A 114,652-nucleotide genomic window follows, 5' to 3' on the forward strand; every position below is an offset into this window, starting at 1 on the left:
CGTTGCCCAGAAAGAAGGCGTCGCCCAAGTAAAAGCATGCATCGTTGGCAGAACAAGACGAAAGGAAGTCGCGCGGTATATGAGGCATATGAAAAGTAAAGTGGCGTTGTAAAGAATTATGATATTGGAAAATTGTTGTTACAAGCAATGTTCAGTACAAAATGCAAAAACACAAGCAGGCCGCTTCTCAGCGTTCATCAGAGTCATCACTGGAGGAAGGCGAAGCCCCTTTCCCAGCCCGCAGCGCTCGAGTAAGTCGTGTCCTCTTTTCTTGGCTTATTTTCGAACCTGCACAAGGGGAAAAGATGTGTTAGAGACACCATGAAGAAAGACAGGCACAGTTAGAAAGTAACGAAGGTCGAAGTTGCTCAAGGCAGTGATCCTTACTTATGTACTTCTCAAGAGTCCTAGCGTTGAACTCCAAGCTGATCACCGTAGCGGAGTCAAAACCTCCCACCTTAGCAAGAATCCGGCAAGCTATTTGATCACCTCGAGGGGTTTGGCTTTGAGGGCCTTTTCCTCTCTCACCCAGTGCAGCGGAAACCCATCGAGGGCGTCGGGAACAAGATCAGTACAGCAGATCTTGAAGAATCGGCCTTTCCACCCCGTGAACGAGCTTTGGAAGGGTGTGAAGAGAACTCTTCCGAGAACATTGCTGAGAGTTACCCAGAGGTTGTGTCTCTGTCTCTTCACCTCAAAAAAGTGAAGAAAGAGGTCAACCGAGGGTGCACAACCCAGAAACCCAAAGAGGATATCGAAGGCTTTGACAAAGGCCCAGCTGTTGGGATATAACTGGGCTGGAGCCACGTTGATCTCCGTCAGCAGTTCCTTCTCGAACCGGGAGAAGGGTAAGCGCACCCCGATGGTCTTGAACACCACCTGGTAAAAGTAAAAGAAAGGGACCCCGTCGTTCGCTCGTCCGTCTCCACACACTGGCTCCCCTAGAGTGCAAGGGAGCACAGCGATGTCGTCATCGTGCCTCCTCGCGAATGCCCGATGGTCGTAAGAACACAACTCCCCTTTGTGTTCCCGTACGGCCCTAGTGGAGAGCAAACATGAACACTCATCAAGAAGTTCACTCGAGGCCCAAGGGTACAAGTCTTTGGGACGGACCCTAGAGGAAGCATCGTGAGAAGACATTCTTTAACAAGATCAAGATGGTTGGAAATGCAAGAGTTGAGCGAGGGGAGCAGTTAGAACAGCCCTTCGACAGAGAAGAAAGGGTGCAATAAGAAAGGGTACAAGAAGAAAGAACGCAAGTAGGTTATGAAGAGTGAGAAAATGGTGAAGATAGTTCCAGAGTTTGAAGAGTTAAATAAAGCGCCTAGAGCGCCAAACGACACGAACGGAGGCACCGTGCGATTGATACACGTGGCAGAGGGTGAAAGGATGACGCTGGCACCACTGGTTTAAATCAGAAAACGTCGTATCAGCAGAATATCCAGTGGTACGATGCGCCGTCGAAAATGGGTCAGGGGTACAGCAGGAGTCAGAAAATGAAATGACTAGATACCCCACCGACCATTTAAGCAGCGCCACGTGGATCAAGTCGAATGACAGAAGGTCCCATCAGCTGTACAAGAAGCGCCACGTGGATGGCACAGGCAAAGCCTTGGGCTCTTCGTTGTTATCAGGCGTTGACCAAGGCAAGAATTAAAGTCAATGTCGAAGTAAAGGTAACGCCCGAGGCGTTGCCAGGAAAGACGTAAAGGGCGACGACAGACGAGAAGTCGCGGGCGTCGCCAACCCAAATACCGACTGGCGTTACCTCCCCGATACCCACAGGTAGGAAAGACTGAGGAGGGAGAAGAAATCAGAGAAAGGCAAAGTTAGTTGCAGGCGTCGCCTCCCCGATACCCACAGGTAGGAAAGACTGTGGAGGGAGACGAGACCGTCAAATGCCAGTGAGTCACTGGCAGGGTGTTCCCCGATACCTATGGGCAGGAAAGACCATGGAGGGAACAAAGACCCCACAGCACTCAGCGTTTTAGACACCCGGGGACGATACGGTGCTGCTTTGGCAGGCCTCTCCTTAGGCGTGGGCGCCGAGTGCTAAAAGATCAAAGAAAGAGCCTTTCGGTATCAGAGTCGTCCCGTGGACGATACGGCGCCACTTAGTGGGCCTCTCCATGGGCGTAAGGGTTGGCGAGCGACCTTACCCCATCCTACCAAATCGCCCAACGAAGTGTGAGAAACGGGCAGGATACAGATAGAATAAGTAAAGCGTATGAAGGGAAAAGATGAGAACGAGATCGCATAGGCAGAGTCGTATATGAAAAAGAAATAAGGACAACCATGCGAGTGTCCCGAATCAGTAACAAGAGTGTGGATAGTTCAAAGAATTACAAGTTTTTGGCAGATGAAATTAAAAAGCGAAAGTAAAGAATGAAGAGTTAAGCTTGAAGAGGAAGGTGGTGGATGAGGGGCAGCAGTTCAGTCGTTCAAATCCATGGGCACGACCTTCCCGTCGACTACGTGGTGTGTGGGGTCGTAGTTTGAAAGGTTGACGCCGGGATTCTCGCAGGACGCCTGGGACAGGGCTTCTTGGAACCCCTCCTCGAAGGTGCCCGCCATCTCCTGGATAAGGGACTTTTTCTCCTTCTCCAGCTCCTCAATGGCGGCGTCTCCGGAGGCCACCTGTTTCTCCAGAGCCTCTTTCTCCACACGAAGCCGGCTAACCTCGACCTGCAGATCGTCGTAGTCAACTCGGAGAAGGTCCATAGCTTTGGTCTGCGTGGCCATTTCCTCCTCTATCCGTTCCACCTTGGCAGTTTGTTCACAGCAGCGGTCCTTCAGGTCCTTTTGGGTTTCCGCGTCTGCTTTGACCAATTCCTGAAGACCCGCTACCTGTACTTGGAGAGCAACTTCACGAGCGTAGAAGTCAGCCTGGAGCTCCAAGGCCTCTGCCAATTTCCTCTCAGCTTCTGCCCTGGACTCTTGTGCTTGTTTCAGAGAGGAACAATAAGCCTCGTTCTGGCGTCCCAGGGCCTTCATCTCCTCCTCCAGGATGGTTGCTTTCGTTTCCAAGGCCTGGAGGGTTTGGGTTTGCAAGACAGCGTTTCTGGCCTGGGAGCGCCATTCAAGAGCCACCGCCAAGAAGGCCCCCAAATAGAAAGGCATACCTTCCCTCCTGTCGGTACCTTCCGGCATAGTCCCGCCACTGAAACCCCTCATCAGATGCATGATTGGAGGGGGGATGGCAATGAAGTCGGGGGCGGCAGCATCGGGAGCCGGGGAAGCAGTGGTTTCTGGCGGCGGCAGAGGCGGCGCAGATTCAGCACCTTCGCCCCTTTCCTCTTGGAGAATCATAGGAGGGAGTGAGGTTGCGCTTGGAGGGTTGTCCATAAAGGGGTTCCCTCCCTGCGGCGACGTCTCTACCAAAAGAGGAACCCGCGCGGATTTTCTCCTCTTGAAGGGTGCCACGCCTTCTGATTCCTCATCATCTGACAGAATCTCCAAAACCCTTTTTCCTTTGTCAAGGGGGGTTGGAGCCGGTGACGAGGCCGCAGCTAGGGGCACAGCGACGATAGGCGAAGGAGAGTTGGGAGTTGGAAGCACGTCAGAGCCAGGTGGAGACGTCGGAGATGGGCTAGAAGCACCTTCAGCAGTGACTGGAGGCGGCGGTGTCGGAGCCGGCGGGAGAATCGGATTGGCAGCAGGGCTGGAGGAGGCGCCTGCCTTGGCGGCACGAGCCTCCTTCAGTGCTTTCGCCAACATTATTCTTTTGGAAGTACCCATCACCGATCCTACATCAAGACAGGCCAAACAACAAGGATTAGCACTGGAGCGGTTATGTGGATTCACAATACAGGAAGAGATGCGAAATGCAAGTAACATTGTGCAGTGAAAAACGGTAATGCAGATAACTATAGCAACTAATGCATCATAAATCGCTAAGAACAGATACCGAAGTATGTAGAAAGCCCATGGGCATTGAATTCGTTAGCGATGAGCTTGGCGGTATCAAAGATTATTCCCAATCCCGCCAAGGCTTTGCATATATCCCGGTCAGGCGGGGCAAGTTCGTCCAGAGCCAAGGGCTTCATAGTTATGGGCTTGTCTGTCCAGTACAGGGGAAAGCCCTCTAGAATAGTAGGATCGCGCTTGGTCGCGCGTACCTTGAAAAATTTCCCCTTCCAGCCTTTGAACGAATTCTGGAAGAGCGTCAGGATGATGCCCCGGCGATGCCAGAAAAGCTCATCCAGAGACTTTTCCCTTGTTTCTTTACCTCGAAGAAGTGAAGAAAAACGTCCACAGAGGAGGGAACTCCTAAGTAGCCGCAGAGAATTTGGAACCCCCTCACGAAAGCCCAACTGTTGGGATGGAGTTGGGCGGGAGCAGTGTTTATCTCTGTCAATAGCTCTTTTTCGAAGGGAGTTAGGGGCAGACGCAGGCCCACCCTTTTCAACACCATCTGGTAGAGGAAGAAGAAAGCGCATCCCCCAGTATCCCGTGAGTCCGCGCAAACGGGTATCCCAGGTCGCACTCGGCTTACCAGGACTTGGGAGTCATGACTCTTGTGGAACGCATTGAAATTATAGAGGGCAGGGTCCCCCCTGTGGGCCTCCACGTCCTCAACGGAGTTCAGGAGAGAACATTCGTCCAGAAGTTCGTCGGGGGCCCAGTCATATTCGTCCTTATAATGAGACTTGGGGAGCGGGGGAGGCGCGGTGGTCTTGGTTTTTGCCATCAACACCAATGCTGAAGATCAAAAGAGAAAGAAAGGGTTCAGAGAAAAGGGGTTTGGAGAGAAGAAAAGGGGAAAATGGAAGAACCCTAGGAGCGCCCTACCCGCAAAAGAACGAAGGGAAAAAAGAGGAATAACGAAGCATACAAGCAACATCCAGAGGAATGCGGTAATATGGACAGTCCCAGGCAGTTCATACAGTAAAGAGAATCATCAAGGAGGGAAAAACCGTACCTTTGGAGGCAGTAGGAGAGCGCAGGAAGGAGAAAATCGCGATTGCAAAGAAAGGAGTTTTGAAGGCGATGAACAGTGCGGAATTGCAGAGTGAATGAATGTAACAGTAGAGTGAGCGCGGGGTTTGGGGTAACTTAAACGTTACATTTCGTAACCCAAGAGGCGCAAATTGAGGGCCGCAGGATCGAGCCACGCGTCAGAGGGTCGATTGCCCAGGGGAAGCGCAAAGGTCTCTAAAGGGGGGCCACGCGATGGGCCACGTGGCGCGCGATAAAGGGTAGCCCAAAAGGTGTAATCATCCCCATTGCAGGGAATATCCAATCGGTCATTAAGAATACCCCTGTGGTTCAGATAATGTCGCGTCAGTAATTCGAAAATTTGCTGAGTCAGCAGAGAATGACACGTCATCAAGAAAGCACGTGGATGGCGGGGGCAAGGCTTTAGTCTTTGCGCTAAAGACAAGTCTTCGGCTTAAGACTGGGGGGCTTGTGTACCGTCCCGTATCAGAGCGTTGACTAAGTCAAGGTCAAAGTCAACAACAGGAAAGTCAAAGTCAACTCGAGGTGTCACCCAGATGTAGAGACGCCAAGAGAAAGCGTCGCCAAGGCAGGACAAGACGTCGCCAAAGGCAAGGCGTCGCCTAGGTGAAGGCGTCGCCCTGGTGAAGGCGTCGCCCTGGTGAGGGCGTCGCCAGATTAAACAGTGTAAAAGCAAGGCCATCACGGTGTGGTTCCCCGATACCCATGGGTAGGAAAGACCATGGAGGGAGCAACGTCGTGGGAAAGCCTCAGGTCCCGATATCTCGGGAAAGTGATAAAGAGAAGGGAAAGGTGGCTCCAAGGCCATAGTAATAATACCAGTGAAGGGCAGCCTGACTCGCGAAGTACCCCTGCCGCCCCAGAGACGCCTTCGGGACAGATACGACCCAAGAGGAAGGTCACGCCCAGGATAACCGGGTGCAGGGTGTGAGAGGAAGGCAGATACGCTCTCAGAGTAAGTGGCTAGATACTTGGGGGCATGAGTTGGCACCCAAAAAGTCACCCCTAGCGCAGTAGCACTCCCAAGCAGGAGGACCCACACGTAGAAACGTCCCCAGATGGGCAGAAACGCCCCCAGATGGGGTCATGGCGTCGTGAGGCCCTCCACGTGTATGACAGCAATGCCGGAATAGAAACACCCTCTAGTCAGGTGCCAGGTAATTAAAGATATTCAATATAGTTTCCCTTTTCAGCATTCAGGTACTATTATGGCACCCAAGCGTTTCAACGTCTTAAATGCGCTACGTTTCGTAATTAAGCGCTTTAATGAGTGCGTTACGTTCGAGTTTAAAAGCGCTTTAAGGCGCTTTAAATGCTGGGGCAGTTTAAATAGCGCTGAGAATGTCGGAAAAAGGGTTGGAACCTTTGGCAAATTTACGAGAAACTCTCTGGTTGCTTGCCCGTGCTTGAGGATTACGTACAAGTGACTGGAGAATATTTTTGCCTGAAGGAGACAACACACACACATATACACAGTTCTTTTACCACCCTTCAGAGTGCCACACGCGGTGCTCAGATACGTGGGTGGACAGTTTTTGGTGTTTCTTGCTGGCTGACTTGTGCGTCGGAGTGCAAACGGCCGCTAGGGCGCCTCTTTGTCCTCTTTTTTGCAGGAATTTGCAGGCAATCAGCGGGAGGGAGATCTTAGCTGACGATTGAGGCCACGCACGAAGACGTCCCGGTCAACCGGACGGAACAATATGTTTGAAGGTGTCATAACCTAATGTAATTTTTAGAGTAAGATTTAAATTTTTTGCTTAAAAGTATAAAATGATTTTGGCTTGTATTTTGGCATTGAGTAGATTAGGGTTAGGGTTGAGTTCCTAAAACCTGCATAGGGTATAATTGAGCTTAATTACAGTCCACATTAAATTTTAGGCCGATCTCCTAAACCTAACTAGTCACACAGAACACATCTTGTCACACTTGCCATGTGATTAGCTTTAGGCGCCAACTCTGAATGGTTTGTATTTGATTTTTTCCACCACATTTTTGGTAACCTTTGGCTGACCTCCTTACCTATAAAAGGAGATGCTCGACTCATGAATTTAAAGATCAAATATTTAAGTGTTATACTGATGAATTCGCAAGCCTTAGCTCCCTCTTGTCTAACCTATCTAAGATAGACACCTTTCGAACTTTTCTCACTTTTTTCAAGTGATTTGGCCTCACCAATTACTTTCCCTACACCTAATGCCACTTCAACAAATTAATAGTTTCCTAGCACACACCATGACATTGTTATTTAACACATTTTTAATAAAAATAATTTATTGTTTTATATTAAACATAATATTGTTTTCTGTTAACAATAAGTAAGATAACAGTAGGTTATCTCTTAACGAAAAAATTAAACAAGAATAATTTAATTAAAATATATATAATTAAAATTTTCAAAAGAGTTGAAATTTAACTACGGCCGTCGAAAAAAGATACTAGGGAAAAAATGATCATCATTGTATTACAATGTATTGTATACAACCCCAATAATAGAGGAATGGAGGAAAACGGCATATGTTCGTAAAATACAAGTGATTTCCAACGAACCGCCAGAGCAATAATGCGTGGGTCGTTGGTTTCACGTGCTATGCTATTCTCTCTGACGTGGTCACATAGTTGAATATAATTTAATAATATAAAGAATTTTGTAAGCATAATTTAATAAACATGGAACTTTGTTGGATGATCTTTGAATAATGGTTGCTCAAAGAGTGGAACAGTAACTTAACGAGTACGACTCAACCGCTAAATTCAAGGCTCAAGGTGAGAAAGTGAGAAATTCTAATACTCCTCTTTTTGCCTTTTCTCCCCTGATAATATTCGCCTAACCCCTTTTTCAATTTTTTAACCCGTTTTGAATACTGGTCGTTTAATTTATTATTTATTCAATAATGGGTGATGAAAAGGTTTTGTTTTGCTTCTAGATCACGCTTGGTGCAGTTGGGAGTGTATGTGGTGGGTGGGTGTGCATCATCACCCACCGTCACGCGAATAATCACTTTAGTGCTTCCAGAATTTGAAGAGACTCGAAATGGCGGAGGTCAGAGGGAGGGACACGTGGACGGAGGAGCTCGCCAGTCTCATAGAGGATTCCGGCGTCCGCTACGGCGGAGATCCGAACGCCTCCTCCGCCGCCTCGTTTGAGGTGAGGAGGTCCGTGTACGCGCCTCAGAGCGAGTCTGTGGAGTCCGGGGAGAGCTTGAAGGAGCAGGCCTTGGGGTTCGTGATGGCGTGGTGCGAGATACTCTTGGAGCTCGGGCGAGGGTTTAGGGACATTCTGCGGCAGAATTTGATGAACGAGGATTCCTATGTCGTGAGGAAGTTCGGTGGCCCTTGTTCCAAGGTTTCGAAACGGTTGAGGTTTCTCAACGACTTTCTCCCCGAGGATCGCGATCCCGTTCACGCTTGGTCCGTTGTGCTCTTCGTTTTCATTCTCGCGCTCGCGGGTACGCTACCCCTCCTCTCCTCTCTCGCACAATCTATTTTACTTCTCTTTTGCCCAATCATGGTGTGTGCTACTCAGGACTCTGTTAGATTAAGGTCACAAATAGAAAAACAGAATAAACTCAATTTTTCATAAATTATAATTAACTTACGTGGATATTTTCTCTAAAAAAATTATATTTTAACTTGTCTATAAGTTTATCTTAGTTTATAGAGAATGTATTTTCTTTTTAGGTAATTTTTTTTTCATTAGTTAAAATCATTTTATATACACAATATCTCAACCTTCAAACAAGGTCAAATGAGAGAGCTTCCACATAAGTTAAGTGTTCATATAGGAGAAGGAAATTTAAAAAGAAGTGAAATAATTAATTTTCTTTAGTTATAGTGTTAATAGAAAACTTTATGGGTCTTACTTTATCTTTTTATTTTCTTTTCTATAACTAAAGTTTATCCAACCAAAATTTCAATGTATTCGTTATTGTTACCATATGTTTCTTTGTGATGCATTGATTTTTTTGTTTACTTTCTTAATCTTCATTCCATACCTGTTGATTGAGGTTAGTCAGGTATGTCTGAGATTTCGGAGCAAATTTCTCTATTACTTACAAATGAGTTTTTTCCGGTTGTTAGTAGCTTGTACAAGATTTACTGAATTTTTTTAGTTTTGCAGCTATAAGTGTAGATCCTAGTCGCGAAGCAGGAGCTCCTGTGATGAAGGTGCGCAAACATCCTCCTAGTGCTAGTCGTGTGCAACTTCCTGATGGTAGATTTATGGCTTATCATGAGCAAGGTGTTTCGTCTGAAACAGCTAGATTTTCACTTGTTGCTCCTCATTCTTTTCTTTCGTCCAGACTAGCAGGTAAAATGAGTTTAAATTTTAGCTATTGGAAAAGCTTGTTGGGTGCAATCTTTATGTGGAGCAACTAATCTTGTTCTACTTTTTTGCAATGGAAGGTTTACCTGGAGTCAAAACATCGTTGCTTGAAGAGTATGGCATTCGCTTGATCACATATGATCTTCCTGGTTTTGGCGAGAGTGATCCTCATCCCAACAGAAATCTCAACTCATCAGCTATGGATGTTCTGCATCTAGTCAATGCTGTCAATGTTACTGATAAGTTCTGGTTAATGTGCCACTCCAGTGGATGCATTCATGCTTGGGCTTTCCTCAGATATATTCCTGAGAGAATTGCAGGTTGTACATCTTTTCGTAAAAAATTCTTCTTGGACCTCATTCTGACACATTGGTGATAGTAATTGTTTATTGGGTGTATCTTGATGTAGAATCCAATGTCCGATTATATTGCCAGTTGGGCACGGATGTCAATTATTAGTGTAGCACAGAAACATCAATTCAATTCGTATGGTGTTGTCAAACAAAGGGCCTCAACTGATTTTGAGGATGTGACAGGAAATAAGGGAAACGAATGGGCATGTCTGGATTGGTTCACAGTCTAGTTATCTTGCTTTCTTTCCATTATTTACCTTTCAAATCCTTCACATTAAGCATTGTGAAAGACCTCTAGAGATTCAGAGTCCTTAGTTCTTACTGAATGTACTAAATAACAAATAGTTCGACCTTTGAGTTAAGAACAACTCAAAGCTTAGGCATAGTGATGCTATCAAGTTTTTGCATTTAAAAAAATTGTATATCACCTGCTTTAAAACACAATGACTGACTTGTTTGAATGTCTATAGAGAATACAGAGTATATTGTTTTTCCCAATGAAAAATGTGAGGTATTTCAGGGAGAATAAATAGAGCAAATAGAGCACATAGTATATAGCACCAATATCTTGCGAGTTGCAATTTATTTTAGAATGTGCCTATAGAAAATATCATCTATTGATGCAAGCAGATGCTTGGAATTCATCCAGACGAATGTGGTTTAATGCTCTAACCTTCCATGCAGCTTGTAGACTGAGAGAGGCTTATAATAGACCAATATTAAAATTTAGGGTTGCGTGCATATTAAATGGCCATGAAATTATTAATGTAACTCAATCATATTCTTACAAGTTAAATTAAAAAGAAAAAAGATGAATTGAGATCTCACTAATAATAAAAGCAATTTGCTGTTTGGTTCCCTACCTTTTTGGAAATGTTTGCTCTATTTCTCGTATATCTATCCTCCAACCCCAAACAATGAAAAGAGGCTTGTTGCAGAACCTGATCTAACTAGTGATACTGTCCGAATTGCAGGTGCAGCAATGTTGGCTCCTATGGTTAATCCATATGACCCACACATGACTAAGGAGGAGACAAAAAGAACTTGGGAGAAGTGGCTGCCAAGGAGGAAGATGATGTATTCCTTGGCTCGTAGATTTCCAAAACTTCTCACTTTTTTCTATAGAAAAAGCTTCTTGCCTGAACAGCATGACGAGATTGATAAGTTGCTATCTTTCTCAACAGGAAAGAAGGTGAGTGCGTCAGAAGTCATCATAACTTTAACTATGTGACAAGCAAGTATAATTACTCTCAAATGTTTCCTTGTTCGTCAATATGAACTGGCTTTCTATAATAGTCTGCTTGAAACAAGTAGAGTTAATTGTTCAACAACCAATAAATTGATTTACGTAATATATTGAAGCTATCAATATGTTATTTTGTCTTAGAATCTCCACTTCTGTTGGGTATGACGTAGTGTGTGTTGGTTGGGAACTGCATCTTACGACAATGGCAAAGAGAAACCATATGAAACTAAAAGAAAAAAGAGGGTAAACAGAAAACAGAGAGGATAAAGGAAGAGAACAATAAAGCATGAAAAAGATAAAAGAAAGAAACTTTTCTTATTGAACTAGAGAAAAGAATCCAATTGGTATAAATACCCACAAAACAGAAACAGAAAAACTGAAAAACATGCTTAAAATCGCTGAGCAAGTTGAGAAAATCTGCAGATCTGAATTTCCATAATTCTGAGATTTTGAAAGAGAACGTGTAATTTTGCTCTTCTAATTCGGCCACATCTGACATTATTTTTTACTGTTATGATTAACATTCTATTCTGTGGGAAAGGAATTTTCTTCTCTCCTTCCCTTGCTTGGTGAATTGACATAAATTCATTTCATTAGCAGCTTCCAAAAATCTCTGCGTGTGAAGGACATTTAGGCTCTGCATTGATTCTGAATATAATCGATTTCACATGTGCAGGACAAACTTGTGATTGAAGAACCAGAATTTGAGGAATTTTGGCAAAGAGATGTGGAGGAGTCGGTTCGTCAGGGAAACATACGCCCATTCATAGAAGAAGTTGTTCTGCAGGTATCAAATTGGGGTTTTGACCTTAAAGAACTTCATGTGCAAAAGAAGTGCCAAGCAAGAGGCATACTTCTTTGGTTGAAATCCATGTACAGTCAGGCTGACTGTGAATTAGCAGGATTTCTTGGCCTTACACACATATGGCAGGTTTGAACTTCTAACGCATTGTTCTTTGGATACTACAATTTTTGTATCAATATTTTATATATTGTCATTCATGTGCAACTGACATTCTGCATGCTAAGTTGTAGCAATGTATAGAGATATGGCCGATGTTTTTAATAAAAGAAAATTGGTAATAAAACACCCTCTTCCCCAAAGTAGGACAACTAAAATCAGGAGACTCAACCTTCATATCAGAAAAGTGGTAGCTAAGATTATTGCATTAACAACTGCTAAAAAAGTTCAGTCTTAACCTTCAACGACCATGCTAAAATGATGATGATCTATTTAGGAGGGGGAAAAAAGATGCTGATCTTCGTGCTCAAATATATCTCATAGGGTATCAATTACATTTTAGAAATTAATTTATGCACAATCAAGATTTTAGTTCTTAAAGAAGTTAATTTTACTTATTGTATTTATCAGTATTAGTGCAGTGATCTTTGATGTTCTAATGAAATTTGTTTCCCTTTTGAATACTCAACAGGGACTGGATGATAGGGTGGTCCCACCATCAATGATGGAATACATAGAACGGGTTTTGCCAGAAGCTGTTATCCATAAGCTTCCAAACGAAGCCCACTTCTCCTATTTCTATTTCTGTGATCAGTGCCACAGGCAGATTTTCTCCACTCTCTTTGGAACTCCTCAAGGTCCAGTTGAACGACAAGAGGAAACTGCATTCGAGGAAGCTAAGGAAGTAGAGGTTTTACAAATACCTTCTTAACTGCTTCTAGTGTTACACGTAACTGCTGATATGCACGTCTTAGGTTGGATGTAAATACCACAGGCAGCTCCACTTCTATATGGAGCTTGAAAGAAGAGAATGTTCGCTATAAATGCTCTGAATTTTGAACCATGAGAGCTTTTGGAGATATATAGGTACAACATGAATGCCACACCATGTTTCTCCTTCCTTCCTTCCTCCAAGCAAATTGAATCTTAAAATTTGTATAATTGGTTATGGACACTCATTTTTGAAAAACTTCCATAATTATTCTAAGTTTTTATTCATATTTTCAAAGAGGCTAGAGCCACTAAATTAGTAAATCATCTTCATCTATTTCTTGATTCCTTTTAGCTGGCTAAGCAATAGGAGGGCTTCAATCAGGACTTGGGTCATGAACTATTATTGTGTATGCAGAACTTATTAAGTTAAACAAATCGTTATCCACTAATTCTATGTGGGTAGCTAGCATGCATTGTGAACTCATTATTAATGACAAAATTTAAATGTAACTTCTTTTAGATTTTTCGTTATATTCTTTAATTAAAATTTGAGTATAGTTTCAAACTTAAGCAATTGACATTTGTTTTTAGGATCAACTTTTACTGAGATAAAATTATTCGAAGTTTCCCATACAATGACAATATAAAAAAAGGATAATTATAATGTGGGTATCTCTTACGTATGATAGGTTTCCCATTGCCTGTGAATGTTGAATAAAAGTTGTTATTATGGAAAAAAGGACAATAAATACAAATTAAAATGATAAAAATTGTTAGGAATAATGTTTTAAGTAGTATTTAACCATTAACTTTTAATCTTAATAATGTTTTAGTTTTAGTTTTTCGATGATATGCCTTGCAAACACGAATCCACGCGTTATCTAAAATTTATATTTAGACTTTATCACAATTTTAATTGTAATTCAAATATCTTTCACTTTGGTCCAAACTTAGATTTTCAATGTGACCAAAATGTATTAGGAAGGTCGAAGAACTAATAAACTAAAAAAAATTGTTCTCTGAATACAATATTCATTTACTTTGAAAAATCTGAAAAAATCAAACATAAGTCTGAAACATCTGATTTGAAGGTTCTTTGAGAATAATTTTATAGCAAGACGCCCTCAAACATTCTGTGATTATCAGAACCGATTATATTGTGCCAAACATCACGATGAAGTGGTATGAACTCAAATATAAAGTAAGATAACTGGAAGTATGAGCAAGTAAAAATCACTTTTATTAACAGCAATCTTCACTTCAATAGCACAAGCCATGTTAGATTGGAGCTATATCATCCAGATATACGAGTAACCATGTTCAGTTTTCACACTATAGAATTGGTAATACAATAAATAATTGGACAATGGCCAAAAAACTTGTAATTAAAATCTAGTGAGAGTGGCGTTAAGTGTCAAAAATAATGGAAAGAAAGGCTTATATAGGGGCTTCAAAATGCTGAGCCACCACCCTTGGTTTTTCCAATTAACATATCTTTTGCTTCATTAATTTTGGATGCAAGATAATGGCTGCCACCTGCATCTGGATGGTTTGCAACCATCACCCTCCTATGTGCTTCTTTAATCTTATCTGTTGGAGTGCGCTCTCTGAAACATAAATGATGATTGAAAATCAGCATGAGAACAACTATGTCTGCTAAAAAAGTTGTCAAGACTAGGAACAAATATTCAATATCAAATCAACTATTGAAATTCTATTACATACACAAAAATAACCAAAGCCAGACAATTCATACAGTCTACACAAATTTAACCTCAGGGCAAAGTGGAAAACAAAAGGAAGCCAACTCTGAGCTTTCAATTAGAGAACTAAATTCGCTTTTCTTTCTTTTCAATTGGATACAAAACTTGATATGCTTTGTTCACAAGCTGCAATTTGCAAATGCAAAATTCAACCACAACATTCACATCCAAGCAAACTAAAGAGCAAGAAATAGCAAAATCAATTGAACAAGAATTGATTGTATGTTTTGATTCCCTTTCTTGATTTACATGCAACCTGAATAGATTCAAAAGTAAAGCAAATGGGCAACGAAGAATTCCATTGTAATTAATCATGGATCACGGAGCCAAGTAGCTGACCCTCTGGAATGCTATAGCAAGATAGTGCACAAAAATAATAGTTAGACACAAAATCAATAATTTATATTATACATGTAATTGCAGAAAAATAAGAAGATATATTCAAAATTAACAAAATCTAAACACAATTATTGTCAATCTAAGACTAAATTAACAAGTCAATAATAACAGTAGCAATACTGCTCTAATTACGATAGATGATACCATGGCTCTGAAGGGTAATGGGAACACAGGAATGATGTAAAGAGAAAAATAGTGGAATTAATAGAAAATTAAAAAACCGAACATATCAGATACAAGAACAGAGGCAAATTAAAGGAATATGGAAGAAGAGGTTTGAAGGAGGAACACAATTTAGATTTCAAAACGGAACAGAGAAGTGCAAACATGAACACACAATATGATGAAAGGGAAAAACTGAGTCACAGCCTTGCAGGAAAGCAGTGGTTATATAAAAAAAATATGGCGGCTGAGCACTAACAATAATACCATTAAGCAGTGGGGTCAGTGGCTGGAAAGAAAATAAAGGCCACAATTCATGTTTTACTATATAAACAGAGGTAACACTGGTATTGTATTGAAGATCAAAGCCCCCTAAATATTTCAAATGTGAAAAGTGGCAAAAATCACTAAGATTTCTAAATTAATGGTTTCAATAACTTCATATAAGGACAACAACCAGAATGGTTGTATTTTACTTCAATAGGTTGTGCAGAAAAGCACTCCGTGGTGGATGTGAACGTGATTACAATGACACAAAACTGCACTACTGACTACCTTCAAGTCAGACAATGGACATGCAGTTTTGAATTTCTTTTTAACCCAAATAGCTGCACTTACAAAGCACTATATCTACACAATACTGTGCCATATCTCTCAGCCATCTACGATATCCAAGTTGCACATAAGAAAAAGAAGAAGGTTCATGCCATCTTGTGTCCATAGTGAACAGTAATACAGCCTGAATACAAGACTATATATATTTCTAATATTCTAACTAATCACATCATAAGTTATATGCATTGCCTAGAGTCCATAACACATTAATCAAAACTACACTCTGCACATGTTTCGAAGACACAAGCACGGCCAGTATTTGATATAATAAGATGGTGGCAACTGTTGTCAGGATCTTCTATACATTTTTATCTCATACTATGAGACATCATCCAAAACTCGAGCACTGATTAGGACAGGACCTTTCTCATATGATTTTACTATGAAGAGAGTTAACCTTTATTACATGTTGGGTATACATATGTGAAGGATTCTAAGGACATCACAAGAAATATCACTATCTCAAGTAAAGTAATATAATAAACAGTTTCAACCAATCAAACAAGCCCCAAAAGGAAAAGGTCATGACAAACACCGTTAAAACCATTGTCACAAACAAAATGTTTACATTTTAGTACGCCACTTTCTCCATTTGCAACGTCTTCACAAAGCCAATCAACACATTAGAATCTTCAAACAGAAATGGAAGTTACCTAACACCCAGTATAAGAGCTGCTTCCCTCCTAGTCATGGTAGCCAGAAAACCACCTTCATAAAATCTACGCATGCTAGGCGGTCTAGCCTTGAATGCCTGCCAAGCCTGGATACCATATCTTCCAGCATAAGCCGCAGCTGCCACTGCAATCCCAGCCATCAATGGTGTAGTCTGTTCAAAATTTCAGTTTCAGTTCCACAACCCAAAGACGAAATAAAAATCAACAAAATTTAAAAACAAATCCCCTTTATATCCCAACCTCTGCTGATCACAGTATAGCAAGAAAACAAAACTCCAAATTATGCTAGTCTACACAACAAGGATACTAATCCAGGTTCTGTTTTCAATAAACATAAATTTGAAGACTAAAACAAATTCAATACAATAAACAACTTATCAACGTTGTGTAAAAAAATTGGGCAAAAAGATTGTGAAAATATACAAAGGTGGGCAAAGAGATAAAGGGGCAAGAGGGGCTTCAAATCAAGTAACAAGGGGAAAATAAAAGAAAGAAAAAGCAAGATAAAATTTCTATAGAAAAATCAGTTCTTTTGAAACAAAAATTGAAGGGGCTAGATAGTTGAGAGGTTAGAGGCTGAGGATGGTTCCCAGTTGGAAATCGAAACAAAAAGAATGAAAATTTGAAGAAAAACGACGAAGAACTTACCATTATGCTAAAATCTTGAAGAAATGAATGCAGAATTGGAATAGGGTTTTGCTTTGCCGGCAAAAGAACGGAAAGAGGGTTGAGTTGAGGAACAGTATTAAAACTTGGCTTCTCATTTTTATAATTATATTTTGTTTTTTCTTTAATTTAATTACTTGCATCGCACGTTGGATTTCTCTAGTAATTTCTAGTCCATCCTATTTACAAGGCATGTTCCGTGTTTTTGGTTTCTTTTTCCAAAATTATTTTAATAATAATCTATAACATTATTTTTTAAAAACTTGTAATTATTTTTACTTAAAATAATTTTTTTATTTAATGTAAATAATATTTTTTTAACCAAAAAATTAGATATAGGTTATTAATGTGTTGAACCATCATGGACCGCTTCAGATTATGTCTGATTTCATTTTTGGTGAAAATAATATCTGATTAGATTTTGTTCACTCTTACATCCAATCACATTAATCTAAGACAAAACATTGGGATATAATAGTTCATGTCCGTGAGTTTTTTTGTTTAAGAATAAATTTCTAACTTTTTTAGATTTTTTTTAATTCCTTATTTGCCATTGTTGTTTTCAAATTTTGAAAAATTGTAATTTTGATATAACTTTTAATTTTGTGTTTTTTTTAATAAATTTAATTATATTGAAGACATTAAGGTCTTAAATGAATATGTAAAATTAAAAGTTAATTGAATAATATATATATACAAAATTAAATATTTAATAAAATTTATAGATTTAGTTTTGATATAATGACAATTTTTTATAACATAAAATAATGAAAAAATATCTTAATATGATTTTAAAAATAGATAATGTAAAAATAATGATTCTATCTATAAATCGATTACGATAATAGAAAAATACTATATTAGGGCATTTTAATTGAATTTATATTTGTTTATCAGCCAACTTAATTAAGTTTATTGGTGAAAAAAAAGGTATTTGACTTTATGCATGCCAATTCAATATGAGTTACAAACTTTAACCGTCCATATTATAAAAAAAAAAAATATTTAGAGTTTTAGAACCAGACTTATGTTATGCTCAATACTTCCATAGTTTAGTTCATTGCAAGTTAATTAAGTTCAAATTAAATAAATTCCAGATTTTACAGTAAAAGTTTAATTTCAATTCAAAATTTGCATTTTATTTATGAGTTCTTACACTCAGAAAACTTGACCTAAACTATCCATGAAGAACAGTAGTTAGTTGAAGAGAGGGAACACTCTAAACTAGTAAGGACTAACTAACACCATAATTAGGTAGGTAATGAACTACCTTATTAGTATAAAACTAATAATTGAAACTTTAATGACAAACTAAACCGATCCTATGAGTTGGCACGGTTAGATAAATAGATTATATTAGACTTCATCAAGAAAAAGAATGAAATAAAAAATGTTGGAGATTTCACATCGATTAAAGATTATGATATTTTATAATATATAAATGGTACAAAACTCATCTTATAAGTAAGTTGAGTTAGGTCTAAATCCTAAATCTTAAACCCTAATTCTTAAACCTTAGACCCTAACGAAAGTTTGTTGCCTTATCAAGCCACCTACTATCAGACCACTCATAATATATAATCTCACGAGTTGGCAGCCTCAGTATGAGGATGTATGTTGAAGATTTCACATCAACTAGAGATTAAGACATTTCATAATATAGAAATGATACAAATTTTACCTCATAAGTCAATTTTACAAGGTTCAGTTAAATTTTAAAGTTATTTTTAATAGAAAAAGAAAAATAAGTGTTTTATTTTCATTTGATATAAACCAAAAAGAGAAAATATTAGAAATGTATTTCCATCACTTATCTTCTCAAATATTAGCATACCAATCACCGGGATGAGAACTGTTTACAAAACATTTATTCTTGGGGTGTACTGATACTGAGCACAGGTTACAGAACATACTAACATTTAACAGTACTGATAAATGACTCAAATGATGGGACAATGAAATTAAATATACATTTTATATCACAAATAAGAATCAATAGTAACAGAAGATACTGGGGAGGCTCTGAAAGTCATTCTGACAGCTGAATGTTGTTTTGTCCATAGTACTTTCATGAACCACCTATCATCTCCTCAGCACAAATTGTGAGTACATACATGAATGGAATACAAATACACAAATGTAGTAGGCAAAACAGTTTTCACCCCCAAATCAATAGCCTCCAATAAAAATGATAAGATGAAGATACACATGATAAATAAATAAATAAAGGGACAATTCAAATGAACTTTTGTCTTTATTCTTGCCAAGATATTTCAACTGCTTGGTTTTGCATCCTTTTCCTGTGGCTATGTAATCAACCAACCACACCATTTCCCACAGTGATTTCAGCATTGAAGCTGCTTTCTACCTTTGGTGGACCTGAATGCCTTCTTGGTCTAGCAGGTGAAGCAGGGAAACTAAGACGTTTCTTTGCAGTCCCAGCAGAGGACCCTTTATCTGGGGTCACATTTTCTGCAGCTAGTGGACTTTGCATTCTGGACTTAGCTTTGGCAGATTTAGTAGGCACCATGTAACTTGGAATAGCTGGGGAGCTTGCAAGGCTTTCATTATCTTCCACTGTTGATCCAGCAATGGAGTGCCTCCTTGGCCTCTCTGACTGCACACTCACCAGACTTTTGGTGTCATCATCTATAGCCAACATGTCCTTTGGACTCACTTTCTTCAGCTTCTTGGCAACTGCTGGAGAAGCTGACTTGGGAGGATTTGAATGGGACTGCTGGGAATGTGACTCAAAGTTAGGTGAGCCTGGATTTTGGCTGGCTGTTGGAGAATGTTTCTCAGAATTTAGCTGAAATTTAGCAAATGATTTGCTGATTTCAGCACTGGTAATGCCACGGCCAGAACTTCTAATAGATTTATTGTCATTCTTCTCTTTCTCCATCAGATTATGGCTCTCCCAGGGCCGGGCTGCCGTCCATCGTTCCAACCAACTCCAACCCCAGGTCGGATTGGTTGGATCCATGAACATAGGGTTTATGGATCTTGATGAATTCTTCCAGTTTTGCTGTAAAGAATAAAGTAGCATTTGTTTATTTAAGGTCAAACACTGGAGTTAAATTTATTCAAAACCTCAAGGAATTCACACTAGTAGCCATATGCTTATTTTACTTCTTTATATCATGTATTATATTGTGATATAACAAAATAGTTTGCATAAATTTCTCGATATGCATAAGCTGATTTTTGAATTTAGGGAAAAATTTAATTCATTTTACCTTATTTTCTTCTCTTATGAGCTTAATTGAAAAATTTATCCAAACAAGAGTAAAGTCAATTGTTTTCTGATCTTCCAATTCACCAAAAAATTTGCTTCATAAATCCTTTTCTTATTTCTGTTTCACTATCCTACCAAATGTAAATTCACAAGAGAAACAGAAAACCTGATGAGAGAATGAATAAGCCATTGCTCTTTCTCTTCTCATAGAAGCTTCATACTTGCCGAGTAGCTTGGCTTCAACCTGTTCTTTTGATTGTACGCTGTCATCCCAATCCTCCCCAAGCTATTATAGGAATTTGAAATAAGTTAAAAGCATTCAAAATCCATCTAAAAGTCAAGTAAATATTATGTTCATGTCAATAGGATCAAAAACAGAAAATAAGTGAAGGGAAATGAAACACAGACCCTGGTGCTCTCTAGCTCTTTTGCATGTTTCTGTAAGAGCTGTTTCTGTAGAGCTTGATTTTCCTCTAACATCCTGAGCCTCCTAGAACGAATCTGAGTTTGCAAATGTGCAAAAGTCTGCATAGAACGGAGGGTACTAATGGCTTGACGTTTCACCACTGGCCCTTCCATCAGGGATCTCAACCTCACCAGTCCCCTTAAAGCACGCAATGCCCTTCTTGCCTAAATGATTTTAGAAAAAAAAAATCTCAGCTTGCAGGTAGATTATCATGAATCAAGAAGCTTTCTTTTGCAGCAATTATTGATTACTTCACATATATGGCCTCTTAAGAAAGTGTTATATCATTATTGTAACTGAGGGTTTTTCACTAGTAGTTGCAGAGAAAAAGTAAAAACATGTTCAACAGATAATGGAAAGAGAGAAGCTGAATGGAATAAGTTACATTGGTTTAAATGAAAAATTGCAAAATATACCAAGTATCCCCGAAAAGCTTTCTGAATCCTTATTGCTGCCACTTCTTCTGTTGGTTTACTGTGTAACTGAACAATTGTAGTGGCTTGAACCTCCGCAGGTGCTGTCTGAACAGCAGGAACTGGTTCCTCAGCAACCACTGCAGTTTCAACTCTGATGCGATCATGACTGGTTTCAATCTCAGCCTGAGGTAAAATAACCTCAGGTGGAGGAAGAGGAGGTGCTTTATCAGTTTCGGATTGTGATGCTGAATGCAATTTTTGCTTTCCAAACCATTTCTTCTTTGATCGATTTGTTTTCTGCAAAAGCAGTTGCTAACACTATAAGGAACATGCTGAATACCTGAGAAATGTTAACTATAAATTTCATCTGAACCTGATCGTTCCTCTCCTTTGATTCAGGGCTTAGAGCTTTCTTCACAGTAGAAAACCAACTTCCCTTCCTCCCCATTTTCTTTGCATTCCTCGCTTAGACCCTTAACAGAAGAAATATGTAAATTTCATGAATAATTCAAGGATTCAGCTTGCTTTGAATAGGAAATCCAATAGCACCAACCTATATCATTAAATGTTACTAGAGCTATGAAATTTGATGCTGAAAAAATGAACTATGAAAGCCTTTTAGCTCTTGAAAACAAGAAAAAAAATCATGAAACGGAAACCAGGAACCAGCTTCTGGCTTCTGGCTTCTGGTAGAGAAATTTATCATCAAGGGATGGGAAAAGTTAACTGAACTGAACTAATGAGCAATTCAAAATCCTAATCCCTAAAGGAAATCAAATAGCATATGAAAATACAAAGAAAAATTTGAAATCCTCATTCGCCGAATCATATTGAATCCAGCAGTATGAAGAACTGAACTATCTTCCTTTTTGCATTTAAACTGCAAAAAACAAATTTTGACACATAAAATGCAGATTTATCTAATCAAATCAGCATTTCCAGTCAAATTCTGCAGCACCCTTGTGCTGCAACTACCGGAATTTTCACCAAACCAAAACAAGGAAAGAAATTGAAGAACTTTAAACATTAAACCGCTCCAACAACATCTACAGGAAATGGGAAAGGGCAAAAATAGCAATTTCAAAAATAAATGAAAAAAGGGGGTCCAAATTTAGATGGAAAATGATGGTACCTGGAGTGAAAGCAAAGAGACAGATCTGAATGAAATAGCTTGCAAGTTCTTCTGGGCCTATGTGTCTCTGAACAAAAAGGAACAAAAAGATGAAAGAACTTGGAGATTACGCTTCCACTACCTCCCCTGTAAAGCAGTGAAATACAATCAGATCTTGGGAAGGGACAAAGGGTCTCAATGATAAGAGAACATGAGAGAGAGAAAGAGAGAGAGAGAACAGCTGGTTCAGCAAATACTGTGACCCCACTACTTGTGTTAGGGAGAGTGGGACCCACTCAGTTATCATGGTTGAGGAAGAACCTTGTGTGTCCAAGGTGGTTGTTTTTGTTGGTTTTAGTTACCTTCTTAACCGTGTGTCCCATGATGAATGATGACCCTTTCCATGGATGTTGATATTGGTCCCCCTTATGGCAGTGGTTGCCTATTACCACTGGCACTGCCATTCATGTTTTAGATTTTCATCTCTCTCTCTCTCCTTGCTGTTTTTTTGTCTTCAACACCTTCTTCAATAAATTATCCTTTAACTGCTTCTCTTAACTGTTGCATTGCATGCATACATTTTTCATTAGCTCACACTGTGTAACTTATTCATACAATAATGAACAATTAATATACCAACAAATCCTCAATTGGGATCACTTTATTCTTATACAATTAATACTTCCATTGTATTCATATTTGGTTTCATAAGAATTTATAGGCTTAGATAAATTAATATGAAAAGTTACTTTTATTTATTTATTTTGTGTCTAACAAATTTTATCTTTTTTAAGTGTTGATGAGAAATCTTCTCCTGATTTGACTTTAAATGTTTATGGAAAAAGTATCACTGCAACAAGTAATTTCCCCTCCTGAAACAAAATTGTTGTGTGAAAAATACATGTGATTTATACATAAGAAAGAAATTAATTTCTGTATATTAATACATAATAATCAACCAATAAATAAAATGCATAGTAAATATTCTTTCGAACATAATTTTTGAAAAGATCAATAATCTTATTATGACTTTTAAAATGATTTTTAATGGAATAATAATGTAAACAGTTACATTATTGAAAATTATGTATTATTTTTGTTGTTAATTAGACATCAATTTAGAAACCATTTAACAATAATAGAAACCAAATTTTTTTTAGTCTCTAATTTAGTCACTATAGTAACTAATATTTTTTTTCTCTAAAAATTAGTTTTTATTTTATAATTTCTTATAGTGGATGTGATAAAAAGGTAAATTTAAAGAAATTAGTTTTCATTATTTTTTTTAAAGACTAATGGTAGAAGACAAAGATAAGATTTTGTGAATAACAAATATCGTCATATGCCACTCTTGAGTGTGATGTAGCTAGTTAGAACTTTACCTTGATATTTATTTTTTGTTTTTTGGGAAATGATATCTTATGTACTAATAAAAGCTAGATTCTTTTCTTCCTTTCTTTCTTTCCTTTTTTATGCTTTAAAAATCATTTCATACAAAGAAGTATACTTTTTCTCTTGCTCACGTAACAAATTATTTTTGAGGAACTTTGATTTTGCTTATAAGCAATGTCAATATATAAAAAGTTCCCATTAATGGTAATTAAGTTACAAAACACACCATTATGAAAACGTGTAACTCATAAACCAGTTGTTAAGATTATATGACCAACGATTAGTTAAGCACGTCCTTGTCACACATTTTGAAATCCAATAATTACACCTTTCACACGTTAACACTTTAATATATCACAAACAAATTAAATAATGAATTAGTATAATGGTATTCATGTATCGTTTTCTTGTTTGGAAGAAAATAATTTAGGTGATGTTCAACTTGTTAGACAAAAATTACTCAACAATTTTGTCAGTGATCATAATATTATATTCTCCTATTGTTTATTTTTTGGGTGATGTTAGCACAATGAAGCCAAATTACCAAATTCTATGTAAAAGTAGAAAAAAATATCTTATGATTAATTATGAAAATCTTCGGAGTATTTTTAAAGCATTATCAATCCAACATTATTCTCATCATACTTGTCATAAGATTTAATAATATGTTCTTTTTCCACTCTAGTTTCACAAATGTGTCATTTTAGTTATTATAGAATTAATCTTTTAATTTTATAAAATAAATTTGTTCCACCAATAATATGTGATCTAATTGTTTGCATGAATTTGTTAGTGATAATAATATTCACTCCCATTTATATTAGATTCTTATTCGATATATTTAAAATATAAATAAAATATATTCTAAATTTTCTTAATTTTTTTTAATAAAATCCTTTTAAATTTAAAGTTATACATATAATTTTCCATTAATAAAATATATGGGTATTGCATTAATATTTATTTTAAAAATCAAGCAAGTTCTATGAAGTATTCATGAAAATATTTTTATCAAAGTTTAATTATATTATAAATTTGGTTTTTAATATTTAAATTGCTTTAATACATTTAAATTGAACTTGTACATATTTTTTGTATAAATAAAAAATAACTCCATAAAAATTTATTTATTTATAGTTGAAATTTGAAATGACCTTTTTTTACTATCAAAATTTAATAAAAAAAGATATTATTTTATTGAAAACATTTTATTATGATAACTACTGTTGATTTTTTATAATTAAAATTAGCAATAATTATTAATACGAAATGTAAATTTTAATTAGAGAATAACTACAATAGCATATATGAATTATGTGAAAAGAAAGAGGAATAATTATATGACAATTTAAATAATAGAAAGACAAGTCATATAGCATGAAGAGGTGTTGGAAAGAGGAAAAAAACAAATTCAAAGATAGGGAAATATGGTTTCATACTTTATTTGTTGGCTTTACTTAGGACAATTCTTGGCTCTTAGCAAGCCAACAAAAACCTAAGTTTTTGATAAATGGGTGATAAAAAAAATTGTTTCTTTCTGTTTGGTCAACAATTGAAATTATGAAGTTTTCACAGATATGGAAAAGCCCATATATATCCATAACATTTAGAATTTTGTCCTTAATTAATAGGACTATTGCACCCATTATAATATTTAAACTACTCAAATAAAAACATAAATATGAGTAAGACCATATCTTAATCAAATCCAAAAATTTTCAACTGAGACCATAAGTATGAGTTCTTGTCTTAATTAAAGCAATATTACAAATTTAAATTAATTTTATATTTACAGAATAAATAATTTTTATTTTTTAATTTATGTCAAATGTGCATAGCACCATCTATTGAATCCACCATTTATGTGTTAGATAATACTAAGTATTTAAATGTGTAGAAAAATAATATTTGGCTGTAGTTCCCAAATAAGTATACAATGTGAAAAAATAAGTATATAAAATATGAGGTTGAAAGTGTAATTTAAATTTAATTCAATCCTATAAAATTGATTTATAAAATAAAGTTTGTATTTATTTATATATTATAAAATATTTTAATTTTTAGTCCATATAAGATTTTTAAAGATGTAGATAATATCAATATACTCATAATAATAGGTTACAAATAAAAATATGTGGATTGAATTGAACATTTAAATCAATTAGTTTTGACATGTTTAAAATGAAAATTAGTAATTATTTTATTGAAATTTTTCTTAAAGAAGTTTAAATGGTCTAAATCGCTGATCTTGTTTTCTATTTATATTGATATTCAAACTCACTTCCAATTTATAAAAAAAAAAAAACTAGAAGAAGCTTTCATTAAAAAATAGTCTTCCTCTTAATCAAGTTTTCTTTTTCATCTTCAAAACTCGAATACAAGACATTGTCTAATATACCACTTACACCAATAACTTATTATAAAAAATAATAGCACTAAAGTTAAGGGATTAAAATAAGCAATTTATTTGTTATTGCGCACAAATTAACACCCCTAAAATATTTGTTACAGCAGGAGTAAAAAAATGATACATAATAGCATATAGAAGCCATAAAAAGAGGCTAAACAGCAAGGAAGTATAACTAATTACAAACATACATGATAAATTTGTACAAGTAAAAGTGAAGTAACAAATAATGAATCAATGTTTCTTTTTTTTTTCTCTTTGGTATTTGTTATTTTCATTCTTTCCCATTTATTTTGGAAGTAGTAGTGAGAGATTTGTGATTTGAAGTGGTAAGAGCATGAAAATTGAAACGCCAAAGCAAGATTCTGGAGCAGTCCTCTGGGGGAATTCCCTTGAAGTTGGGTTCATCATCCTCTACAACAACTTGCTTCACGAATTTTATTGAATTCTAAGACAAGAATAATGAATGTTATGAACTTATGTTTGTGTCGGTGTAAACAATGAATCCCTACACGTGTGTGCAAGTAAGAGAAGCCGGCTATTAGAATCATTATAATTGTGATTAGTTGAAATGTTCAATCAAAATGTTATTATACTTCCTAATATGTTACTATTTTGTTTTCTCCACTTTTCATTCTACCTTTTAAAGTAGTTCTGGGTTGGCCAAATGTTAAGTAATGACTCAAGGTTTTAGGAAGTGGACCACCCAACATGTTTTGTATTATCCAAAATGAAAAGATATTTTTGACAATTTTTTTTAAGAAGTGGACTCAACCTCCTAATAATACAGTTGTTAACTTCTGTGAGACTACATAATGAGAAAAAGAAAAAAATTCTCCTAACACCTTCATACATTCTCACTCTAACTTTATATATATATATATATATATATATATATATATTATTTTTATTTTTTTTAATTTCAATCATAGCCTATTGAATATGATGGAGAGTGTGATGTTTTCTTTTTCAATTTTTCCAATGGTAATGGTGGTCGTTATTTGTGGTGACTAGTGGTGGACGTTGATGGTAAATGGAACTTTTTACAATTCGAAAGTCACAAAACCCAGAAAGAAAACAGCGAGGTGCAAAAATGGGGAATATCTAATACAATGTATATTTTCGTCAACCATCACACGCACTCAAATAATAGAAGTATTCTCTCAAACTTTGTGGTGTGGCTAGAGAATAATGGAAGTGTTGTGGCTAGAATGGATGTATACGGCTGGAAGGGAGGTATGCGACTGGAATGAAGAGATGGGGTGTGAGTGTGCAATTGAGATTATTTAAAAATGTGAGATTATGCTTCCTTTTGGATTATTTAAAAAGGTTAAAACCAACTTTTCACAATTAATATGAAGGTGCGAGAGGAAAGTATGGAGATGGAGGAAGAATTTATCTATAATGGATGATCCGATAACAAACTAATAATGTGTGACCTGATAAGCCCAACAAACTCTTGATATGATAAACTATAAATGACTATGTACCAAATCAAAATATGGAAACTTAACTAAATCTTATGAAATCATTTTATAAGATGATTTTTGCATCCACATATATATTATGAAATGTATTTATTTTTAGACATGATGTGATCTCCTACATTTTTATTAGTTATATAATCATTTCACAACTTTTATAATAATAATATAGTAATATAAATATCTAAGTTAACAAAAATAAATAAATAAAAATAGTAATATAGGATGAGCTTTAAAAATTGCGACACCAAAAAACGTATTACCTGAGAGGTGTCTTGAAGAGAGGAAGTGCGACCCCATCTTTCAGGGTCCCAAAGGATGGAACTATTGAATGCAAAACTTGAAATATGAATTGGAGGAGTAATTGTGTCTGATTCATTGTTCATATTCCTTAAATGCCACCCTATGACTTGTGAAGAATCACACACTGCTCCTTCTATTATCACTTTGTTTCTGTTTGCTGCTAACAATGCCGTTGCCCATGTTCCAAATACCCTGCTCAGTTGCCAAATCAGTAAGGGCCATGTTTCTCATGTTAGTTCTCACTATTAAATCACATTGCAATACTGAAATACACTGCATGTTTGTTAGGACACCTATCATTTCTCACTGCCTTTTTTAAGCTTCCCCATTTCACCCATTACATTACCAATATTTTTCCCTTTACTTAAAATGCTTCTTAGAATATCCCAATTAATCAATGTTTGTAATAATCATGATCTTCATCACTATAATGATAGTTAAAGAGAACTAGAACTTGTGCATAATGTAGAAGGAAAAGAGTCATACTGAATATATCTTAGTTGTTGGAAAAATTCGAGATCATAAACGTTGGAAAGCTCAGCAAAGTGTACTATCCCACTTAGCCTGTGATGCACAATGTGCTTGAGTGCAAGATTTCTCTGGTGATTCAGCTCAGCTTCCAAGTCCGTGAAGTTTTCCTTGGAAACCAAATGCCTATACATGATTCCAGTGTTCCTAAGCGTCTTTGAAAGTTCTGAAGATTCTGTTTGGCCTTCCACAACAATCCACAGCAATGGTTGAGGAACCAGCTTTATAGTGTTTGCCAACCTTGTCAAAAAAATCACTGCTTGGATGGGAAGTTTAGTGCTTGTTGGAGTTACTATGATTATAAGTGTTCTAGGCTTCAACTGGGGCCATGGTTTTTCATGCTTGTGGACTACAGAACTTGGTGTCGGAGCTCTCCAACTTCTATTGAAATCTGTTGTCTTCTGTGACACTTCAATTGGTTGTGGTGCAAATTCTGACCTATTTGAAGAATCAACATGACTGTGAAATATAGACTTACCTGTAGGAGCAAAGCCTGTGAAGAACCCCATCACAAAACACAGAGAAAAATGCACCATGAATTTCTTTGGTAGCATAACTTTCTTTCTTGATCTTTCTAGTGATACCATCTTCTGCAAGCCTTCTAAAACTCACCAGTAGTACTTACCACCTGAAGCACATGGAATGAAATCATTAGCTGCCACAGAATTGGAGTATTTAATGTATAGAAGCAGGATATAAAATTGAAACTTTAAGGACTCCACACATTTGTTGTGTAAAACGTTTAAACTGTAAAAGGCTATGATTGGTACTGCCAAACTAAATCATCTGTGTAGATATTTCACTGGTAAGGTATTGCTTCACTTGCATGTCACTTCAAATATAAGGAAAAAAAGAAAAAGAAAAATAGCCTTGCAATGACTACTAGAGTTGCTATCTACACCAAATAGTAGTTAGCGTGGCACCCATCTATGTGTCAACAATATGCTCTTTGTCATTTAACTAATATCAGTGATTGTAGATAAGAGTCTAATTATTATTTGGGGTTGACCATTAGTCCACCTAGAGAATTGTTTAATATTTTTAAAAATACTTTAATAATGAACCTAGGAGGATCTTGCCAAGTAATTACGATTGTGCTGAAAAAGACATCAGATTATGATATGACAGTGGTTGGGTTTGGACCTTTTGGATAAATTAACAATAGCCCCCACATTAGGAGAGATTTGGACTCTCTCATGTGTTAAGTGAAAGTATGGGAATAAAGAGATTAACTTAAAAAAGCACTTTAATTCAGATTATGGATGGATTTACACGCACTTTTCACTTAACACAGTTTTCACTAGTTATCAGGTAAACCAAGTAACATGTACATAAGCTCAATGTGAAAGCAACAGCATTGCAATGAAGCACGTAAGGAATTCCATTCCTGCAGCAGTTTCAGCATCCAGCTAGAAGAGAGAGGTGAGCCAATTTTGTGTCTTATGCCTGGTAAATCCATGCACGCCTTTGAAAATCCAACACTGTTAACTGGATATTCTTGATATAAGAATCCACAAAATTGTGAACTGAGACTTCAATGATCTTCGGAATGATGGCACCATCATGTACACAGAAATAATTTCCAGATCATAAAACATATTCTTAGGACCGAACATGAGATTTATGAGTTTGAGGGGGTAAAATGAAATAAGATCTCATTATATTTAAATGTGTTTTAAAATATAGATGTAATTTTATATGCTTTTAATAAAACGAATTGTATGCTTTCTTTTAATAAACGAATTGTATGCTTTTGCAAAATTTGTATTCAATTAGTCTGCACTGTGCAATTATTGTGCACGCTCAAATATATAGACTGCATTGTGCAGTCAAGTTTAATGCAAGAAAGGTTTAATTACACCATATAAAAATTCAGGAATCAAATTCTGGGAGTATACTGAACTTAGTGGTAACGGGTATCTTTTGCATATAGGTGCTAAATTCTAACGAAAGAGAACTGCAACAGAACTAAAAACAAAAAATTTACATTTCAGTCTATCTTGTATGTACTCTCATACAAGGGCCATCGAAAGTGTACAATCTCAAGCCCTGTATAATTTTATCAAACACAACAATACCAAAACAGATTCTATTGGCCTTCAGAATCGTTGACCAGCAATGACAGGGACTTTGTATTGTTCAATATTTGACATGCGGCAGAGGCAAGGCAAGCATTGTATGGGTAGAAATGACATTGAATCTAGCTAGTCTGATCCCTACTAGACATCAAGCCCGTAGTCTTCTCCAAAATATTTGTCAACTAGAGTATTTGCCATAGTTCTCAGATCTTCATTTTCATGAAACTGAAATCTTTCCATGGCTTCAATCCCATCTTCTTGTTCTACAAGCTTTGGGCCCTCGCCATTTGGCATCCCCCTCAGGACCTACCAACACAAGAGATCGTAATCAACAAGGGGTTTAAATCTCAGAACTTGGTACGCTCTTGGTTGTGAGGTGTAATTTTGTCAAGATTACACAAACTAATAGGACTGATTTACTGATCAAACCATGTGAATAGACACGTTCTAGTCAAAATATATAGAAAGTAATCATTTAGACAATCATTAAAATCTCTTACCAGCTCTGTGAACTGAAGTCCTAGCCTTGCAGCTTCAGTATCAGCAGATCTAATCAAATCAATAAAACCTGGCAAGCATCCTTTTTCAACCAGTGAAACCATGTGCTCCACGATCAAACTTGGATTGCCGTCACCTTTAGTTGGGGCAACACAAAGGTTGCCTAATACATAAGCCACTTCCTTTCTTATATCAAATGGAGCGGCAGAAAGAAGTTGTAATAGCAAAGGCACTGTTTCACTAGAATATATCAACTGTTTGTGCTCAACAGAACCAGCAGCTATATTAGACAGCACCCAGGCTGCTTCCTGCACATATTACAAAGCCTGTCATAATTGATCCAAAGATAGAGTCATAAAACAAAAATTAAATTTTATACCTTCTTTAAGACCCTGTTTTGACAATTCAGACATTTTACAAGAACATCTATGGCATTACCTGAAAATTCCATTAAAATACAGATATAAGAATTTGATCCATACTATTTGATCAAAATGAATAAGTTCATCTTAGCCAAAAAAGGAAAATTTTACTAGCCTGCAATTTCACGTCCAGGAATGAGAACTGCGTTAATTGCACGGGAATCGCCAGCAATGAGATTACCTAAACTGCGCAAAATCTAGAGGGATTTCCCTTTATTATTAGAAACAACAGATCAATTAGAATAACATAAGCATTGTGATTTGTGTGTATTGATGTATGCTAATCACAAGAAAAAGTTATAGATGTCAAGAGACACTTTTGCAACAACTGAACCAAAAAACATAATACGGTAGAGATCATTACCGGAATCATTAATTGCAAACTGTTTGATGTTGATAATTTATTTACAAGTAATTCAAGTACATCACTCTTCACCAGCATGCTGGTAGCTATATTTGAAAGGGCGGACAGATACACAACCACCCATGCTACTTCAGTTGCTAATTCATCGTCCCTGAGGTGAAAAAACTATTAATAAGACAATAATCAGGACAGCCTTTCAGGGGTATAATTCAATGAGTAGAAGAACTTGTTATTCTGCAACACTTAAGGAAATAAGTTTTCCACAAAGTCATAATACTAAAAGGAGGATTTCAACTATCATCACTTCTGTTTTTAAGCTCATAATGAACCTATAGGAAAGTGAACTTTATGCGCATACAAGTTATAGGCATACAATTTTCAGTTTCAAGGACTTCATCCAAACAAGACTGAAAATTATAGAGATAATTTTGCTAACATCAATAAGAAATAGTTTAATGGGGAAAGAAATGGCATAATATTTGGGAAGGTTTTTACTGATATTGATTCAATTCATATTGCTGCCGGAAATCAGGCCAAATTTAGCACTTGTACAGGCTAAGAAATGACCAAGATAACACAACAAGTAGTCCCAGAGTAGTACTCACGCTTTCCTCAAGTGTCGAATGATTGCCTCCAATACTCCATCAACATGAACGAGTTCTGTAGCAGCTTTAGGATCTGGACCCTACATGCACACACACTAAAGTCATGTTAAGTTTCCAGAAAGGAAATCATGTCATGGCAAACATGTTCACAGATAAAAAATGCATATGGAATGTTTCATCTTACACAAATCATAATGCAAAAGCAAACAGAAATTTAATCACAACATAACACATCTCAGAAAAAATGACCCCATACAAGCAAATGGACCATGAATAAGGTTAGACAGATGTACAGCAAGTGTTAAACAGTAACAAAAAGGCCAATCACTGAAACAAACAATATGCGATAAGCAACTTATTCAATTGATGTATCTGAAACCTTTATTAGGTTAGACAAAGCCCATGCAGCTGTTCTAACAGTTGAACCTCTATCTGGTAGCATCATTCTTGCAAGAGGTAGTAAAGCCCCTTGAACTAGCAGAACATTCCTCAACTCTTCACCTTCACCAGCCACATTTCCTAGAGCCCAAGCACACTGTTCAGCAACAGGTGGGTAACTCTTTTCTGCAGAGCAAGATCATTCGTGAATTTAAAAGGTAACTGTAAATACTAAAACTATTAAAACAGTCTCAACCTTCAGGAAAAACTTTGTTATAATAATACTGAATAGATTAGAAAACCGGACATTTATGAAAAATAATTATGTCTCCATCCCATTTCTTCTTTTATATAAAAAAAATATCTTACAATTCTTTGAGAATTCAAGCTATAAGAATTCCTATTAATCTTTATCAAATACAAATATAAATAAAAATAAATTCATTTCTTAATATGCAAAAGGAATCTCAAAGTGATCACTCACCCCCAAGATGAGCAATAAGTAAGGGCAATGCAGGCAACAATGCTTTTGTTTCTTCTGGATTCCCTGCAGCAATATTTGTGAGACACCAAGCTGCCTCAAGCAACTGCAGAAGGCATTAACCCCAAAATTTAAGCTCTAAGAAAAATTCTTCCCGCTACTGATCCCATACAATATGCATAGCATTCATATGTAAGCCTTTTGTGAGTACAAATATTCATACAAGTCATTGAACACGATTTAAAGGAAGACGAAACTACAGACCTGTTCATCTGGAGAACCAAAACAAAGACACTGTACAAGCATTGGTACAGCTCCAGCTTTAAGAGCAGACTCAACAGGAGGAAATTCAGATCTCGACAGCAAACGCCTTAATTCTTGAAGGGCCCCAACTCTTTTCTTCACCGCACCCTTTCCCCTGTCGATTGAACAAGTATAGGGCAATGCTTAAGCCAAAGTTAATGAATATAAGAACTAAATTGACACAGTTGAAGCCTTTCTCAGTTTATTTTAAAATAGAGCCAAGACGATACCAAAGATTTAATAAAAGACCAATATAGGACTAAAATGATGAAGAAATAAAACAACAAAACACCAATCTTGTGGTGTATAAGCTTTCTTCATTCGAAGATCCTCCCACCTCAATCAGAAGACTAGTAACATTTGGTGGGTTTTACATCCTCAGACCAACAAAACTATTGGCTAATTATGTGTTTCAACAACATAATTTCAATTAAAACAATTTTCACAAAATTGCAAGTACTTTGCCCTCATTTTCTCACAATAGTCCTCTGAGTTCATCATAAACTACAAATAATCTACTAAACCTATTTCATGGTCTTCCTACAACCACCTATTCTATATCTACCTAACTTTACTCTGTTTGGATTAACTTCACACAAACTGTAAAAGAAGAAAATAAGAAGAAAAAAAAATGAAATAAAGTTGAACCACAAGCTATTATGCATAAGCTAAGCTAAAAACAACTTCCGCAGAAATTGCTCATACATAAGCTAAACATAATTAGCTTACAAGAGAAATTTATTTCATCTTTTCTTCTCTAAAAGCTCATGGAGAAGTTTTCTCCAAAGTCCAAACAAAGCCGAATTTCAAAACAACCAACACTACCAGCAAGACAAACATTGAAGGCCCAACAAGTTCGGAAGAGCTTACTGAGAAGCAAGAGCAGATTTCAAATTTTCCACGGCCACAGAAGTCTGAGACTCCAAAAGAGATTGCTCTTCATCAATTAACATGTCGCTGTCAATGGAAACTTCGTCATCGCCACCACCAATGCCCACCCTGCAGAGTCTTTTCGCTCGCATCAGCGATTCCCTTCTTTCTTTTCCAACTGCAACTGCATGCTGTCGTCTCCTACTAGCCGCGGCATTCCCAACTGAAACAAACAAACACACGATTGAATCCCCTTTCTGTCAGAATTAAAAAAAAATGGAGATTTACAAACCTTAGAATTTGTCCCTGATTTTTTTTTTCAATTTTGAATTGGTGAGAAATGAAAACCTAGGGATGAATAGAAACGCACCTGAGGACTTAATAGGATCCCTCCTGTTAGAAGTGACGCCTGAATCGGCCATTGCAGAGAAGCTTAGCCAGTATGCTTGGTGCGTTTTGTGAGTGAAGGGTTTTTGCAAACTCACTAGTGACAAAGTAAAAGGTTTAGATCTATAGAAGGTTTTAAAATAAACTTCTAGTATAGTAGTGTGGCACGGAGTTCTTAAAATAACCAACAAAATATTACAAATTTTTCATTACAAATTACAAAATATTTATGGAGAATTTCTTTGATGATATAATATTTATATCTATTGGGATTTTTTATTATAATCGTTTTTTTTTTACATAAATTTATTTTCTTTCTATTTTATTTAATTATCTTATTTTATTAGTACAATGAAGTATTTTTGGTATTTTATGTAAATTACTTAAAAAATAAAATTATTTTTTAATTTAATATTAATGTATAGTTTTTATATGCAAACTAATTTTCTCACTATTTCCTTAATTCCTTAGTTTAAGACAACAACAGGAAGAAAGAGGGAGCATACTCTCACACATTTCTACATCAAATCTCACATATCAAATAAAATAACTTTCATTTACAATCACTCTCTTCACTCCATTTCAAGCAATTATATTCGTTGGTAAAACTATTATTCTTTTGTATCTATCATCAAGTCAATCCTAACTTTAACGTGAACATCATCACACTCTCGGATCCCAAAACTACCAATGGAAGAAGAGAAAAAAATTGAAGAAAAAGAGAGACTCAAACCGGAGAAGAAGAAAAAAGAGGTTATTTAATCAATTCATCATTTTATTTTAAATGTTATTTTTTGTTTTTCATTTTCGACTCATCCAAAATTATTTTTGTACGTATGTTAAATTTCTATCATCGTGAAAATTGTGTAAAAGAGGAAAATGCGGATACACAAGCGTTTCTTTACATGGGGTTATTGACTATCATGGGGTTATTTTTTTTGCTTTTTACCAAAATGGGGTTCGTTTAAAAAAAATTACAAATTTAGGCAAGTCGTGTCAATTCGACACGACTTCATATGCACAAATCGTCCCAATTAGACACGACTCTACCATGTCATACTGAAGTCGTGCCAACTTGGCACGACTTCTGCCACGTCATAATTTTTTTTTTAATTTTATTGTTTATATATTGGGTAGTAAGTTATGTAGTGTTAAAAATTAATTTGATACATAATATTTTAAGAGTGTTAGTTTTAAGGAACAAAAAATTGGATAATCGTGTATGGATCATGTTTGACGGTAATGTAATACAATAACTTGATTATTTGATTAATTAAAAAATGAAGAAAATTGTTATTGAATTTGGAAATAAATAAATAAATGAAAATTTATTGTATTTGGAAAATAAATAGAGAATTATTGTTGTGAATTTGCAAAATAAATAGCTTGAGAAGTAATTTCAAGCTTTACATCTGTCTTATTCACATGTAATTGTTGTTTGCTCATTTTGTCATTTACAGGTAACGACATTTGTGGCCCCAGTATACAGTCTGCACAATATTTTAAAAGCTTATGAGGTCCAATTTAATCCAGTTCGAAATCAGGATTATTGGTCTTCTTACACGGGACCAAATTTCTTACCTGACCCCATCATGCGCCGACATCAATCAGGAAGACCTAACACTCAACGCATTCGTAACGATATGGATGATTCAATTCCAAATAAGCCAAAAAAATGTTCATATTGTAGAACATAAGGTCACAATAAAAGCAATTATCCGCACAGACAAGCTTAATAATAAAAGCCAATTCAAATTTGATTATTAATTTCCTCATTTTCTTTATTTATGTATTTATTTATTCATAACACTCTTAGAACATTCATTTTCTTTATCTATGTATTTATTCATTCAATTGAAACATAATCCATACACGATTATCCAATTTTTTGTTCCTTAAAACTAACACTCTTAGAAAATTATGTGTCAAATTAATTTTTAACATTACATAACTTACTATCCAATATATAAACAATAAATTTTTTAAAAAAAATATGACGTGGCAGAAGTCGTGCCAAGTTGGCACAACTTCAGTATGACATGGCAGAGTCGTGTCTAATTAGGACAATTTGTGCATATACAGTCGTGCCTTGCCTAAATTTGTAATTTTCTTTAAACAGACCCCATTTTGGTAAAAAACAAAAAAAATAACCCTATCATGGTCAAAAACCCGTCATATTGCTATGCCTAACAATAGGAATGACAATGCGGACGAGTCTCGTTAATAAAAAAATAAAGTGGAATGTCTAATTTAATTTGCTGACCCACTTAGACTTGTTCTGCATAATCCAAATTCTATGCGTGTCAAGTCTGGGATGAGGTGGACTGACCCGCATAGTCCTCATATCTTATAAATTTAGAATTTTTTTTCTGTATCTCCATAATTTTTTCATGTAGCCTCATATTTTCAAAAACTTTAAAATTATTCATTCTAAATTCTACAATCTGAAATATAAATTTGTATTTTTGATTGTGCAAAATAGAATATTGTACCATCCAAAACACAAATCTTAACTTTCAGATTCTATAACCCGGGAAGTTTATGAATTTCACATGTCACAGGATAATTTGAATATTTTTTGAAGTATGGGGTGTAAGAAAAAAGACATGAAGGTGCAGGAAGAAACTCCCCTCAATCTCTAATTCATAGCATGTTCACGGAATTTGATAATATTATAATAATTTTTTTATTTCATATCTTATTACGCATGTGTCGTAAAAATAATACTACAAGACCATTTATCCAATTAGTCTAAATAAAAAAAATAATTTAATAAACTAAAATAAATTTATTCAAATATTATATTTAAAAAATTATTTTCATTAATTAAAAAAAATATATTTTTTATGTAGGCTAACCCATGAGTAAGCTCTTATACGAGGCAAACCAATAAAATTAACCTATATTTTTTATATGGGGTGGACCAATCCAACCCCTTATTTTACAGGCCAAATGCGGGACAAACAAGCCCACATTGACATCTTTACCTCCTAGCCAACCCCTCCAAACACAAAAAAGTTACTAAGGATGGTATATTTTAGGCAAATTCTCCCTTACCTCCATATATCCCTTGCATTTTCATATATTTTTTTAATTCCAACAATACCCTTCTAAGTATGGTGGAAAGTGTGGTGCATTTATCTTCATTTTCAAGTGGTGGTGGTTGCTTGTGGTGAGTGGTGGTTGGTGATGAACATTGATAGTTGAGATAAGTTTTGTGATATTTTTACTTGTGGTAGTTGTGTTTTAGTTCGCTTATTTATTTTTGTTTTTTTAGAAGTCACAAAACCCAGGAAAAAATCCAATGAGATGCAAAAATGAAATATAAAACTAAAAAAAATAAATCTTCCAAATGGAGAACGTTGAATACAACAAATATTTTCGTCATCCCTCTCACACACGTTCAAATAATAAAATTGCTCTATCAAGCGTTGTGAATGGAGAATAGTAGAAGTGTTGTGACTGAAAATGAGTTATGGGTGTAGAGGTGCAATTGATGTTATTTTAAAAGGTGAGTTATTTTAAAAAAATTAAAAGGCTAAGATCAATTTTTCATAATTACTATCAAAATGCAAAGGAATGTATGGAGGTGAAGGAAAAAATTGCCTACATTTTATCATTAATTTATTTCTTAAGCTATAATTATCTTATTTATAGAAGAATTAACTTATAATTTTTTTTTTAAAATGTTAATTTCTATAGATTATATTTTATTTAAATCGATAAAAATAATTTACATTCTACAATTCAACCATAAAAATTTATTTCATACTTACAAACTAAAAGCTACCATTAATAATTTAAAAGTATTCAATTAATAAAAACGTCATATTTAATAATAATTAAAATTATTTACTATGACACTGAAAACATTCCTAAATATGTATCAAATACTAAAAGGAAAAAAAATCTCCATTGATGGAAAACTTGTCTCCACGACCTCATTTTGGGGGAAAAATGGTCCCACTTAGAATGATAGTAGGTGCATAATTCATATTCATAGGCTTTTGTCCTACACCTTTCTAGGGATGTCAACAAAGTATCGGTATATACATATTTGTGGATAAAATTCAAAATAGATATAAAGTAAATACTTTTAACAAATATTTGTGAGTAATAAATCTAAATATTTAACTATTCGTTTATTAATAGAAAAAGTACATATATATATATATATTATGGTATCTAGACATGCTAATGTTTATTATTATTATTATTATTATATATGAAATAAAGTTTCTTTAAATAGAATTTAGAATATTTTATTCCAATTTTTCTTTAGAAAAAAAATCAATTCCAATTTTAACAATAATCTATTTTATGTCAATTTTTAATATTTTTATCTGGATACAGAAAAATGTCATCAATTAAATAACTGATTAGAGTTTGATTTTATAGATTTATAATTTTTATTTAGGTTTATGTAATTTTTTTTAAATATATAATTTTATTTAAATCTATACTAATGCAATTTATTTCAATTTACTTTCAAAAAGATTAATTGTAATTGAATAAATAATTACAAATACATGAGGATCATCATATTGTCAATATTAGACTAGAATCCTTCGTCCATCATGGTACTCCTAGACCTTTATTACAACTAATCTAAAAATTAAGGTATACTCATAATTTACATGTCATTTCATATATGAGTGAGTCCTTTTAAAAGGAGACCACGTGGGTCTAAATAGTACTTAATTTAAAAACAACTTAACCTATGAATTATTAAAATAACTCTAGATCTTCTCAACCTATTATGAAATCCTTCATCCACTTTGATTGTTTGGTGGCCCTTTCACGTGCATTGGGCTTTGTTGTAACACTACTTTCTATTGTTTGAGACACTTTGTCCCCAAAGTGTGCCTTTAATGGTGTTTGAATTGTTGGACACTCAATGGGCCTTAGTTGGGTGCGTTCAGTAGTGGTGTGGGTTGTATGGGTTGCAAGGGTGTGTTTCCATGTTTAGGAGGGTCGCTCACATTCATTGGACTCTCCACACTCCTTGAGCCCTTGATGAGGGTTTTGGGAATTAGGGTTAGATGTGTTACTAAGTGAAAGGTGTTGGAGGAGGGACGGTGGTGTGGGGCTTGAGATAATGTTATGAGGAAAAGTGGCATTAGGGTTACGTGGTGCCGCAATATAAGTTGCAGGTAGGTGTGGATTTTCGAGATGGGTTGTCGTAAGTGCATTGGGCCATTGTGTAGGGTTAGATGGGTTTGTACGTTAGGGGTTTTAGAGGGTCGTTGCTTGTGTGGCTCGAGGCTAGGTTTGCGGGAAAACGTTGAGTGAGGGTTACGTGGCTCGAGGCAAGGGTTATGGGAAAAAGTTGAGTGAGGGTTGCATGGCACCATGGCATTTATTGTGGCGTGCGGTGCTGTCAAGGGGGTAGGTGAAGAGTTTAATTGCGGATTTTGAATGTTAGAAGTTGTCTGATTTTCACCTTTAAAAACACTTTCTGAAATACTTCCTAGTCTCTTGAATGGACGAAGTAATGAAACATGAAAGACGGGATGGACACGCGATGAGGGTGTCAACTGGAGTTCGTATGCGACGGTGCCGAAGTGACGAGTTATCTTGTACGATTATGAGTAATGTGGTCCAAGCTTTTGACTAGCACGACACTCTAGTAAGTGTTGACGATAGGGTTGAATCTGTACCCATACCCTGTCGTTCGGAGCAAAGACTCGATCGAAGTGATGGTGGTTGGCTTGGTCGCACATTCTTTGATGCATGCGACGGAGGTTCTCCTTAAGCGCATGGATGACTAATGTGTTGTTGTAGGAATTTCGCGATGGTGGTGCCCGTGTGTGGTGTGTGTAACATGTCCAAGGTGGTGGGTGGTAGCCTGCCGTAGAGCGCGTGGAATGGTGATGTGCCTATCGGTAAGTAGTACGAGGTATTGTGCTACATTTATGCCAAGTGCAGATATTGGTACCACTTTTGAAGGTGATTTTCGGCGAAGCATCATAGGTAAGCCTCTAAGCCTCGATGGAGTACCTCTGTTTCTCCATTCTTTTATGGATGATAAGTTGAGCTTAATTTTAATGTGGTTACCTGTGCCTTGAACGGTTCTTTCCAGAAGGTGCTGACGAAGAGGGGGTCTCTATTTTGAAACTATTGTTTTGGAAGAACAATAGACCTTGGTGGGTGGAGAATAAGTTGGGTTGTTGCTAGTCATTAGTGCATGCACTTATCAATTGTTGTCCTTCATTTGAGATTTTTTTTTTTTTTTTTGCAATTCATGAAAAAGCAGAGGAATGGGTGAGGACACTGCCAACATGATGGGAGTCTCGATTGTCTCTTGGCGGGAGAGGGCGTCGACCACTAGATTTTGTTTTCCAGGTTTGTATATTATTTCCAAATCGTATCCCTGCAATTTTGTTGTTCTGGGTTTGGATAGTTTGGGATAGGAGGGAATTCAAACTCTTTTGACAAATTTGAAATGTTGGTCTATCAAGTATTGATGTCATTTCTTAATTGCTTTTTTTGATTGCATACATCTCACATATATACATTGATGATGCTTGAAGTCTTGAGCCCACCTTTTTGTTGAAGAATGATAGTGGGTGCCCTTCTAGGATGAGGATTGCTCCCATCGCGACTGTTGAGGCATTTGTTTCCACTACAAATGGTAAGGTGAAATTTGGAAGCTTTAGCATAAACACTCTTGCAATTTGTAATTTTAATTCCTCAAATGCCTTCAAGGCAGGCTCTGCCCATGTAAATGTTTTGTGTTGTAATAAATCGGTGAGAGGAGCGGCGAAAGTGGCGTAATGTTGAATGAATTTTCTGTAAAACCTGGTGAGGCTGAGGAACCCCCTTAAATTTGTGAGTGAACATGGTTGTGGCCAGTTTTGAATTGCACTAACTTTTTATGGGTTTGGGAATACCCCTTTTTCAGAAATTATATGGCCCAAGTAACTCACTTGATTTGTGGCAAAAATGCACTTAGTTAACTTAGTAAAAAAAAATTGTGTATTTAAAACTTGTAAGATGGTTTTTAAATAAAAAATTTGATCTTCTAAATTAAAACTTCACTTAGTTAACTTAACAAAAAAAATATGTGTTTGTAAAACTTGTAAGATGGTCTTTAAATAAATAATGTGATCTTCTAAATTAGAATTGTAAATGAGAATATCATAAAAAAAACTAGAACAAACTGGTATATATAATGTCTTGGAAGATCATTCATAGCTTCCTGGAAGGTTGATGGTGCATTAGTCAAGCCAAATGACATGACCAAAAATTCATAATGGTCATCCATAATGTGAAATGTTGTCTTTTGAGTGTCTTATAGAAGAAGTAGGATTTGGTGATATCTTGATTAGAGATCTATTTTAGAGAAAACTGTAGTTGAGACTAGTTCATCGAGCAATTCATCGATGGTAGGAATTGGGAAGCAATCACGAATTTCGGCTACGTTTAGAGCTCTATAATCAACATAGAAACACCAAAAGCCATATTTTTTTATGAGAAGAACTGATGAGGAGAATGGGCTGATGCTAGGATTAATAATGTCTTCTTAAAGCATATCAACTATGAATTGGGTGATAACTTCTTTGTGACGGTAAGGGTATCAATATGGTCTAACTTTGATTAGTTGGGTATTGAGGATAAGGGGAATATGGTGGTCATGTGGTCTATGTGGGGCGTAGATCGTGTGGTCTTTGGAATATGATTTGGTGATCTCTAAGAAGGGCTTGAATGGTAAGGGGAAGGGAGGATAGTTGGGATGATGGGTTTTCTATTTCATTTTCCACTAAATATGTGTGAATATGATGGTTTTCAATGGAAAGAAGGTGAAAGGAGGCAATGGAATTTGTAGAAAGATATTGACACAATTCATCATAAGTACCAGAGGGTGGTGTCAGGGTGGAGGTGGGTGTAAAATAATTTGTTGGTCTTGGTGAGTGAATCCAATACTTGGCACATAAAAATCAACCTTAATGGGTCCTAGTGTTTTGAGTCAGTCAATACCCAAAACCACATTAGCTCCTTCAATGGGCAAAAGATAGAATGGTATAGTGAAAGTAGAAGTTTGGAGGGAAATGTTAACTAGTGGGCAAATTCCCTAACATTGTATGAAAGCTCCATTTCCTACCATCATCGAAAAGGGTGGACTAGGTGTAATGGGGAGGTTTAGGTGGTGAGCAATGCGGGTTGGAGAATATTGTGATAGTTGTCTGAATCAATCAATATTGTGACTGGTAGGTTATGAATGACCCCTGTGAATTTGAGGGTTTTAGGAGAATTGTTCCTATTAGGCCTTGGGAAGACAAGTGAAAATGGATGGTGTTTGAGGCTTCTATTGTGGGAACCGTGTCTTCCCTTGGATCATCAAGTGGATCTAAATCATCTAGTAAGAGCGAAAAATGAGAGGTATTACATTTGTGGCCAGGAATGAATTTCTCATCACAATTGTAACATAGTCTTAGGGCATGTCGTTCCTGCATTTGAGTGGTTGTTAATCGTTTGATGGGCATGTTTGATCTTTGGTGAAGATGGGTAGTGGTTTTATGAGAGGTTGTTGGTATTGATATGTGGGGAGATTGGAAGGTGTACGGTGTTTGAAACTGTGTGGGTCTCTGCTTGGAATCCTTGATTTTGTCTTCAATGAGTTTTGATAGACCAATGACTTGGGATATGGAATAGGGGTTCAAAATGGCTAGGTCTTTGTGGATGTCTGGATGTAACCCTGAAATAAAACAATTAAGTATGTTATCTGGCGTGAGACCCACTACGCAATTGTATAGTTTTTTCAAATCGACCTTGATACTCAGTGACTATGGTGGTTTGCAGAAGTTTGAACAACTCTACTTGGTGGTTGGTGTATGTAGAAGGGCCAAAACGAATAGGGCCCGAGTGAGTGTGAACCAATATGAGATGAGGTTGTTGTTATGTAACCACTTGAATCAAGATAGGGCATCTTCTTGCATATGAAAAGAAACCATGGAAAGATGGTGTTTTTGGAGGTATTTGATAGAAGGAAAAGTATTGGTTAGCTTGAAAAAGCAATCTAAGGGTTCCTTTCCATAAAAGGAAGGTAAGGTCAGTTTGGGTGGTCTTAGTGTAGGTGTCAGCTGGTGTTAGTATTGAGATTGAGATTGTGCTATTTGGGGGCTGGCATGGTGGTTAGCACTATTTAGAGGTAAGAAAGATACATGTGGTGGTTGAAGAATGGTGTCTTCCACTGTGGATAGTTTGGGATCTAAGAACGGAATGGAAGATACCTGATTCATGAGAATGGTGAGGTTAGATTGAAGATTGTCATTGCACATCTCCAATGACGTTTGGCGGTTGAGGTTCTCCTCCATTTGGATTTGAATGGCCGTCAAGGGGTCTTAGATTGTGTTTAAGACTTCTTTCATGTCCTTGGTTTGAGGTTTGGGAGGCATGAGGAGGCCATGAAAGCACCAATTTGCTAGACCTTTGCTACAATTGCTCTAAAAATTACCGTATACTCAAAATTCACATGCCATTTCATATATGAGTGAGTCCTTTTAAAAGAAGATAAATGGGTCACATGGGCCTAAAGAGTACTTAATTTAAAAACAACTTAACCTATGAATTATTAAAATAACTCTAAATCTTTTCATCCTATTCTGAAATCCTTCATCTACTTGGATTGTTTGATGACCCTTTCATATGCATTGGACTTTGTTCTAACAAATACTCTTAAATTTGAACATCAATGTTAACAAAGATTCTGAGAGGAAATTTTGTTGAGAGAATATGTCTAACAAATGATGATATACAATGAATATTTGAAATATCACTTCAAGTATTCATCCCAATAAAAAAATCTCATGTTATTTTAGTTGTTTTTTCATTAATTTTTATTTCAAATATTTTAATTTAATTATGTTTTTTTTTTTATCTTATGTTATTGCATTCTATGTTTAATTTTAATCATGCAATCAAATGTGATTAAACTTAAGTATATTATTTGAAGTTTTACTTAATTTAAAATTATGTTTCAATATTTTACAATATCCTTTATTCAAATTTTATTTAATTTTCAATTTATTTTTTTGAAAATATATTTTCTATATTTTTACATATATTTGCGGTGTCAAATAATTTGCAATTATTTTTGAAGTGAGTTCTTGAAGGAAAATAATGTTCAAACAAAACGTGAGTAGTAGGTATAATACCACTTAAGATGAGGTGGAATAAGTTAAATACTTTATATATATATTAAATATCTATAAATTTATAGTGTAATATATTAGTATATTATTATGTTTATTGAAAGGAAATAATAACTATATGATTTATTTAGTTTATATTGTGCTCTTTAAGAAATTTAAACTTGCTATAGTTTTTGTTTTTGGGATTTTGATACTTAACATTGAAATTTAGGCTTCTTAGTTGTGTGGTTGAATTACTCTTTGATTTAATTTAGGCCACTCTACCAACAAGGAAATAAATTATAATTCAAAAGAGTTTTTGTCACTCTTCTCTTACATTTTTTAGTATATTAAAAACATTTTTTTTCAACCCCAAATCTCTAGGTCAAACAATTTTAGACAACTTTACTATTTTATTTTAAAAAATAATTTTAAAAATTAAAAATCGACTCAATTCATCATATAACACTATTTACATTTTTATTTCTCCATCTAGTATTCTTTTGTTTTCATTTCCTTATCTAGCATTCTTTTGTTTTTATTTTTCTATCTAACACAATTTCAAAAATTAAAAGAAATTAATAAATTAAAAAAATTGATAATTTTAATTTTGAATGCATTGAAATATTTTAATGTTTAAAATAATTATTAATGAATAAAGAAATAAGTTTTTACAAAATAAAAATAAAAAAGTAATAAATTAAAAATGTTTAGTTTAATTTTTTTTAAGAATAAAGAAAATAAAAAATTAAATCCTATAACCACATAAAAGTTAAATCTATAAACATAAATTATTATTTATTTTTATTATTATTGATGATGTAATCATGTTAATTTTAAGTAAAAAATACAATACATAATTATAAAATTTGAATCTATAAAATACAAGACATAATTATTTAGTATCCTCTTATATCTCTTATCTTTATCTTATTTTTACATCTTTTATCTTTATCTTATTTTGTTTTGCCTTTATTTTATATCTTTTATGTTTTTAGTTATTATTTTTTTTCTACCATTCTTTATTTATTTCTATTTTTTGTTTTTATTTTTATTGTTGTTCTTATATTTATTTATTTTTGTATTTTTCTTGTTATCAGTTTTAAGTGTAGCATTTACATTAGTTTTGTTTTAAGATTTTGCATTTAGGTAGACACTTCAATATTATTTGTATTCACTACTAAGTAATACTAATTGACTTTTTTTTTTTTTATAATTATGTCCTGTATTTTTTACTTGAAATTAACATGATTACATTATCAATATTAATAAAAATAAATACTATTTTTTGTTTATAAATTCAACTTTTATGTTAGTGTAAGGTTTAATTTTTTATTTTCTTCATTCTTAAAAGAAAAAATTTAAGCTAAACATTTTTAATTTATTACTTTTTTTTATTTTGTAAAAACTTATTTCTTTATTCATTAATTATATTTTTAACTATTTTAAACATTAAAAATATTTTTGTTAATACATTCAAAATTAAATTTATCAATTTTTTTAATTTAATAATTTATTTATTTATTTATTTTTAAAATGGTGTAAATAAAGAAATAAAAAAAAGGTATTAGATAGAAAAATAAAAAAAGTAATAGATGGAGAAATAAAAATTGTAAAAATTGAAAGTGATTATAATTTTAAAAAAAAGTAAATCTAAAAACATCTCTAACTAAACCTAAGCTTCTTTATGTTGTACATTGGTATTAAAAAGGAAACAAGATCCTACTGTTTATTTATTTATACTTGCTATTCTAAAGCAAAAAAAAGATCATTATAGTTTAAATATAATATTAATCTCTTAAATTTTTTCGTCTTAATTTACTTTTTGAAAATTAAAAATCACTTTAATAAATACATATTTTTATTAGGTCAAATTAACCATTTAATCGTATCGTCACACAATTTAATTAAATCAGCAATACTTAACTCACATCAAATTAACATTTACCATATTAATAAAATTAATATACAGCTATTCTAAAAGCTGATTGAATGATTATTTAAATCTAAACAGACACTTTTAACAGATTTATTTTCTTGAAATTAGAAGACCATACTAAAATTTTTTAAGGATATGAATCCAGATTATACTGTTTTTAAATTTATTATTATTATTATTAATAAAATGAAGACCGACGCGCGCGCACGCTCACACTACACGCGTGTAAAGTTGTTCCCGTTCACACATTCCACATGTAAAATTAATAGCTTTTCTCATTATTCACACCAAACTCAAACCCATAATAAACCCATCTCTCACTCTTCCGCTTCAGATCTACCATGACGCCGCCGCTGAAGGCCGTGACCCTGACGCACGTGCGCTATCAGAAGGGCGACCGCGTAGGGCACTTTCTGGCGTGGATTTCCCTCGTCCCCGTCTTCATCTCTCTCGGCGGCTTCGTCTCCCACTTCCTCTTCCGCCGCGAGCTCCAAGGCATGTTCTTCGCGCTCGGCCTCATCTTGTCGCAGTTCATCAACGAAGTCATCAAGACCTCCGTCCAGCAGGCCCGGCCCGCCACCTGCGCCCTCCTCGAGATGTGCGACTCCCACGGCTGGCCCTCCAGCCACTGCCAGTACATGTTCTTCTTCGCCACCTATCTCACCCTTCTCTCCCTCAAAGGTCTCACCTTCTGGCACGTGCGCGACAACCCTTTCCTCCACCTCCTCACGTGGTCCCTCGCGCTCCTCACTATGTACTCCCGTGTCTATCTCGGGTACCACACTGTTGCTCAGGTCCTCGCCGGAACCGCGCTTGGGGTTTTTCTTGGTGCGGTTTGGTTCAGGATTGTTAACTCCGTTTTGTACCCTTACTTTCCTCTTATTGAAGAGAGCGCTTTTGGGAGATTGCTCTATGTGAAGGACACTTCTCATATTAGTAATGTGTTGAAGTTTGAGTATGATATGGCCAGGGCTGAGAGACGGAACTTGTCGTCTAATTCGAAGGCGGATTGATTGGTATGTTGGAACCTTCGTAATTATCATATAGGTGTGCTATTTAATGTGATGCTAGTTCATAGGATTATTGTTGAGTGAGGCTTGGGAATTGTGAGAGATTTGAATTTGGTTTGGAATTGTTTACTGGGTGAAAGTTAGTTGTGGTTTTGCTCTTGAAGTTCTTAGTGGAGGCTTGGAAACTTTTGTTTCATTACATGATTTGATTCCTTCATAATTGTGCTGGCATACTGGAATCAAACTCATATGCCTTCTTTTGCAAGTCTCAAGTGGGTATTATTAGTGGTATTTTTACTGAAAGATGTAATTTTTTTAAAGGATGTTCTTGATCATCATTTTGCTTTTTTTGTGTTCACTGGTTGATTAATCTTGTGAACTGTGTAGTGTGTACCTTTTAGTTGGATACTTTTAGTTGTCTGGGGTGGTAGATGATGTGGTTGCTGGTATGCTTGCTTTGTTTTGTTTAGATGCTCGTTTTTGGTCTGAATTGTCATGCCTCTAGTTGGTTAAGTATAGGGCTTGTTTGCACAAACTTCTCCGTAAGGGTTTCTAGGAAAGAAAAAAATGAATTAAACTTTCTCCGGAACATAAAATTAGCTTATGCATAAGCTAATTTGTAAAAGCTCTCTTATATGATTTCTTTAAACTTTATATTTTAACTTGCATAAGCTGATTTTAACTCGTGGAGAAACTCATTTTATTTTATTTTTTTCTTCTAAAAGTCTTTATGGAGAAGTTTGTCCAATCAGGCTATAAGGTGACATGCAAAACAAAGTACGTCATAGACTAACATACCACAGAATGTGAACTGAAGCTCAAGGTTATTCGATATTTTGATTGAAGCCATTTTTCCTGCTTAGTATTATGACACCGAGACTCCCTTTGCTGCTTATTGTGATACTCCCTGAAACACACTCCACTGATGTTTGAGTATGTTTCTTGTGATATGAGATTTTTTAAATACTTGTGGCATTCTTAAGTAGGATGGATAAGTTTCATGGCTGGAGGATAGGAAATCTAAGTGGTGGCTCTCAATTATGTTTTGTTTGATACATACTCCAAGAATGAGCACCTAGTTAGAAACTTAGAGCAGACTTGATACCAGGTGACATGGATATGTTACCTAGTGGACATCGGGATACTACAAACTTTTAAAACTTTTAAGACACATGACTAAAATACATCATATACAAGTAACATGAAAAATAAATCTTAAAACGTGAGAGGGAATTTATTTGTTTTAAAATTGAAACAAGTAATTGTAGACGTGATAGAATGCTAAAAATGATTTAAGTGTTGTGATGTTCTCATTTGTGTTTGTATAAAAGTTTAAATTGAATTTAAAATAAATGTAAGATGCAGTTAGTAAGTAGTATTAAAATAATGCACTTTTAGTTCACAGGAGGAGACTGGGGGAATTATAATGCAAGGGACACCGTGTCTCGTTCACAAGGGAAAGGGCATTGAGAGGAGGGGAAATAAACGAATTTATTTACTACCATGTACTTGGAATAGTCAAATAATTAAGGGTAATTTATTCAATTAGTGTAATACTTTCCCTCCCCTAAAAAATAATCAAGGAGGGATTTTAACCCCATCCCCTCCATTTCCTTTCAACCAAACACTATGGAAACTTTAGTGAAGTACCCCATATGGGTATGAAAAATGGTAACTATTTTGAAGTGTTTGTGCTTACTTGAATCAGCTGTTACTTAGTTGGCTACAACTGTGGGCAGTGTATATAGAGAACTAGAGGCAAATGATAGAGAAGAGAAAGGACTCTCAAATTTCCTAGGACTGAGATATAAATTTTAATTTTTCTAATACGAGGACAATCCTCTAGATTCTAGAATCACATTTGATTCATATTCAGGAAGAAGAGTGACATCCAGTAAAGGTTTTCTTTTGCTATCTGTTTTTCTGCTTTTCCTGCCCCAGCTCTATAATCTATTCTGACAAGTCATGATCCATTTTTCTAATATTAGCATGAACTATTCTAAGTCAGCTGCAGGTCTTCTTAACTATGATAGGTTGCTGATCTAACTGAAGTGTGGGATAGAGGAGTTATACATCTTTCAGGGTTTAGAATCTTCTTGATGGCTTGTAATTGTTTCTTAGCTTAGGGTAGTGTTACATCTGGAGAAAAAAGGGGCCGAGGGGGGGACTGGGAAGATATATTTAGGTTGATTATAATAGTTCTTTATTCAATGTTGTTCATTCTGAACCATTTTCGTGGTATTCATGTTAAAACATGGTTAAGATATCACCCAGGCTTCTCTTAATATTCAATTAATTCGAAAATATGGAACTTGATCTCTGGTGTAATTGCCCTATGCTTATGAAATAGCCCAATTTTATTTTTTATTATAATATTTTGGGTTTTAAAGTCTATTTCCTTTCGGTTCTATTGTCATATGGATAATTAGAGGCTTCTTTTAATTTTAATTTTTTAAAACAATAAAAGATGGTTTGATTCGGGGCAATATGTATTTGTCCCCCCTACAAAAGAAAATGTTAATATACTTGCGAAATGTATATCTACATTCATTAATGCTTCCGTATCTCATCTTAATTAGGCTTTGACAAACTCTAGTTTTGTCATATAAATAGTTGCAGGGTAATGGACTATTTATGAGGTGTTTCATTTGTATGACTTTTTTTCCTTGACGTCGAGAATTATATGAATTTGGTTATAATGTCAGGAAACAAGCATTAAAAAACAACTATAAATTAGACATTTGAAGAGGCCTATATCTCTAAACTTTTCTTTTTAAATCTGGAATTATTAAATATATTATTTGTTGAACTGTGCTGTCTGCAATGACCATGTTTCATAAACTTGAAAGTAAAATCGGTAACATGCATTTGAGATTAGCTTTTAGGGTGCTGACTGGGTGGGGAGAAGGGACTACCATGATGTTTGTAATCAGGACGTGGTGAAGTATTTATTTGGGAGTTTGTTGATTATTTGGTTTGTGATGCAATGCCAAATGCTGACATGGGCGGTTCAGTTCGGTTGGGATGGTTGTGAAGGATGGCAAGCTGCTGGGTCCTGCTACTTTTGTGTAGTGATTATTCTTAGTTTAAAAGGGAGGAACATAATAGGTGAATTTTAAAGGGTGACTAATTCCATAGAAAGTAATTTTCAGGAAGAAACAACACCATTTATATTAACAAATTGTTTGGAACAACCTAAGAAATCCGTTAGTAAATACTTCATTGTTCCTTGGAGCCATCCACTATTATGTCAACTTTATATACATATATGCTATTACCTGCTGGTCTTTATATATCTGTTGTATAATCCATCCTGACAGCTGCAATAGTTATAAGATTACAAAACTGTATCTGTCTTTGAGTGTTAGCATAACTGGCCATTTTTCTTTGGGATTTGTTGTCTCCTCAACAATTATTGAAATTAATGCATTCATTTGAAGGCATTGTGATTGTCATGTCCATCGTGTCTTTTTAATTAAATATTCACCATATTGAGTTTTATAGTTTATGCAAATGGCGGAAATAGTGAAAATCATATCTATAAAGTCTCACATATGCTTTATGTATATTTTGTTCTAACTGACCTTGCACTTTTTCTGTTTTTCAGGCACATTGCTGCGAATTTTTCTTTTAGGATCTGTATTCACTGGTATTTATGGCATTATTATTATAGCTTTCTGCTCTGTTGCTTTCCACTATAGAAGCCAATTGGCTCAGTAACTAGAGAGCGGCAGAACACAATTACATGATACAATGATGCCTGTGAAATAGAACTCTGTAAACAATAGATGGTTACGTGATGTTATAGATACAGAAATGAATATTCTATCTTGTTTACTTACATGGTTTCAAAAAAAAATATATTGACACAAATACAAGTAATGGATTGTTCAGAATATTGATAAATTTGTAAACATTTTGTTTAGCCCCTGAAATATTGTGCAATCTCTATTGTTTTGGATGTTTTTTTTGGCTTAAAATTGGGTGTTGGATTCGATTTGCTTAGTTCAATTGTTTTGGATGTCATGATCTTTCCTTTGAATTTTGTATCAAGTAATACATATTTTGCAATCTTCAATGATTTTTAAAATAATATCTGTCACCACTATTTATATTCATGTTATGTTAGTCATCATTAACTCATAAGTAATTTTAAAAAAACATTTCAAAGTTCTTTAAAATTTTTACAAGACTTTAATCAGTAATCTGTATAATCTTTTCGGGAAACTAAAAAAAAATTAAGTTTTGTTATAATTATAAGGACTACAAAAATATATTTTCTTTTGTATTTAACATGCCCTTTAAGTATAAAAGTATTTTAGAATTAACTCAGTAGGATTTGGAAGGTTTGAGTAATATATGAGAGATTTAGATTCTAATATGAGTAACACTTCACTTTTAAAAAAGTCCTAATAAGTTCAACTTATACTAAAATTCAAGTTTCTCTTTTTGTTGAAAAGAATGGTGGTGATAATAATCCAATTCTAGACTACTTTGTTTTATAGGTTATGATATTGTGTTGTGAATTGGCTTAAAAATTTAAATTTTTCAAGTGAAAGCACATGAATGGTTTTATGTTTATTTAAATGTATCAAGTCTCTCTCACGAAATTAATTTTAAACTGTTAATTAAGATTATGATACTCCTAGTTTATTTTCTGATTATCACAAAACAACCCTATTTACAAAGTTTGTACTTGTTATTAGAAGATTTTCCCACAAAAGCATAGGATCTGTAACCATTCAAAAAGAAAGAAGAAGAAGAATTTATCTTGGTTATTAGCTACAATTAATATCTAAGTTTTATAAGATTTGTAACAACTATTTTCCCTTGTTTTTTCAGTGATCATCATCCTCTTGTTTGTGCGATGTTAAATACTATGAAGATTTATTCCTTTTTTTTTGTAAGGTTCCATTTTATGTTATGTAATTAATTTGTATTGATCAGCCACCAATTATGGATGTTGGAATCCTAATCAGTGCCGTCTATAAAGAAAAATTAGGGCCAAGGCAAACAAAAATTAGTTTTATTACAATATATAATTCATCAATTTTTATTTTTATTTCAAAATTTTAAACAGTGATTTTTTTTAACTAAGTTTTTTTTTTTTTTTTATAAAGTTTTCGCATCACTATGCAACTTGACATCTCAGCTAAGCTGACACCTCAAGTAACAACAATCATTTGCCATCACATGAAAAAAATATTATTAAAAAAAGAAAAAAGAAAGAAAATACAAAAATATGGGGGGACTAGACCAAAACCCATATGGATACATAGGTAGATTATACCTATTCATAAAGAATTCTAAGAACAGACTAGCTGGAAGTCTATTATACCAATGAAATGATTCTCTATGAATAAATCCTAAATTAGCCAACTTATCAGCACACGCATTGGATTTTTAACTAAGTTCATTAATCAACAATTTCATGGTTTTACTCATTAATAATTGTTCTCAAAATTCATTTTAATTTTTTTAATTAAAAATATTTTCATTTGACAATGATAATAATAATTGTAAAACATTATTAATGATATTCTATAGATATTACGGTTAAATAAATCATTTAATACTTTAATATAAACGTTAATTAGAAAATCTCTTTAATAAACTCCGAACAAACTTAAAGTTTAAGTCTATTTTGAACCATAATAGATAACATGTACATTTTAGGACACAAGCACCAATAAATAAAAAAGAGAGAACATATTTGGCAAAAATTAGTTAATATGCCTAAGTTTTGATGAAAATTTTCTACTTTTTTCTAAGATATTTATATAAGATTATTTTAATTTTTTTTTCAAACCTTTATTAGGTTTAAAACTTTCTCTCTTATTTGGAAGATATTTATATAAGATCATCTCAAAACTTCTTTCTAATAGATTGAAACATGTCCTACCAAATGTTATATACATATCTTAGTCGACTTTTAGGGTGAGTAGAAATATGTTAGATAATGCGATTGTAGTAAATGAAGTCATAGAGGATATAAAACATAAAGGAAAATGTGTCTTTTTATGAAGGTTAACTATGAGAAAGTATATGATGTCAACTAAGACTTCTTATGTTATAGAATAAAGAAGTTGTATTCGCATAAGGTGGATAACCTAGATAAAAGGGTATTTGGAATCAATGTTAAAATATTAATCATTGTTAATGAGAGTTCTACAAAGGAGTTCACACCTACAAAAGGGTTAAGACATGAGGCTCAATAACATCCTTTTTATTTTTAATTGTTGTAGAAGGATTAATAGGATTTGTTAGACAAGTAATGCAAAACAAACTTCTACAATAAGTGAAAGTAGAGAAGAACGAAGTTATGGTTAGCATGCTACAATTTGCAAATCATACTTTATTTTTTAGTGATGCAACCATGAAAAATATTATAGTCATAAAATGCATTTTGAGAATTTTTGAACTAACATCATCACCTAAAGTAAATTTTTCTAAAAGTAACTATGAAGGGTTGGAACAAATAGTCAACTATTGGATAAATGAGTCATCCCCTTGAACTGTAGGCGCATGATAATCTCATTTATTTACTTGGGAATCTTGGTTGGGGACAACCTTAGAAAATACTTGAGGTGGAAAATAGTTTTGGAGAAGGTATGAAAAATAGTCTAAGATGAGAAAGGAGTAAGCGCTTCTTTGTTGGTAGAGTATGTCTAATTAAACTTTGTCTCTCTTTTACCTATCTTTTTTAAGCTTCCTAATTGTGTGGAGAAGGAGATAATGAAAATCCAAAGAAAAGTCCTATGTGACGAAATAGTGAAGGGAGGAAGATTCCATGGATGAAATGAGATATATTAAGCAAGTCAAAAGAAGATGAAGGTGTAGGGGTTAAGGATATACAATTATTTAACAATGCCCTTTTGGTCAAATAGAAATGGAGACTAGCAAAAAAAAAAAAAACAATAATTGTGGAAGGAGGTTTTGGTTTGGCTCAGTTTAAGTTACAAAAGAGTATCTAAGTATGATTTTTGGTGGTGGAGGGATCTTAGAAAGGTGTGTAGAGCATACATGTAAAAGAAATGGTTTGATACAAATGTGAAATGAAAGGTTAGAAGAGACATCTATATTAAGTTTTGGGAAAAAAAAGTGAATTACATAAGTGAAATAGGAGACATTGAGCAAGTCAAAAGAAGAGGGAAATGTAGGAATTAAGGATATACAATTATTTAAAGATGTAATTTTGGTCAAATAGAAATGGAGACTAGGAAAAAAAAAATAAAGACGGCAGAAGGGGGTTTTGGAGGCTAAATACATATATTTGCTCCTTTTAAATGATAAAAAAATATTTAAGTATGATTATTAATAGTGGAGGGATCTTAGAAAGATGTGTAGGACAAACATGTAGAAGAAATTGTTTGATACAAACGTGGAATGGAAGGTTAGAAGAGACACTGATATTAAGTTTTAGGAGGATAAGTGGATTGAAGAGGAAATGTTCAAGAAAAAGGTTTCCCGAGATATGTGGTAATTTGTAATCAAAGAAGACAACAACTGAGGGGTTAGGTAAATGAAATATTGACTCTTGGAAATTGACGCTAAGGTGGAGAAAGGAATGATTTGATTGGAAACTGCCCAAATTAGTCTGCATGATGAATCAACTATAAATAAAATCTCTGAGACAAATAGGTGATGATATGTGAGTTTGGAAGGGAAATGATTTGAATAGGTATATCATAAAATGAACATATCTTATATTAAAAGATAGTATAAAGAGGAGGATTCAAATTTGTTCATCATGATTTGAAGGAAACACAATCAACATCTCACTTTGCATGGGAAGTACTACTAAACAAAGTAACAACAAAAGACAATTTAAATATGAGAGAGATTCAAATATCATGTTTGCTATGCGTCTTATGGGGAAGTTGAGGAATCATTGAGTCACTTATTGTTTACATGTAAGACATTTTATTAAGCTTGAAATCTTTGTCATAAATGAATGGATATAAATACTTTACTTATAATAAACCTAAGAAAAAAATTAATGCCAATTCTATGTATTCAAATTGAACTACAAATAAAACAAGTTTAGAGAAATAGATATTGATTATAGAAAACATATGAAACTAGAGAAATATAATTATTTTTTTCATAGAAAAGCTAATTTAACTCTTTGATCTCATTTAGAAAACTTGTAGAAAGAGATTGCATGTTTACATAAAATATGGAGTGATAAATGTTCATAAACATAAAAATTCATTATTTTTCAATCTCATGTAAAGTTTGTTTTCATTCATTTTGATATTTGGATAGAAAGAACTAGAAATTAGTTGATACTAGATAATTAACACAATTTGTATGGTTCTTAAATTCATTGTGAGTTATGTACTAATTAAAAAATTAATAATATTAACACATCACAAACATGAAAATTCATAATTTTTTTAAATGTTTTATTTATTATCATTCATTTTGATAGTCAGATAAAATGAACGAATAATTAATTAATACTAAATAATTAGCGTTTTTTATGTACGGACTTCTTACTTGATGATTATAAATTATGTGCTAATTAAGGAGTTACTAATATTAACCTATGTATTTGACTTTAAATATTTTGTTTCTTCATGATTTAAAATAGGAAAAATATCCTCAACATTTTTACTCTCGTTTCTTTCATTGACATGTTTTTGAAGAAATAGTTAATAGTAAATGTCCTATAAAAATGTTCCTTAATCCCCAAACCTTAATAATAATAAATAAACAAATGAATAATTAATTAATGTAAAGAATGTTTTCTTTAAAACGTGGCATTCAATATATCTCGATTTAATTTACTATCACTAAATAATTTCATGATTCTTTAAACACTGTTCAATTTAAAATATACATTTTTAGATTTGCAAAAGAAAAACTTCACATATATCATAAATTTGTATATATAAAATTCAATGTTCAATCACTAAAAGAAATAAGAGGAATCAAGACTATATAAATAAATTTATCAACGAATTTTTAATGCCATGAAACAACAATTTAACCTTTTGTATATTAAAAAACTGGCATACAAGAAAAAAAAAAGTATCAAAAGGAATTTTTTTGACTAAATATTCATATTTTAAAAAAATAAATAAAAAATGTGTCTTTTATTAAAATTTTAATTTTTTTTACAATTAAATGTTATCATATTTTAAATATATGAAAACCCTTAACTTTTTTTCTGAACTTGATCTACTAATGTCTCGAAGTCTTAGACTAATCTAACTCGGTTAAGAAGTAAGTAAACTTCCATCACAAACAATTTGGTCAAGAATCAATTTTTTTTAAAATTCTAACAGAAAAACTTAATTATTAGTTTGAAATAAATAAATAAATTTAATGATATATACCCTTAATTAGTTTGAAATAAATAAATGATTTCATCATTTGGATGAAGGTGACTGATTCGGTCAACGATAATTTACCATGTTAGTTTCTTAAATTAATAATTAATTTATTTTAAAATTGTAAAAATTGTGCAATCGAAAATTAAATTCTTCAAGCAACGGTTATTTTATATTGATTTTAGTCAATAGGATTGTGAAACTATAAAATAAGAATTAAAATAACTAAGATTTAATATATATATTTTTTTGACTGTACTAAAATCTGTTATATTAATGGTAATGATATACAAATATGGAAAGGAGCGGGAAGCACGTGACGCACGTGATGCCAAAGTTATAACAGCACGTTTTTTTTTTTTTTTTTTTTCTTTTGAACACTTGCACACTGAACCAACCAACGCGTTCTCTTAGGTTTGTGATTATCAGTGACTGTGATAAACTTTGTTGAACAATTCACGGCGTTTAGATTTCCCTTTTCTGAATGTGGCACCTTCTCTTGGTCGTTGCGGTGGCTGGATCCACTGGTTTCGCCACCAAACGCTTCCTTAGTAATCACAGGAACGCCGGTGAGGTTGAAAACGCCAATATCGACGATCCAAGTTCTTTTACCTTTGCCACTTCCGAAAGCACTTCTCAGCGTGATGGAGTCTTTACGTTTTCCAGCTCACAACAGGGTGGACCTAAGAGTAGAAGATCCCGAGCCTCCAAGATCAGAGTTAGGGCTCCGAAGGTTGAGGTGCGACCGGAGCAGATGAACGGTGGAAGGAGATTACGCTTTCACTTGAAGAAGAGGGAAATTGCAAAAAATGTAGCTGCGAAGGCTCCGTTTCCTTGTTGCAAAGGTTAGATTTGTGTTTTACTAATTTATAGGTCCGTGAGAATGGTAGTTTTGTTGTATTTTGTGTACAGCGTAATTGAGGTTTTGAAGGTGTTGGTGTATAGAGGTCATAATGTTTTATCGTTAATGAAATTTGATTGAAAATTAAGGCCTCTGTGTATGATTTTTAAATAGGGAAAATTTGTTTGTGAAATTTCAGAGGGTTAATGATGTTGTATTTTGACATTAGAAATTACATGCATGAACGAAATGGCTGTTTTCCATGGAATCATTTCACAGATGGCAGAGATCATTGAATTGGCTGCACCTATGATTATGCATGATATGTGTGGTAGCAGTTTGGTCCCAATTTTTAGTGTTGCGGGAAATTGCAGAAAAATGCGGTGGAATTGGGATTGCGAGATCATGTTGTCTCCAAAAATCTTTGTGGCGAAAATTGTATTTGCGGACCATTTTTTAGAACCAGGATTCTTAATGTTAAGAACTTTTTAAAAGCATAATCTCTTCATTATTTTGTTGTTTCTTTGTTATATTGGTGCAACTGTTTTTTGGTTGTGTTGTTGGATCTGTTCAATCTGCTTGTGTGCCTTTTTTGCTTTATGGTAGATGACTAATTGGTTTAAAAAATAATTTTCTTTATTTTTTTTAAGATTTTTGAACCTTGTAATGAGGTATTTTACTTTTAAAGCATGAATCTTCTTGTTCTTAATCGGTGGAAATTGAGTTTAGCTTCTCCTTCAGATAACTCCTTGTTTGATTGGGGACTTTTCCTTGGCATCATGTATATGATGTTTGCTGGAAAAGCTGATATCAACAAGCTGAACAAGACCTTGAACGAGACAGCTAATCTCGTTCAGGAACTGAAATCTGAGGTCAACAAAAGAAAATCGTCATGTGATCTTCAAAATTTGGATTCTGTTGGCAATGGTGCTAGGAATTCTTCCAAAATCAGAGGCAGGAATGTAGCAATGCACAATAATACAAACAGTGAGCTCAGAGATACTGATCTCAAAATTTGGAGTCCTGCTGTAAATGATTGTGGTGAATGTGGGAGTAGTGCTCTGACTGAAGAACCAGAACCGCAGGTTCTGGAAATGGATCAACTGGAAGCAGAACTTGAGTTTGAACTCCAAAAGCTTTCTGGGTGTACTACTGGCGCCCCTTGCTATGAAGAAACAAAGCCATGCTTAGATGAGGTGAACTTCTGGGGAGCATTCTTACTTTTGTTGTCTCACACTCATAATATATTAAATGTGCATCTATGTAGTGAGCAGAGTGCTGATAGTTATGTGTGTTGTCATTCTACGGTGCAACTTTTTCCTTCTCTATTTTCTTTTTTCATCACCCCGAGCAATGGTGGCTTTCTTTCTCCTGCTCTGGACTCTTTTCTGAGAAATCTGTTTATTAACCATTCAAACTGTATATTTGCTCCCATTCCTCTTGTATCAGCTTTGTCAATAAACTTCTTTGCACCATTGTTTAGTAGAGACAGCAGTATAAACTCAAATTGCATTTCAATGTTGTTTTTCTGAAGATAATTTAATCAATTTATTTTTTGCCATCCGATGTGTGTATTGTGTTGATGCAGGAGAACTAGGGGAAGCATTCTCTGATGACTGTGTGACCTAACTTATATTTAATAGGAGAAACATGCTTTTAGACTGTCTAAATTTAGTTATTTCTCGCCACTTCCCTCTGCAGCTTGAAGGAGAAAACCACTAGCATTGTAGTCCATTTTTTTCCATATCTAATTATACATGGTCGAGCAACATTTTTTTCTTCATGATTTCAGTGTTTAATCAATGAAATTCGGTGCAGTTTGAAGCTCCAGGTGAAGGCTATCATGGAACAGATGACCAGAATTTTAATTATTCTGAATCTCATGGAGTGTCCGCTTCTGAACTGCATCAGAAATTAAGCCACTTACTGATAAAGCAGCAAGAAAATCAGATCATGGAGCTAGAATCTGAACTGCACCAAGCTCAATCAAATCTGCATGAGAAGGAAGCTGAACTCCAGGCACTGAAGAATTGTGTCAAACACCTTACTGAGCTCTCGCTATCTACAGTTTCAGGCATGATCAAATCTAGAATAATTACACACGCTCTCATAGACTTGCTATTTGTCATTAGATAACATTTTGGTGGTTCCTTTGGAACTATTTTTAAGTATTTTGATGGTCCAACACTCAATGAAGCACCAATTGTTTCACAAGAGAGTAACTAAATTCAGAAGACTAGTCTATTAGGTAGAAGAACCTCAATATTTAAGTATCACATCATGTAGTTCGTTCTATTTGACAAGTCTGCAAGTATTCTTTTCCTTGTAACTATTATTGATAATTTTATTCCAAGACCATCTTTTATTCAAATTCATTTTGCGTAACTAGGTTTCATTAGTGGAACCTGTCTCTCTAACACTACTACATTTTTTCTCAGATGATGAAACTCAAGCTCTCAGTGATCCAAAGGGAGCAAGCGATTGTGGCAACAATAACATAGACTTTGAGTCGAAGCATTCAGTTGTTGGGACGAAAAGACCTCTTGATTCTGAATCTTGGTCGTGATACATGTGAAACGACACTGATCTCTGTAGGAATACAATTGTACAAGGTATATAAATTTTGTATCTGTAGTCGGATTAAATGGTAAATCAGTTCACAACTCTCATCCTTAGTATAACCTAGTTATAATGCCTTATGTTGTATAAATTGTTTAGGTAGATATGATTATAAAATACAGCAACTCGGTACTCAGATACCGAAATGTTCCATTAGCATCAAGTTCTCCCCGTATTAATTTTTAATACATGTAACTTGCTGAGCAGCCCATGTTAGTGCTGTATAGTATATTATACAAAGTAGGAGATCTGATTATTTTATATTTTGTCGTCTACTTTTTGGAGCCAAACTCTGAGTGATTCCAGACTGATTTGGTTGGGGACCATTTGATTTGTGTTTATGGTCAAGCTATATTTATGAGTAGCAGAAGGAGAAAAGGGTGTTTCATTCAGCCTTTTGTTTGACTTTTGGTTCTCTTGTTGGGAAATTGTGGGTCAGCCCACTTTCTAGAGTCTTGTCACTGAAAAATAGGATTGCACTCACCACACTTCAAAGTCTAACAAGGTGAGGATTGGAAAATGGAAAGAAGCACAGCGCTATCAGCGGAATCTGTGCTTCATTGCCCATCGTGGTGGGGTTTCACTTTTTTGGAGACTCCTTTCTTTCTATTTTTCTCTCTTTGTTCCGTGAAGTGATGACAATTTCTTGGAAAGTGTAAACTAGCAGAATGAATAATTGTCCAAAACAAATAATGAAAGATTTTCTTATATGGTTGATACTAGTTCAAATCAAGTTGACCTAAATTTAGTTGTATTAAAAAATATATCAAAATATGGGAATCCATATTCAAATAATTATCTCTTACGTGAGCAAAAATAATGTCATTGCTTTGATACGATTCATGTGTGTCATATTCTTAACGCACATATTCTTAACTTAACATGTTAAAACTTAAAATTTAATCTAATAATGAGGTTTGTAAATATTTATAACAATTTTTTGAAGGATATGTTACATGTTCAAATTCTATATATACATGTGCATGGTCGAAAACGTCTTAAATGCAAAACCCAAAATTGTAACAAGGAAATCAAGTTTTAGCAGACTGAAGCTTGGAAGTTATAATAAGAGGCACTGTTTTGGAGAATTCAATACACGCAAGCTTTGCTTTCAGTGGCTATTTGAACGCACAACAATTACGGACACCAGCAAACAGTTAAGTTGACGTGAATTGAAAAAAAGCTTGTCACTCTTCCTTCCCTGGAATTCCTCTGCTCCTGTGTATAGGTTTTGGAATTAACTGAGAATGATGAACAACGTGGGGCAGGAATATGTCAATGTCTAAATAATTTTATGAATGATGAAATTGATTTGGTGAAGAAGAACATTCAAATGACTGAACACCCACTTTCTCCATGGATTTTCTTCCTTCTTTTTCCTTCCATGCGGGCTCATTATTTGAGGTCAAATCAATCTTTTTAGTGTTTATACATGTCTTAACCATAACAATAATTATAAAATATCCTAACAATATTCTTTTCAAGGTATTCTGGGACATAATACAATCAAATTCTCCCAACGACACTGTTTTAGAAGTATGTTTGGAATGTTAAATTTAAATTAAAAAAAAACAAGGTTATTCTTTTTTATAGATCACTTGTTAAACGGGAATAATTTCAATGCTATTTTATTTATGTTCTCGATTGTATCAAAGCTACATTAGATATTGTTAAAGTAAAATTATACCGTTATAGTAATTTAATCAAGTTAAAAGAGATCTGTCTTTAATTAAAAATACATAAAGTATATAGAAATTAACATTCATCATCGTCTTCTTTCTTATATGAAATCCAATTACTTAAAAAACTCTTAAAAGTAAATTTATAAACATTATTTTTCGTTTGAATTTATACAAATTATACTATTCAGGAAAACTAATTTAAATTCAGGAAAACTAATTTAAAGGCAACAATAGAATTAGTTCGTCATCTCTCTCTCTAATTATTAGTAAAAACACATTCTAATTATTAGTGAAAACACATGTACCTACAAATATGCGTATCTTTTTTTTTTCTTATGATAAAAAAACAAATTTATTATAATAATAATTAAAATAAAAATATTAAACTTATAAAAATAATGTTTATAAAATGTAACTAAAAAATAAATAAATTTTATAATTTGATCGTAGATAGTTATTTTATTGTGGATGGTTAATTAAGTTTGAAAAGCAGTTACATAAACAAGTAAAATAGTAAGGATTTAAGCACTATATAAAAGAAAATAAGAAGGAAAACCTTCTTATTAATGTTGATTATAATTAAAAATGATAATAATGATTAAAATAAAATTATTATGAAAAAATTAAAAAATAAATATTTTTGTTAGTTTTATTAGGTTATAATTATATAATATTTAAGGATAACTAATATTTATTATAGGTAGTTTTTATGAATAATAAAATTATTAAAAAGACTTATATTGATAAAGATAAAATTAGTAAAGAATTGTGTACATTTAAAACAATCATAAAAACAAATTACAGATTAGTTTTATTATTTAATAAATTTTTAATATTTAATACTTTGACAGTTATTTTCACAATACTAATTTGTGAAATAATTTTTATTATTGGGTAAAATTATTTAACCTGGGATAAGGATGAATAACACATCATTTTTGAACGAGATCTATTCTGTAGAAATGTCTTGAAAAAAAAATAAATCCTAAAACTGATGACACGTGTTCTCTTAAAGTATTATATATGATATATGTTTTAAATATAAATATTTCATTAACATCTCATATTCTTTTACTTCCTTTTATTAGTCAAATTATTAATTATATTTAAGTTTTTCCCTTTTTTATGATATTCTATATATATAAACATATATAAAAACAGATGTATGTTTTATTAATCATATTATCCATATATATGTTTTGGAAAATGACTAAAAAATGTACTTGTTTCTTAAACTAAAATGTATATTTTTTAAACTACATAATTGCATAAATTGTATTTGGAATTGTACTTTCAAATACAACTTTTAGAATTTTTTAATTGTATTAAAAAAACAGTCTTGCATATCACAACTTTATCAAATTATTATTATTTTGTATAAATTTAGAAGTCATAATAAAAAAAATATTAAAATTCTAAATTTTTAAAAATTTAAAACAATAGTACTTGCAAACACAACTTTAAAAGATTTTTAATTTTTTATTATTATTTGAGTTGAACTCATAATTATAAACATTGTATTTTTTTTCAGTGTAAATTAAAGTTGCAATTTCTTTTAAATAAATTGGTCACACATTACTTGTACTTAATCAATTTTATTTTGCAATTGTGAATTTACATGACAGAAATGAAATACAATTCTTAAATTATAAAAACTTAAATAAAAATGAAAATTGGGATTAATTAAGACTTTTAAAGATCAGAATAAACTAAATACATCTTTACAATCACAAACTAAACTCAAACAATTAAAAAACATAAACTATAAAGGAGAACCTTACATTCCAAATATCATCAAAACTCATCCATCAATGGGATAAGATCAAAATCAAATTTACTTGGAAACAAACAAATTTGTAAAAAATAGAGTTTTTTTAACCAGAAAGAGAAGCTATGGCAGAGCATAAAAGTCAAGTGTACCAAATTTGAGAAAGAGTAGAGTAAAAGAAAGAGATATATCTAATACTTACACTACTATCTTCTTACCCTCTTTAAGCTTTTCTCCGCCACCAAAAATACAAAAAACAAAGAACACAAGAGTAAGACACAGAGCAGAGTGTTTGGTTGCTGAAGAGAGACCAACAGAGCAACATGAAGCTACATACCAAACCCATTTCAAGTCCGGGTCGAACCGATAAGTTTCCACCACCGTTGATGAGATTTTTGAGAAACAATGCCGGAAGCAGAAGCAGAGGAAGGTCGAGATCCACCACCACCATTTTTCTAAGGAAGAAGAACACCGCCATTGAAACCCAAGAACCCTCTTCCCCAAAAGTCACGTGCATGGGCCAAGTCCGTGTTAAACGCTCCGCCGCCAAAAGGGTACCCATCGCCACCGAAGGAGCTCCGACCAATTGCCGGTGCAGTTGGTGGGTCCCGCGTGCCCTGCTTTTCAACCGTTTAGCAAAACCCGGTTTTTGTTTCCCCTTTCAGTGCAAACGAGTTTGGCCCAATTGGGGATTCTCTAGAAGAAACAAAAGGGATTCTAAAGTCACCGAAGCTTCGCCGAAAACAGAGCTGAATTTCATGGCAAGGTCTAACCCTAATTACGATGACTCAGAAAGTGAAAACAGAGCTACCCTAGGCGCTTTCGTTTCAAACACTACAACTGCCCCACCGAGGAACGCTTTGTTATTAATGCGCTGCAGATCCGCACCGTACAGTTATCCGAGAAGGATCTGGAACGAAGAGACAGAGGCTGAAAACAGAGTGCCCAATGAGAAAAACAGAGACCTGAAGTTTGAGGCGAAGTTGCGGTTCTTCAAAGAGCTTGAGGAGTCACTGAGAGAGAGGATAATGGAGTCAGAAAAAGCAAGGGAGGACTCCCACTCTGCACGTCCTTTGGTGCTAACAAGGTGCAAATCTGAACCAGCCAGAACCACGCAAAAACTCGACCCTGAGGTGAATGGTCTTTCGAACAAGACAACGTTGGGGTTCGGTCGTGCTATCTTTTCACATGGTTTGTGATTATTCAATTCTCATCTCTGTAACTCCGTTACTTGTTCTGTTTAGTGTTTTTTCCCCTTTTTCTGTTAATTTATTATCTTATTCTTGTCACTGAGTTGAATATAGTTATGACAATAACTTTGAGACCATTTATGGTGATATATTTTCTTATTTTGTACTACTAAAAACATTTATGGAGCTGCAGAGAGAATCTCTATGCTCTTGTGTAATACTGAAAATATACTTTGGTATTATTAAATGGAAGAAACATGAAAACTTGTCCCTAGTTTGAATTTGAAGTGTTGCTTTTCATGTTTTATTACTGTTTTTTCTGGTTTTGTTTTTCTCCCTTGCTGCTTTTTGTCTATGGTCATATAACTTGCTTCAATCTATGGCAAATTATTGAATAGTGTGAGATTAATATATTTGTTTGGTCAATTTCCTTATTTCTATAAATTATTTTGTAGACTAAAAAGCTTAATTCTCTATTACATGGAAATTAGAAGCATGTTTTTCCAATTTCCAAAAAAAGTGGGAAGAGGCTTTTTGGACACCAATTGAAGAGTTTGAATTAAAATATTTGGTATAAAAAAGTGTTAATGTTATTTTGGTTATTCTTATGATTAATAATTTTTAATTTGTGATTAAAACATTTGTTGATAGGATTAAATTTAGAATTTTTTGTTCGGTATGAATTTGAGGTGAATGACATCTATTTTCAATGGATTGGTGAGCTTGAGATGTGTTAGTTTGATATTTTAATATTGATTTTAATTGTGGATAATGTGGAGCGTTAAGTTCGTAATAAGAAAAAAAATGCATTTATTTTTATAATATAATCTGAATTAATATTCATAAGTGGTAAGAGCTAATGATGGTAAAATCAATAATAATATTAAGGTTTGCTCATAATTCTTATCTATGTTTTTACAATATTAAATATATTTTTTGAGCTAAATAAATTTTAAAGTAGAAATTGTGATGAAATGATAAGGCACATGAATGAGATATGTATATCATAGTTTTTCTAAAATCATCTTATTAAACCATGAGAAATATGAAATTAAAAATCATCTTGTAATTATGAATTAGGTACTAAAAGTTTAGAAAATCATTTTTTCTGACATTACATTTGTTTAAAATTAAATCTGACTTATTTCATCAAATTTTATTTTACAATAATTTATAAAAAAATTAAATAGAAAATTTAATTTTGTTTTTGTATTTCAATTGTTTCTACGTCATGTTATTTTAATTCTTCACTCGATATTTTTGGATGGATAACATCAAGTGAAATGAGTTAATACTTCACTTGAATAAGTGTCAAATGAGTTGATATTTTACTTGAATGAACGTCATATGAGTTAATACTTCGTTTAAATGAGTGTCATTGTGTTAAATTTAAGTATTTGAAGTTTTGCTTGATGGAAAATAATTATCCTATATTAAACAAATAAAAATGTAAAATTATAATAAATATAATTAAGATTAAAATTAAACAAAAAAACTACTAATACAGTAAGCACCTAAAAAAGTCATCAAAATTTATCAATTTTCAACACTAATCACTAACTATGTTTGCTTTTGGAGGTGACATTGTAGCCGCAGATGAATTTGAGGTGCCACCCCCATTTCCTTCAAGTGATGCATGAGCAAGAATGGGAGTAGAAAGAGAAAGTTGGGTGAGTTTTTGTGCCTCTCATTGGTGAAGAGAAAGTTGAAGGGAAAAAGAGAAAGGCACATGGACTTCTACAACTTACATTTTTACTCTCAATATATAATAAAAGATAATTAAAATATTTTTTTTTTAATTTTATTTCAAATAAACAAGTAACTAATAATAATAATATAAAGTATAATTAATACTAATAATATAAATATTAAAATAATAATAATATTTAAAATTAATTTATAAAATTATAATAAAATTATAAATAATAATATTAACTAAAATAAATTTTTAAAATAATAATAATAAATGTAAATCAAATAATTTTAATAAATAATAATAATATTATTAATTTTTTTATTTTATTTTATTTATATTAAATATTAATAATTTTATTATTAATAATAAAAATAAATATAATTATTTATATAAAAATAAATTTATATAATAATAAATAATATTAATCATCTAAAATACTTAATTAATTTTTTTATATATTAAATGAATTTGTAATTTTTTTTTCAATCACACTCATCATATTATTTATAATTTTTTATGACAAAATTTTATGTTCTAAAAGGGACTTGTATTTTTTTTATATTTCATATTTTATTATTTAAATATTTTAAAAACAAGGATGAATTTGTAAACTTACATTTTTACATATTTTTAAAAATTAAAATTTTATCACAACCATCACATCACTCACAAACTTCAATAAACTTTCATCACACATCCACTTTAACATATCTCAATCCAAACATCCTCAACTTTCTTCATATTTTCTTCTCAAATCCTCACACTTACACTCTCCCACACCCTCAACTTTTCACTCCCCCACACCCTCAACTTTCCACTCCCTCACACCCTCTAATTCAAACATAGCATAAGATATTAGAGATTGTGGTGAGGAGAGCATCATAAGTAGTATAGTAATGAGTATTATTTTTGTGTGTGTAAGTTTATGATGTATTGTGTTGTAGTTGAGGCCTTAAAGTTAGGAAGAAATTTACCCTTTCCAATAAGTATGTAATTTTTTTTTACCTAATTTAGAGATTGGTAGCGTGACCCATTTTGAACTCACTATACCTTAGCAATATCAAATATTATATTTTCTTTTCCAGGGTCTAGAAATAGTTAACTCTTTCTCCTTCGGTTTTCTCGACTTCTCGATCTCTTGATATTGACTTGTGCTTTCGGCTACAAGGTTCACTAATTTGAGTTTGGGTTGGTTCTTGGGTGTGTGATATGGGCTCTCGCTTGTTGGGTTTAGTCAATTCAACTTCCAGCTTCTAAGCTCTGGGTCAACTCCTGGGCAGGTGTGTGTACCTGCAAGGTGGTGTTTCGATGATAAAGTCATAATCAATTTGTATAATTATTAGATAAAAATCACTCTACCTCTTAAAGGAGACCCGCCTATTTATATCATTCTTTTGTTGAGCTTTTGACTTAATTAAACTTTTACTCTTCGCACCTTGTAATTATTAATCATATTATATATATTTGAGCCCATTTATTAGACTTTGCTACAATATTTTATTATTTATTCATTTTAATTTGACTTTTTACGATATCGTCAACTTTTTGTCATTTCGACCATTCAAGCTAGAGAATACAATATCTATTTAGAATTTGATAGTGATTGAATTTATTTATTTTTACACTCTTAAGTATATAAATAATTATGAGTACTTCATCTTTAATATAAAGTTATTATATTTTAACTATTTAATCATGATATTACTTTTAAATATACTGGGGTTTTTTTAGTTTATAAAAGATGGATGCACGATTTTAGTTAATATGTATACTAAGTTGAAATTATACAATTTTTATTTTTTTTAGAAGAGATTTTATTTTGAGATGACGAAATATGCATATAGAAATTAGCATTTAAAATGATATATATATATATATATATATATTTAAATTACCATATTTTTTACTTTAAAGAGATAATTTTCAATGGTGGTTCTATAGCAACAAAACTTTCTATACCTTCTCCTTCGACTTCATAACATAAAATTGGTTTTATAAAGTGTTTAAATGATGATGGTATGAACACATTATTTTTTATGTATCTTACAAAGATAATTATAGTTTTAAGATGAATAAATGTGGTTAGAAATTATTTTTCCACTTATTCGTATTCTTGTAGTTCATTAATCAATACGTTATGTTTCTTCTGGTTCATTTTCTTCTAATCAATAAGTTGTCTTATTTTATGGATTGGAATACATTAAAGTATTTTTTTTTTATTTAATTTATTCATTGTTGATAAAAAGATAAAAAAAATATGTTATGTTATTTTAAGTAAGGTCCATGAGACTAGTACAAATATACTTGAAAAATAATCTTATAAAACTATGTTAATAAGTTCAAGTTATATTCTTTTTTTATTTTTCTTATTTAATCTCTCTCTCTTTTTCTTAGGAATAATTGACACTTGAAGAACAAATACTGTGAAAAAGTGAATGCATCTGGGAAATTCCCCTTGCTGGAGTGGTTTTTTCAAATTTTACATTATGTAGTTGATGTAAAAGAATCCTGAAGGATTCCTAATAACAAGAAACTTCCAGAAATTAAAGAAGATTTCCCTCAATTATTAATAATATTATTATGCGTCGTAATTAAAGAACAGTTTTCGAACCTCAATCCAAGGTTCTGCAGAAAGAGAACCAATCTCATTGCTATGGACCAATTTAATGGTCGGTTTGACCCAATAGTTTTCACCACTCATCGTTCTATCACTTTATTTTATTTGTTGGCATGAGAAAAACTATCTGAAAGTTGATAAATTGATTAAAGTATAAGTATATGGTAAGTAAAACTAATTACTCTGATAAACATGAAATTATTTATATAAAAGGATTTTAACATACGTTAAAACTTCATTTTAAAATGTTATCAAATAAGGTAAAATATGTATATACTAAAAATGTTATGAAAACACTACAACTTAGTTTTTAAAATTAATCAAATGAAGATAAAGGAACTCATAGTCCTTCTTAAAGACACTCTAAAAGCTAGTTGTTTTCCTAACTAGTTACTTGAAATGAAATATGCAAGATTTGGATCATAGTTGGTACATTAGACCACATAGTACAACAAATTAAGTAGTAAGAACATCACATGACATCACAGAACATGGAAACACAAAAGACTCATTCTTGATTCTTTCCAAAAGTCATTCCTCCCTCAACCTTGTTGAAAGCAGGCCTTGAAGAGATATCTTCCCACCAAGCCTTTACATGGGGACGCTCAGTGATCATGGAAGCACAAGGGGTCTGCATTAAGTAGTGAGTTTCAGAGACATGGCTAAGATCAGCAAGGCTATAAAACTCCCCAGCAAGGTACTTAGTGCTGCTCAGCTTCGCCTCGTACACATCCAGCACCTTCTTCAGCTTCTCAACGTTGCTGTCAATCACTGACTTGTCCGGTTCTTTGCCTTGGAAAGGGGCCACAAAGTGCTCGTAGATAATGGGTGACACTGCTGGCTCGTAGTAGTGAGCCTCTACCTCCGTCCACACCTTCACCACTGCACCTTCTTTTGCGTCCTTGTGCCTTATCAGATCAGGTCCTGTTTCCTTGAACTTTTCTGCTACGTATGCAGTAATGGCCCTGGACTCTGTCATTCAAAACCTCAAAAAGATATCATTTCAAGATTCACAAAATAATTGATACATATTGGGCCACTGCTTTCCATTTCAACTTTCAGATCAATTGAAGAATCAATCAAATAGAATAGTTCACTAAACAGTTACACTGACATGCATTTGGAATTTAGCGACCATCATATGGTTCAAGGCCATCACAGTGATTTGAACTGTTAAGGATTCATGTTCTTGACATATCTTTACTCCTAATCAAGTTTTTTAAATTATCAAAAGACTTAAGAAAATTTAATTATGTGTCATGTAAAAGATAGTGTAGACAACATATGATAGTCTTAGACCATATCATAGTTTTATGGGAACAGGTCACGCTTGATATATAAATCTGATTGTGAGTAAGGTTTTCTGAACAAAAGGGGTTCATGCAAAGTGATTTTTTTGTTGTTAAAACAGTATACCAAGTGAAGAAGAACGAAAACATACCAAAAAGAGTGAGTTCACCGTCTTCGAGTACTGGAATCAAACCAAAGGGCTGCATGTGCAACACTAGAAAGTTAGTGGGTGGGAGCTAGGTTATTAAGGAAAGAAAAATACGGTGGAGTTGAAGGCTTACATTCTTAGAGAGAAAAGGAGGCTGTTTATGCTCAGCACTGAACACATTGACTGGAACAAGTTCAAAATCCACCTCTTTCTCATGGAGACAGATCATGACACGGGTGGTGTTTGTGGACATAGGAAGACCATAAAGCTTGAGTGCCATTGTTTTTGTTTCTTGGCTGAGAGTGATTACTACAGCTGTGAAGGTCCATTTATGAAGAGGTGTGTGTGAGTGTGACCTTGGACACGAAGCCTGCGCGCGATTTGAGTGTGGGGAAGGTTGGATTTGTCCTATTGATATGTCTGGGAAAGTGTATTTCACCTCTAACGTTTGCGTGAAAACAAGGTCAAAACTAGAGTTTCAGATTTGGACATGTTGGTGTCAGGTGCGTGCAGTCCCAAAATCTGTTTTCACTCACACTGCAATACTATACTGTTACTTACTCATCACACCAGAAAATAAATAGTTACTTACTTTCTCCTTTTATATTATTCACCACTTGAAGGAAGAAATAGGTTATTCCTACCTATACATGCTAAAAGAGAAAGATGTGAGAAATTATAGAAGTAAGAAAATGAAACAACAAAGTCTGGGCTTGCTTGAACTTTGAGGATCCATGTTTATTACTAGGAGAAAAAAAGAAGTATTGTTTGTTGCTTCTTCAGATACATATTTGGTCTAGGTGTACAAATAAGGGTTTCTTTTTACATGTATGGGTTAATTTTTTTCTCTTGTTATTGAATGATTAACGTTAGTTAGAAAATGTTTTGCGTGAAATTACTCTTACGTAATACTCCCTGAAAGAGAGATTATTTATGAATTTTGTACTCATCTTAGAAAATGGACAATTTGTTTTTGTCAGTGGATTTCGTTTTCCCCCCCAATTTCTCTTCAATCATGGATCAAAAGATAGATTAATAATATTTTATGGCATCGTATGAATAAATTCAGCATTTTATAAATGCAGAGAACAAATAAAATAGGAGTTTAACTAACAGAGAGGAAGAAATCCAACAAAAAAAATAATTCTGATTCTCTCCAGTCAAACACAACTTTCAGTGCATGTTTCAGAGTTTTAACTCAAATGCTGTAAATTATCTGGTTCGTACATTTTTTTTATAGAATTTATGAATTATAGAAATTAATAAATGACAACATGGTATTAAGTAAGTATTTAATATCGAAATTAACTGTGTAAACCACTTTTGAAATATTAATTCAGTAAAACCGTATACATAAACAAGGATTTATGAAATTATATATGATGTCAGTAATGACTTCTGAGTTATCTCTATAATTAAAATATATTATTTATATTAGTGATATTTTTAATAAAAAATTTAAATTTAAATAAATTATTCAAAAGATCTCCTATTAAAAAGATATTCCATCATAGAAATGAGTTTTTTCGTAATATTTTTAAAATTAATTAAAAATTAAAATTTTAAATTTTATTTTATTAAAATAAATTATTGTAAAATCTATAAAAACAAACTTACTTAAGATCTTAATATGAGATATATTATTAGACTAAAAATTATATAAAATTTTAAGAAAGTCTGTATCTTATATGATATGAAAAGACTTACCAAAAAGTAATGTAAAATCTCAAAATAAAGTTCTACTAGAGCTCTCACCAAAATTGATGTTGCGATTTTGTAAATTCGTTTATTAATAATTAATATCATGAATTGTATTTCTTTTACTTTGAAAATCGTGTGTTGGTAGAAGAAATGACTGGAAAATAAAATAATTTAAAATTCAAAAATATAAAAATAGGGTTAAATAAGTTTTTTTTTTTATCTTTGAAATTAGTCTGTGAAAATTAATACCTCCAAACAAATTAGTGTTTTTAATATTTGATATTTTATCAATATATTAATTTAAACATTAGCATACATGTAAATATCTTATCAAGATAATAGCCTTTCAATATGTTAATTCAAGAATAATAGAATTATTATTACTATCAAATAGTACGCATAATAAACACTGAAAGTTCTTTGGACGTACAAAAACTTATTTAACTCTAAAAAAACATAATAATATTTGTAATTATTCCATTATATTAAATTAATTATTTTTAATTTTAAAATGTAATTATATTAATATCAAACCAATAAAATATCATTTAAGATCCCGTTATAAACTCAAACAATGAAATTTAATGGTTTGAAACGGTGGTTAACCACATATGCAGCATAGACACTGACAAAGACACTGATACGACACGGACATGAAAATACGTAAAATTTCTAAAATGTAGAACATAATTATGAATTATATAAATTGACAATAAAGATTTATGTGTACAAGTATGTTCAAGATTATTTTTTGAAGCATAAAGATGTTTTTCATGACTGATTCACAATGATTTGTTTCTTATTTTTATAATAATAATAATTTATACAATAAAGTTTGATTTTTTAAAAAATTAATGTATTTTTTCTTTTTAAAATTATGTTAGAACCGTACTGAAATTATCATAAATCTGACAAATACTTTTTGAATTGGACATTTACGAATATCAGACACCAACACATCATTTAAGAGAAGTGTCTGAGCTTCATAGTTAACTACACTGTTATTATTATATAATAATAAATGAAACACAATATCATTAAAATTACTCTATGACCAAATTGACTAAAATGAATCAGGCATATAAATAAAAAAATATATACATAAATAAATAAGTTATTTTGTAATAGAGACTTATAAAAAAAATATTTTTTTAAAGTTAAATTAAGTTATGAATAACATAAATTTTTCTATATAATTTCACAAAATGTTTATTGTTTATTTATAAAAATAAAATCTATATTAAAATAATACATTATTTTTAAACAACTCTTATAATTCACTCGCATTAAATACATTTTATATATAGTTAACATCCACATAAGTTAAAACAAGATCAATTAGCCAACAGAAGGAACTTGTCTAATCTGTACAGAGTCATCGGATTCAGTATTCAGCAGTAAAACACATGATATTGGTGAATATCTCAGTATAATAATATAAAAATTTAGATGTTGAGATCTGTTTTAGTATAATAATAGAAATGCAATAAATTAGATGTGTTTATATATATAATTAATTAAATGATAATTTGTAGTAATTAATTATATTATTTTATTTTAAATAATTGTTAGAATATTTTAATTTTAATGTATAAATTTATAAATATATATTACTTTTATAAAAAGTACTTTCGTAATTATTTTATTTAGTAATATATTTATATATTTAATATTTTTTCTAACATTTATTATTTAAATATCAAAATACCTTCTGCAATTAAATTCTTATTTATAAAATTTGATTTCTTAAAATTACTACTTTTTTCACATTAGATAAGTCCATTCCTTCTCTGCCATAACAAAAAGTATGCTAAATTTAGTACAGTGCAGTGGTATTCAATAATATTTAAACAAAATAAAATAATGTAAGGTAACATCAACAAACTTTGAATTCCTTGGTGAAATGACACCTCTTGCACAATGTCATATCACTGATAATACAGTTTATACATGGGAAATTACTTTTGGCACAAAAACAAAATCAGCTTTCAATTTGGGGAAATTATCTTGGTGGTTTATTTTCAAGTGTTTAAAACTTTGAATTTCTTCTCTAAGTCACACAGTAAAATATATAATTTTCTATTCATCTGAGCATCTAATTTTTTCTTCTGAATTCACTTTGCGTATTTTTTAAAAATTTGTGTTTGGACCATTAAAATTAAAATTTTAAATGGCTCAATTTAAATATCAACAAATCATGCATGATCGATTTCAGGATTGAGTATAGATAGAAAAAAAAAAACAGGTTAACAGTGTTTGACGAGTCTCAAATAGTATTATTGGTCTAAAATTGTAGTAAAATATATCATATATATAGTAATTTCGCTGTATTTTTTGCCTATTAAATAGTTCAATACAAAAAGAGTAGTCCATTCTTGTGATTATTTTTTTTTTTACTTTAACAGAACTAACAAGAAAATAAAGAAGAATTAACTTTGTACTAGGCAAAAACATTACTTGACCCAATATTATAGTTCTATTCCAAAAAGTTGGGATAACTTTTTGAGTTCTATAATTTTCTCCTATATTCTCATAAATTTGAAAATTTCCACTTTATCCTTCTTTTATTAAATAACAATAAAATTTAGACACACATGCATTATACCGTCTCTTTTTAAATTATTAAGTATTAACTAAATTTAGAAAAAAATAATAATTAATCACTATATTGATTAAATTAGATACCAATTTAGAAATTAAAAAAATTGTTGATATCTAATGTGGTTTCTATTATTAATAAAATATTATAAAATAATTTTTAAATTGATATCTAAATTAGCTATCAAAGTTTTAACTACTAATATTTTAGATTCTAAAAGTAGTTAGTAGCTAAAATTTTGATAGCTAATAGTTAGATACCAATTTAGAAATTATTTTATAAATTTTTATTAATAATAAAAATTATTTTAAATACCAATAATTTTTTAGTTTATAAAATGGTATTTGATCTAATCAATATAGTGACTAATTGTTTTAGTTTCTAAAACTAGTTTTTATTTAAGAAATTTCTTGTAGTATATTTTGAGAGTTCACTACACTAGCGCATAAATGCTAATCAAATGCGGCTATTTTACATTTACAAATGCGGCTAGCCGCATTTGATCAGCACGCAGTAGTAAATCAGAGAAATACAAATGCGGTTATAGAGCCGCATTTGTAAATGCGATTTACGAATGCGGTTATTTCAAATAACCGCATTTGTATATTCTTCTGAATTAGCAAAAGGGTTTTAGGGGTTTTAGTATATGATTTAAGAAGAGTGGAAGAGGACAAAGAGGAACAACGACAGCGACGACGACAGCGGCGGCGGAAGCAGTGGCGGAGCGGCGAGCCAATGGAAAATACCTTCGATATGCAGCAATGGAAACCGAAACCCATTAAAAACGAAAGCAATAGGGAAAGCGAAAGTCATTAAAAGCAATGAAGTTCAATGCAGTTGCAATGGAAACGAAATACCTTCGAGTGCAGCAATGAGTTCGAAAACGAGAAAACGAGAGAAAACGAAGAAGAGAGATGAGCGCAAAGAGAAAGAAACTACGAAACTGTTGAGGCGCGTAAAATTTTTAGGGTAAATTTGATTTACAAATGCGGTTATTTGAATAACCGCATTTGTAAATCAATCACTTCAATTTACAAATGCGGTTATTCAAATAACCGCATTTGTAAATCAAGCGCTTCAATTTACAAATGCGGCTAAAAGTAATAATCGCATTTGTAAATCAAATTAATTTCAAAAATGCCACTGCGTTTTTTACGAATGCGTTTAAGTGCTGAGCCGCATTAAATAAGGAGCGCTCTTTTCTTATTTTAGTGCTAGTGCTAATTACATTTTAGAGTATGACTTTTTTTTAAGGTAAGGAGAGTTACATTTTGGAGTATTTGACTTTTTTTTGGAAGTTATTTTTGCATGGTGCAATATGAAATTTATTTAGATTGTGTATTCCATAAGTGAAAAGTGACTTCTTCCATGGTTTTAACGATTTCATAGATTTGTTGGATTTAATAGATTTATCTTGGTTAAGCTAGGAGTAGGTTAGATAAAATTTTAGTATATAGAGAATGGGAGGATTTTTGGTCATGAAACAATCACTATATACTCTTCCTCTTGTTCGTTACCATGCTTGCCACTTCAATGATCATTGGTTATTAATTTAATTTATTGTTTGTGTTTGTGTTCTACAATTTGTTTCCTTTTTATTTATTTACTTAATTGATTGATTCATTTGGTTTTCAGTTTTATCTGCTGTTGGAGGGATCAAGGAAGCTGATTCTTCAATACCCAAGGTATGTTCATACTTTTTTTCCTTATTTCAACATAAAAGATAATGAAATATATCTTTTACTTAATTATTTTTTTTGAATAAATAAATATATGTATAAAATTATATTGTTATTGAATAACAAATTGTCATAAGTAAACCAATTAATTTTATAACTATCTTAACTAAGATTAAGGATGCTTTTTCATTTGTTGACACTTTATAAAGTATAGACATAGATACTCACATTAAAAGAACACAAATAGAAATATGTAGATACACTTAAACTGAAAATTATATGTAAGTTGTAGAAACTGATTGAAGGTAATTGAATAAGATTGCAAAACTGTTGAACTGATCTCATTCATTTTGATTTACTTCAATAGTATATATAATAAAATTACAATTACTGAAAGTTATAAAATAAGAATAATAACATCCTCCTTTAATAATAATAAAATCAGAATTAATAATAATAAAATCAGAATTAATAACAAACATCCTTCCTTAATTCTGATTTGGAACAACCTTCCTGCCCCAACAGATCTCTTAACTTGATGGCTTAGTGAAAATATATGCAATTTGATCTTCTGATCTGCAGTATTCCAATTTGATCATGTTCTTCCCAACTTGGTCTCAGAGGAAGTGATATCGAATATCAATGTGTTTATTTCTTTGATGGAAAACTGGATTCTTTGCAAGATTAATTGTAGAGTCATTGTCAACATAAATCTTAATTGAAACATCTAGATTAAAACCCACTACAAGGAAATCTTAATTTAGTTGCAAACAAATATTGAAGGCCATAAGTGGACACTAAATAGTGTCCATTAAACCTTCATTAAACCTTCATTATTAAAATAAATTAAATAAGGTGTGAGGAAAGCGTGAGTTATTCTCACGTAAACTTAAAAAAAAATAAAAATAAAAATAAAAATAATGGTTGCGTTGCTGAAATGGCAGCTACTAAAATTATAAAAATAATTAAAATTTAAATATTTGAAGGTTAAGCCCACACTAAAAGTTTTAAAATTAAATTTAAATAATATGAAGGTTAAGCCCACGCAAATTACACACAAATAATTAATTTTTATTTTTGCTTTACTTTAATCCCTTCTTTTCTTTTTCTTCTTTTATTTTTCTTTTCTTTTTCTTCTTTCATTTTTCAATTCTGAAGCAATTCTCTCCACGCAATACTCACTTCACTCCACTTTTCCTCAGCATCAGCAACATTCTCACATCTTCCCTCCATTTGAATCTCTCTCTCTGTTGAGCATTCAAGCATTGCGACCGGAGTACGACCGTGTTCTTGATTGTGCCCTAACACCGTAAGTTTCACATTTCCTTTCGTTTTCAATCCATCTCGACCTCTACAGTAGCTAATTCGTGTTTCGCTATCAATGAAAGAAGGAGGCTCAAGGCCCTTTGTGGCGGATTGGGATTGCGGAGGAACAAGCCTCGCGGTCACGCTTTCGGCGTTGGCGAACCCTCGTTTTCGCTGTCGCAACAGAGTTGTGCCTCTTGCTGCCTTGCGAAGAAACGCCGTTCCAATCTTGCGACGTTTGTGCCTGGAGCTTTTCTCGACAAGTCTTGTTTCCGCCTGTCTAACAGTAAACTCCATCGTTCTACTGTGAGTTTTCTCGCTTTGTTTCTATATGATAATCTTGATTTTTTTCTTTTAGTTTTTTTCCTTTTTTTTGTGGTGTTTGTTGGTAATATAAGAACTGAGTCGTTTTATATCTCTGGCCTTTAAGATTTTTAAAACTCTACTTATTATCTGAATAAAAATTAGACTAGAGAAGTGTCTCTTGTATCCGATATTGGGCGTAGTTTATGTTTGATGGATTTTCTTCTGTCAAGCAAGTCCAGATGAGCCACATGCAGCAAGTACAACCTGGTCCGATGGTATTGTTGAGAAACAAGATTCAAGTGTATATGATAATGAACTAGAGCGGATAGAGGGGTTTCTTAGTTCTGAACTTCCATCTCACCCTCAGTTGCATCGTGGTCAACTGAAGAATGGATTACGTTATCTGATTTTGCCAAATAAAGTTCCACCAAAAAGGCACGTTTAATCATTTTTATGAATTCCTTTTAAAACATTGATATAGTTTTTTAATATAATCGATACAGTCAAATATGATATAGTTTTATGTATTCTCTGATAAACATTGTTTTTTTTGCACTTGTTGTCAATTGCTTAGTATCAATTTATTCAATTTTAGGTGATACAACAAAAATTTCATGCACTTGTTGTCATTTCCCCTCTTGGAATCTTGTTAGAAAGTAGCGAAAAGAGGGGGTGACTATATTTCCGCAAGTTAAGTTGGTCCAAATGCATCTTTTCATGCACGACACAACCTAAATTGAGTTCAGGAGTCAGGACATCATTTGGTGTTTTGGGTATAGAGTACTAGATTATGTTTCACACTTTCTACAATTGAGACTAACTGTGTATAGGCCATTAATTTTAAATAATTATATAGTGAAAAAGGACCTTTGCAGGTTTGAGTAGTTAATGATTCACTTTTAAAATCCTCATCATCCCCCATTGTGCCAACCTGAATTGAAAGGAAAGAAAGAACATTACTACCAAACCTAGACTTACTGCAGTATCTGGGTATCCTGGAGTCATAACCTTCATGAGTGTTATCAATGTCTCACTTGTCATTCGTTGTTTGTTTCTCATATTGTGCCATTGGTGAAGATGGCTTGTCCCTATTAAAAAATGATTTATAAGCTCAGGACCTAATTACAAACGTCTCAAGTAATAGCAACTTACTCAAAATATTCCAAATAATTTAGGAACTAACAAATTAATTTAACCTATTTCTTATGCCTGACTGGTTTGTATTGTATTCCTTGTGGTAACTTTTATCTGCCTTTGGTTCCTCATATTGAATTATTTTCTCCTCTCCTCTCTCCCATAAATTTGTATAATTCGTATCATAAAATAATAGTCCACGAAATCTACTTTGTGGGCTAATCATTATAGCAGTAGTTTGGTGTGAATATGAATCTGAGTTCCACCTTGTCATCATTGCAGGAAGCAACAATTGAGCAGCTTCTTCCTATTTTCCTTTCACTCTTGAAGGATGAATTCCCTGATGTGCGCCTGAACATTATCAGCAAGCTCGATCAAGTGAATCAGGTTGTTATAGTTTATGTAGTTACTTTACAATTTTCAGAATACTCTATATTTCTTTTGCATCCTTTTTTCTCTTACATCTGCAACTATCATAAATTCTAGAATACAAATACATTTTGTTCAATCTGTTCTTGCAGGTTATCGGAATCGACCTGTTATCTCAATCTTTGTTACCAGCCATTGTTGAGCTTGCTGAGGATAGGCATTGGAGGGTCCGACTTGCAATTATAGAATATATACCCTTATTGGCAAGTCAATTGGGGGTTGGGTTTTTTTTATGACAAGCTTGGTGCTCTTTGCATGCAATGGTTGCAGGATAAGGTTTGTGCTCATTTCCTTGCTGGTGTGTGCATTTTGGGAAGCTTACGCATGACTATTTTTGTTAACCGCCTTAGTTATTATAGGTTCATCCAATTCATGAGGTACGTAGATATATATGTTCTCTTCTCATCCTCTGTGAAGACAGACACACTGGGTTGTGACATCTATCTTTGCTTAAAACATTTGGCAAGTGTCATTGCCTTTCAATGTTCAATCACAAACTTTTTCATTTTGGTGTAATTAGATTCACTGTGGAAATCAATCCAAAAATTAGAAATGGTATTGTTTTATATTTGGATTATGCATGGATCTGTTTTGTTGTTCAAGAGTTATATTGGCCTCCTGCACTATGTCATCAATTCAACACTGTTTTCTCTTATTCCTTATGCAATATACATGCATCATGCATGATGAAAACTTCATGTTGACCAATGATATGGCCAATATAGTGTGTGCAAGATAATCCATACCTTTTCAGCTAGTTTTGATATTGATTAGAATTTAAAACTGAACAGGTTTTTGACTTGGGCCTGTGCCTCTTTCATCTACATAAAACATTAAAAGTTTGTATATGGAGCTATCCTAAGGCTTCTTTCATCTACAGTGAAACAGAAAAAGTTTGTAAATGTGGCTATTCTCTTTTAGGGTATATGCAGTGACATCTGCAATTTAATTAGTAACTCCATAGAGGATTCTGTGTGATCAATATACAATTTTGAATATAATCCTCTCTTTAACATATAAGAGCCAAGATGTTATACCATATGATTTAAATGTTTGAGTATGTAGCTATCCTTAAACCTTTGTTGCTGTTGTACGATCCCCAGTTTGAGATACTATGTTATGTGTCCAGAGAAACTAGATAAGCAATATATTTATGGAATCCAGAGAAGATGATCATGGAAGCTAGAAAACCAGCATATCAAACTACTCATTCACAACTGTGGTCATCTAGCTAAATTACTAACTTAAGCATAACTTAAGCTAGAGAACCAGCCGTTGGGTGCATAACTTTCTATAATAAAAATATTTATTATAGAACAAAGTTTCTTAAATGTATTAAAATGATAGTTTTTTCATTGCATATGTTTCGATAAAACATAACTAGTAAGCAACGCAAATGGAAGGCATTTCAACAAAGCCTAAACCTAAGAAGAAGAATAATGAAATCACTAAGATAACCAAGCTATCTTTCGGTGCTTAAACACTTTTTATTCATCAATATAATAATTTATTCATTACTTTTGTTTTTTAGTTTTTAACTTATCAATTCATTGATGTTTTTTCTTTTTAATGCTATTGCAAAAAAAAAAAAAAGCAAATTAAAAAATATTAATATTTAATATTTAAAATCCAAACTTTTATTTAAAAGTGGAGTTCAATAGCTGCCGAAAATAGTGCATACAAAAAAAATTATGTGTCCACATATCCAAGGTTAAGCCCATTCTAATTTCATTGTCACTTTACCAAGGTCAAGCCCTCGCTTTATTCTAATTTTATTGTCCCACTATCCAAGGCTAAGCCCACGCTTTATTTTTAATTTTATTGTCCCCTTATCCAAGGCTAAGCCCACACTAATTTTATTGTCCCCTAGCTAAGCCTAAGCCCTCACTTTCTGTCCAAGGCTAAGCCCCCGCTTAAGTTAACATTTGTAATTTTTTGTGTTGGCAACTTGTAGGCAAAGCCCACGCAAGCCAACTTATTGCGACGCCACGCACCCGACAATTTTTTTTGCGACAAGGATATTAGCTTCAAAGTTGTGTGAAGGCAAAGCCCACGTTAATTGCATCTTTCCGTGGGCTTTTTGTGATTAGTGTCCGCCTTTGGCCCTTTCTAATAAAAGTTTTTTTTTGTAGTGACCAATTTGAGTCATTCTATTGTTTTTCTCAATCGCCATCAATTCTTCATTCATAGCCTCTTACCATTTGTAGTGTTGAATGGGATCTGCAAGTCTCACAGGTTCTGATTCTGCAAGAAAAGCAAAGTGAATTAAATCATCATTGTCATCAACTTCATCATCAAGATTTACTTCGCAATCTTGAAGGTGTACAGGTTGTCGCTGCTGCCTTCTTGGTCGCTCCATCATAGTTGCAATTGGAGCTACAACTTCATATTGAATTACAACTTCAGGTTGAACTGCTGGTGCTTCAGGTTGAACTGCAGGTGCTTCAAGAGTGACTCCATCTTCCACATCATCGTTCAAAACGTAAATATATCGTTTTTTCGAATCCATTTCAGCTGTTGCATTCCATTATCTCATCTTCGGCAAATGTATCATCACGACTGATAATCACCTTCTTTTTTGTCATTGGTTTGTACAGTTTGTATCCCCCATACTTATATCCAATGAAAATGGTCTTCTCTGCCTTATCATCCAACTTCGATCTTGCTGACTTAGGGACATGAGCATAAGTAATTGACCCAAATATCTTCAAGTGTTGCACATTGGGTTTGAATCCGCTCCATGCCTCAATCGGAGTTGTGTTAGGAACACTCCGAGTGGGTGATCTGTTTATCAAATATACCGGACATGTTACAGCCTCAGCCCAAAAATAATTTGGCATACCTTTTGCTTTAAGCATGCTCCTTGCCATGTCTATGATTGTTCTATTCTTTCTCTCAGCAACTCCGTTGTGTTGAGGTGTGTAGGGACATGTTATGTTATGTTGCAACCCAAGTTCTTCACAGTGCCTCTTGAACTCATTAGACTTGTACTCACTTCTTCCATCACTACGCACCATCTTAATTTGTCTGCCACTCTGTCTTTCAACAAATGCTTTAAATATTTTAAAGCAGTGGAATGTTTGGAGTTTCATTTGATGTGGCTGCCATTAGTATTGCATGATCCTCTTCATCTTGTTCGTGATTACTATCTTCTTGAGCACAATTGGCAGCATGATTATCACCTTTTGATCTGCACTCATTTGCATAATGGCCGCGTTTATGGCAGTTATAACACTCCACATTTGATTTATTATAAATGCCTCATCGTCCTCTGCGACCACGTTCTCCGCGCCAAGAGTTTTTTGAACTTGGAATGTGATTGGAACCAATGTTGTTTTGCTCAGCGCCTCCATGATTCTGGCCACCACGACCTTTGCTGAAATAACTACCACCATGTCCCCGTCCTCTGCCTTGTGAACTACCGTTTTTATGATAGGATCTCCCAATTGAGGCTTGTGCTTGTAAAGCCTGTTCAATTGGTTTTTCAATATTAATGTCATTCATTCGCTGTTCATGCGCTCGTAGGGAACCAAACAATAACCTTACTGTTATTTTTGAAATGTCATTGTCCTCTTCAATTGCGGCAACAACATGTTCAAATGTGGGAGTTAAAGATCTCAAAATCTTCTCCACCTTTGCCTCTTCCGAATGTGTTTCACCATTGGTCTTCACCTTATTTGTCAAGGCAAGAACTTTATTTATATAGACGTCAATAGTCTCTGTGGTTTCCATTTGCAGCAATTCATATTGGCGTCTTAGAGTTTGAAGACGCACTCTCTTTATCTTGCCATCACCTTTATAATTGGTTGACAAAATGATCCAAGCCTCACTTGCAGTTGTTGCTCCTTCTATCTGCTCAAATGTCTCGTCATTCATACCTTGATGAAAGAGATACAAAGCCTTATTATCCTTCTTCTAATCACGATGCACTACTCGTTGCGCCTCAGTTGCATTAGCAGCTAATGCAGACACTCCACTCTCAACGACATCCCATAACTCATGATAATCAAACAAAACTCTCATTTGCACACACCACCGATTGTAATTTTTTCCATCAAGGATAGAAACTGATAATTGGGTAGAGTTCATGATAACAAACTGAGTCATGATACCACCAGTTGTAAGGATTTAATTGAAGGAAATAAGAGAAGACAAAAGGTTGTAGAAACTGACAATTAATGCAATAATAACAGTAAAATAGTTTAAGAGTAATAAAATCAGAATTAATAATAATAAAATCAAAATTAATAATCAACAATATATATATATATATATATATATATATATATATATATACAATTATAAATCTATTAAAATGTATTAATAGTTTAAAAAAAATCAAGAGAAATATTTAACAAAAATATCTAACAAAAGATAAACTATTTCTTTTAATATTTTTTGTTACACAAATATTTTTCAATCAAAGATTTAACATGTACATTATTAAAGAAAATTATAACTCTATAACCATATTTATTGTCTTATATAAAATTGCATGATCAATTATAATTTGTAGCACATTTTCAGCTTAATTCATAATTATATCTAATGTGTTTATCAATAAAATATTTATCCTCAAATCCATCATATTGTTATAAATTTATTAATGTTTTGAATTAGAAGTATTATCAATCCCTTACATGACTTTTTGACATATGTTTAGTTAGGAATACGAGGGATTGGAACCTAAGCACTTGTATATGATTGACAAACATTACTAAGTAAATTAACTTAGCTCTAAATCTATCTATAATACAAATAGAAGGCACTTCCGGGGTAAGTTCTAAAAAAAATTCAAAAAGAAAAAAATTCAAATTTTAACTAAAAATAGCAAGTTGAAACTCATTCTGGGAGTGACAAGTGGCACTATGTATGACTTACACGTGTGCAAAACCCCATTTCTTTAAATACTCCCTTTCTTTATATACACTTTCAGCGTTTCTCTCTCCTATTTCTCAACTTCCCCGATTTCTCTTTCTTTTTCATTGCCTTTTGGTTTCTTCTTCTTTGGGCTTCCTCTAGGGTTCTTCATTTCCGGCTTCTTCATTTCATTTTAGCCTTCTCCTTCTCCAGGTGATTATTGGTTCGGTTATGTGGATTTTGTTCATCTCATTTACTATTTCGTTTTTCCACAACATAAAAATGAAAACTTTTTTGGTTTTTCTTATCAAAGTTTTGTTCTTTTCATGTTTCTACCGTTTCTTTTCTTCTTTGTTGTTCACATGGTTGATTCTGTTTTTTTTTGTTACTTTTGACAGCATAAAAATGATATCCATCTACATTTCAGTTTTTGTAGCAACCAGTAGTCGAAGTGTAATGGATTTTCGTTCATATTCAAGCACCAAGGTGAGATCTTTTCCTTATTATGTTCGTCTGTCCTCATGGTTTTTTCCATTTTTCACTTTATTGTTGATTTAATCTTTTCTAGATTTTCTCCATCTACATTTCAGTTCCTGCAGGAACTGGTATTGGAAGTGAAATGGATTTTCGTTCATATTCAAGCAGCAAGGTGAGATCTTTTCCTTATTCTGTTCGTCTGTCCTCATGGTTTTTTCCATTTTTCACTTTATTGTTGATTTAATCTTTTATGGGTTTTTCCATCTACATTTCAGAAACTGCAGCAACCGATAGTGGAAGTGGAATGGATTTTCGTTCATATCCATCTTATGTTCAAACACCAAGGTCAGATCCTTTCCTTCTTCCTTTCGTGTGTCCTCATATTTTTTTTTCATTTTTCATTTTTTGCTGATTTAATCTTTTCTTGAGTTTTTCCATGTACATTTCAGTTTCTGTAGCAACGGTAGTGGAAGTGGAATGGATTGTCGTTCATATCCATCGTATGTTACCAAGGTGAGATATTTTCCTTCTTCTGTTCGCCTGTCCTCTTGGTTTTTTTCATTTTTCACTTTTTTAATGATTTAATCTTTTCTGGAGATTTTCCATCTACATTTCAGTTTCTGCAACAACCTGTAGTGGAAGTGGAATGGATTTTCATTCATATCAATCGTATGTTCAAGCACCAAGGTGAGATCTTTCTCTTCTTTTGTTCGTCTTTGCTCAGGTTTGTTTTCATTGTTCATTTTTTTGCTGATTAATCGTTAATGGAGTTTATTTGGGCTACTTAGGGTTTGAACTTCCACTCAAAGAGATATGTTTTTTGTTGTTAAACTTTTTTTGGCAAATTTTGAACACCTTTTTTCCATCTACATTTCAGTTTCTCGAGCAACCTGTAGTGCAACTGTAATGGGATTTTCGTTCATATCCATCATATTTTAAAGCATCAATGTGAAATCTTTTCGTTACTTTGTTCTCATGGTTGTTTTCATTGTTCATTTTATAACACTTATTTGATAAATCTTTTAAGTTTAGTTAGTTTATTTGATAACTCTCATACATGTGTTTATTTTCTTTTAGGATAAGGCAAGCAAAGCTTCTATTAATTTTGGTTGTGGATGGAGGGAATTTTGTCAGATTCATGCACTTTGTGAAGACCACAAATTGATCTTTGATAGTGGAGTAACCCCAATTCATATGATTGTGTTGTTAGTGCTGTAAAAATTCAAGATTGTATTCTTCTGAATTTAATTTTCCAAGGACAATGTTCTTATTAAAGAGATTCAATTACTATTATATATAGATGTAATTTGAAAATTGTTGTAATGTCCAGTAGAGAAAATTAATTGTTTACTTTATTTTATTCTCATTAATGTTTTTATTTTTATTATTCGCATTAATGTATTCTTCAGACAAACTTTAACGTTAAGATTATTCGCATTATATTATTTGTCAAAATTCAAATTCAATTTCAAAATTCAAATTCAAGATGAGAATTTCAAAATTCAAGATGAGAATTTAAGATTATTCGCATTATATTCACATTTAGAATTCCAATATCATTAATTACCTTTCTGATTGATATCTTCTTTTTTCTATTCATATATATTTTTTTTTCTGATTCATATCTTCTTTTTCTGACTTCTTCTGTTGCTGCTCACTTACCTCAAATTCCAAGATGATTATTATTATTATTAATGTTCAAATATTTTATTTTTCATATATTTTCAAATTTTTTAATTCGAAGATCATTAATTACCTTTCTGATTGATATCTTCTTTTTCTGACTTCCTCTGTTACCGCACATATATTTCCAATTCCCAGATTATTATTATTATTAACAATCTTTAAACATTTAATTTTTCAAATTTTACAATTCCAAGATCATTAATTACCTTTTTGATTTATATCTTCTTTTTCTGACTTCTTCTGCAAACTTATAATTCCAAGATTATTATTATTACTAATAATGTTCAAATATTTAATTTTTCAGATTTTCAAATTTTAAAATTCCAATATCATTAATTACCATTTTGATTTATATCTTCTTTTTCTAACTTCTTGTACAAAATTATAATTCCAAGATTATTATTATTACTAATAATCTTCAAATATTTAATTTTTTAGATTTTAAAATTTTAAAATTTTAAAATTTCAACAAAATTAATAACATTAATTACCTTTGTGATTCATATATTATTTTTCTGACTTCTTATGCTACACACTATTTCCAAATCCAAGATTATTATTATTATTACAAATTTTCAAATATTTAATTTTTCAGAATTTTAAATTTTAAAATTTTAACAACATTAATTACCTTTCTCATTCATATAAAATGTCCAAGATTACTATTATTTAGCATTTCATTCAAATATTGAAATAAATACAAAAATTATATGATTTAATGTTTTACAGAAATAAAAGTTATGTTAGTTTATAAAAGTTAATTGAAAATTTATAAATATCAAATACAATTAAATAAATGAAGTTTTCATTCATTTAGATTTTTCAATTCATGATTGTGGTTTCCCTGTACTTCTTTGATTCTTTTTTTCAGCTCCATGTGAAGTTCATTATTTATATTTTTTATTTGCTGAAAGCAGTAAATCCTAAAAGTTAATTGAAAATTTATAAATATCAAATACAATTAAATAAATTAAGTTTTCAGTCATTTAGATTTTTCAATTCATGATTGTGGTTTCCCTGTACTTCTTTGATTCTTTTTTTTCAGCTCCATGTGAAGTTCATTATTTCTAAACCCTAAAAGAGTACATTGAATGGAAGTGATTCTTTTTGTTTGATAAAGAACCTGTTTTGATGTTCATCCTCTACACCATATGACCTTTATTTTTGTTTTGGGTTGTTTTCTTAATAGTGAAGGTAGGATCATAGGTGTGTGGTTAACAATGAGGCTAAAATTTGATAAAAGTTTCATCTTTTGTCTTTTTCCAGAGAAAGTGTTAAGAAAGTTTGTATTATACATAGATTCAAGTCAAACATTCATTTGTTTCTTCATTTTCATGTTTGCACTGGATGTGTTGATAAAGTTTTCATTTTTACACACATATCGCATTTGGTTCAAAACACTTTTCTAAAATTTAAAGATCTGACATTCCCATTTTCTACTTTCAATAAACTTACATATGATTTTAAACCTTTCCCCGTGTGTGTTGCATTGGTTTTTTTTGTTTCTATTACCTTCTTGGCTTAAGTCATTAATGTTGTTCTGAACTCTTTGTATCAAACTTTTTCTCTTCTTTGATTTGTTTTCCTTTTTCATGAATCTGTCAACCCCACAGCTACTTTCAGAGGTTTGTATCTTCATTTTCCTGTTTTGCAAAGTAAGTATTAAAAAGTTTTCATTTTTTCAAATATCATTTTGCAGAGATCTGATTTTATACTTCTGCCCACTTTCTTTCATTTGGTTCTTTTGTTTTTATTACCTGATTATGTTAAGTCATTATCTCACTTTTTCTCCTCTTTGATTTGTTTACGGTTTCAGTAATCTGTGAACGACACCGCTACTTTTATAGGTTTGTTTCTTGATTTTCATATTTTCAAACTGATTCCCCAGTATATCAAGCACCAAGGAAAGATTTTTTCTTTCTTTCGTCTGCATGCAAAAGCAAGAGTATATGGTTATATGAAATTGGTAAGATTTCTCTGTTAGGGTCTCCACTTTCTGTCTATCTGTGTATTATTTCAGAAATTTCAAAGTAAGGGTTTTTTTTGTGCTAAACAAGAATTCTCTTTTTCAAATGTCCTTTTAAAACCTACCTAAAATTCCATTTATTTACATAGTAGGGTTTTCCGATCATGCTAGGAATTTCAAAAATTGTGTACTTTCAACCTTACTTTTCAAATTCAAACCACAATTTCATTAATCGCAATGCTGGAAGTCGAAATGTTTGCACTTTTTACAGTTTCGATTTTTTATAGGCTTAATCTCTTCTGTATGAAACCTGACATGCTAAATCTATCTTTATTCTTAACTAAAAAACTATATGCGATTTGAAAATTGGAAAGTTTGTTTTTGTCTCACAATACTGTTATACTTTATTATGTTTTCTTACTATTTCCACCTATTTCACTTTGAAATTGTAAATTTGTTTTTTTGATATTTTTGAAAATAATTCCGTACCACCTCCTCAGTATATATATACGTATATGCGTATGTTTTGTGTTTCACATTGACCATTGCATTCTACATTTTCCTTTTACTTAAAGGTCACCCTTACAATGTCTGTGTCAAGACAAAATACAAATTGTGTGAAAGATGTTAATCCACAAAGTGAAAATTGGATCCTGATAGCAAGGGTTATATGTTTGTGGTTTGTTTCTGATTTCAAGAAAACAAAGTTTCCATTCTCCATGGAAATGGTCATACAAGACAAAGATGTAAAATACTTTATCATTTTCTTTCATATTTTTTTGTATTACAGTTTAATGTAATTTTTATTAATCATGCTTAATGTTTGTTGCTATCTTTCAGGGTTCTAGAATTCATGTTTCCGTTAGAAGAACTCTAATTTATAAATTTCAAAATGATATTTTTGAGGATAAAGTTTATTCCTTCAATTTCTTTAGTGTGTCTACTAATTCAGGATCTTATCGCACTACCTGTCACCAATACAAAATCAATTTTCAGTTTGGAACCAAAGTAACCTCTGTTGGTAATGATCTGGTCTCATGTCCAAAACCTCATTACACACCAATTTCTGTGTTAAAGGCATCTGGTTTTGATACGGACTACTTAGTCGATTAGTAATATTCTTTTACTTGAACAAATTTCTTTGGACATGTTTTTAAATGAATATTTTTTTACAGATGTTATTGGAATATTAACTGGTGTGGGAACTGAAAGAGAGCTGAATAGATCAGGGTCAACTACTAAGTTAAATGCGATTTCTATTGAAGCTGATGGGTAAGCTAATATTTTGTACCATAACGAATCCAAAATATTTGTTCTTACAATTGTAATTTTAACTTACTACAGCTACCGCATTAAGTGTACTTTATTTGGTAACTATGTTGATGAGCTCAATGCATTTCTGTCATCTGGAGAGCTGGAAAATATTGTCATCAGTGTGCATTTTGCTAAAGTAAAAATTTTCCAGGGTATGTGAAGTGCTGAATTTCTAATTTATTTAAATTTTTTTATTTGATTATTTTATTTACATTATATTTTAATGTAGAGAAGGTTTTTATACAAAAATTGCTTGGACTGTACGAAAATAATATATAATGATAAGTCCAAAGATGCAACCGAACTCAAGAAAATGTTAGTTTAATATATTATTTTTCGATAATTAAAATGTATGAACCTTTCTAACTACTACTTTTACATGTGTAGGATGATTGAAAGTACGGATTCTCCTACACATGGACTCAGTCAATTGTGTGACTTTGGAAAACAGAATGTTGAGGATGAATTCATCAGCTTCATTCATAGAAATACTATTCAAGGCCTGAAAGATTTCAAAGAGGTATTACTAATGTCTTTTAACAGTTTATTGAAATCGATTATTAATATTTTAAGATCATTTTTTTTTCTTTTTACAAGAAAACACTTTTGTTATCTTAGCTACAATAAAACATATTGTGGCTGATGACGATTGGTGGTACACAACTTGCTTATGCGGTAAAGCTGTTTACCCTGATTCCAAAATGTTTTTTTGTGAGAAATGTAACAAACATGTTATCAAAGTCCAATAGAGGTAGTGTTTGTACTTGTCTGAATTTATTTTTAATTACATATTACATATTTCTTAATACTTATTATATTAATTATTTTTTACTTATTTTAATTAATAATTTGTTAGTAATTAACTATTAATTATATTCCTTAAATTATAGATAGAATTTGTAAACCTTTATGTATTTTATATTTCAGGTTTAAGCTGAAGCTGCGAGTGATTGATGAAACGGATTCCACGACTTTCGTTCTATTTGACAAGGATGCCACTACACTGATCAATAAATCTTGCGCCGAATTATTTGAAAGTCATGATAAGGTAAATTATCGAACCATGCATTTGTTTATTTATGCATATAAGAAAAGGTTATTATATTAATTGCTTTTTTTTAATATTTAGAATGATGATTCTGGTGTACTACCAAAAGACTTTGATCTTTTGATTGACAAAGCTGTGTTGTTTAAAGTTGGTTGTGTTAAAGATCAATCTCTTAGGTTTGACCAATCATTTCGTGTCAAAAATTTTTGTATTGATGATAGTACTATACAAAGGTTTTGTGAAGGTCGTGTTGAAAATGTGGTATGTTTCCTAATTTGAGTGTATTCTTACTTACATTTTACCTTTAAATTGGTTATTTATACTGTTTTTGCTTAATTTAATTTAGTTATCATTTTGTGAAGGAACTTCATTCTCAGAAGAAAAGACTGTGTACTATTAAAGATGTCCAACAGGATGAGTCTTATGTACCACTTTCTCAGGTAATTATCATTTAAAGTATTAACTTAAAAAAGTGAATAATTTACTCTTACTAATATGTTTTGCTATCATCGCAGGATTTATTTAATAAATTCTCCACTGAAGCTGCTTAATTGCAATATAAAACTATTGATTTAGGCAGTGATAGTGTGTTAGGTACTTCTACTGAATTTGTTGCTCCACGAGTTACCAGAGATTTTGCTTCACCTGCTCACACACCTGATGATGATATCCCACTGAGGATATTAAGGAAAAATATCAAGATCGAAAAGGGAGTAGTATAGTTTCATACTGTTTCTCTAACGTTTTGTAACTTAAATGATCTATTTTCATGTATTGTAGATCTTTAATTTCTATGTAGAACATGTTATGATGTATTAGTACAATTCTATTTTTAAATCTCTTTATGTAATATTGTTGGTTTCATATGTTGACATTATCTTTGAGGTACGTACTGACTTTATAGTTCATTTTGAAGTTATATATATTTTTTTTAATTTTATGTCTACATTTTAATTTATTTAATGAGTTTGTTTTTGTGTAATTCATATTATTGCATACTTTTTGTAACTCTATTTTGTAACAATGGTTCTTTCGTTAAATATCAGAATCGTAATGGTAAGTGCCTCAACTTTTACTTTTTCTTTAATTCATAAATTTATATAGAATTATATAATATTTTATTAATTATAATTTGTGTTTTTTTTGAAGGTTATTGAAATATTGTTTTCCTTTCCCAGGTATTTTTTTCCTTTATTACAAGTATTCTTTTCCTTTATTACAGTTATTGTTTTTTCGTCAATTCATTTTTTATACATAATATCTTAATATGTGATAAAAAAAGAAATCTTTGTGTAATGATATGTTTGTCCTTACGAGAAAGATTTTTTTTTTTTAAAATTCCCCTTACACTCAACGTCTAAGGATTCAAACGGATATAAAGGATAGCATTAACTACGTGTCAGAGCAATTAATGTATCACTTCATTTTTTAATTTTTATTTTTGCATAAAGTGTCTCTTCTGTATCTTTTACACTTTTTTTCAAAGTATTCATTTCATCTTCCAAGACTAATTTATTAAAATTATGTATAGAAGTAATAATTATAGAAGTTAAAAATATTATATTTTAAATTAAATATGAAATTATATTTTTAATTTTTAATTTTAATTACAGGGATGTTATTTAATGGTAGAGGTTAGGGTTTAAGTATTTAATTTAAATATATGTACGTACATATATAATATATGATATATTAATAATAATATATAACATATATAACATATATAACATATATAACATATATAATATATTATTTAATATGTTTAATATATTTTATATTATAATTATTTTATACTTATGTATATATTATTTATTTATTTATAATATATATATAATACAGTTTTATGTTCATTATTTTAATTTATTATTATATAATACTAATTAATTATATGTGTCATTAATATTCATTTTATTTATCTATTGAAATAGTTGTATTTTTATTAATTATTATTTGTTATTTTGTTAATAACTTATTTATTAATTAATTATTATTTTGTTAATAATTACAAGTAACAATTAATCTACTATTTTTTTAAAGTTGTCTTTTCATATTTATTTTTCTTTACTTTAATATTATTTATTTATTTATTTATTATGAATAATTTTCTTAATTTATTTTACTATCATTATTGGATTTTAATTATTTTTTTATTATTATTTAATTTAGTAACTGAAAAGACATGTTGTTTTAGAGAAAATTTAGCGTGGATTTGTGATTGAAAAGGTATGATTGATATATATAAGTAACGTAGGGCTTTTTATTACTCACAAACCTATTGCTATTACTCTTCTCTACTTCTTCCCTACTTCTATTATCCTCATCTTTCTTTTTCTCATTGTCATGTCTGTCATTCCTGAAGAGATCGTAAAACTTTCTGCTAAAGGTTTATTTACAACAGTTAACATTCATGGGGAGGTATGTTTTTGGTTCTGAAATTCCTTACTTTTCATAGTTTTTTCAGTTCTTTGAGTATTTTTATGGTTTTAAAATGGATAGAATGGACACGTGGATCGTACATTCGCCATTGAGTTTGAAAATGAACTGGAGGAGGAATGGACCCTCAGCGACAGTCAAGGCAATATTCATATAGTATATTATAACAAAGATATACTTTGCCCACAAATTGTGTATGGATGGTCCCGTCTGAGTGATTTTTATGGGTTTAAAGGTGACCACAATATATTGTTTCGTTATGTGGGTCATGACTCCTTCAATATAACTGTTTTTATGGGGGAGTTATGTTAAATGATTATGAGAAAATTTCTGAAGGAAGTTGAAGGGAGGTTGCCGCTCAACAATGGCCCCTTTATACATTTTGGCTTAAAGTTGAGTTCAAAACAGGTCTTTGGAGGATATGTGGTAAGTTTACCATCCTTTCTTTTTAAATGGATATTGATATATTCTATTTCTTTTATTGACTAATTATTAACTAATATTTTCGTTATTGTTTAAGGATCTGCCTTCTCCTTTTGCTGAATATATTCGTAGAGGGAAGTTCAAGAAGGTTAATCTACATGGATGGCTACAAGATGTGGAATGCACCATTTTCAAGTCCAGGAATCCTTCCAGAAGCGTTACACTCTGTAGCGGGTGGAAACAATTTTGTCGTCTTCATTCTATTCGTGAAGATGACAAAATTATATTTGAATGTTATAACAAGAAGTCCTCTTCTGATATCAGGGTTCTACTACTGATGACGTGTCACTACAAAAGACCTAGTGCTTAGGATAATCAGTTATTGTTTTGAACTATATTAGTTTGTTTAAGTTAATTTATTTTTTGCAAGTATTGCTTCTTTTTGTTGGGAAGTATCAAGTTTCCACTTTGAGGAAACAAGAACATTTTATTTTGTTTACTCTTTATTTTTATTTGATTGTGGTTCTGTTTAATTAGCTCATCTTATTTTTTTGTATTTATTGTTTAGTGTTCCAATATTTTCAATATATATATATATATATGCTTTTAATTTTTCATTTCTTATCTGGCATATTAATAATGTGTTGGCATTTCTAAATATGCTCAATGCTATAAGAATTGCCAGTATATTAAAAAAATCATAAGCCTGTTTTAGATTGTGGAATGCATGCATATTAATTGGATTTTCTATACATTGCTTATGTTTATGTTTATATTGTTTATTATTAATTATTAGTTTATTAGTTATTGATGTATTAACTATTTTTTTTATCTCGAAACCTTTTGATGTACATTTGTTTGTTTTTCTGTATCATTTTTCTAATTGTAGAAATTTTTATGAGTACTATTTCATTTTAAAAATATTTCTTATATATTTATGGAGGTGACTTCATAGCTCAATATGAATTTGCCTACAATCTATTTCTATTGGAAGAAACACACATTTTTTTATTTACAAGGACTTGATTTGGTATAATGTAATGAATTATACTTTTACTTGCACTAATTATTTTGGAGTATTTTTTTTGCAGGTTGAACTTAAAAGAAGAAAGTTGGTCTTTAATACTTCATTTTTCATGTATATATCTTATGGGAACATAATATAAGAAATCGTTTTATTTAATTTAAATTAGTTTAAATTATTGTAATGTATTGTAATTTATAAGTCATTGTAAAATTGTGTAATTTTAATGTTAATTTTTTTGTATTATATTTAATTTAATTAAATTAAATTTAAACATCTGAATTTCACTATTTCTATATTTCTATATTTCTCACTTTCACAATTTTTATATTTAGCCAGACTTATTATAATGTTAAAGTTCAATAAAAAAAAGTTAAAATGTTGAATAGCATAAAAATATTAAGAAAAATTAAAATACCCGAAGAAAGGAAATATATCTTATTTTCAAATAAAAAAAAGTTGTATAAAGTAATATTTAAGACTTCGAGAACTTTAGAGTAATCATTAGTTCCACACTGACTACAAATTTCGAAGTTAACTTAAAAATTAAAAAAAAACAAATTAAAATAAATATAATATTAGTGCAGATTCAAAATTACTAAATAACACAATTTTCATTTTAAATCATTAACAAAATGTTGGAAGAAGTTTCTGGAAAAGCACATAAAGTTGGTTCTCCTAATATTAGTTCAAACTCATTTGCCCCTTATCATCTTCATCTTCTTCGACATTCATAAGCCAACTGATATCTATTTTTTACATTTTAGAAACAACCTTTATCTCAACATTTTCTTTTTGTTCATTATATTAGATATCAAATACCAGATCTGCTCTCCATGGTCTACTATGTTTCTGCTTGGTTCTGGGAGATACAACTGAAAAGTTGTAGAACGGAAAAGGTAATTAAAGCTTAGATCTTTTTTCATTCCGACCATAAATATTAATTAAAGGTGCATGCATTTCATAAAAAAAATGTTGTTATATATAATATTTCTGTATTCTTAAGCTTTAAGACATAATAACTCTTTCTCTTCTACTTTGATTTCCCAATATAGAACTTGGTAACCATAGAGACTGTAGAGGTATCCATGGAATGGAAAAGATAATTAAAGTTTGGAACTTTTTTCATCCTAACCCTAAATATTGATTAAAGTTTCCATTTTTAAATGTTTTAAGTTCACAGATTTAAGGTATATGCATTTCATAAAAAAAAAATGTGCTTATAATAATCATTTTAAGTTCTGTTTTAGTGAAATTAGTAAATACAAAATGAGGATATCTGTTTTAGTCACTTTTTTTTGGCGGTATACATATACTACATGTTCTTGCATGCTGTGTATTATTTCACCTATATCCAATGCAAGGATTCCTTTTTTTTGTTAAACAGAAAAGCTGTTCTACAATGGTGCAAAAGAAAGTTAGCCAAAGTTCCTTTTTTTTGCTTAATAGGGTTGTCAGATCAGGGTATATTTTTTTTTTTTAAATTAATGTACTTTATGTTTCTGTTTTTGGAGGTTGCTTCGTTCTTCTGTGGTTTAAGAGATGATTGTTCCTAGATAAATGTCCGTCCAGATATATTACTATATTTAATATTTACTATATATATTATTATATATACAATCTGATAAATTTATTCCCTGCAGGTTTCCTCTTTCAAAAGTCAACCAACAATTCATTAATGAGAATGCTTAAAGTAGAACGTTGTTCTTTTGCACTGGAATGAGAATTTGTTTTCATATCTTAAAAGTTAAGTTCCCTTTTTTCACAACAACTTCTAGACATGCATTGCATGATCTTTCTTCATTGAACATTGATACTACCTAAATTTGTAAATGTTTTTTAAGAACATTACATTTCGAAGTTTGATTGTTTATTATGCAAAATAAAGAAAAATTGTGCAAGTGCTATCCCTTTTCAAAGGTAAATTTTTGGTTTAACATTTTTAAGTATTAAATATCATTATTATATAATTATGTATAAATAGATATGATTATTATATAAAAATATTACACATTTTTTTTTCAATATTTTAATATTTAATTAATAACTGTATTATTTCAAAGTAATAACATAAAAGGGAGTCCCGTGCGTGATCATATATCGTCAAAATTGGCGCCAAAACAAGCAGCCAAAACAAAGCTACCGTGAACAATATATTTTACACACTTACTCCTGAAAGCAGTACATACTTTTATGGCTGAAAATATTTGTTCTTACTACAATACTGCCTGAAGTTTAGTCATTCAACTTTCAATAGTTATGGAGCAACTAAAGCAAAATATTAATAGAAGAAATAGGATTGTTAGCCTTTCTCAAACAAATTCTAATGCATCAGGTATAACAACTACAATGTATATTTATATTTTTAAGTGTCATATATACATACAGATAGATACAGATAGAGCCAATTTGAAAATTACTACTGCTGATAAAGACTCTACAGAGACCCCAGTTATTGATGAAATTAAATAGTATTATGATTATAGATACATATCTCCATGTGAAGCTGTGTGGAGAATATTTGCCTTTGATATTCATCATAGATGGCTCCAGTTCAACGATTAACTTTTCATCTATTGTACGAGCAACCAATTCTGTTTAAAGACAATGAAGACATTGATGAAATATTGAACTTCAATCAACATAAAACAACAATGTTTTTAGCTTGGTTTGAAGCTAATAAAATTTATCCACTGGGAAAAAATTTGACTTACTGTGAATACCCTAGATATTTTGTTTGGATGGAACACAGAAGAGAGTGGAAGCCAAGGAAAATTGGTGTTAGTATTGGAAGGTTAACATATATTCCTGCAGGGTCAGGGGAATTATATTATCTGAGGTTATTGTTGAATTATCAAAAGGGTTGTTGTAACTATGATAATATCAAAACTGTTAATGGTTTCATTCACAAAACATATAAAGAGGCATGCTATGCAATGGGGCTATTGACAGATGATAAAGATTTTATTGATGCCATTATAGAGTGCAGTGACCTTGCTTCAGGAAATCAGTTGAGAAGACTCTTTGTTACCCTTTTAATGATGAATACTATGTCTAGACCAGATGAAGTGTGGAACAAAACGTGGAAGTTGTTATCAGATGATATTTTATACCAAAAAAGAAAGGAGTTTGTCCTACCAGGTATAATTTTTTTTTATTTGAAATTTATAATTTATATAGTGGGACCACTCGAGGAGTCCAAGGAAGGAAGTCAACAGATTGATCGCTTGAGGTGTCGCCAAGGAAAGGCGTCGCCGAGATGAGGCGTCACCAAGACAAGGCGTAGCCAAGATAAAGCGTCGCCAAGATAAGGCGTCGCCTTGATAAGGCATCACCCAAAATGAGGCGTCGCCAAGATGAAACGTCGCCAAAGTAAGGCGTCACCAGGAGAGGGTGTCGCTAGGTTAAGACGTAGCCTAGAACAGCAACAAAGAGAAGAGAAAGGTGGCTTCAAGGTCATAGTTCTAGTACCAGTAGGGAGTAACCTGACTCGTGAAGTACTCATGCCACCGCTGGGAGGCCCCTAGGATAGATACGACCCATGAGAGGACCACGCCCAGGGGAAAACCACGTGCGTAGTGCGAGAGGAAGGTAGATACACTCCCAGAGGAAGTGACTAGAGGTTGGGGGGTTTGAGTTGGCACCCAGAAAGTCACCCCACGCGCCAGATGCACTTCGAGGAAAGAGGGCTCACACAATGGAATAACCCTAAGTTGGGTTACGACGCTGTGAGACTCTCTGCGTAGAATAACGATCAAGTAAGAAGAACATGTGGCAATAAGCACTGGAATATCAATATTCTCCTGAAAGTTCGCTAAGGTACGCGTCAATTTAGTTTATGTATAAAATGTTTCAAGGCATATTTTTATACACTTTCAATGCGCTTTAACGCGCTTTAAATGCGGGAGGTGTATAAAAAGAGGCCTTGGGACGTTTGAAAGGGATCCGAGTTTTGACCTAATTCTCACAGTTTACACAAAGCCAAAAACCCTCGTTGTTTCGCTGTGCACCCACTGTACGCACAGGCAAGTAGGGCTACACAGTATTAGTTACGCAGTATTTTCGACCACCTTCAGAGCATCCCTTCACGGTGTTCTGATACGGAGGTGTGTCACCCTTTGATGTTTCTCGCTAGCTGACTTGATCGTCGGAGTGCAAACGGCCGCGAGGGCGCCCCTTTGTTCACTTCTTTTCAGGTACTCATAGACGGAGCAGAGCGAAGGTCCCCTAGCTCGCGAGGACAAACCACGCACGAAGACGCACCTGGTCAACCGGCGGGAACAAAATTTATAATTTATAATTTTATAATTGCTGTATGACATATAATTTCTTTCCTAGGTCTTAGAATTGAAGATGCTCAAATTCAAAACCTTTGTCTTCTACAAGTAGAAGAGTTATTAATTTCAAATGGTAAGTGTTTGAAAGATTTTCCAAGTCTGCCAGAACCTATTCATTCAGATTCTTTTATTTATCAAAATAGATTCATTATTGATGAATTGAATTATGACAAAATAGAAATGTTTGAAATGCATTGTTCTCCTTTTCAAACTCTTACTCCTGAGCAAGTGGAAGTCTATGAGAATATAATAACAGCAGTCCTGTCAGACCTTGGTGGTTTTTTTTTCTTATATGGTTATGGGGGAATTGGAAAAACTTTCATGTGGAAAACTTTGTCCACTGATCTTAGATCAAAAGGGTTGATTGTTTTAAATGCAGCTTCTAGCGGTATAGCTTCTTTGTTACTTTCAGGAGGAAAAACAACTCATTCTACCTTTTGCATTCCTTTGGTAATAAATGAAGAGTCAACCTGCAATATTCCTCAAGGAAGTCTTAGGGCCAAATTGTTGATCAAAACTAAATTAATTATATGGGATGAAGCCCCAATGATTAATAGGTTATGTTTTGAAGCCCTAGATAGAACTTTAAGGGATGTCATGAGAGCTGAAAGTGAAGAAAATGCTCTTAAACCTTTTGGTGGTAAAGTAATTGTATTGGGAGGAGACTTTCGTCAGATATTACCTGTTGTAAAAAATGGATCAAAATATGACATTGTGAAGGCAACAATAAATTACTCTAACTTATGGAAACATTGCAAAATCTTAAAACTTACAGAGAATATGATATTAAAGAGTCATACATCAATGCAAAGTCAAACAGAAATAAAAGAGTTTGTTGATTGGATACTTCACATTGGAGATGGAGATATGGAGTTAAATGAGTTGGGACAAGGAATGATTGAAATACCGGAAGAGAATTTAATTTTAGATGTTGAACAACCTTTCCTGCAGTTGGTTGAGTTTGTTTATCCCTCCTACATAAACAATGTAAAATCTGATGGTTCTTTTGATGATGGTGCAATATTATGTCCAACAATAGAATGTGTGGATCAAGTGAATGATCGCAATGCTGGAAGTAGAATTTTTTAAATTGTGGTTGAAATAGTTTATGTTCAAGAAACTTTATAGGTATGTATAATACCTTATACTTATTCTTCAAATCATATAAAACAATTTCTTAAACTTCAATACATTTATATATTATATATATATATAAATTTTTATTATTATCTTCTTCTCTACCAAGGCTTGATGTGTGTTTGATGAAGAAAATAGCTGGAGTGCTTTGAAGATTGTAATAGGTTTTAGATTCGTTTGCAATTAGGCTTGTAATTGTGTATGGTTGCCTTTTGCTATGTGACCTATCCTAGATGCCTAACCAAGTCTAGATCAAGCACATGATGTGGTTAAATGGTTTTTGAAAAGCTTTTTAAAGTGTTTTTAAAGGTTTTAAATCAGTACACAAATAAATCTGTTTTATGGAGAAAGAATCGGTTTATTTCTTCTCTGTTAAAAGGCTTTTCTAAAATTCTGTTAGGGCACCACAGACAAAGATTAGTTCGTTATTTCAGTTAAAGCTGAGCTGGCCCATTTGCTATCATTTAATCTGTTTCACTGTGAAAGAATCGATTTGCTCTTTGGTCAGTTGAAAGGTTTTTCACAAGTTAGTTAGGGCACCAAAGGTACAACTCAGACAGTTATTTCAGTTAGCTGAGTTGGCGGTTCTCACAAAATAAATCTGTTAAGTTCAAAAATGAATCTGTTGTTTTCATAACTGTTTTTCAACTGTTTTTGGAAAAGAGGTTAGAAACTGTTTTCTATATAAAGAAAAGTCTCTCTCACATGAAAGGGTGCTGAGCAATTACGTTTTTGACAGAAATCAAACAATTTCCATGTGAGAAGAAGGATTGAAAGATTTTTGAAAGGTTTTCCAAAGAGATTTTCAAGTGTGCTTGTTCTAGGAAACCTTTGATCTTGGTGAAGGTGTTGGTGCAGTTCTACAGCAAATTGAACTACTGGTTTTGAGTTCTTGCATCTTCTTTTCAGGTGTAATCTTTCCTTTATTCTGTGTTGTAAAGGTGTATGTGTGAGTCACTCCTTGATAGGGTTTCTTGGAGTGCAAGGTGTGTTGAAATAGGGTTTTTTCAGCATTGTTGGTGTTGTTCTTGTAGTGTTCAAGAACTGATGAGTTTGTAAGTAATTGGTACTGTTTTTAGTGGATTCCACCTTGGGGTAAGGTGAGACTGGACGTAGCTCTGTATGAGTGAACCAGTATAAAAACTTGTGTACTTTTTCTTCTCATCCCTGCACTCATTTCTGGTTTTGCTTAATTCTGTCAAGAACTAAATCTGTTCTTTTGAAATTGAATCTGTTAATTCTGGGTTTAAGTAAGAATTGTTCTTTCTGATTTGTTAAAGCTTTCTAATCACAAACAAGGCAGTTGTATATGATGGCTTAAGTGATCTGTGAACAAACAGTCTATTCATTAAAATCTAAGAAAGAATCATTCTCCTTAGAACCTTGTGTTGAGTAAATTTGTTTGATCTTTAAGCATAGCTGTATCTTTCATCCTCATAATATTCAGCTGATCTGACTCTGTTTTAATCCTCTGTTGATCACAATTTTATATTGAACAAATTCAAATTGTGCTATCAATATGTTTCATGTAAAAATAATCTGTTCTTTTTGTCTATGGAAATACTAAAAATTGTGTGTTGTTGCGAAAATTTTATAAGCTCAATTCACCCCTCCCCTCTTGAACTTAGACACTAATAGACCCAACAGGTATGTATAATACCTTATACTTATTCTTCAAATCATATAAAACAATTTCTTAGACTTCAATACATTTATATATTATATATATAAATTTTTATTATTATCTTATTTTAATCAGTCTTTTTTATTTATAATGATATAATAAATTTTTATCTTGAATATTTCAGGTGAGTTATTTGTTTCAAGAAACTTTACAGGTATGTATAATACCTTATACTTATTCTTCAAATCATATGTACTAATTTGTAGAACTATTTGTCAACAATTGTTACAGGAATGGAAAATTATTTTGTTTTCTAAAAATCTATTATTCATGATTTTTTCATAACTTTTATCAAACTATTTTCTCTTATTGTCATCATTTTTGTGTACATTTTAACAGTTTGTTTTATTAATAATAACAATGTGTTTTATTAATTTTCAGCGGTTTTACTATTTGGACAGTTTTAGTTTGTATTCGTTACTCAGTACATATTATTTAATTTCTTTGTGTAATGTGTTGGTTTCATCATTGAACAAATTGTTTCAGATCTCCATAATATTGCAGTTAAAACAATTTGTTATAGTAAGTACGTTACTGTAAACAAATTTTTATTTATAACTGATATAATAATATAATAAAATATTTTTCTGGAAATTTTATGTAACATTGTTTATCTTTAGAAACTTTACATTTTTATTTATGTCAATTACATTATACTTATTATTCAAATACATGTACTAAATTGAATAATGAATTATTATTTAAATGTTTGATAAATTTAATATAATATTGTTAAGAATTATTATTTAAATGGTCGATAAATTGAATATAATATTGTTACGACAAATTGCATGCTATGTCTAACAATGATTTGTTATTTAATCATGCTTTGTTTTTATTACTTATAACTTATACCTTAAATGATTATATAAGTTATTGTGCTTATATTATATCAACATTATGGTCAACAAGATACAAGGTAGATCATTTCTTATTTTCAAGCCTTTCGTTTATTGATACATGGTTGCATTAAATAGGTATCAGAATAATTAACTCAATAATTAATTTTATTCTTTTTGAGATAGAGTGTGCCATTTGTATTTTCCTGATACACTTTTTTCCAAATTTAATTGATTTTTTCTATGTAGAGTTAATGAAGCAGGTAATCATTTCATCCCAATTTTAGGATTTCAAAATTTATTTTTTTACACAATAATTTATTTTAAACATTATTTAAATTTTAACCTTTGGATTTACATGCTTATTATTATTATTATTTATGTCAAATAATTATATGTTGTCAGAATTGATTTTTTTCTAGGACCACTTCTTTTTATGTTATATTTCTCATAATCAAACTTCTTAAAAATGAACAAATTCATTATTCAAAAACATTTATTAAATAAAACAATTTTTTTAAATCAAAAAATATATTTAAAGGCTTTATTTATTGATACATGCTTGCTTTCCATATATCTGATAGCAATCAACTCACAAATTTATAGATACTCTCAACTACTTGATTTGTACCTTTTTAGATTGAGTCTGACTTACTTGATTTTGTATTTTTTCAGATACACATGGCTAATGTAATATCTCTTACACAGTTTTCAAAATATTCATTCCTCTTCCCTATCAGATTTGGTAGATATAGATAATCATTTCAACATTAAACATTAATAGTTTAAATTTAAATTTCGCTTTCCAACAATCATTTCTTTATATAATTAAAATTTAATTCATTTTCAATATTATTTAAATTTAACTTTATTCTTATTATAATTAAATATTAAAAATTTTATATACATAATATTATATATTATATATTATATAATTACGTATTATGTATTATTATATTGTAGTATACCTTTTACAATTCAGTTTAATTGTTATTTTTTTAATATTATTAAATGATTATTAATTAATTAATTATGTATTTGAAATGAAAGAGACACTGGACAAACCAAAGGTCATAACATTGTGGTGTTTTTTATTATTCACAACTGTACTCATTTATACTTAAATCTTCTATAAAATATCCTCCTCTGCTACTTTCTTTCTGGTGCTCTACTACTTTCTTTCTGGTGGTTTCTCTATTATTCTTTTTTATTTCTTCTGAGTTCTTGGTGTTTTCTCCATTACTCATTTAATAGCGCCGAGTGCTGAAGAAATCATTAGACTTCAAACAAGAGGAGTCTTTTGGTGCATGAACAGCCGTGGTGAAGTATGCATATTTATCTTTTTTTCCAAAATTTATTCTTTTCAACATTTTCTTCATTTCCTGACATTTTTTTATTTATTTCAAAAACAATAGCTTGGTTATGTAGATCGGGCTTTCGCCATCGAGTTTCAAAAAGAACTGGGAAATGAGTGGACCCTGGCTGATTCAGAAGGAAACGTCCATATAGTGGAATATAACGAAAATTTATTGTCGCCGAAAATATTGAGTGGATGGTTTAATTTTTATGGTTTCATAGATGATAACTACATTTTATTCCGTTATGTGGGTCACAACGCCTTCCATATAACTGTTTATATGGATGACGTCCCTCAGAGTGGAGTAAATCGTTATTTGAAAGAAATTGAAGGGAAGGAACCCTTAAGTATTGGTCCCTTCGATCATTTTTCCATAAAGTTGTCTCGATTAAGTATCAAACTCAGTTATTTGGTTAGTATAAAATTGATTTATTTAAAAATGCTCTGTTTTATGTTCTACTTCATTTCTATTTTCTTATTATTTCGATATTGTTGTAGGATCTTCCTGCTAAATTTTCACAATATATTCGACAAGGGAGATTCAATAAGGTTACTCTGCATGGTCTACTAATGGATGTGGAATGCAAGGTCTTGAAAGGGAAGCCTCCTTCTAGACGGATTAAACTTGGCAAAGGGTGGAAGAATTTCTGTAGTCTTCATTCTTTTCGTGAAGGAGACAAGATTATCTTTGAATGTGATACGAGAAATCCTTCTTCTCGTATCGGGGTTTTGTTACTTACTTCTATTCACAGTTTAAGCTATCTGCATAATTTCTTTTATTATTCTCATAGCATAATAGTTACCAGTGATTAGAAAGCTCAGACATATTTATGTTTCTGCTTGGACTTTTTTGGAAAACTGAACTGTTAGGTACTCTTTATGTTTATATTATATTCACTATATGTTTCTGTTTAGTAGTGTTCATATTCTATTTGTTCATCCATTTCTTGCAATGTGAATACATAAATTATTAATTATTACAATTTTGTTTCATTATCTGGTATATTTATAATAGGTTGGCATTATTACATATGCTTAACGCTATAAAAATTGCCAGTATATTAAAGTCATAAAAATCTTTGATCATATTTTTTATTATATATATTTTGTGTTAATATTAGAGAATACTTATATTCGTTTTATTCTTTGTATATTGTTTATTATTAATTAGTCATTCAAGTATTAATTGTTGCTTTTTTTATCTAGAAACCTGATGATGTATATATGTTTATTATTGTTGTATGGTTTTTAAGATCTTTAGTTATTTATATAATAGTATTTCATTGTATTTATATTCCATTATGTTTTATTTGTATTATATTACATTACATTTTAATTTAATTTATATAATAAAAGGTGAATTCATAATTTAATATGATTTTGCCTACAATCTGTTTCTGGAAGAAACACACATTTACCGATAGTTTTTTGTAATAATTGTACTTGGTATAATCTACTGAATTATTTTTTTTAATTGCAATAATTTTTTGGAGAGTTTTTTTTGCAGATTAAACTACCGTATGAAGATAGCATGAGGTTGATGAAGAGGACTTCACCATAAATACGTAATGGATACATAGTATTAGATAATTGGTTATATAATAATGTATTTGTTCAAATTATTTTATTGTATTGTTATTGTATTGTAATGTATTTATTATGGTAAAAATATATTTATAAATTTTTAATTATTTATGTTATATTATATTAAATTCATTAATATACTAAAAGTATATAAACTTATACTATTACAATATATTTAATTTCATTTTATCAACTTAATAATTTATATATATCTAAATAAATTTATTATTTTTAATATTAATATTTAAATATAAAATATTAGAAAAATTCTCGTGCGTTACACGGTGAACATACTTGTAATAATATAAACTGAAATTCAATATCAGGAATTCAGGATCATGAAACTAGTTACATGATGTTGGGTTTTAACTTTTAAGGCTTCGCAAAGTTGTTGGATAATAATGATTCATGCAAATTCCTTCTTTGTGCATAGGTGGGGTTCTTGGAACATCCATAGCAATCCTGATATGCCTTTTCATGGTTCAAAGATTTGGAACTGATAAAGTAAGTTACAGTTTCCCTTTGTGTGGTTCGCCTCCATTGGAGGCATTGGTCTATTCAATTTCATCAAGTACGATCCACAGTTGCCAAAGCAACAAATCCAAAATACATAGATTATTTTAGAAGAAACAAGAAAGATGCTTGGATTTTTCTTGGTGGTGTTTATATTGGCCATAACAGTTTTTTTTTCCGCATATGTTTAACTCCTAGTCCTTCTTAATCTTTTATGGTTCATTCTCCCTACATCCAATCAAATTGGATTTGCACCCAATTGCATTTGTGAAAGTACCGAATTATCCTTAATGAAAATGAAATTAGGGTTTAGTGATTTTTGCACTCAATCACACATCCAAGTTCGTTTCTGTCATTCTCGCACCCAACACCATCTCTCGCACGGGCATTCGCATCCTCGCACCTTGGTTGACATTTCTCCGGCAGCGTGGTGTTGAGTGGAAGGACCCCTTGAACAAAGACGAAGTCAGGAACGCGAATGTCGTCCATTGTTGCGCGAAAGTTTGAGGGTATCATCTGCATCAGCTCACCTTACAAGCTTTTTCAAAATAAACATGACAAAGGTACAATTGGGTTTTAGAATGTTCGTCGGGTGTCAATCCCAATTGATTGGGTGCAGAAAGAAATTGTCATCTTTTATTTGCCATAACACTAGAGTTGATAGGATTTCTTTTTTCTGTTTTGCCAGGAACTGAAGCACTATTTGCTGATGTTGGGCATTTCACAGTTCGAACCATACAAATAAGCATGTGATTTGTGGTATACACTGCTCTCGTACTTGCCTACAAATAAGCCTAATTTCTTCGCAAAAACAACGATCTCGTTTCAGACGCTTTCTACAATTCTATACGTACTTCAGTTTTACCTTTAAAACAAATTTGTATCATAACAACTAATTAATAGTGCCTTCATATCTTGCAGATCCTTCATATTGGCCAATGTTTATTGTTGCTGTTATGGCATCCATTATAGCTTCTCAATCTCCGGGACTTTCTCCATAATCCAACAATCCCTCTCACTTGGATGTTTTCCTCGTCTGAAAATAGTTCATACATCAGCCAAGTTTACATACCCGAAATCAATGTCATTTTATGGTTGCATGTGTTGCAGTCACAGCTGGATTTAAAACCACCACAAAAATTGGAATGCTTGTGTTAAGTCAATCTCTTAAAACCTTAAATTTTAGTCTTAGGAATCATTTAGGTATATATTAAAAATATATTCTAACTCATCTTATACGTATCTTTAGTCGATGTATGATCTTTAATACTATGAACTATTTGTATCGCAGGGATAACAGTGGTGCTCATAATGACATTTTCATCTGCTTTGGTAGTGTTAATCATGATCACGATCAAGATATAGAAGAATCACATACTTTTGGTTATCAATTTTTTTTTATCGACAATAACAAATAAATAAATTAGAACCACTTCACGGGTGATTCAACCCTTATACGTATTACACACCACCAATTCCAACGACAAACCGCCAAAACAAACAGAACAACACCTTGCCCTTACTTAACCTAGAAAAAAACTTCAGGAAACTAACCTCATGCACTCCATTGGTTCCAAACACCAATCAGAAAAGGAGAATGAAACTAACTTGGAATTTGTAGAGACCCAGGACCAAACCTTTACTTGTACCAACGCAAAAACTTCAGACATATCAGCCACTCCTCTTTTGAAAATTATACTATTCCTGTGACTCCAGATTTCACTAACCACCCCTACCCATATTGTGTTCCAAACAATAAGACCCGTCTCAAAAGGTAGAATCAACCTGAACTGATCGAAGTTAAACCTCGGCTCAATATGAGCCACGAACAGAACCCCAAGCCATTTGTAGCATAAACACTAAACTCGCCAAGCGAAACTACAACCGAAGAACAAATGGCTACAAGACTCTTCCTCCTTCCCGCACAAAACGCACCTCAAGCTTTCTAACTGCACCCCTCTTCTACTAAGATTTACCCTAGTAGCAAGCTTTTTTCCCAACACCCTCCAAGCCATAAGCGCTACAGAAGGAACAACCTTGCACCTCCATAGCTTACTAAAAACCGGCAAAGAATCCGCCTCATTATCCTTCCTGACAAGGTTGTATGCAGAACTTATTGTAAAAGATTGGAGACCCCATCATTCCAACTCCATCTATCAGCCTCTCCTGGGGCAACCCCAACCCCAAGCAGAAGCTGACTCAACTGCATTGCCATCGGGTTCTCCCACTCAAAGAAAGACCTTCTCCAAGCTAGTTTCCAAACCCATCTTCCATTAGACCAAGACCAACACTCCAACAGTTTTGCGTCATTGTTAGAGCTAATAGAGAACAGTCTTGGATATACATTTTTCAACGCCTCGCCTTCAACCAACTATCCTTCCAGAAATAAATATCCTTCCCATCAACTACTTTCCACTCAAAACTGTCTTCGAAACTTCTCCCCCAAACCTCCGACGACCAAACTTCCTTCAAATATTTCCACCAAAGAGAGCAACTCCTATCTTTACCCTCCTCTCCCAGAAATCTCCATCCACCGTACTTAGAAAATAGAACTTCCTTCCAAAGACCGACCTCAACCGAACCCAACCTCCAAATCCACTTCCCCAGCAAAACCAAGTTAAACAACTTTGGATCTATGATTCCTAGCCCCCCGAACTCACGAGGCTTACAAGCCAAGTTCCAGGAAGCCCAAGCAATCTTCCTTCCGCCTGCACCCCATCCCCAGAGAAAATCCCTTTGTAACTTGACCAACTTCCCTGCCACCCCAGAAGGCAATTTGAATAACGACATAAAGAATAACGGAATGGAAGAGAGCACAGACCTTATCAGACAAATCCTCCCAGCCATCGATAAACTTCTTCCCTTCCACCTGCTTAATCTCGCTTGCACTTTCTCAATCACCCCGTTCCAAAAAGCATCGCGCTTACGACTCCCTCCAACTAGCATACCCAGGTATATAAAAGGAGATACCATCATATCGCAGTTAAGAATCGCTGCGAAACGCTGAAGTGTGACCTAGTCCATCCCCGTCCCTCTGATTCTACTTTTCGCAAAATTAACCCTTAACCCAGAAGAGAGCTCGAAACACTGCAGGATCGCCTTGATATTGAATACACTTTTGGTATTTGCTTTGCAAAAGAACAAGGTGTCGACCGCATATTGTAACATATTTACCTTTACTTTATCCTTTCCAACCTCCAAACTGTCAATCAACTTCTTTTCTTCTGCCACCCTTCTCACCCCAGCTAACCCTTCCGCCACAATGAGAAAGAGAAAAGGAGCAAGCGGGTCGCCCTGGCGAAGACCCTTTCTAGGAAAGAACTCCCTAGTTGGACTCCCGTTCATCAGGACAGACACCGATGCTAACTCCAAGCATCCCTTTATCCACCGAATCCAATGGTTGCAGAAACCCAACCTCCTTAACATATAGTATATAAAGTCACATTTCACCGAATCATAAGCCTTCTCATAGTCAACTTTAAAAAAGATACATCGCTTTCTCTTTCTCTTGTAATCCTCTAGAACCTCATTTGCAATGAGCACGCTATCCAATAAACCTCTTCCTTCAATAAACACCGACTGTCTTATATCAATAATTTTTCCAATCACCTTTTTCAAACGCAAGGAAAGCGCCTTAGAGATGATTTTGTACAAGCAACCTACTAAAGAAATAGGTCTAAACTCCACCAGCTGTTGAGGATTTTCAACTTTTGGTATCAAACAAAGAAATGACGCATTTGATCCTCTTGGCCAACAGCCAAAACCAGCAAAATGTTTTACTATTGACATCACATCCTTCTTCAAAATGTCCCAACAAGATTTTATAAAGCCAAAGTTAAACCCGTCTGGGCCTGAACTTTTTGAACTATCACACCCCCAGATCGCTGCCCTGATCTCTTCTTCAGAAAAATCACTGACTAACAAATCATTGTCAGCTTCTGAGATAGAATTGAATCTAACCTTATCTAGTCTGACCTGACACACATCGTTCATTCCTGGCGAACCTTTCTTCAAAGTACTTACAAACCTTATCCTTTACCTCTTCCTTATTATCACACCATTTGTTATTATCTAAAACTCCATGCAACTGATTCCTTGCCCTCTTCCATTTTACCGTTGAATGAAAGAACTTTGTATTGAGATCCCCCTGCTTTATCCAACTCTGTCTTGCTTTCTGAAATAAAATTGCCTCTTGTTTAGCCTTGGACTCAGTAAGTTTAGCAAAGAGAGACTTTCTTTCATCCCTTTCTGACTCTACTAACCCATCTTCGTTATCACGAGTGTCTAATTCGTCTAACCTTTTCTGGATTTCCTTACTAGCCTGATTCACGTCTCCGAAGACTTCCCTATTCCACACCTTTAAGTCTGCTTTTAGCTTTTTCAACTTTTCTTTAAACACAAAAATTCCCCCTCCTGTCACCTTGTAAGAAGACCAACTCAAGCACACGAACTCCTTAAACCTGCTATCTTTCAACCACACATCCAAACATCTAAAAGGTTTTGGACCCCAATCAACTGAGACTTCCTTCAAAATAACCGCACAATGATCCGAGATTGATCTATTTAAGACAAATTGTTGGCTGTTTGGCCAGTACTCCAACCACTCCTTAGAGACCAACACCCTGTCAATCCTGCTTTTAACCAAACCATTGGGCTTGAACCAAGTAAACTTCCTGCCCACCAACGGAATATCTACCAACTCTGAACTTTCGATGAAATCATTGAAACACTTTATTTCTCTAGAGTAGTCAGAAGACAAAACCACACTCTTCCTTTCCTCCTGCCTTCTTATAGAGTTAAAGTCTCCAATGATACACCAAGCCTTTGATAATTGACCCTCTCTGAAACCACTAATCTCGTTCCACGTCTCTTTCTTCTCTCGTAGAGAACCTGAACAATAGATATTCACAATAGTTACGTGGGTTCCAATGCTCCTCTTCCAAACCCCTTCTAACACAGAAAAATTCCTACCATTCACAAAACTGGACAACTGAAACGCCCTGTTGCTCCACATCGTAATCACTCTGCCTGCGCTGTTAACAACTTTGTTTTCCACCCATTCCACTTCGTTGGTTCCCCAAAGCAGACACACCTTTTCCCTACTAAAATGCGAACACTTCGTCTCTTGTAAACACACCATGTCCACCTGCTCCCTACTGATCAAATCCCTGACATAATTCCTTTTAACTGCCTCGCCTACCCCTCTGATATTCAGACTAAGAATTGTGTTTATCATTGATTCTGTTGAGCTTATCTTTTTAAGATCGGAATATTATAGAAGGAGGGTATCTTCCTCTTGCCTTTGCTGCGGTGCTAATGACCATCATGTGCATTTGGAATGATGTGCATAGAAGGGAAGTACTACTACGAATTGGATCATAAGATTTCTCTAAAGAAGCTTAAGGGGATTACTAGTGGAAAAAAATTTAGCTCGAGTGCATGGACTTACCACATATTCTATTCTGAACTTGTTCAAGGCATATTCCACCCATTTTCGAGCATTATGTGACAAACATTCCTGCAATGCAATCTGTGGTTGTCTTTGTCTCCATCAAAACATTGCCTATTAGCAAAGTTCCTGCAGAGGAGCGATTTCTATTTGGCCAAGTGGAAGATGAAGAACTCAGTGTGTTTCGATGTAACACCAGATATTTTGAGCATTTGTTGGTTAAGAGGCTAAGAATTTTTAGGTGGTGGATTTTTGGCATCCTAAAGAGTTGTACTTTATTTATGTATGTTATTCTTCTATTGTACTAATATTCTCTTATTCTACTCAATCAAAACATTAAAAAAGATAATATTTTAAAAAAAATATATACTTTCTTCGTACATAATATGCTTCTAAAACAGGAGCCAAAGTCAATAAACTCAAGCTTCAACTTCATACACATAAGAAAGATCATTCCATTTCTACCTATCTTTTGGATATCAAGAAAATTATTGACACTCTTGTTGCAGTTGGCTCACCCATTACACTCGATCACATTAAAGCTATTGTGGATGGATTATGATAACTTCATCACATCTTTTACCTAACATCTTGATCAGTTGAAGAAATTGAAGCCTTATTGTTGGCTCAAGAAGAACATTTTGAAAAATATAGGAAATATGAACAAGATCTTTTTCAAGCTAATGTTGTTTTTGAACCATGACCTTCAACAACAACAAAACAATCAGACTCGATTCAATGGATCTTAGAATAGAAGAGGCATTGGATACTTTTGAACTAATACATGTAACAAAAATTTGATAATTTTTGGACAAAGGAAAATAATAGAAGCTATAGGAATGCATAATCTTCTTGGCAAAATTACAAAACTTAATGTCAAATTTGCGTCAAGAATGGACATAGTCATTGATTGTTGGCACATGTATGATCAAGATACTTAGTCATATATACATTCTAATACCTATCAATTCTTCCTTATTATTCATGAGAATAATGAGCACTAGTGCATAAATGATCTACAACGACAACTATTTTATTTTTACAACGGCGGCTATTTAGCCGCATTTGTTGTACACATAGTCTTAAATCGAAGAGATAAGAATGCAGCTATTTAGCCGCATTCATAAATGGGATTTATAAATGCGACTATGCTAAATAGACACATTCTTATTTAATTTATTTTAAAAAAATAAATTAAAACCCTAAACCCTAAGGCAACAATGACGGCGACAACAACGACAAAGCAAATACGACATAGCGAAAACCCAAACAGCAGGCAATGAAGCAGTGGTGAAGAAGAAAACAAACATATAAGAGAAACGAAAAAAAAAATATATAAACCAATGGTGAAGAAGAAAGAGATCTTGAAACAAACTTACAATGGCACAAAGAAAAAAATGAAGGCTCGCAAAAGACGAGAGGAAGCACGAGAGCAGAAACAAAAGAGAAAACGAAGCGCCAAAGAACCCTTCGCCAATGCAAGAAAACAAAGAAATAAGTGAAACAATTTATTTTTATAAACCATCAGTGAAGAAGAAAGAGAGTGGATCGAAACGAGCTTACAATGGCACTAGAACACAATGAAACTCATAGAAGAAGAGAGGAACACCAGAGCATAAATGTTTTGAAAACATGAAAGCATAAGTGGCGTGCTTCAGATTTAGGGTAAAAAATGATTTAAGACAGCGACTATTAGTAATAGCCGCATTCTTAAATCATGCGCTTTGATTTAAGAATCCGGCTATTACAAATAGCCGCATTCGTAAATGAAGTTAATTTAAAAAATGCCACTGCGTTTTAAATGACAGCAGTTGACCCTAAAACCGTATTAAATAAATAGTCGTTGTTTATACATTTTGTCCTAGTGGAGCCATCCTTACTTGGTACACCTTCAACTGTTCTTCATCCTCTCTAGTAGCCTAATAGTGGAGCTTATCACCATATCACCAATGACAACAACACCTTTTCTAAAAATAATGTCTACGGTAACATTGACATGGTAAGGGAGCAGTGGTTGTGGAGGAGCTCAAGAGCTTTGGAGTGGCACAGAACTGCGGCGAGGAGGAGAAGACAAACAACAATTTCGAACTCTAGAAGTCAACTCGTTCTGCACTGAAAATGGAGAAAAACGAATAAAGAAAGCACATGAAGTATGAAAACAACATAAACACAATAAGGAAAGCATATATAACAAGCAATGAAAGTAATAAGAAGTCGTAGAGAAGACAACAATGAGAACAATGGAGAAGAAAGTGCAAAAGGGAAAAGGCTAAATTGTCGTCTATGTCTTATGTTTTCAAATAGGCAACTGTTTTAATTATAACGGTGGCCTATATGTTGCTTTTATTCACAAAATTGTCACAACATTTTTAGACGGCATTCCCATTTAAATAGGTGTCTATAGACTTCATCAAATCCCATTTTTGCACTAGTGGTAGTAGCCCTAAAGTTGAGTATCACAACATAACTAATGTTCTTGCTGAAATCGCTTGGATTGATCTCTTCTCACTGAACTACATATCTTTTCTAGCATACC

General features: G+C 32.8%; 9 protein-coding genes across 15 annotated transcripts; 4 read left to right on the forward strand and 5 right to left on the reverse strand.

The window, feature by feature from the left end:
* The first annotated feature begins 7,424 nt into the window (after positions 1 to 7,424).
* Positions 7,425 to 13,085, forward strand: LOC137829596 (alpha/beta-Hydrolases superfamily protein). Of its 3 annotated transcripts, none has more exons than XM_068636438.2 (7): positions 7,425 to 7,722; positions 7,884 to 8,405; positions 9,077 to 9,265; positions 9,361 to 9,600; positions 10,608 to 10,825; positions 11,556 to 11,810; positions 12,313 to 13,085. In XM_068636438.2, the coding sequence occupies exons 2-7, from the start codon at positions 7,991 to 7,993 to the stop codon at positions 12,550 to 12,552; spliced, it is 1,557 nt and encodes a 518-aa protein (XP_068492539.2). In that variant the 5' UTR covers positions 7,425 to 7,722; positions 7,884 to 7,990; the 3' UTR covers positions 12,553 to 13,085. The 3 variants fall into 3 exon arrangements, with proteins under 3 accessions (XP_068492539.2, XP_068492538.2, XP_068492540.2); XM_068636437.2 differs by having other exon boundaries at positions 7,512 to 7,730; XM_068636439.2 differs by lacking the exon at positions 7,425 to 7,722 and having other exon boundaries at positions 7,860 to 8,405.
* Positions 13,086 to 13,771: 686 nt separating this feature from the next.
* LOC137829597 (mitochondrial import inner membrane translocase subunit TIM14-3) lies at positions 13,772 to 16,972 on the reverse strand. The gene is made up of 3 exons (XM_068636440.1): positions 16,816 to 16,972; positions 16,147 to 16,319; positions 13,772 to 14,161 (listed from the first exon to the last, which is right to left on the reverse strand). The coding sequence occupies exons 1-3, from the start codon at positions 16,816 to 16,818 to the stop codon at positions 14,005 to 14,007; spliced, it is 333 nt and encodes a 110-aa protein (XP_068492541.1). The 5' UTR covers positions 16,819 to 16,972; the 3' UTR covers positions 13,772 to 14,004.
* A 1,809-nt stretch (positions 16,973 to 18,781) lies between these two features.
* On the reverse strand, positions 18,782 to 22,663 carry LOC137829598 (protein IQ-DOMAIN 2). Of its 4 annotated transcripts, none has more exons than XM_068636442.1 (7): positions 22,424 to 22,663; positions 22,083 to 22,208; positions 21,324 to 21,423; positions 20,951 to 21,247; positions 20,477 to 20,698; positions 20,235 to 20,354; positions 18,782 to 19,858 (listed from the first exon to the last, which is right to left on the reverse strand). In XM_068636442.1, the coding sequence occupies exons 3-7, from the start codon at positions 21,396 to 21,398 to the stop codon at positions 19,148 to 19,150; spliced, it is 1,425 nt and encodes a 474-aa protein (XP_068492543.1). In that variant the 5' UTR covers positions 21,399 to 21,423; positions 22,083 to 22,208; positions 22,424 to 22,663; the 3' UTR covers positions 18,782 to 19,147. The 4 variants fall into 4 exon arrangements, with proteins under 4 accessions (XP_068492543.1, XP_068492544.1, XP_068492542.1 ...); XM_068636443.1 differs by having other exon boundaries at positions 22,301 to 22,459; XM_068636441.1 differs by lacking the exon at positions 22,424 to 22,663 and having other exon boundaries at positions 22,083 to 22,280.
* Positions 22,664 to 25,896: 3,233 nt separating this feature from the next.
* LOC137829978 (beta-1,4-xylosyltransferase IRX9) lies at positions 25,897 to 28,867 on the reverse strand. The gene is made up of 3 exons (XM_068637034.2): positions 28,134 to 28,867; positions 27,608 to 27,839; positions 25,897 to 26,308 (listed from the first exon to the last, which is right to left on the reverse strand). The coding sequence occupies exons 1-3, from the start codon at positions 28,760 to 28,762 to the stop codon at positions 26,135 to 26,137; spliced, it is 1,035 nt and encodes a 344-aa protein (XP_068493135.1). The 5' UTR covers positions 28,763 to 28,867; the 3' UTR covers positions 25,897 to 26,134.
* Positions 28,868 to 30,144: 1,277 nt separating this feature from the next.
* LOC137829600 (importin subunit alpha-9) lies at positions 30,145 to 34,705 on the reverse strand. The gene is made up of 11 exons (XM_068636445.2): positions 34,545 to 34,705; positions 34,175 to 34,397; positions 33,266 to 33,419; positions 33,005 to 33,107; positions 32,522 to 32,706; positions 32,143 to 32,222; positions 31,538 to 31,688; positions 31,289 to 31,370; positions 31,131 to 31,189; positions 30,754 to 31,059; positions 30,145 to 30,559 (listed from the first exon to the last, which is right to left on the reverse strand). Exons 1-11 carry the CDS (start codon positions 34,594 to 34,596, stop codon positions 30,395 to 30,397), a joined length of 1,560 nt encoding a protein of 519 aa, XP_068492546.1. The 5' UTR covers positions 34,597 to 34,705; the 3' UTR covers positions 30,145 to 30,394.
* Positions 34,706 to 46,908: 12,203 nt separating this feature from the next.
* On the forward strand, positions 46,909 to 51,484 carry LPPGAMMA (Phosphatidic acid phosphatase (PAP2) family protein). Its single transcript, XM_068636447.2, has 2 exons — positions 46,909 to 47,649; positions 51,251 to 51,484. The coding sequence occupies exon 1, from the start codon at positions 46,975 to 46,977 to the stop codon at positions 47,644 to 47,646; it is 672 nt and encodes a 223-aa protein (XP_068492548.1). The 5' UTR covers positions 46,909 to 46,974; the 3' UTR covers positions 47,647 to 47,649; positions 51,251 to 51,484.
* A 5,864-nt stretch (positions 51,485 to 57,348) lies between these two features.
* Positions 57,349 to 60,708, forward strand: LOC137829603 (POLAR LOCALIZATION DURING ASYMMETRIC DIVISION AND protein). 2 transcript variants are annotated; one of them, XM_068636449.2, is made up of 4 exons: positions 57,349 to 57,826; positions 58,564 to 59,018; positions 59,641 to 59,896; positions 60,261 to 60,708. In XM_068636449.2, exons 1-4 carry the CDS (start codon positions 57,466 to 57,468, stop codon positions 60,386 to 60,388), a joined length of 1,200 nt encoding a protein of 399 aa, XP_068492550.1. In that variant the 5' UTR covers positions 57,349 to 57,465; the 3' UTR covers positions 60,389 to 60,708. The 2 variants fall into 2 exon arrangements, with proteins under 2 accessions (XP_068492550.1, XP_068492549.1); XM_068636448.2 differs by having other exon boundaries at positions 57,368 to 57,826; positions 58,552 to 59,018.
* Positions 60,709 to 63,804: 3,096 nt separating this feature from the next.
* On the forward strand, positions 63,805 to 65,360 carry LOC137829350 (uncharacterized). Its single transcript, XM_068636159.2, has one exon. The coding sequence runs from the start codon at positions 64,215 to 64,217 to the stop codon at positions 65,088 to 65,090; it is 876 nt and encodes a 291-aa protein (XP_068492260.1). The 5' UTR covers positions 63,805 to 64,214; the 3' UTR covers positions 65,091 to 65,360.
* A 4,285-nt stretch (positions 65,361 to 69,645) lies between these two features.
* ATGSTF13 (Glutathione S-transferase family protein) lies at positions 69,646 to 71,403 on the reverse strand. The gene is made up of 3 exons (XM_068636459.2): positions 70,966 to 71,403; positions 70,836 to 70,884; positions 69,646 to 70,366 (listed from the first exon to the last, which is right to left on the reverse strand). Exons 1-3 carry the CDS (start codon positions 71,110 to 71,112, stop codon positions 69,903 to 69,905), a joined length of 660 nt encoding a protein of 219 aa, XP_068492560.1. The 5' UTR covers positions 71,113 to 71,403; the 3' UTR covers positions 69,646 to 69,902.
* Positions 71,404 to 114,652: the final 43,249 nt, after the last annotated feature.

The sequence above is a fragment of the Phaseolus vulgaris genome, chromosome 7 (assembly GCF_051622355.1).
Source record: "Phaseolus vulgaris cultivar YP4 chromosome 7, ASM5162235v1, whole genome shotgun sequence".
NCBI classification, from domain to species: Eukaryota; Viridiplantae; Streptophyta; class Magnoliopsida; order Fabales; family Fabaceae; genus Phaseolus; species Phaseolus vulgaris.

Bases quoted from the DNA above. Each gene is read 5' to 3' on its own strand.
- LOC137829978 (XM_068637034.2), bottom strand. From the start codon at position 28,762: ATGGTATCACTAGAAAGATCAAGAAAGAAAGTTATGCTACCAAAGAAA. The intron at 27,840-28,133 runs GTATGACTCTTT...GCAACTGAGCAG, and splicing joins CAACAACTAAGATATATTCA to GGTATTTGGAACATGGGCAA. The intron at 26,309-27,607 runs GTAATACGTTTT...TTCTTGTCTTAG, and splicing joins CTCTTCAAGACACCTCTCAG to AATTCAATAAAATTCGTGAA.
- LOC137829600 (XM_068636445.2), bottom strand. From the start codon at position 34,596: ATGGCCGATTCAGGCGTCACTTCTAACAGGAGGGATCCTATTAAGTCC. The intron at 33,108-33,265 runs GTCTGTAGTTTC...TGCCTTCTGCAG, and splicing joins TTGGTTCTCCAGATGAACAG to TTGCTTGAGGCAGCTTGGTG. The intron at 31,371-31,537 runs GTAATGATCTCT...AAATCCCTCTAG, and splicing joins GTTTGCAATTAATGATTCCG to ATTTTGCGCAGTTTAGGTAA.
- ATGSTF13 (XM_068636459.2), bottom strand. From the start codon at position 71,112: ATGGCACTCAAGCTTTATGGTCTTCCTATGTCCACAAACACCACCCGT. The intron at 70,885-70,965 runs GTAAGCCTTCAA...TTGCACATGCAG, and splicing joins CTCCTTTTCTCTCTAAGAAT to CCCTTTGGTTTGATTCCAGT. The intron at 70,367-70,835 runs GTATGTTTTCGT...TTTGAATGACAG, and splicing joins CGGTGAACTCACTCTTTTTG to AGTCCAGGGCCATTACTGCA.
- LOC137829598 (XM_068636442.1), bottom strand. From the start codon at position 21,398: ATGGGGAGGAAGGGAAGTTGGTTTTCTACTGTGAAGAAAGCTCTAAGC. The intron at 20,699-20,950 runs GTATATTTTGCA...AAAATCATTTAG, and splicing joins AAGCTTTTCGGGGATACTTG to GCAAGAAGGGCATTGCGTGC. The intron at 20,355-20,476 runs GTCTGTGTTTCA...TTCCTATAATAG, and splicing joins AAGAGCTAGAGAGCACCAGG to CTTGGGGAGGATTGGGATGA.
- LPPGAMMA (XM_068636447.2), top strand. From the start codon at position 46,975: ATGACGCCGCCGCTGAAGGCCGTGACCCTGACGCACGTGCGCTATCAG.
- LOC137829596 (XM_068636438.2), top strand. From the start codon at position 7,991: ATGGCGGAGGTCAGAGGGAGGGACACGTGGACGGAGGAGCTCGCCAGT. The intron at 8,406-9,076 runs GTACGCTACCCC...TTAGTTTTGCAG, and splicing joins TTTCATTCTCGCGCTCGCGG to CTATAAGTGTAGATCCTAGT. The intron at 10,826-11,555 runs GTGAGTGCGTCA...TCACATGTGCAG, and splicing joins CTTTCTCAACAGGAAAGAAG to GACAAACTTGTGATTGAAGA.
- LOC137829603 (XM_068636448.2), top strand. From the start codon at position 57,466: ATGTGGCACCTTCTCTTGGTCGTTGCGGTGGCTGGATCCACTGGTTTC. The intron at 57,827-58,551 runs GTTAGATTTGTG...AATTGAGTTTAG, and splicing joins TCCGTTTCCTTGTTGCAAAG to CTTCTCCTTCAGATAACTCC. The intron at 59,897-60,260 runs GCATGATCAAAT...ATTTTTTCTCAG, and splicing joins CTCGCTATCTACAGTTTCAG to ATGATGAAACTCAAGCTCTC.
- LOC137829597 (XM_068636440.1), bottom strand. The intron at 14,162-16,146 runs GTAACTTCCATT...TTTATGTTTCAG, and splicing joins GCTCTTATACTGGGTGTTAG to AGAGCGCACTCCAACAGATA.
- LOC137829350 (XM_068636159.2), top strand. From the start codon at position 64,215: ATGAAGCTACATACCAAACCCATTTCAAGTCCGGGTCGAACCGATAAG.